This window comes from Scyliorhinus canicula, chromosome 12, assembly GCF_902713615.1.
Source record: "Scyliorhinus canicula chromosome 12, sScyCan1.1, whole genome shotgun sequence".
NCBI classification, from domain to species: Eukaryota; Metazoa; Chordata; class Chondrichthyes; order Carcharhiniformes; family Scyliorhinidae; genus Scyliorhinus; species Scyliorhinus canicula.
In genome coordinates, this window is record NC_052157.1 from 58,199,388 (window position 1) to 58,321,283 (window position 121,896).

General features: G+C 47.6%; 2 protein-coding genes across 3 annotated transcripts in view; both read right to left on the reverse strand.

Moving 5' to 3' along the window:
- The window catches only part of LOC119974897 (sialic acid-binding Ig-like lectin 13), a 20,183-nt gene extending 17,046 nt beyond the window's left edge, over positions 1-3,137 (reverse strand). For both annotated transcript variants that reach the window (XM_038814232.1, XM_038814233.1), the window contains exons 1-3: positions 3,044-3,137; positions 1,936-2,016; positions 436-801 (exon numbers count right to left, since the gene is read on the reverse strand). In XM_038814232.1, the coding sequence (XP_038670160.1) occupies positions 436-801; positions 1,936-1,996 (427 nt within the window). In that variant the 5' untranslated portion in view covers positions 1,997-2,016; positions 3,044-3,137. The remainder of the gene's footprint in view (positions 1-435; positions 802-1,935; positions 2,017-3,043) is intronic.
- Positions 3,138-39,956: 36,819 nt separating this feature from the next.
- On the reverse strand, positions 39,957-103,437 carry LOC119974257 (hemicentin-1-like). The gene is made up of 18 exons (XM_038813027.1): positions 103,346-103,437; positions 102,800-102,881; positions 97,487-97,852; positions 95,432-95,725; positions 91,303-91,584; positions 90,480-90,761; positions 89,447-89,728; positions 88,401-88,682; positions 87,578-87,859; positions 86,529-86,810; positions 85,416-85,697; positions 81,908-82,189; positions 81,079-81,354; positions 79,664-79,957; positions 69,755-69,851; positions 63,623-63,704; positions 43,639-43,845; positions 39,957-40,106 (listed from the first exon to the last, which is right to left on the reverse strand). The coding sequence occupies exons 2-18, from the start codon at positions 102,837-102,839 to the stop codon at positions 39,957-39,959; spliced, it is 4,062 nt and encodes a 1,353-aa protein (XP_038668955.1). The 5' UTR covers positions 102,840-102,881; positions 103,346-103,437.
- Positions 103,438-121,896: the final 18,459 nt, after the last annotated feature.

Sequence of the window (121,896 nt, forward strand, 5' to 3'; positions counted from 1 at the left end):
GTTTGGAGATCATTGATCCCATTGCTCTCGGCGAGAGCTTGCTGTTCACGACTTCAGTGCTGCTGTGGGCACAATACAACAATGACTACACTTGAAGAATTAGTTTTTTGGCTGTGAATTGAGTTTCGATATTCTGAAGTAGCGAATGGCACAATAGAAATCTGAATCTTTTGTCGATATGTTTAATTATAAAACACGAATAGGTAGATTGATGGGAGTGGATAACCTGATAACATTGATGGACACAGTCAATACATTAAAACATTGCTATTAAAGAGAGTATTAGAGGTTGCTTCAGGACTGAACTAGAAGCTATCACCAGGTTATTGATAATTAGACACCGTGTTATAATAAACTATTTTGTGATCACAGTTTGTGTTATTTCCCATTCAGTGTTGGATGTGAATTGTTGAATAATTATAACACAGCACTTACCAGAAACGTGAAGCTGTGTTGCAGAATAATAGGTATGGCTGGGAACATGGTTAAATTTTATTCTGAAAAAATAAGGTCCCGCATCTTTCCTTCTGATGTTGTTTATAATCAGGGAACAGTCGCCGTCTTTCAGGTCTCCAGACAGCCGGGTCCGATGGCGGAAGCGTGGTGACTCGTACCTGTGATTCCTGGAGTGAAAGGCTACAGACCATACCTTCTGTTTCACCATATTGAGCCAGACTCCATATCGGAGTTGGTTTGCCAAATGTGATGGATAACAGTAATGACATGGAATCTGTACACACAAACCTTCCTGCGCTGTCACCTCTCGTGGAGTGTTGCCTTTCCACTCTTGTGACAGTGCAACTGGGGAGAGAAATATCAATATTTAACACGGGATGATTTGTAGATCCACTAAACTCGATATCCACCCCCTCTGTCACTGGTGTCCCATGGCTGCAGTGTGGACCATCTACAGGACACACAAGGAACTCCCCAAGATTTCACAACAGCTGGGCAGGAAGTGTGGAGGCTACACTCTCTCTGTCTATTCTAACTGCTGCTTTACTTTGGTAATGGCGACTTAGCAATAAAATAAGATTCTCTCAGCTCCTCCAGCCTTTAGGGAGGGAATTCCAGACTTTAAGGTCCAGGCAGCTGAAGGCATGGCTGCCAATGGTGGAGTGATGAACATCAGGAGATGCTCAAAAGGCTGGAATTGGAGGAGCTCAGAGAGATGTAACGACTGGAGTAGGTTACAGAGATCTGGCTAGTTGTAGGGGCTGGAGGAGATAAAAAAGATAGGGAGGGTTTTTAATGCGGCTGGAGATTACAGAAATCCAGAGGTTTGTAGGGACTGGAGGAGGTTACAGAGATAGAATGATTTGGAGGCGCAGGGGGAGATTACCAAGACAGAGTTATAGGGTCTGGGGGAGTTACAGATACAGAGACGGTTGTAGGTTATGATGTGTGTGCAAAAGGGAGTGTTGTAGGGTCTGGAGGTGACTACAGAGATGGGGTGGGTTGTTGAGGCTGAACGAGGTTTCAGACATAAGTGTTGTAGGTGCTAAAGGAGGTTAAAAAGAGGGAGAGTTGGAGAGGCTGGGGGGTATTACAGAGATGGGGAGGGTTGTAGGGGCTGAAGAAGGTTACAGAGATGGGTAGGATTGTAGGGGCTTTAGGAGCTCACAGAGATACGGAGGGTTGTAGGGGCTGGAGGAGATTACAGAGATAGGGAGTGTTGTAGGAAGTTACAGTAATAAGTATCCAGTGTTAGGACAGGGAAAGATTTCATCACAGAAATATGAATGTAAAATGTTTGGGATACAAGGGAGTCAGAGTATATCAGTGAACACAGGAGTGATGGGTGATGGACTTGGTGTGAGTTTATTCACTGGGTTACTGCTGAATTGGTTCCCAATCAGAGCTAAATAAGAATGTTGTTTTACAAAGTCTATGAACCATAAACCTGTCTGAGCTGACCATATTATATTATATTACCATGAAGAAGTGACAGGAGGAAGTAAGATTTCCTGATCATTGTCCACTCCCAGATTTTCATCACCTTCTCACTTTCAAGCTCTGAAAGATAAAGGAGTTAATGACACCTCACCTTTTGTCCGACAGCTTTTGAGAGATCAGAACTGCTTTTAGGCAATGACTTCAGAGTAATTTGATTCTGTGTGGGATGATAGGTGGTCTGCAGAGAGTTACAAACCTTTAATAATGAAAAACGATGTAGGACTTGCATTTCTCTGGCACCTTTCATCACCTCAGGACGTCGAAAAGCTCATGGCCGGTATTCTCTGAGCCTTTGCACCGCATCGCGCTCGGAACGGGGGCGGAGAATGGGGTGTCAGACCCGTGATCGGGTCTGATGCCTTCCCACGATTCTCTAGGGACTGGAGAGTCGATCGCGCGTGTGGTCAACGCAGCGCCGGTCGGGGGCCATTGAAAGAGGCCCCCGTGGAGATTCTCTGCCAGCAACTGGCCGAGTTCCTGCCGGCGCGGTTCATTCATGGCTCCACCAAGCAGCCACTCGGAGTGGTGGCTGCGGACACAGTCCGCGGCTGCTCTGGTGGGGGGCGGCCTCCAGGATGTCCAGGCTCGCGATCGGGGGCCACCAATCGGTGGACGCACGTGATCTGGGTGCGGCCTATATTGTCGGGGCATGTCCGCTATATGGGTCCGCCATGTTGCGTGGAGCCGCAGCCAGAAGTACAGGGCCCCGTATCAGCAGCCGGAGCTGCGAGGACTACTCCGGAGCCCTGCTAGCCCCCTTCAAAATGGAGAATCATTCTGGACTTTCTCCAGGAAAGTGCAGAGTGATTTGCACCCGTTTTCCCGTGGACGTGTGGACATAGCCCCATTATCAGAAAATTCCGCCCTAGGTCTCTGCACTTCCCTCGGCCTTTGAACGAAAAAGATGTTCTGCACGACAAACTTGAAACTCCAGCCAGATCTCAATAATAAGTCAAAATCTTTCAAAGGCATCAATCACTGAACTGTCTTTATCAAGTCACAACCTCCTTCTGCACTGTAAATCTATGAACATCAACAAAAAACTATACTGGCTGTGGAAGCGAGTTCTCATCATTGCGTTACTTACCCAAGACCTCTCTGACTGCCCGCCTGGGGAGTAGCTGCCGACATGGTCTGCTTAGGCTGAATGACCTCTTTCTGTGCAGCTCTCTTAGTGCAATTAATCAGAAAAGGTTGATGTGTAACTGTGAGGCAAAATGAGGAAGTATGTAACTAGTAAGATACAAAGAAGCGGGGAGCCAGTGATAAGCCAAATGGTGATAGTTCATCCTGATTCTGTGCTGATACTTATGCTGCTGTTTTCACCCTGATAAGAGGAATTTTCGCTCGGGCGCTGCAGGGTTACATTCTAATACCTCACATAGTTATGTATTTGAGATCTCACTGCAGAAACTTCAGAGCCAATCCCATGTGCCTAATCCCGGCCATGTGCCTGCACCACACTGTCGGAGGGACAATATCGGGGGCCGGTTTAGCTCAGTGGGGTAGACAGCTGGTTTGAGATGCAAAACAAAGCTAGCAACGTGGGTTCAATTCCCAAAGCAGCTGAGGTCATTCACGAAAGCCAGCTTTCTCAACCTTGCCCTGGTCTGAGGTGCACTGCTCCTCAGGTTAAACCACCCCCAGTTCTCCAGCTCAAAGGGGAAAGAAGCCAATGGTCATCTGGGGCTATGGCAACTTGAATAATAATAATAATCTTTATTAGTGTTACAAGTAGGCTTCATTAACACGGCAATTGAGTTACTGTGAAAATTGCCTTGTCTCCACATGCCGACGCCTGTTCGGTTAAACTGAAAGAGAATTCAGAATGTTCAATTCACCTAACAAGCACATCTTACCTGTATTGAGGGAGCATTGCACTATGTTATGGGCCAGGGTTTAGAGAACCCCAAAGTATATCAAGGAGTTCACCTGACCCACAACTTTTAATAGATTGTGGTATGGGGAGCACATGGCTCACTCCACAGGTGTTGTACAGCAGAAATGGAAAAGTATTTTTAAAGCAAAACAATGTTTATTCTATGAACTCAAGTTAAACTTTTTAAAACATACAGTGAACATCTTAGCAATCATTAATTCAAATACAACCCCCAAAGTATACAATACTAAGTAATCCTTTGAGCTTTCCTTTTCACATCCATAAGACAAAAGAAACACCTTTTAGCAGAAGCACATTAGGTTTACATTCACTACTGAGAACATTTATAATTCTGCGTTCACCAAATTATCAAGAGATAGTCTTTTCATGGCAGAGAGATCAACAGTACACCTGCTCTATCTGGATTCAGCTCCAACACTGACAATGAAACCAAAACACACCCTGCAGCCTGCTCCAAAATGAAAGTAAAAAGCTGACAGAGAGCCCAGCTCCACCCACTCTCTGACATCACTGCAGGAGTAAACACCCATTTAGAACATAGAACAGTACAGCACAAAACAGGCCCTTCGGCCCTCGATGTTGTGCCGAGCAATGATCACCCTACTCAAACCCACGTATCAATCCTATACCCGTAACCCTACAACCCCCCCGTTAACCTTACTTTTTAGGACACTACGGGCAATTTACCATGGCCAATCCACCTAACCCGCACATCTTTGGACTGTGGGAGGAAACCGGAGCACCCGGAGGAAACCCACGCACACACGGGGAGGACGTGCAGACTCCGCACAGACAGTGACCCAGCCAGGAATCGAACCTGGGACCCTGGAGCTGTGAAGCATTTATGCTAACCACCATGCTACCGTGCGGTTCTTAAAGGTACTCTCACTAGAGATGTTTATATACACATCCATTTATGAACACCCATTTCTTAAAGATACTCTCACATGACAACTGTAAGAGGCTCAGCACTGAGGGGTGCAGCAGCACTGTCAGATATTCAATACCGAGGGAACACTGCACTGTCAGAGCATCAGTGTTTACGGAGCACTGCACTGCCAGGTGGTCAGTGCTCAGGGAATTCTGCACTGTCATAGGGCTATTACTGAGGGAATGCTGCACTGTCAGAATGTCTTGAGTGAGTGCTGCTCTGTTGGAGGCTCAGTACTGAGGTAGTGTTGCAGTGATCCGGGTTTAGCAATGAGGGAGCAATGCACTGCTGGATAGTTTGCAATGATGAAGCACCGCACTGTTGGAGAGTTAATACTGAAGGAGTGCTGTAGAGACGCTGGTTTAGCTCACTGGGCGAAATCGCTGGCTTTTAAAGCAGACCAAGCAGGCCAGCAGCACGGTTCGATTCCCGTACCAGCCTCCCCGGACAGGTGCCGGAATATGGCGACTAGGGGCTTTTCACAGTAACTTCATTTGAAGCCTACTCGTGACAATAAGTGATTTGCATTTCATTTCATTTCATAGTGCCGGACGGTCAGCACTGAGGGAGCACTGCGCTGTCATAGGGATAGTGCTGAGGGAGTGCTGGACTGTTGAAGGCTCATACTCCACAGGCAGTAGGGAATGGGTGACCACCAGGCAGAACAAGAGGATTGGACAGGCAGTGCGTGAATCTCCTGTGGCTATTCCCCTGCAAAACACGGGCGCGATTCTCCGCACTCCCGACGGTGCGGAGAATAGCGTGGCTCGTAAAATTTTACGGCCACGCTGTTCCGATGCCCTCCCGCTATTCTCCCCCCCCCCCCCCCCACACCCGACTCCCGATACGAATCGCTGCCGCCGTTTTTTTACGGCCGGCAGCGATTCTCAGCTGGCCGATGGGCCGTGTTCCCAGCCCTTTACGGCTGTTTTTACGAACGGCAAACACACCTTGTCTGGCCGTTCGTAAAAACGGGCGTAAACTGTCGATTTTTAAAACCATGGCACCGATTGGCACGGCAGTACCACGGCCGTGCCAAGGGTGCCATGGGCCCGCGATCGGTGGGCACCGATCGCAGGCAGCGGGCCCGATGCCCGCGCACTCTTTGTCCTTCCGCCGCCCCGCAGTATCCATTCGCGGGGCGGCTGAGGGGCATCCCGGCCCGTGCATGCGCGGGTTTCGCGCAAATGCGCGATGACGTCATCCGCGCATGCGCGGGTTGGAGTCTTCCAATCCGCGCTTGCGCGGCTGACGTCATATGACGCGTCAGCCGGCGCTAACTCTGGCAAGCGGGCTTAACGAAATTCGTTAAGCCCGCGATGCCGGAGTTTACGGCGTTGGGATGCTAGCCCCGACCGGGGACCAGAATCGGTTCCCGGTCGGGAAGGGGGGTGCTGGCGTCAAACCACCATGCTACCGTGCTGCCCCGTGGTGACATTCTAAAGGGAGAGGGCGAACAGCCAGTTGTAGTGGCACTGTTACATCACTCTTTTGATGGAATCCATTATCTGAGAGAGATGGTGTGAGCTTCTTCCTCCAGGCTTCAATACCAAACTGAAAATAAAAAAAGCCTGGTCTCACTGAGGAACATTGCAGAGACAGCCGCACCAATCACTGCCTGTCCCTGAACACAACCTAACTTTTGGGATCAGTTCATTGGCCACCATCCAAGCCAGTCAGCCGGGTCATCACTGATGACACACCAAAATGTATTTATGTATTTACGTATATACTATGTTTTTGTCCCATGATTGCCACTTGAGGGGCTGACAAGCTACAGTTGCATATTAACACTCCACACCTCACACATTCATTCCAGCCAAGAGGTTAGGAGCACAGCGGCACCTCAATTTGCAGACACCGAACTGGATACCCTGTTGGACGCCATGGTGAAGAAGCGGGCTACCCTATACCCCGGAGTGGGAAGGAAGCTGCCACCCACTACCGTACATTGGGCACAAGTGGCAGAGACTGTGAACACCGTGGGCCCCATCGCCGTGACCGGCCAGCAGTGCTGCAAAAAGCTACAGAACTATTTCCGGGAGGCCAGGGTGAGTAGGCAGCACCGTGCCGCTGGCACTAACCCCAGCCCCACACACCATAACCCCCCAGCTGGAGGCTGACCGGACCCCATCCGCCAGCAGTGTGCGCGCACCCCACCCTGACTACATGCCAGCACCAATATAGGAAGTCATGGCCGGAATCCCTGGCCACAAAGCCTACCCCAGTGCTGCATTCGCCTGACTGCCTAATACTTCGCCCTTTCTGTCTCACTGCCCCAGGAGAAGGCAGTGCATAACCTCCAGGAGAGAGAGAAGACCAGAGGGGGACTGCTGGATCCATGGCACCTCACCGGCGCAGGCACTGGACCCGATTGGTGAGCTCGGAGTGAGGGCAGTTGCCGAGCAAGTGAGCCCCCGCTGAGTTGCAGTTCCCCATGGCACGTATGATATGATCCCCACTCCAGCTTCACACTACCTCTTCACCGCCAGACGACCCCGACACAACCCCAACACACTAACCCCTCAGCACCCCCACACCACTCCCTTACCAACCCCATACCACCCCCTCATCATCCCCTCACCACCATCCCATCCACAATCCAATCATGCAGCAAGTCTCGTGTCTTGCAGGATCACCTCGTGACAGGGGGACTGTTCTGGTGACCCTGGCCCCAACCCCAAATGGCAGCCTGAATCACCGCGGAGCACACTGACTTCCTGTCACAGGTGCCTCCAACACCCTCCCATCATAAGAACATAAGAACTAGGAGCAGGAGTAGGCCATCTGGCCCCTCGAGCCTGCTCCACCATTCAAGGAGATCATGGCTGATCTTTTGTGGACTCAGCTCCACTTTCCAGCCCGAACACCATAACCCTTAATCCCTTTTTTCTTCAAAAAACTATCTATCTTTACCTTAAAAACATTTAATGAAGGAGCCTCAACTGCTTCACTGGGCAAGGAATTCCATAAATTCACAACCTTTTGGGTGAAGAAGTTCCTCCTAAACTCAGTCCGAAATCTACTTCCCCTTATTTTGAGGCTATGTCCCCAAGTTCTGCTGTCACCCGCCAGTGAAAACAACCTGCCCGCATCTATCCTATCTATTCCCTTCATAATTTTAAATGTTTCTATAAGATCCCCCCTCATCCTTCTAAATTCCAATGAGTACAGTCCCAGTCTACTCAATCTCTCCTCATAATCCAACCCCTTCAGATCTGGGATTAACCTCGTGAATCTCCTCTGCACATCCTCCAGTGCCAGTACGTCCTTTCTCAAGTAAGGAGACCAAAACTGGACACAATACTCCAGGTGTGGCCTCACTAACACCTTATACAATTGCAGTAAAAACCTCCCTAGTCTTAAACTCCATCCCTCTAGCAATGAAGGACAAAATTCCATTTGCCTTCTTAATCACCTGTTGCACCTGTAAACCAACTTTCTGTGATTCATGCACTAGCACACCCAGGTCTCTCTGCACAGCAGCATGCTTTAATATTTTATTGTTTAAATAATAATCCTGTTTGCTCTTATTCCTACCAAAATGGATAACCTCACATTTGTCAACATTGTATTCCATTTGCCAGACCCTAGCCCATTCACTGAACCTATCCAAATCCCTCTGCAGACTTCCAGTATCCTCTGCACTTTTCGCTTTACCACTCATCTTAGTGTCATCTGCAAACTTGGACACATTGCCCTTGGTCCCCAACTCCAAATCATCTATGTAAATTGTGAACAATTGTGGGCCCAACACGAATCCCTGAGGGACACCACTAGCTACTGATTGCCAACCAAAGAAACACCCATTAATCCCCACTCTTTGCATTCTATTAATTAACCAATCCTCTATCCATGCTACTACATTACCCTTAATGCCATGCACCTTGATCTTCTGCAGCAGCCTTTTGTGTGGCACCTTGTCAAAAGCTTTCTGGAAATCCAGATATTCCACATCCATTGGCTCCCCATTATCCACTGCACTGGTAATGTCCTCAAAGAATTCCACTAAATTAGTTAGGCACGACCTGCCCTTTATGAACCCATGCTGCGTCTGCCCAATGGGACAATTTCTATCCAGATGCCTCGCTATTTCTTCCTTGATGATAGATTCCAGCATCTTCCCTACTACCGATGTTAAGCTCACTGGCCTATAATTTCCTGCTCTCTGCCTACCTCCTTTTTTAAACAGTGGTGTCACGTTTGCTAATTTCCAATCCACCTTGACCACCCCAGAGTCTAGTGAATTTTGGTAAATCATCACTAGTGCATCTGGAATTCCCCTAGCCATCTCTTTTAGCACTCTGGGATGCATTCCATCAGGGCCAGGAGACTTGTCTACCTTTAGCCCCATTAGCTTGCCCATTTCTACCTCCTTAGTGATAACAATCTTCTCAAGGTCATCACCTGTCATAACCTCATTTCGATTAGTCACTGGCATGTTATTTGTGTCTTCCACTGTGAAGACCGACCCAAAAAACCTGTTCAGTTCCTCAGCCATTTCCTCATCTCCCATTATTTAAAGTCCCTTCTCATCCTCTAAAGGACCAATATTTACCTTAGCCACTTATTTTTGCTTTATATATTTGTAAAAACTTTTGCTGTCTGCTTTTATATTCTGAGCAAGTTTACTCTCATACTCTATCTTACTCGTCTTTATACCTTTTTTAGTAGCTTTCTGTTGCCCCTTAAATATTTCCCAGTCCTCTAGTCTCCCACCAATCTTTGCCACTTTGTATGCTCTTTCCTTCACATTGATACTCTCCCTTATTTCCTTAGATATCCACGTTCGATTTTCCCTCTTTCTACCGTCCTTCCTTTTTGTGGGTATAAACCTTTGCTGAGCACTGTGAAAAATCGCTTGTAAGGTTCTCCACTGTTCCTCAACTGTTCCACCATAAAGTCTTTGCTCCCAGTCTACCTTAGCTAGTTCTTCTCTCATCCCATTGTAATCTCCTTTGTTTAAACACAAAACACTAGTATTTGATTTTACCTTCTCACCCTCCATCTGTATTTTAAATTCCATCATATTGTGATCGCTCCTTCCGAGAGGATCCCTAACTATGAGATCATGAATCAATCCTGTCTCATTACACAGGACAAGATCTAGGACAGCTTGTTCCCTCGTAGGTTCCATTACATACTGTTCTAGGAAACTATCGCGGATACATTCTATAAACTCCTCCTCAAGTTTGCCTTGACCGACCTGGTTAAACCAATCGACATGTAAATTAAAATCCCCCATGATAACTGCTGTACCATTTCTACATGCATCAGTTATCTCTTTGTTTATTGCCTGCCCCACCATAACGTTACTATTTGGTGGCCGATAGACTACTCCTATCAATGACTTTTTCGCCTTACTATTCCTGATTTCCACCCAAATGGATTCAACCTTATCCTTCATAGCACCGATATCATCCCTAACTATTGCCCGGATGTCATCCTTAAATAACAGAGCTACACCACCTCCCTTACCATCCACTCTGTCATCCCAGAGACACTCACCTCGTTTGGGTACATTAATGAAGAGGCTCCTGGGGCGCCATCTGATGTGCACCACACGTGCAGCAGCACATGAGGGGGAGGGTGGAACTCCCAAGGGGGAGAACGGTTAGAGGGTGGCCCGACCCTAGGGGCTAGCTGCCATCCAGATGGATCTTGGGCTTTTAGAAAGGTAAATCCAACTGATAGTGGAGATGTAGACTACATGAGAGGTTGTTGGAGAGCATCCACTGTCTGCAGATGCAGTGGAGGAGTGCAACCACCTGTAGAGGCACAACCATGTGTGCCACCCATGGTGACATCCACGGTGGAGATCTTGGGGACGAAGGTATCGGCCATGAGTCAGGATGTCCGTGGTCTATGTGGATGGCGGTCGAGGCACAGGGTAGCACTGCCCTGTCACAGGCAGCCATGTACCAGAGCCACCTACATATAGCAACGGTGCACTAGAGATTGGCCCAGCCACGATGGGTCATGGCCGAGTGCATTGCCAGCAATACCCGGGCGTTTGCCAACCTGAGCCAGTCACAGAGGGAGGTGGCACAGTCACTGGTTGATGTTGCATAGTCCCAGAGGGACATGGCTCAGTCACTGTGTAATATGACACAGTCCCAGAGAGTGATGGCCCACCTGTGCCCCATGGGCATGAGCATTGAGACCCTGATTGAGACAGGAGCGGGTATTCAGGACTGGCAGTGCCAGTTATGGTGGGTGGCCCCCATGGGTTAGCTCCATTCACACCACCTTCCTAAGTAGTAGCCTAGAAGCCATTCAGCATCCTGAGGAAGCACAAGGTGATTGGGCCCATACCGGTGACTCCCGCAAGGGTGGTGCTGAAACACATTGGACTCCACTCACCCTCGTCCCTGGCGCATATGATGGGCAACAGGCAGAACAGGGTCGTACCACGGCACTTGTGACACCTGAGCGACTGCCGGGCCCATCCAGGTCCAGTCACTCCAGAAGACGGCTCCCAAAGGGGACCCATGTCACAGGGTGGGAATCGCAGCATGCCGCCTCCACCCCTGATGTACTGCCTCGGGATCCACCTAGTTGTATCGTTAGGGTCTATAAGGCCAAAAAGGTGGACACCTGTTACGTTGGTATGGGTGCAGCACACAGTATAGTGATAGGGGCTAGAGTACAAACCTGTACAACTATGTTCACCGTTTCACAATAAGCACCTGTTTACAATGTTTCAACCTGACTCGGTGCTCTGTCAGATGGGTGTGGGGGATGGGCTGGGTTGGATGCAGACGAGGCGCTGGGAGGGCGGGGGAGAAATGGGGGGACGTTGGAGATTGGCTCAGGCCAAGTACCCCAGTTCAGCCCGGTATCCCGCCCCACCCCCATCACATTCCCAATTGCACTTCCTACAATGGAACTGAGATATGACTTCTACCTTTCCCATTCATTAATACTTCTGCTTTCACTGAACTCGCTGGAGGGAAAACCAAATCCTTCTCCAGCACGGGAGTTTGAGTAGCCCCTGTGTCCCTTAGAATTATTATGGGTTGGGCCACCTCAGTTCAGGAAAATGAGGTAACCTTCCTCTTAGATACAAAGCCGGCATATCTCTCATCTACCTCATCCTCATACCTACCATCGCAGTGTTTACCTCTAGTCTCCTCATTCCAGTAAACACGACAGTATTCACCGCTCTCACTCCCTCTCAAACTCCTCCCTATGAACCCCCACAAGTCCCATGGGCTTTCCTTGTAACTTCCAACATGCTGAATGAACATGTCCCACCTTATTACAATGGTGACACCTAGGCTTCCAAGTCTCATCTCCACCCACAGTTCCTGGTCTGAGGAGGAGGAGGTCTCACAGCATTCCCAGCTATCCATCCTCTATCTTGGCTACCTGTCTTCCTCTCACTCTCCCACTTCCTATCCTCTTACAAAATTATTATTTTTAAAAACAAATTTAAAGTACCCAATTCAATTTTTCCAACAAAGGGGCAATTTAGCATGGCCAATCTACCTACCCTGCACATCTTTGGGTTGTGGGGGTGAGTCCCACACAGAAACGGGGAGAAGTTGCAAGCTTTACACGGTCAGTGACCTGGGGTGGGGATCGAACCCAGGTCCTCGGCGACACGAGGCGCTACCATGCCGCCCCTTTTCAAAATTATGAGAGTTTTAGAACATAGGTTTAATTTATGGATTAGTTAATAATTGTCAGCCATAATTGCTGGTCTTCAACATGGGTTCTTGCCATGGAAGATAGGGAATTCTTAAACGCCGCCAAAAGAAGGACCTCTCTCAGAGCATGTCTGTTTTTGCTTCATTTCCATTTCTATTTTTAATTCCCTTTCATGCTCTAACTGCAACCAAACTCCTTCCAGCACCATTTCCCCACCGGAAGACGTCGCTGATGCTACATTACTTTGTGGGCTGCCCTGTGCTCCTGACATCTCTATCAAATTTAAATGTTGAGTAATCAAATTAATTATCTCTGCCTCCGTAGCTCTAGTTGGTACATCTACTGACAATTTGACTAGCGAGTCTTTGAGAAGCCTAATTAAGTAAATTGGAGTTCAGTCTTCTACCTTAAGAAAACACCTAGTAGCTTCCAGAGCCATCCTGTTATATCACCACAAACCTGGGCCGGGATTCTCCCCTACCTGGCGGGGGGGTCCCGGCATGATGGAGTGGCGTGAACCACTCCGGCGTCGGGCTGCCCCAAAGGTGCGGAGGTCTCTGTACCTTTAGAAGCCAAGCCTTCACCTTGAGAGGCTAGGCCCGCGCCAGAGTGGTTGGCGCTCCGCCGGCTGCCGTGGATGGCCTTTGGAGCCACGCCAGTCAGGGCCGAAGGATACATCGCCGGCCGGCGGAAGTCCGCGCATGCACTGGAGCGTCAGCGGTTGCTGACGTCACACCCGCGCATCCTCAAGGGAGGGGGTCACTTCCGCCTCCACCATGGCGAAGGCAGAAAGAAAAGAGTGCTCCCACGACACAGGCCCGCCGGCCGATTGGTGGGCCCCGATCGCGGGCCAGGCCACCGTGGGGGCACCCCCCCCGGGGCCAGATCGTACCACGCCCCTCCCACTACCCTGGAGCCCGCCCGCACCGCCTGCTCCCACCAGTAAGGTATGTGGTTTAATCCACGCCAGCGGGAGAGAGTTGACAGTGGCGGGACTTCGGCCCATTGCGGGCCGGAGAATCGCCGGGGGGGAGGGCCCGTGGACCGGCGCGGTGCGATTCCCGCCTCCGCCGAATCTCTGGTGGCGGAGAATTCGGGACACGGCAGGGGCTGGATTGACGCCGGCCCCCGGCCATTCTCCGACCCGGCGGGGGGGGGGGGGGTCGGAGAATCCCGCCCCCGGTGTCTCTTTTTAATTGATGTTCTAACCCAAATTCGCCATTCAACATTCAAAGATCCCAGACAAGCCCCCAATTTATGTTGACACCCTGGGCTAGTGCACGGTTTATTCCGGCCCCACAGGCCTTGGATGTTGAGACAGAATCCATAAGATGAGAGGGGGAGGGGTGGGGGCTCCGAACTGCTTCCTCCAGGCTTCTAAACCAAACTGGAAGTAACAAACTCCAGGTGTCACTGAGGAACATTCCAGAGACAGCAGCACTAATCATTACCTGTCCCCGAACAGGACTTAGCTATTGGGGTCAGTTCATTGGCCACCAGCCAAGCCAGTCAGTCCAGGTTAGACCAGATGTCAGACCAAAACAGCACAGAACAGTACAGCACAGAACAGGCCCTTCGGCCCTCAATGTTGGCCGAGCTTTGTCCGAAACCAAGATCAAGCTATCCCACTCCCTGTCATTCTGCTGTGCTCCCTGTGCCTATCCAATAACCACTTGAAAGTTCCTAAAGTGTCCGACTCCACTATCACAGCAGGAGGTCCATTCACACCCTAACTTACCTCGGACATCCCTCCTATATCTCCCACCCTGAACCTTACAGTTATGCCCCCTTGTAACAGCTACATCAACCCGAGGAAATAGTCTCTCAACGTCCACTCTATCTATCCCCCTCATCATCTTATAAACCTCTATTAAGTCGCCTCTCACCCTCCTCCGCTCTAAAGATAAAAGCCCTAGCTCTCTCAGTCTTTCCTCATAAGACCTACCCTCCAAACCAGGCAGAATCCTGGTAAATCTCCTTTGCACCCTTTCCAATGCTTCCACATCCTTCCGATAGTGAGGTGAGCAGAACTGCACACAATACTCCAAGTGTGGTCTCACCAGTGTCATGTACAGTTGCAGCATAACCCCACGACATCCTTCTGGAGATTCCTGTTTGAATAAAAGGTGAAGTGCTTTGCCTTAAGCCATTAATCATCCATGGATAAAAATTGTAATAGCAAAAATAACAGAAATTAAGAGGAGAAACAAGGAACAAATGGGGCTTAAACAGGATGTTCTTTTCAGTACACATTGGTACAAATAATACAGGTTTAAATAAAGGCACGAGTTCCTAAAAGCAGAATATAGACAGCTAGAAAGCAAGTTGAAAAGTAGGACCTCAAAGGTAGTTATCTCAGGATTACTACCAGTGCCATGTGCTAGTCAGAGTAGAAACAGCAAGATATACAAGATGAACACCTGGCTGAAAAGATGGTGTGAGGGGAAGGGTTTCAGATTCTTGGGACTTTGGGACCGGTTCAAGGGGAGGTGGGACTAGGACAAACTGGATGGGTTACACCTGGGCAGGATAGAGACTGATACTTGCAAGAGTGACTGGGGAGGGGCAGCACGGTGGTGCAGTGAGTGGCACTGCTGCCTCACGGCGCCGAGGTCCCAGGTTCGATCCCGGCTCTGGGTCACTGTCCATGTGGAGTTTGCACATTCTCCCCGTGTTTGCGTGGGTTTCACCCCCACAACCCAAAGATTTGCAGGGTAGGTGGATTGGCCAGGCTAAATTACCCCTTAATTGGGAAAAATGAATTGGGTACTCCAAATTTATTTTTTTAAAAAGAGTGGCTGGGGAGGGTTTAAATTAAAATGGTAGCGAAACCAAGGGCCAGAATCAGATAAGGACACAGTAGAAAATAGCAGGAATAGGACAAGGAATGTCCAAAGGACTAGCCTTATGGTTTGTACCTCGGAACATTCAAAATAAAATGGATGAATTAGTTGTGCAGATAGATGTAAGAGGGTATGATATAGTTCGGATTGCAGAGACATTTCTCCAAGGTGACCAAGGATGGGAACTAAACATTGAGCACTGTTCAGTGTTTTGGAAGGACAGACAGAAAGGAAAAGGTGGTGGAGCTGCATTATTAATTAAAGAAGATACTGGTACAAAATTGAGAAAAGATATCAGCACAGAAGATGCATAATCTGTATGTGCCGAGTTAAGAAACACCAATGGGCAAAACACAATCAGACCACCAAACTCTCGTGGTAATGTTGGGAATACAGCAGTAGTCAGGAGGTGGGGCAGAAAATAAATCAGGAGATAGAAAAGGCTTGTAAGAAAGGCAATATTACAATAATCATGGGGGACTTCAATATACAAGTGGACCAGGAAAATCAGGTTGGTAGTGGATCCCAAGAAATGGAATTTGTGGAATGTCCAAGAGATGGAGTTTTGGAGCAGCTTGTGATAGAGTCTACTAGGGAACAGGCAATTCTGGATGTGGTGATGTATAATGGGGCAGACTTGATTCGGGAACTTAAGGTGAAGGAACCCTGAGGAAGCAGTGACCACAATATGACAGAATTTACCCTGCAGTTAGAATTTACCTGGAGTTTGAGAGGGAGAAGCTGCAATCAAATGTAACGGTATTACAATTAAATAAGGGTAACTACAAAGACATGAGGGAGGAGCTGGCCAGAGTTGATTGGAAAAGCAGCCTAGCAGGGGAGACATTGGAACAGCAATGGCAGGGGTTTTTGGGGGTTATTCGGGAAGCACAACAGAAATGCATCCCAAGGACGAGGAAACAAGCAGAGGGGAGGACAGGGCATCCATGGCTAACGAGGGAAGTCAAGGACAGCATAAAAGCTAAAGAAAAAGCATACAAAGTGGCGTGGATTAGTGGGAAGCCAGAGGATTGAGATGCCTTTAAAAGCGAGCAGAGAACAAATAAAAAAGCAATAAGGGGGGGAGAAGATGAAGTATGAGTGTAAGATAGCTCGTAATATAAAGGAAGAAAGGAAGAGTTTTTTTTCCCATTATATAAAAAGGTAAGAGGGAGGCAAAAATAGACATTGGACCACTGGAAAATGTGGCTGGAGAAGCAATAATAGGAAACAAAGAAATGGCAGACAAACGGAATAGTTACTTTGCTTCAGTCTTCACGGTGGAAGACACCAGTGGGATAGAGCTCCAGGAGAACCAGGGGGCAGAGGTGAGTGCAGTGGCCATCACTAAGGAGAAGATTCTGGGGAAACTGAAAGGTCAGAAGGTGGATAAATCATCTGGACCAGATGGACTACATCCCAGAGTTCTAAAAGAGATAGCTGAGGAGATTGTGGAGGCATTGGTGGTGATTTTTCAGGAATCACTGGAGGCAGGAAGGGTCCCAGAGGACTGGAAAGTGGCTAATGCAACACCACTGTTTAAGAAGGGAGGGAGGCAGAAGACGGGAAATTATAGACTGGTCAGCCTGACTTTGTTCATTTGTAAGATTTTAAGAGTCCATTATTAAAGATGAAATTCCGGAGTACTTGGAAGTGCGTGACAAAATAGGACTGAGTCAGCACGGCTTCAAGGGGAGGCCATGTCTGACAAATCTGTTCGAGTTCTTTGAGGAATATAGAATATACAGAATATATAGAAGTAACAAGGACGGTGGACAAAGGATAACCAGTGGACGTGATTTGTTTAGATTTCCAGAAGGCCTTTGACAAGGTGCCACATAGGAGACTGTTAAATAAGTTAAGAGCCCATGGTTTTCAGGGAAGATCCTGCCATGGATAGAGAATTGGCTGACGGGCAGAGAGTGGGATAAAAGGGTCTTTTTCAGGATGGCAGCTGGTGACTAATGGTGTGCCTCAGGGGTCAGAGCTGGGACCACAGTGTTTCACAATACACATTAATGGTCTGGGAGAAGGTACTGAAGGCACTGTTGCTAAGTTTGCAGATGATACAAAGATCTGTAGAGGGACAGGTAGTATTGAGAAAGCAGGTGGGCTTCAGAAGGACTTGGACAGGCTAGGAGAGTGGGCAAAGATGTGGCAGATGGAATACAATGTGGAAAAGTGTGAGGTTAGGCACTTTGGAAGGAGAAATGGAGGCATAGACTATTTTCTAAATGGAAAATGCTTAGGAAATCTGAAGCACAAAGGGACTTGGTAGTCCTTGTTCCCAATTCTCTCAATGTTAATGTGCAGGTTCAGTCGGCAGTTAGGAAGGCAATGCAATGTTAGCATTCATGTCGAGAGGGCTAGAATACAAGACCAGGGATATACTGCTGAAGCTATATAAGGTTCTGGTCAGACCCCATTTGGAGTATTGTGAGCAGTTTTGGACCCCGTATCTAGGGAAGGATGTGCTGACCTGGGAAAGGATCCAGAGGAGGTTCACAAGAATGATCCCTGGAATGAACAGCTTGTTGTATGAGGAATGGTTGAGTTCTTTGGGTCTGTACTCGTTGGAGTTTAGAAGGGTGAGGGGGAATCTTATTGAAACTTACAGGATACTGGGAGGCCTGGATAGAGTGGACATGGAGAGGATGTTTCCACTAGTTGGAAAAAATAGAACCAGAGGACACAATCTCAGACTAAAGGGACAATCCTTTAAAACAGAGATGAGGAGGAATTTCTTCAGCCAGAGGGTGGTGAATCTGTGGAACTCTTTGCCGCAGAAGGCTGTGGAGGCCAAATCACTGGGTGTCTTTAAGACAAAGATGGATAGGTTCTTGATAAATAAGGGGATCAGGAGTTATGGGGAGATGGCAGGAGAATCGGGATGAGAAAATATCAGCCATGATTGAATGGTGGAGCAGACTCGATGGGCCGAGTGGCTTTATTCTGCTCCTCTGTCTTATGATCTTATGAAATGCTCGCAAGAAAAGTGGAATTCAGTGAAACCGTTTGTCTGACAAGAGTCGGAGGGGAGGTGATAAAAGATCCATACTATCTGTTTGGGGTGCCATCTGTCACTTGGCCCAGTGACAGTGCAACGGCCCTTCAGTATTTTCCCTCCGCCAGTGCAGTGCTCCCTCAGGACTGACTCTCCAACATTGCAGCACTCGCCAGAGTATGGCGGTTGGGGAATTTCACAGTAACTTCATTGCAGTATTAATGTAAACCTCCTTGTGACACTAATAAAGATTATTATTATTGACTCTCCAGCAGTGCAGCACTCACTCAGTACTGGCCCTCCGAAAATACAGCACTCCCTCAGTACTCACCCTCCACCAGTGCCATACACCCTCAGCACTGACCCTCCCTCAGTGTATCAATACCTCAGTACTGATCCTCTGACAGTGCATCACTCCCTCAGTACTGACTCTAATAGTGCAGCACTCCCACAGTACTGACCCACTGACAGTGCAGCACTCCCTCAGTACTGACCCTCTGACAGTGTGGCACTCCCTCAGTACTGACCCTCTGACAGTGCATCACTCCCTCAGTACTGACTCTGACAGTGCAGCACACCCTCAGTACTTACTCTTTGACAGTGCACTGCTCCCTCAGTCCTGACTCTCTGACAGTGCAGCACTCACTCAATTATGACCTACAGTCTGAGCAGCACTCCCTCAAAGGACAAAGAGCAATTCAGCACAGGAATAACCCTTTGGCCCTCCAAGCATGCACCGGCCATGATACAAACCTTTGCCAAAACCCTCAGCTTTTCCTTGTGCTGTATCCCTCTACACCTATCCTATTCATGTGTTAATCAAGGTGCCTTTTGAACGTCGTTAATGTATCTGCTTCCACAACCTCCTCTGGCAAAGCGTTCCAGGCATTCACCACACTCTGCATAAAAAAACTGCCTCGCACATCTCCTCTAAACTTTTCTCCATGGACATTGCTCCGTGTCCCCTGGTGACTGATCCCCTCCACCCTAGGAAAGAGTGCCTGCCCATCCACTCTATCCATGCCCCTCATAATCTTGTGGACCACTTCTCCCTCAACCTCCGTCTTTCTAATGTAAACAGTCCGAGTCTATTCAGCCTCTCCACATAGCTAACACCCTGAAGACCAGGCAACATCCTGGTTAATCTCCTCTGCACCCTCTCCAAAGCCTCCACATCCTTCTGGTAGTGTGGTGACCAGAATTGTACGCAATATTCCAAGTGCAGCCTTACCAAGGTTCTGTACAACTGTCGCGTGACTTGTCAGTTTTTATACTTGATGCCCCATCCAATGAAGGCAAGCAATCCGTATGCTTTCTTGACTACCTTGCCCACTTGTGTTGCCACTCTCAAAGGTCTGTGGACATGCACGCCCAGAACTCTCTGATGTTCTATTTCTAAGAGTTTTGCCATTTACTGTATATTTCCCCTCTATGTTAGACCTATCAAAATGCATTACTTCACATTTGCCCAGATTAAACTCCATTTGCCATTTCTCTGCCCAAGTCTCCAACCTTTCTATATCTTGCTGTATCCTCTGACAATCCTCAACACTATCTGCTACTCCACCAACATTAGTGTCATCCACAAACTTACTAATCAGACCGGCTACATTTTCCTCCAAATCATTTATGTGCACTACAAACAACAGAGGCCCCAGCACAGATCCCTGTGGAACACCACTAGTCACAACATCCCATTCAGAAAAACATCCTTCGACTGCTACCTCTGCCTTCTGTGACCGAGCCAGTTCTGTATCCATCTTACTATTTCACCTCTGATCCTGTGTGACGTCACCTTTTGTCCCAGTCTGCCATGAGGCACCTTGTCAAAGGCTTTACTGAAGTCCATGTAAACAACATCCACCGCCCTTCCCTCATCAATCATCTTTGTCACCTCCTCAAAAAACTTGATCAAATTCGTGAAGCACAACTTCCCCTTCACAAAACCATACTGTCTATCGCTAATGAGTCCATTTGTTTCCAAATGGGCATAAATCCTGTCCTTGAGAATTCTCTCCAATAATTTACCTACGACCAGCGTGAGGCTCACCAGCCTATAGTTTCCAGGATTATCCCTGCTACCTTTCTTAAACAGCAGTTCCACATTAGCTATTCTTCAGTCCTCTGGGATCTCACCTGTAGCCAATGAGGACACAAAGATGTCAGTCAAGACCCCAACAATTTCCTCCCTTGTTTCCCTCAGTATTCTGGGGTAAACCCCATGCAGCCCAGGAGACATACCTACCTTGATATCTTTAAAATACCCAATACTACCTCTTTTTTGATGTTAACATGATCCAGATTGTCCACACATCCTACCGAAGAATCATCTTCCACAAAGTCCCTTTCTTTGGTGAACACTGATGAAAATACTCATTTAGTACCTCGCCCAATTCCTCTGGCTCAACACAAGCCAACACAAGATGCCCCCCACTATCTCCAAGTGGTCCAATCCTTTCCCTGGCTACCCTTTTGCATATGAATAAAAAGCTTTGGGATTCACCTTAATCCTACTTACCAAGGACTTTCCATGACTCCTCCTAATTTCCCGCTTAAGTACCTTCCTACTTTCTTTATACTGCTCAAGGGTTTCAACTGTCCCCAACCTTCTAGACCGTACAAAAGCTTCCTTTTTCTTTTTGATGAGGTTCACAACATCCCTCATTAGCCAAGGCTTCCTAAACTTCCCGAACTTATCCTTCGTTCTCTCTGGAACGTGACTTTCCTGAATCCTAATCAACTGTTGCTTGAAAGACTCCCACATGTCCAATGTTGATTTACCCTCCAACAGCCGCACCCAATCCAAATTCTTCAATTCTTGTCTAATGTTTCGTAATTTGTCTTTCCCTAGTTTAGCACCTTAACATGAGGGTTATCCTCATCACTATCCAAAAGTACATTAAAACTTACAGACTTGTGGTCACTACTCCCAAAATGTTCCCCTACTGAAACCTCAACCACCTGTCCAGGCTCATTCCCCAATACCAGATCCAGTACTGCCCCTTCCCGAGGTGGACTATCTACATATTGCATCAAGAAGGCTTTCTGGATACACCTGACAAACTCTGCCCCATCCAAACCCCGAACACTAAGTGAGTCCAAGTCAATATCGGGGAAATTAAAATCCCTGACCACAACAACCCTGTTACTTTTGCCTCCAAACAAAATCTCTACCTATCTGCTCCTTAATCTCTCGCTGGCAGTTCGGGGACCTGTAATAAACACCTAACATTGTGATTGCCCCCTTCCTGTTCCTGAGCTCCACCCAGATTGTCTCATTGTATGAGCCCTCCGAGGTGTCCTCCTGCAGTACAGCTGTAATATTCTCCTTAACCAGTAATGCTACTCCACCACTCCTTTGACATCCTAGCTCCTGAAGCATCTATATCCTCCAACATTTAGCTGTCAATTGTGCCCTTCCTTTAACCATGCTTCTGTGATAGCCACGTCGTAATTCCAAGTACTAATAAGTGCTCTTACATTCATCTGCCTTCCCCGCTATACTTCTGGAGTTGAAACAAATACACTTGAAACCACTGCGTTTGAGCAGACAGGGTGATGTTGTTCTCTTATATTTGTGCTCCATTTCCCCCTCAGTTATTACACCTTCGCCACTAGCGCTCTGGTTCCCAACCCCCTGCCATACTAGTTTAAATCCTCCCGAGTGACTCTAGCAAATCTCCCAGCCAGGGTATTGGTGCCTCTCCAGTTAGATGCAACCCATCCTTCTTGTACAGGTCACACCTGTTCCAGAGGTGATCCCAGTGGTCCAGAAATCTGAAACCCTCCCTCCTACACCAGCAGATTAGCCACGTATTTAGCTGCACTACCCTCCTATTTCTAGCCTCGTTGGCACATGTATCATGAGAATGTGACTTTAAGAAATGTTTGTCTGCTCAAGTTATTGCAGTGATGTCAGAGTGTGGGTGGAACTAAGTTATAGCTCTGCTTTTTAGTTTTGCTTTGAGAAAAGTTTGGGTTTGTCTGTTTTTTTTTGGTTTCGGTTTTGGTGTTGGAGCTTCAGCCAGCCAAAGAAGGTGTAAAGTTGTTTCTCTCTGCCATCTAAAGACTATATCTTGATCAGTTGGTGAAATCCGAGTGAAACCTGTTCTCAGTAGTGAATTTAAACCTGATGTGCTTCTGTTAAAAGGTATTTTTTATGTCTTATGGATGTTAAAAGGAAAGTTTAAGAATTACTTAGTGTTGTATTCTTTGGGGGTTGTATTTGAATTGATGGTTGCTAAGATGTTCACTGTAGGTTTCATATAATAAACATTGTTTTGCTTTAAAAAATACTGTTAGATGAGCGGTCGGAGCTGGACAGGTTGGTAGCAGAAATCTTAACAGGTGGACAGGAGATATTCAGAGTCTCCAAATGAGGAGCTCCTGAAGAAGCGTCAGAGACTTCAAATGGATTTTGGGCTCCGTTCCATAGGAAAGGCGGAGGGTCAGCTGAAGAAGGTAAAAGGGGCAATATATGAACACGGGTAGAAAGCTAGCAGGATGCTGGTACATCAGCTGAGGAAACAGGAAGCGGTGAGAGAATAGGAAAAATAAAGGATTTGAGGGGGAAGACGGTGACCGTCCCGGGGGCGGTGAATGAAGTGTTCCGGGAATTTTATAGCCAGCTATACGAGTCAGAACCCCCGGTTGGGGAGGAGGGCATGAATCAATTCCTGGGGAGGCTGGAGTTCCTGAAAGTAAATGAGGAGCTGGTGGAGGCCCTGGGAGGCCTGATTGGGCTTGGGGAGGTTATAGATGGACTGGGGGCGATGTAATTGGGTAAAGTCCCAGTGGAATTTTAGAAGACGTTCTCTGGCTTATTGGGCCGCTCCTGATTGAGGCTTTTAACGAATCCAAGGAGCTGGGAGTACTCGCCCCAACGTTATCACAGGCATCAATTTCTCTCATCCTGAAGCGTGACAAGGATCTGGAGAGCTGTGGATCGTACAGGCCAATCTCCCTCTTGAACGTAGATGCCAAATTATTGGCAAAGATCCTTACCACTCGAATAGAGAATCGTGTCCCGGAGATAATTGGGGAGGATCAGACGGGATTTGTAAAGGGCAGGCATCTGACATCCAACATTAGATGGCTTCTTAAAGTAATCATGATGCCAGCGGAGGGGCGCGAGGCTGAGGTGGTAGATTCCATGGACGCGGAGAAGGCTTTCGACCGAGTGGAGTGGAAGTATCTATGGGATATTTTAGGCAGGTTTGGGTTTGGGCAGGGATTTGTGGAGTGGGTCAGGCTATTGTAATTTGCCTGGTGGCAAATGTAAGAACTAATTGAGTTTGGTCAGAATACTTTAGTCTTTGTCGGGGGACAAGGCAGAGATGCATGTTCTCCCTATTACTGTTTGCCATGGCCATAGAACCCTTAGCAATGGCTCTGAGATGTAGAAATAAAACGGACATGTACCAGAAAGCATATACGGAAGAGGAATCTAAGTGTATGAGTGTTATTACCTTAAAAGTGATGTCTTGTTGAGAAAATGGAGACCTGTACATATGCAGGCGGATGAAAAGTGGGCAGAAGTTCATCAAGTTGTATTGCCGGTTGGGTATAGAAAGGGGGTGTTACGAGTTGCACATGAGGTACCAGTGGGAGGTCATTTGGGAGTAAGGAAAACTCAAGCTAAAATCCCAAAACATTTTTATTGGCCTAGATGACATAAAGATGTAGTTAAATTTTGTCGATCATGTCACACATGTCAAGTGATAGGTAAACCTCAAGCAGTGATACAACCAGCACCCTTAATACCCATTCCAGCATTTGAGAAATCTTTTGCAAGGGTCTTAATTGATTGTGTAGAACTGCTTCCTAAAACGAAAAGTGGGAATCAACATCTTTTGACGATAATGGATGTGTCTACTAGGTTTCCAGAGGCCATCCCAGTACATAATATTACAGCTAAAAAGATTACTTAAATTCTTTACTAGATGTGGACTACCCACAGAAATACAATCTGATCAAGGATCAAATTTTTCCTCAAAGTTATTCAAAGAAGTTATGGATAGCTTAGGAATAAAACAATTTAAATCAACTGTGCACCGTCCAGAATCGCAGGGAGCATTATAAAGGTGGCATCAGACATTAAATGCAATGTTGAGGGCTTATTATCACGATTATCCAGATTATTGGGATAAAGGAATTCCATTCATACTGTTTGCAATTAGGGATGCACCTAATGAGTGAACCAAATTCAGTCCTTTTGAACTAAATTTTGGTCATGAGGTAAGAGGACCACTTAAATCAGAACATAGTGATTAAGAAGGCAAATGGAATTTTGTCCTTCATTGCTAGAGGGATGGAGTTTAAGACTAGGGAGGTTATGTTGCAATTGTATAAGGTGTTAGTGCAGCCACACCTGGAGTATTGTGTTCAGTTTTGGTCTCCTTACTTGAGAAAGGACGTACTGGCGCTGGAGGGTGTGCAGAGGAGATTCACTAGGTTAATCCCAGAGCTGAAGGGGTTGAATTATGAGGAGAGGTTGAGTAGACTGGGACTGTACTCGTTGGAATTTAGAAGGATGAGGGGGGATCTTATAGAAACATTTAAAATTATGAAGGGAATAGATAGGATAGATGCGGGCAGGTTGTTTCCACTGGCGGGTGACAGCAGAACTAGGGGGCATAGCCTCAAAATAAGGGGAAGTAGATTTAGGACTGAGTTTAGGTGGAACTTCTTCACCCAAAGGGTTGTGAATCTATGGAATTCCTTGCCCAGTGAAGCAGTTGAGGCTCCTTCATTACATGTTTTTAAGGTAAAGATAGATAGTTTTTTGAAGAATAAAGGGATTAAGGGTTATGGTGTTCGGGCCGGAAAGTGGAGCTGAGTCCACAAAAGATCAGCCATGATCTAATTGAATGGCGGAGCAGGCTCGAGGGGCCAGATGGCCTACTCCTGCTCCTAGTTCTTATATTCTTATACGTTATTGGATTACGTGTCAAATTTTAGGGAATGATTAAATAGAGCAGGTGAATTGGCTCGACAGTACTTAAAAATTGCACAACATGTGATGAAACGGGTAGTGGACAAGAAATCCAAAGATCGTAGTTTTGCCAGTGGAGATAAAGTTTTAGTACTGTTACCAGTGGTAGGCGAATCTTTAAAAGCAAGGTTTTGTGGACTTTATCAGATTGAAAGGAAATTAAGTGAGATGAATTATGTAGTACAAACGCCGGATAGAAGGAAAACTCACCGAGTGTGTCATGTGAATATGCTTAAAAGGAACTTTGAAAGGGAAGGAGAGAAAAAAGATGTTATAATAATTCTAACTCAGTTTCTAACCAAATCCGGATGACTTTGAATTTGACATACTTCAAATTAAATTGGAAAACGAGGATGTTCTTAAAAATTGCGATAAATTGTTGAGTTACCTTTCAGAGGAAAAATGGACTGACTGGAAATGTTATTGATATCACATGGGCAAGTTTGTGGAGATAAGTTGGGAAGTACTAAAATGGCTACACATGATGTCGATGTGGGAAATACTGTTCCAATTAAACAACATCCATACAGGCTTAACCCTTTAAAATTGGCACAGGTTAACAAGGGGATTGAAAGTATACTTAAAAATGGCACGATTGAAGTGGGTTGCAGCCAATGGAGCTCGCCCATAGTAATGGTACCAAAACCAGATGGTACCCAACGGCTGTGTGTGGACTATAGAACGGACTCTTATCCTATCCCGTTCTTGCATTGAGAAAGTGGGAGAATCAGCTTTTATCTCCAAACTGGGTTTACTTAAAGGTTACTGGCAGGTACCTTTATCCAAAAGGGTGAAGGAGATTTCAGCTTTTGTGACTCCAGATGGTATATACCAATTCAAAGTTATGCCATTTGGCATGAAAAACGCCCCAGCCACATTTTAACGGTTAACTAACAAAGTCGTTTCAGGATTACCAAATTGTGCAGATGCATCGACGATCTGATAATTTTTAGCCAGACCTGGACAGAACATTTGAAACATCTGATGGAGTTATTCGATCGACTTCAGGAGGCGGGTTTGGTGATAAACCTAACCAAAAGTGAATTTGGAAAAGGCCAAGTTACTTTCCTTGGCCATACAATTGGACAGGGTCGAATGGTCCCATGGGATGTGAAACCAAAAGTTATTGGGGAGTTTACAATACCCTCGACACAAAGGGAAATAATGCAATTTCTTGGCATGAGTGGATTTGATAGAACATTTGTGCAAAGTTTTTATAGTGTGGTTGCTCCACTGTTGGACTTTCTGAAGAAACGTCGAAAATTTCAGTGGACAGTGGAGTTTCAACAGACATTTGACTGCCTGAAAACTGTGATAACCAATGCTCCTCTGTTGGACTCTGTGATCAGATTGAACTAAAGTATCTGACTTCAAAGAGACATGCCGAGGCATGGAGAAATGGACGGATCGTGCAGAGACCTTCTTGTTCAAAGAGACTGTCAATCGAGAGGGATTCCAGTTGGAGAAAGAAGAACAAAAAAAAAGGACTATATTATTATACCTGTTTTTGAAACAAAAAAGTATATTTACTGTGTGCATTTCTTAAAGGAAAGTGATAAGGTGAAAAATGAAACCATCTTGAAGTTGATGGGCGGAGGTGTCATGAGAATGTCACTTTAAGAAATGTTTGTCTGCTCAAGTTACTGCCATGAGTCAGAGTGTGGGTGGAACTGAGCACTGGCTCTGCTTTTTAGTTTAGCTTCGAGAAAAGCTTGGGTTTGTCTACGTTTTTGCGGTTTAGTTTTTACTGTTGGAGCTGCAGCCAGCCAAAGAAGGTGTAATGTCGTTCTCTCTGCCATCTAAAGACTATCTCTTGATCATTTGGTGAATTCAGAGTGATAACTGTTCTCAGTCGTGAATTTAATCCTGATGTGCTTCTGTTAAAATGTTTTTTTTTAATGTCTCATGGATGTTAAAAGGAACGTTTAAGAACATAGAACATAGATCAGTACAGCACAGAACAGGCCCTTCGGCCCTCAATGTTGTGCCGAGCCATGATCACCCTACTCAAACCCACGTATCCACCCTATACCGGTAACTGAACAACCTCCCCCTTAACCCTACTTTTAACACTACGGGCAATTTAGCATGGCCAATCCACCTAACCCGCACATCTTTGGACTGTGGGAGGAAACCGGAGCACCCGGAGGAAACCCACGCACACAGGGGGAGGACGTGCAGACTCCACACAGACAGTGACCCAGCCGGGAATCAAACCTGGGACCCTGGAGCTGTGAAGCATTTATGCTAACCACCATGCTACCCTGCTGCCCTAAGGATTACTTAGTGTTGTATTTTTGGGGGGTTGTCTTTAAATTGATGGTTGCTAAGATGTTCACTATATGGTTTTAGGTTAACTTGAGTTCATAGAATAAACATTATTTTGCTTTACAAAATACTGTTAGATGTCGGCTGCACCACACCTATAGAGTGGGCCATGTGCTCCCCATACCACAATCTAGTAAAAGTCGTGGGCCAGGTGAACTCCATGATACACTTTGGGGTTCTCTAAACCTGGCCCATAACACATGGCATGGGGAGTAATAAACACATAGAACATAGAACAGTGCAGAAGGAAGCCACTTGGCCCATCGAGTTTGCACCGATCCACTTAAGTCATCACTTCCACCCTACCCCATAACGCAAGAACCACTCCTCACCTTTTTTGGACATTAAGGGCAATTTATCAGGGCCAATCCACCTAACCTACACATATTTGGACTGTGGGAGGAAACCGAGCACCCGGAGGAAACCCACACAGATACGGGGAGAACGTGCAGACTCCACACAGACAGCGACCCAGCAGGGAATCGAACCTGGGACCCTGGAGCTGTGAAGCCACAGTGCTAACCACTATGCTACCATGCTGCTTTTAATCTTGAGATTACAGCCCTCCAGGTTCTGTTTTTTAGCGGATTGCCTAACTCCCTGAACTCCTTCTGCAGGACCTCATCACTCTTCCTGCCTGTGTCGTTAGTACCTATGTGTTCTACGACCCTCTGGCTGGTCACCCTCTCCCTTTAGGATGTCCTGTGTTCTTTCAGAGACATCATTAACCCTGCCACCAGGGAGGCAACATATCATCCTAGAATCTATTTCCCGTCCACAGAAGCGCCTTTCTGTGCTCAATGCTATAGAGTCCTCTATAACTATCGTTCTCTTGCACTTTGCACTCCCCTGCTTAGCAACAGAGTCAGTTGGGGTGCCACTTTTCTGGCTGCTGTGGTTTGCCCCTGACAGGCTATCCCCCCCAACCCACCCCCCTCCCCCCAACAGTATAGCTGTTAGAGGGGAACAGCCACAGGGGATTCCTGCACTGCCTGCCTGCCCTTTTCTAGCGATCACCCATTTGTCTGCCTGCACCTTGGGTGTGACCACATCTCTATAACTCCAATCTAGGAACCTTTCCGTCATTGCATGCTCCTAAGTGATCCTACTTGTGCTGCAACCGAAACACGCGGTCTGTGAGGAGCTGCCATTGGTTACACTTGCTGCAGATGTAGTCGACTGGAACGCCGGAAGGGTCACAGATCTACCATATCTCATAGTTAGAGCACTGCATCCCGTTGAGTGACATTTAAGCAATAGTTAATTCATTCAAAATGATTACTTGAGTCGTTATTAGAATCATAGAATTTACAGTACAGAAGGAGGCTATTCGGCTCATCAACTTTATACCGGCCCTTACAAAGAGCACCCTATTGAAGCCCACATATCTACCCTATCGCCTAACCCAGTAACCCCACTTAACATTGTTTGGACACTAAGGGCAATTTAGAATGGCCAATTCACCTAACCCGTACATCTTTGGACTGTGGAAGGAAACCAGAGCACCCGGAGGAAACCCACAAAGACATGGGGAGAACGTGCAGACACCGCACAGGTAGTGACCCATGCCGGGAATCAAACCTGGGACCCTGGAGCTGTGAAGCAACTGTGCTAACCACTATGCTATCATGCTGCCCACTAGATTAAGTTACGATTAACGATATGACCCTGGCACCAGATTTATTTACTGTTAAATTTAAATACTAATCTCTGCCCTCAGATTTAGTTACTCCTCTACGTAGTTAAGTAATTAGTTTTTCCAATGTTTTTATTTCAAATTTAACATAGATTCCCTACCAGTCAATCAGATCACAGCTTTACTGTGATTTCACTCCAGTTTTTTCCCCTCAAAATTTGAAAACACCGAGAGACATAGACACAAATACCACTTATCCTCTCAGACTGCAATCCCAATTTCCCCCTTTCAGAAACAGACACAAATACTGTCATAATATACACCAGTATATCATGGTGCAGACACATACTGAGGGACATACACTAGGACCAATCAACATGCACAAACACCACAGTCAATCACCAGTTTGAAACACACGCACTATAAAGACAGTGGGCATCACTTTTCCCACTCATTCTGCCTCTCAGAAGCACAAGATCTCATCAAGTAAAGTACAAACTCACACCACATGCTGAGTGATTCAACTGGTTCGGACAGGCACAGGTCTCTAGTTAAACTAACATTGTGTAAACCCACAGTTATAGTATGTCTAGTATTTTATAAGAGTTAATAAAATAGTGTTGAACCTTCTTCAGTGTTGGTGGCATATGTCTGCTTCACAAGTCCACAGTGCCCAACACTTCATGGTACCAGTAGTTGAGGGATGTTAGTACTTCTGAGACCAACCGACCAGTGATCAGCCTTCCACCCATCAGTCTTCAGCCATCCTGCAGAATGGACAGCGATCGCCTGCCGCCGCCCCTCCGCATTACCGGGAACCTGGGCTCCAACGGGAAAATTTTTAAACAGCGCTTCCAGCTATACCTCGAGGCCATGGACGTGGAAGCTGCCTCGGATGCACGGAAGATTGCTCTCTTCCTCTCCACTGCCGGGGACCATGCCCTCCACACCTTTAACTCGCTTACCTTCGCTGATGGGGAAGATAAATCAAAGTTCAAGACAGTCCTCCTAAAGTTCGACAGCCACTGCGAGGTCGAGGTAAACGAGAGCTTCGAGCGATATATCTTTCAGCAGCGCCTACAGGGTAAGGCCGAACCTTTCCAGTCCTTTATCACCCACCACCGTGTCCTTGCGCAGTCCTGCAACTACGGGTCTACCTCTGACTCCATGATCTGTGACCAGATAGTTTTTGGTGTGCGGTCGGAGCCCCTTCGCCAGCAGCTTCTTAAGGTCAAACAGCTCACCCTGTCCACTGCCATTGAGACCTACATGTTCCACGAGCACGCCTCCACACGATATTCCCGCATCCAGGCCGCTGAAACGGTGCTGCAAGCTCCCCACGAGGCAGAACGGGTCCAGGTCATCAAATTGCTCCAGGGCCTCAGCCTGGTCGAAGGCGGCCATTTTGCGCGCTTTTTGCGGGCTCCCACACTGGGACACAACGAACGTGGTGACGTTGAAGAACGTACTGCGCAGGCGTGCACCACGGTGGACCGCACCGCGCATACGCAGTGGCGTAATGAACGCACCGATGCAACGGCGTGCGGCAACTGAGGCTCCGCCCACTTAAAGCGCCAATGTCCCGTGAAGACCTGACGATGTTTGCAGTGTGACAAACTTGGCCACTATGCTGCTTTATGCAGGTCGACTCAGCCTGCTAGTTTACGAAGATCCAGCCAGCCTTGCAGGGATGTCCGTGCCATTCAGCCCACACTCAACGAGCCTGTCCCAGACCTGTCCTCCGACTTTGACAACGATGACCTGCAAGCCCCTTTCCAAGTCGGCAGCATAACCAAGCACAGGATGGCTCCCAAGCGCAGCACCAAGCCCATTCCGATACACAGCATTGATCCGGATGATGAGTGGTGTGCTACCCCTACGGTCAACCAGAGTTCATCGCCCACCTCAGAGACTGAATTTATGAACTTTGCAAGTTTATGGACTCTGAAATGTTTCCTTTCTTATTTAATCGTTTTCTATTGGTTTGTATATAGCACTGTTCTTGTTCAATTTATTGCATACTGACTATCTGCACCAGGCACCTCCCCTTGTATATAGCTTCATTTTCCTGTAAATAGATCTGTACATATGTCTTTGCACCTCACATGTAGTTAGGAACATTCTACACACACCCACACTATTTATTGCCACACATTCACATCAAATCTTTTTTTAAATGGGGGGGATGTCATAACGTACACCAGTATATCATAGTGCAGACGCACACACTGATGGACATACACTAGGACCAATCAACATGCACAAACACCACAGCCAATCACCAGCTAGAATACACGCACTATAAAGGCAGAGGGCATCACTTTTCCCGCTCATTCTGGATGCTGCCTCTCAGAACCACAAGAGCTCATCAAGTACAGTACAGACTCTCACCACGTGCTGAGAGATTCAACTGGTACGGACAGGCACAGGTCTCTAGTTAAACTAACATCGTGTAAACCCACAGTTATATTACGTCTAGTATTTTATAAGAGTTAATACAATAGTGTTGAACCTTTTTCAGTGTTGGTGGCATATGTCTGCTTCACGAGTCCACAGTGCTCAACACTTCAAATACCACTTACCCTCTCAAATTGCAGTCCCGATTTATCCCGCTCACAGACACAGACACAAATACCACTTACCCCCTCAGACTGCTGTCCCGATTTCTCCCGCTCAGAGATACAGACGTAGACACAGATACCACTTACCCCCTCAGACTGCAGTCCCGATTTATCCCGCTCACAGACACAGACACAAATACCACTTACCCCCTCAGACTGCAGTCCCGATTTCTCCCGCTCAGAGATACAGGCGCAGACACAGATACCACTTACCCCCTCAGACTGCAGTCCCGATTTATCCCACTCACAGACACAGACACAGATACCACTTACCCCCTCAGACTGCAGTCCCGATTTATCCCACTCACAGACACAGATACAGATACCACTTACCCCCTCAGACTGCAGTCCCGATTTATCCCGCTCACAGACACAGGCACAAAGACCACTTACCCCCTCAGACTGCAGTCCCGATTTATCCCGCTCAGAGATACAGATACCACTTACCCCCTCAAACTGCAGTCCCAATTTCTCCCGCTCAGAGATACAGACACAGACACAAATACCACTTACCCCCTCAGACTGCAGTCCCGATTTATCCTGCTCAGAGACACAGATACCACTTACCTTCTCACACTGCAGTCCTGATTTCTCCCGCTCAGCTCCGCTCCCGATATGAAGAACTTACCTGCAACTCACCAATCAGTTCTCTCCCTTGTAGTCACCTGCAGCAAGACAAGGCCACCCCTATGAAATTTGTGCAACAAATCAAGGGATAAAAGCACGTCCTCCCACCAGCTTTGAATTCCCAAACTCACTCTTTGCTGTGTCTCACTCTTCGCTGTTTCTCACCCGTCGCTGTGTCTCACTCTTCGCTGTGTCTCACTCCTCGCTGTGTCTCACGCCTCGCTGTGTCTCACTCCTCGCTGTGTCTCACTCCTCGCTGTGTCTCACTCCTCGCTGTGTCTCACTCTTCGCTGGGTCTCACTCTTCGCTGGGTCTCACTCGTCGCTGTGTCTCACTCCTCGCTGTCTCACTCCTCGCTGTGTCTCACTCCTCGCTGTGTCTCACTCCTCGCTGTGTCTCACTCCTCGTTGTGTCTCACTCCTCGCTGTGTCTCACTCTTCGCTGTGTCTCACTCCTCGCTGTGTCTCACTCGTCGCTGTGTCTCACTCTTCGCTGTGTCTCACTCGTCGCTGTGTCTCACTCTTCGCTGTGTCTCACTCCTCGCTGTGTCTCACTCCTCGCTGTGTCTCACTCCTCGCTGTGTCTTCTGTGGCTCATTGGAAGTGAGTTCTGAATTGTTCTTTTAAATTGTCCTGAGATGACTCTTCCCCACCTGGTAACTTTAGATCAAAGCAGTTCCAATCAGTGCATTCAGGTGACTGACAGTTAACTGCCACTCAGTTAGGTGAGTGGGTGGGGCAGCCCATTATTAACCTTCACTGCACAATTTCTAGAGTAAATTATGAAATTTAAAAAGGAAATGTAAAAAGGAATAGTCTTACGAATTCAATTCCCACCTAGCTTCAAATTCCCAAACTCACTCTTCGGTGTGTCTCACTCTTTTATGTGTCTTCTCTGGCTCACTGGGTGTGAGTTTCAAATTGCTCTTTTAAATAGTCCTGAGATGACTCCCCAATTGCTTTGATCTAAAGTTATCAGGTGGGGGAGGGGGGGTCTCCCCCACCTGATAACTTTAGATCAAAGCAATTCCAATCAGTGCCTTTAAATGACTGACACTTAACCGCCACTCAGTTACGTGAGTGGGTGGGGCAGTCCCTTATTAACCTTTACTGCACAATTTCTGGACTAAATCCAATTAAATTCCATTCCTGGAATTCAATTCAGTTTTGACCCTCTCACATTGCCGCACTCCCCACTCACCCTCCAACAGTGCAGCGCTCCCTCATAGAATCAGGGAATCCCGACAGCACAGAAGAGGCCATTCTGCCCACTGATACTGCACTGATCCTTCAAAAGACCACCCTACCAAAGCCTCATTCCCCCGCCCTAATCCTATGACCCTGAGGGGCAATTCTAAAGAGCAATTTAGCATGGCATTCCCCCTAACCTGCACATCCTTGGACTATGGGAGCACCCAGAGAAAACCCACATAGACACGGGGAAAATATGCAAACTCAGAATCAAACCTAGGTCCCTGGTGATGTGAGGCAGCAGTGCTAACCACTGTGCCACCTTGCCACAGCAATTCTGACCTTCCGACAGTGCAGCCCTCCCTCAGTACTGACCCTCTGACAGTGCAGCACTCCATCAGTACTGACCCCCTGATAGTGCAGCACACCCTCAGTACTGACCCTCTGACAGTGCAGCACTCCCTCAGTACTGACCCTCTGACAGTGCAGTGCCTCCTCACACTGAGCATCTGTCAGCGCAGCACTCCATCAGTCCTGACCTCTGGTAGTATCGCACTCTGTACAAACCCTCTGATGTGTAGCGGAGTGTACCCCTCTCACCCCCTAAACTGCTCAACCTTTCCTCATGAGACAAACCCCCTTCATCCCAGAAACCAGCCGAGTGAACATCCTCTGAACTGCCTCCAATGCAATGTAAAGGAATAAGGCTATAATATAGGGGATAAGTAGAAGAAATTAATTTTCAAATGGCTTTTCAATAAAACCTACTGAAGGCTGTATTTTCTAAGTGCAATGTTGACCAAAGATAAATATCCTTCACATCAATGTGACATTGCTGATAAAGATGACAGGCATCTACAAACCACTAATCTAAGGGTCCCTACAATGACAACCAGCACTAAAGTACAATGCTATTTCCGTTAAGTAAAACCACATTCTGATAAAGGAACACTAGGCCCCAATATTATCTTTCTGAGCGCAAACGTTGACAAAGCAGATTAGCCAAACTAACCATTACACAACCCTATTTTCTCAAGAATACATTTTTCAGGAATTGTTAGAAACTGGGTGTGCAACCGAACTACACTCAAGAGTCTGCTCCGCTCATGTGGGATATTGACTCGGGGTGGTCTATATTTGAGCAAATGATCTTCCTCCACACCACCTTTTAATTATAAAAAGAGTTAATTTTAAATTATCAGGCTCTTTTCGGGGAGATTGTTGGTCAGGGTCACTTCCACATGAGATTCATTTAAAACCTAACAAGTTTCACACTTGGGGAATTAGAGTACCCAATTCATTTTTTATTTCCAATTAAGGGGCAATTTAGTATGGTCAATCCACCTACCTTGCACATCTTTGGGTTGTGGGAGTGACACCCACACAAACACGGGGAGAATGTGCAAACTCCACATAGACAGTGACCCAGAGCCGGGATTGAACCTGGGACCTCGGTGCCGTGAGGCAGCAGCGCTACTCACTGCGCCACCGTGCTGCCATAACTTTGGAGGTCTAACCTTCTGTATCAAATATTCCGTGAAACCAACTCCTCTTCCCTTTGGTGGGGGAATTATTTCTGAGGAGCTCTCACCCGGATCTCTACAACATCTGAGGAAATACCATCGAGCTAAAAAACAATTGAGTTTTGGATTATCGGGTGGAAGGTTATACTCTGGGTGGACTTTCTGCCTTTGGGTGGGGAGCTAATTAGACACTATTAGTGTCCTGGGGTTTAGCACCTATAGAATATAATAGAATAATCTTTATTGTCACAAGTAAGCTTCAATTAACACTGCAGTGAAGTTATTGTGAAAGCACCTTGTCGTCACATTCCAGACCTGTTTGGGTACACAGGGGGAGAATTCAGAATGTCCAAATTACCTAATAGCACGTCTTTCGAGACTTGTGGGAGGAAACCCGAGCACCCGGAGTAAAACCATGCAGATGCGAGGAGAATGTGCAGACTCCACACAGACTGTGACCCGAGTCGGGAATCAAAACTGGGACCCTGGAACTGTGAAGCAACATTGCTACCCACTGTGCTACCTTGCTGCCCTGGCTGTGAAGTTAAGGAAGTTAGTTCAGAGGTACAGCAGATCCTATTGCTTTTAGGTGTGAGGATACGTTTGTAAAACACCACAGCATGTCTCGCCCTCCTTAAAAGTGAGGACTAAAACTGTACACAGTACTCTAGGCGTGGTGTCACCAACACACTGCACAGTTGTAGCAAGACTTCCCTAATTGTATACCCCATTTCCATGGCAATAAAGGCCAACAATCTATTTGTCTTCCTAATTATTTGCTGTACCTTCACACTAATATTTTCTGATTCATGTACAAGGACACCCAGATCCCCCTCTGTGCCGCAGCATTCTGCGGTAGTAGGACAATTCGCCGAAAGACAATTAGCCGACGGACAGTTGGCCGACAGACAATTGACAGACAGGACAATTCACAGACAGGACAATTAGTCGATAGGACAATTAGTCGACAGGGAATAGTTGCACTTAAAATAGTTATACTAAATTACGTACTTCAACAATTGTAAATGAATTTCAAGACTTCAAGACAATTAGTCGACAGGGAACCCGCTTAAAATAGTTATACTAAATTACGTACTTCAACAATTGTAAATTAATTTCAAGACCTTATTCAAAGCCCTTCAGTATCTATCATGGAGTTTGTCAAAACGGAGCGAGGAGGCAAAAAGCTTCTGTTCGAGGGATACGCCTATATTATTGACAAAACCAGGGAATCAAAGACTTATTGGAGATGCGCAAATCATAATGTCTGCAACGCAAGAATGACAATGATCGATGAGGAAATTAGCAGAACGTCTTCTGAACACTCGCGTCCGCCAAAACCTATTGAGAATCAAGCTTCAAAAGTTAAAGAAGAAATAAAACATCTTGCTGCACAATCTGAACAATTGCCAAGCTCTATCATTGATAATCTAACGTCCGATATCCCCTTGACCATTGTCGGAGCATTACCAAAAAAGGACTCTCTCAAGCGTACGGTGCGACGAAAAAGACCAGTAATAAGTGAGGAAGAACTATATAAGACTCCAAGAGGTGATGATTTTTTACTCTATGAAAATGAAGATGTTTCTATATTTGGTACGTTGAAAAATTTCGAAATTTTATCCAAGAAAACCGAATGGTTTTGTGACGGGACTTTTGACTCTGCACCTTTGGGTAAGCAGCTATACACGATCCATGCACTAATTTGTGAACGTAAAACAGTGCCACTACTTTATTGTGTAACAAACAGTAAAAGTGAACAGAATTATGATTTAATATTTAAATTCATTACAGAGGGAAGGAATTTAAATGTGACGTCTATTACAGTGGACTTTCAGAAAGCAGCTATAAACAGCAATAAAAAACATTTTCCTCACGTTTCTGTGTATGGTTGTTTTTTTCACTTTGGCCAGTGTTTATGGCGCAAGATACAGACTACAGGTTTACAAACGTGGTACAGCAACCGAGAAAATGCTTTCATTATAAAACAGCTGCAAGCGATAGCTTTCGTACCACCTGATGATTTTGCTGTTTTGTTTGAACAATTTCCTCATTCTTTAGATGCACAAACAGATGAAATTTTGGAGCAGTTCCTGTCTTATTTCGAGTGTACATGGGTAGGAATCATGCAACGCGGTAGACGTCGACGCCCAATATTTGACATTTATTTATGGTCGTGTCACTCCAGAGTTCTCGGTGATCTCCCAAAAACTAACAACTCGCTAGAAGGGTGGCACCACGCCTTCAGTAGAAGAGTCAATGTCCATCACCCTAATTTATCCAAATTAATTCAGAAGCTTAGGATTTAACAGTCAAGCACTGAAATTATAATTGAACAGGCATTATCAGGGGCTGATGTGGCAAGGGAAAACAAAAAATACCTTCGCCTCAAGAAAAGACTCCAAAAACTTGTACTCAACTACAATGCTGAAGATGGGTTGCAATTTTTACGTGCATGTGCACATAATTGTATGTAAGAGTTTTTAATAGACTGTTCCTGTCTTTTTTTATATAAATGAGTAATTTTTTAAATAATCGTTAATAAATTATATTTAATAAATAATTTGTTGTATTTGTATTTCTATTTCGCCTATCCCTTTTATTCTTTTATTTTTAATAAGTGTCGGCCAATTGTCCTGTCTGTCAATTGTCTGTCTGTCAATTGTCTGTCTGTCAATTGTCTGTCGGCTAATTGTCTGTCGGCCAATTGTCTTTCGGCCAATTGTCCTGTCTGTGAATTGTCCTGTCTGTCAATCGTCCTGTCTGTGAATTGTCCTGTCTGTCAATTGTCCTGTCTGCGAATTGTCCTGTCTGTCAATTGTCCTGTCTGCGAATTGTCCTGTCTGTCAATTGTCTGTCGGCTAATTGTCTGTCGGCTAATTGTCTGTCGGCCAATTGTCTTTCGGCCAATTGTCCTGTCTGTCAATTGTCCGTCGGCCAACTGTCCGTCGGCTAATTGTCTTTCGGCGAATTGTCCGCACACGGCATTCTGCAGTCTGTCTGCATTTTAATAATATTCTACTTTCCTATTATTCCTATCCAAACTGGATTAACTCACATTGTCCCTCAAAATATTCCATCAGCCAAATATTTTGCCCATTCATTGAAACAATTTATATCCCTTTGCAGCCTCTTTGTGTCCTCACAACTTTCTTTCCTACCGTTAAATGTTTCTTACTTATCTTGATAATATAGTCAAATAATCCGGCTACAGTACAGTCAGTCCCTTTACCCAAGTCATTCAGGTAAATTGTAAATGGTTAGACCACAGCACTGGTTCCTGTGGCACTCCATTATTTACAATTTTCCAACCTGAAAATGACCCATACCTTTCGACTCTCTGTTTACTTTTGTTAGTCTGTCCTTTATCCATTCTAATATTTCACCCCAACACCATCAAATCTTATTTTACTGAATGCCTTCTGGAAATTCAAATACATGACATCTACTGGTTCTCCTATATCCACCCTGCTTGTTACAGACTCCAGGAACATTAATAAATTTTCAGGCATGATATCACCGGCACGAGCCCAGTCACCTCCTCCTTGTTCGGGGTGCCTGATGGCCCCTGGGCTACACCTTGGGACGGGCATGCGAACTGAGCTAACCCCTGAGGCTCCACAGCCACCCTGCCGCGGCCTTTCCTGGAGGCCCATGCCTGCCCCGACCAGGGTCTCAATACTCGCAGCCACGGAGCATAGGGAATGGACCATGTCCCTCTGGGGCTGCGCCACATCACGCTGCGACTGTGCCACCACTTCTGAGACTGTACCACAACAGCCACTACCCTCTGGTTCTGTCCAACATCAGCCAGCACCCGGGCATTGCCGCTGATGCCCTCAGCCATGGACGTTGTGACTGGGCCACGCTCTGGAGTGCTGCTGCCATGTCAAGGTGGCTCTGGTACATGGTTGTCTGTAATAGAGCAGCCCTGTCCTGGGCCTCGGCTACTGCCTGCACAGATTTCCCCATCCTGACCTATGGCCGAAAACTTTGCCCCCAAGGCTCCATCGCGAACTCCACCCGTGCGGTGTTGGTCTGGGTCGAACGCATGGTCGACATCACTTCCTGAACCTACAGTTGGCTCTTCCAACTGCACCTGCAGGTGCTGGATAGTTGCTGACACTCCCTCATGCAGTCCCTGGTTCTGCGACTGCATCTCCACTATCGATGGGACCGCCCTTTTCAGAAGCCCAAAACCTGTTTGGATGCAGCCAATCCCTGGAGTTGGGCTGCCCAAAGACCTTCCACCCCCTCGGGGGTTCCTACCTCCACCTGCTGTACCACCACACCTGTGTGGTGCGCACCAGATCGTGTGCCAGGAGCCTCTTTAGTAAATTGCGCAACCGAGGGGAGTGGTTCTGGGATGGTTGAGGGTGTTGGAGACAGCTGGCGACAGGAAGTCAGTGTTGTCCCCGGACTGGTGCTCCGGCCTGTTCCACCGGTGTCCCTTTCCCCCTCCTCCTCCTAGCTGATCTCCTCCTGGGGTTCTGGTTGGGGTCGGGGGTGAGGGGCACCAGAAGAGCCTGCCTCATCGCCAGATGACCCTGCAAGACACAAGACAAGATGCATGATTGGACAACGAGTTGGGGTGCTGGGTGACGGTGGAGGGGGCAGTGTGGGAGCGGGATGTGGTTGAGGGGTGGTGGTGGTTTGGGGGGTGGGGTGGAGAATTGGTGTTGTGTGGGGGGGGCTGAGGGTGGTGATACATGTGCCATGGAGAACCGCAACTCAGCAGCGTCTCACTTGCTCACCCAATGCCGACCTCTGCCTTGGTGACCGCTGTATCCCCGGGCCAACTGATCAGGTCCAGTGCCCGCTGCTCAGCTGCAGTGAGGGGCCACAGGCCTGGCGGTCTCCCTCTGGTTTTCTCCTTCTCATGGTTGTCTGCTGACTTCTCCTGGGGGAAGACAGAAAATGTACAGTGTTAGAAATGGGATGGGTGGCTGGTGGCCTCGTGGCAGGGACACCCAGCCACGGTGGCCACTATGGGTGCTGGCAGGTGGTGCAGGGTGGGGGCACTGTTACACTCCGGTGGGGGTGGGTCCCATCGAGTCAGCACTGACCCTCCGAAGGAGAACTCCACCCAGGCTTCCTCCTCCCCCGACCTATCCCCGTAACCAGGCGCATTGATCATGGTCAATCCACCCAACCTGAACATCTTTGGACAATAAGGAGCATTTTAGCATGACCAATCCACCTGCACATCTTTGGACTGTGGGAGGAAACCTGAGCACCCGGAGAAAACCCACGCCGACATGGAACGAACAGGCAAACTCCACACAGTCACCCAAAACCAGAATTGAACGTGGGTGAAGCAGCAGTGTTAACCACTGTGCCGCTGGGCCACATTTTCAGCCACATTATTTATATGGCTAGTTCAGTTCAGTTTCTGGTAAATGGCAACCCCTAGATTGCTGATAGCGTGGGATTTGCTGACGAGAAAGCTAATCAGAGGAATTCTCCATTTCTGAGACTAAGGGCTGTATTCTCCGAGTTTGAGGCTATGTCCGGATCATGCATCACCTGGAGGGGGCTAGCAGCCGCATCACGTAAAACCATCGGCTTTACCTGCAGATACGGACGGAGAATTGCCGGGTCCGTGGCCGCGTGTATGCGCACGGCAGCGACCTGCAGTAGTTGTGCTGTCCAACGTGGTGTTGGCCCCACGCGGACCTGGCCTGCCAGATAGTGCTCCCCTGTATCCCCTCTCGCCGCCCAAGGACCAACCCTCACCTGTCCCCCCCAGCCCCCGCCAAAGCCCCACCGGCCAACGGAACAGCTCAGGTCGCAGGGCGGGAATCACAGCAGACCGCCTCCATTCCTGCTGTACCGTATGGGGAACCACATACGTTGGCACGGGTACTGAGCACTAGTTATAGGGGCTAGGGCACAAATCTGTATATATTCGTTCACAATAAATACCTGCTACCACCATTACAACCCAGCTCGGTGCTCTGTCCGGTGGGTGTGAGGGATATGGTGGTCTGGGCTGGCTGGGGGAAGGGGGGGATGGGCGGACATTAAAGGGGTGTGGACGGACCCTGTGGGTGGACTGACGGTGGTAAGTGTTACCGTGGGCAGGAGTGCGATGTTGTCAAATGATGTCGAGCACCAGAGCTCATCGCAGAGAGGGTTGTCACCATCCTCCATCCCATGGACCAGACACACTGTTACTGCCAATCCTGGGCCCACACCCCATAGGTCTGTACCACGGAGGGGGTTGCAGGTAGGAGATGGCCGGGGAGGTATTGAGGGGATCTGGGGGTGGGATGCGGTGTCCGTGCCCCGTGGCCATTGCCCCGTCCCTCCATCTACTCCCATCCCCCTAGTCGGTGAACTTGTAGGTGATCAGAACTTCCCGTGCAGTTTGCCCCTGGAACACATATCGTGCAGCCTCCCTTGCCTGCCTGGGGTCCAGGCCCACCCCACCCGCTCCCTCTTCCGCATCTTCCTCATCCGGACGATGCCTGGCATTCCTTCTCCTCCTCCAGCACATCGTCCCTCTGCTGCGCGATGTTGTAGAGGACACAGTAGGCCAGCATCATGCTGGAGGGCCCCACCGGAGCGGTCCAGCCACCTGAACCGCATCTTCAGGAGGCCGAAGCAGCACTCGATCATGCTCCTGGTTGCTGCATTGGCATCATTGTAGTGGGTCACCGCAACTGCCTGTGGCCTCTGGATAAACGTCATCAGCCACAACTGCATTGGGTAACCCCTGTCGCCCAGGAACCAAATCCCAGCCGGGGGGCATCTCAAAAATGTCAGGAACCGGTGAATGTGCCAGGGTGAAGATGGCGTGCACACTGCCCGGGTATCAATCGCACAGGTGAACGATGCATAGCTGATGGTCACACGTCAGCGGCACGTTGATCGAGTGGAAACCCTTTCTGTTTGTGCAGAGCGGCCTGTCATCTGCAGGTGTTCACAGGGGGACATGTATCCCGTTGATCACCCCCTGGATCCAGGGAATCCCGGTGATGCCAGCGAACCCCACTGCCCGGGCATCCCAGTGGGCTCAGTCCACCTTGAAGTGGATGTATTGAGGCACCGAGGCACTGAGGTCTGTGAAATCCCAGACAGTTCCCCACTCAGAGCCTGGAAGGACCCTGTGGCGTAAAAGAATTGACCTTTTGGGCCAAATCCTTGGCCATCAGACACATCAATGAACCTGAGTCATCACTGATCCCTCCTGCTGCTGCAATCCTCTGCTTGAATTAAAGGCACCGGCCAATTTACCTTAAAGTCTCAGGTCCATTAAACATCCGTGGATCAAAAGTGTAACAGCAAAAGCAAAGGGGAAATAAGGGACTAAACATGGAACAAACTGGATCCTTCCAAAACATTATTGGAATATTGGGACATGAGAGTGGGAATCACGGGGAGTTCTACAAGCTAGCTTGGGGGTATGGGATGAATGGAGGAAAGGTTTGGATTAAGGGGATAGGGCAAACAGGCATAACATTCCAAGTGGCCTCTTCTTGTGCAGTAGAATTGCTTGTGTCTACACAGTGAGTTTGTATCACCGCATAATATTGTATTTTTAACTCCTGGTTTAAAGGACAGGCAGACAATGTGACTGCAGAAAGTGTAATTAAAGCATTGTAAAAGTAAGATCACCATTTATTCCAACCACATATCCTGTTTACCTAAATTAGGTGAATGGCATTTTGTTTAGAGATAGAAGGTTTCCTGGGATTTAGATAATTGAGGGATTGTGGTTAGCCTCAGTAAGATGGTCATAACCCAGTTAGTGGGTTGGAGATTATGAAATTAATGGGAGGAGCCAGAGGCTGAGGCAGTCAGGTGTTGAGTTTCAGTTTAGATTTTTCTGTGAACAGAACAGGAGCTTGTTGCTGAATGCTGTGAAGTTAAACAGGAGTTTGACACAGGCAAGAATGTACAGGTGGTTTACGGAAGGGTCTCTCTCTCTCTCAAAGCAGTTTCTCCAAGACATCTCCATACATCAAATATCACAGATCACCCGTGATTTCATTGAATGGTGGGACAGGCTTGAGGGGCAACATGGCCCTGTTCCTGTGTTTACTAACCCTATTTAAAAGTAGGTTTTGACTTGAGACTAGAGAGAGACTGAGAGAGAGTGAGACAGAGACAGAAAGGGCTGAGACAGAACGAGACAGAGAAATGCATAGAGAGAGAAAGAAAGACAAAAAGGAGAGTTAAGAAGAGAGAGAGAGAGACTTGAATCTCTGTCCCCAGTGGCTCAAAATCACGTCTTCACTGAAGAACCATTTCATCCCAAATCCCGCCAATCACAGATTCATTAATTTCCATCCTCCCCCTTTAGCCCAGTGGGTTGTAAAATTTTCCCAGGAAACTTAATCGCTACCCCCAGTCCTCCCCAACCCACCCCTTCGCCGCGTTTCACATTCGGTTTCTTTGAAATCTGATTTGTGCGCATTTCACCTCACCTTCCCTGTGGATAGCCTATCACTGGTGGGCACCCTCAAGATTTGGGGATTGACATAGAGAAGGTCAGTGGGATTGTCGGGTTTTCCATGTCCAGAAGCTTCTCCCACTGGACCTTCAGAGAGATCTTGGAGAATTGGGGCCTCAACCTCTTTAGTTGCTTCTCTGGGTGTGTTCCGGGGGTCAGTAAGCAGCATGTTCTGTTTACCCTACAGAGAAATGGAAATAGAAAACATTCTCACATCATTTATTGGCACTAATAGGGTTAAATTATTGTTTTGCCTCATTAGTGTCAGTCGTGACTGAGTGGATTTAACCCTCTCTCTCATCGCTGAAGCAGAATGTCGTGGATTCGAACCCCATGAATGTCAATCCCAGAAGACCCCAAAGAGTTTCTCATCCAATCAAATTCTTTTCAGATTTGTTTCCGCTGTAATGAAGGAAATGCAGCAACCAAACTTTACACAGCAAGATCCCATGAGAAGAAAATTTGACAAGTAAAGAACCAGTATTTGATAAATTAACGTTGGTTGGGGCACCAGGAGGATACTCTCTGCTTTTCTTCAGATAGTGACCGGAAGATATTTATACCAACTCGATACGGCAATAAGGGGGCCTGTTTAAAGTCCCATTTGAAAGTTGGAATATCTGCAGTTCAGCCTGCCTTCAGTGCTGAACATTTGATAGAGCAGCTTTGCCTCAGTGCTGACCCTCCGACAATAAAGCACTCCTTCAATACTGACCCTCCGACAATGCAGCACTCCTTCAATACTGACTCTCCGACAATGAAGCACTCCTTCAATACTGACCCTCCGACAATGCAGCACTCCTTCAATACTGACCCTCCGATAATGCAGCACTCCTTCAGTACTGACCCTCCGACAATGCAGCATTCCTTCAATACTGACCCTCCGACAATGCAGCACTCCTTCAATACTGACCCTCCGATAATGCAGCACTCCTTCAGTACTGACCCCCCGACAATGCAGCATTCCTTCAATACTGACCCTCTGACAATGCAGCCTCCTTCAATACTGACCCTCCGACAATGCAGCACTCCTTCACTATTAACTCTCCGACATTGCAGCTCTCCCTCAGTACCGGTCTCCAACAATGCGGCACTCCTTCAATATTGACTCTCCGACATTGCAGCTCTCCCTCAGCACTAACCCTCTGATAGTGAAACAATCCCTCAATGCTGGCCCCACCTTATGACAACGCAGCGCTCCTTCAGTTCTGATCTCCGACAGTGCAGCATGTCTTCAGTGCTGACCCTCTGACAGATCAGATCTCCCTCAGGATTGACCCTACGACAGTACAGCTTTCCCTCAGAACTGACCCTCAGACAATGCAACACTCCCTTTATACTGACCCTCCAACACCGGAGCACCTCCTCAGTACTGACCTTCCAGCAGTGCGGCACTCCTTCAGTACTGATGTTGCGACAGTGCAGCACTCCATCAGTACTGACCCTCTGATGGTTGTAAAAGTCCTTCCAGTTTGTTCACTATTTATTCCCTTATTACCCCTTTCTTTTATTTTTGATGTTACATTTTTGATCCATGGGTGTTGGACCTGTGACTTTAAGACAAAGCAGCCTGCACCTTTATTTCAATCAGCAGGATCCAAGATCAAGAAGATGGTGCTGACTTTGACTAGTTATTCTCGATTGGCCAGTGTCAATGATGACTTGGTTTGACTGATTTGGCTGGGGACCAATGAATTAGCCTAAAAGCCGGTGCTCTGCCTGGTAACAAGTTTGTGATTAGGTCTATTCCCACGGAAATGGTTCAGAGACCTAAAGAGCTTTCCATTTCGCTTTGACAGCTGAGAGAGAAAATCTCTCTTTTTCCCACTCCGTTTTCTCGCGAATGAACCAGAAAATTCTCACTAAAAGGCCACTGTAGGAACCAACGGTCTCTGAAGAACGTTTGGCTGCAAGCAGAGACCAAAATTGGATATCTCTCTCTGCAGACAGGCTGATGTGAAGCCAGGGCCTCTGCTCGAATGTCTGTGAGTAAGATCTTGCTAACTGCAAGGATGATCATTGCAGGCTATAAACCAAAGTCTTTAGTGGAAAGTGCATGGAAGAACTCATCATCTGCAGCAAGACCTGTTATCTTCTGACCTTAATCATTATTATATTTCCATCCTTTTCTTCCCCCCTCTGTGTTTGTCTGTCTTGTATGTGTGTGGGTGGAGGGTGGGACAGTTAAAGGGCAAGTCAGGGTTTAGCTCGACGTTACACAGGTGTATTTACTGCCAAGGGCCAATGATTTCGGGATTTTTTTGAGAATTATTGGTCAATTCACTTGTGACTCCAGGGCACATGTGCCTGGAATTGACTGCGCACCTGCCCAGGGTGACATAACATAAATTGGAGGCTCGGGTTTGGGATTTTTGGAATAGTCGAAGGCAAAGTTTAGGTTCCATATGAATTTTAAAAGAATACACCTGGTTTGTATTGAAATAACAGGATGGCTTTGGAAGCTGCTGAATATTTTCTTAAGGGGAAGACTTATCTCTGGTTTGTTTAAAAGAGCTTCAAAAAGACAAGCTAGTCAAATCGGTTGGAGAATTAAAAATAGAGTTCCAGCTACAAATAAGATGATGAAGAGCATTTCCCTATTTTCTAAATGGGGAAATACTTAGGAAATCAGAAGCACAAAGGGACTTGGGAGTCATTGTTCACGATTCTCTTAAGGTTAATGTGCAGTTTCAGTTGGCAGTTAATAGGCAAATGCAATGGTAGCATTCATGTCAAGAGGGCTAGAATACAAGACCAGGGATGTGCCTTTGAGGCTGTATAAGGCTCTGGTCAGACCCCATTTGGAATATTGTGAGCAGTTTTGGGCCCCATATTTAAGGAAGGATGTGCTGGCCTTGGAAAGGGTCCAGAGGCGGTTCACAAGAATGATCCCTGGAATGAAGAACTTGCCGTATGAGGAACGGTTGAGGACCCTGGGTCTGTACTCGGAGTTTAGAAGGATGAGGGGGGATCTTATTGAAGCTTTCAGGACACTGCTTGGCCTGGATAGAGTGGGCATGGAGAGAATGTTTCCACTTGTCGGAAAAACTAGAAGCAGAGGAGACAATCTCATACTAAAGCATGAGGAGGAATTTCTTCAGCCAGAGGGTGGTGAATCTGTGGAACTCTCTACCGCAGGAGGCTGTGGAGGCCAAATCACTGAGTGTCTTTAAGACAGAGATAGATAGGTTCTTGATTAATAAGGGGATCAGGGGTTATGGGGAGAAGGCAGGAGAATGGGGATGAGAAAATATCAGCCATGATTGAATGGCGGAGCACACTCGATGGGCCAAGTGGCCTAATTCTGCTCCTTATGCCTCATGGCCTTATAAGAGAATTGAAGCGATTGTTCAACATTTAACTTTGAAAGAGATGCAAGGAACATAGGGCAGCCCACAAGGTACTGTAGCATCAGGGGTGTTTTCTGGGGGGGGGGGGAACTGAGCTGGACAGCATTTGGTTACAGTTAGAGCATAAAAGGGAATTAAAAATAATAGAAATGGAGCTGAGGCAAAAAGAACAAGAAAAAGAAATGGAGAGAAGGAAAAGGAAATGGACATGGAAATGAGGAGGCTGGAATGAGAGAGAGAGGAAAAAGGGAGAGAAGAAAGAGAAAGAGGCAAAAACAAAAGAGTGAGACTTCTAGTTTAAGGCACTGGAAAATGAGCAGGAAACATAGAGTGCAGAAGGAGGCCATTCGGCCCATTGGGTCTGCACCAACCCACTTTAGCCCTCACTTCCACCCTATCCCGTAACCCAATAACCCCTCCTAACCTTTCGGGACACTAAGGGCAATTAAGCATGGTCAATCCACCTAACCTGCACGTCTTTGGACTGTGGGAGGAAACTGGAGCACCCGGAGGAGACCCACACAGATACAGGGAGAACAGACAGTGACCCAGCGGAGAAGCGAACCTGGGATCTTGGTGCTGTGAAGCCACGGTGCTATCCAATTGTGCTACCGTGTTGCCCCACTGGCAGAAAGTAGAGGGATTCTTAATCCTGGAACGGAACCTAGTACAGTAGCGATATGTTTAACTTTCTGCAGGTCCTCCCTAATTTGATGAGAAAGAGGTAAAATCATTTTTTAGGGCTTTTGAGAAAATAGCAACACAAATAGGGTGGCCGAGAGAAAGGTGGACATTATCCATGCAGCGTAAATAGACAGGTGTGCATGGGACGTTTATGTTTTCCAGTCAGAGCAGGAGCCTAAGAATTGTGATGCAGTAAAAAAAAAAAGCTGGTCTGGATGCAAATGAATTGGTTCCTGAAGCATATAGGCAGAAATGTCAGATTTTAAGAAGACAGCTGGGACAGACTTAAGCAGAATTTGAAAGGGTTAAGCAGAAAAAAATGTATAGGTGGGAATGAGCATTCGAGTTAAAACTACCTATGAGGTTCTGAGAGAGGTCATTCTCTTAGCGGATTTGCAGAATTCCCTACCTTCTATAATAAGAACGCATATTGAAGACGAGAGGTGAAAACTGCGAGAAAAGCAGCAAATATGACTGGCAATTATGAGTTAGTCCATAAATTTAAACCTTTGTTCCATCACCCCCATAATTTTGAAAAGGACAGGAAGCAGCCAAGGGAAGGAATGGATAGCTGGGAATGCTCCGAGATCTCCTCCTCCGACCAGGAAGTAAGGTACTGAGAGTGGAGATGAGACTTGAAAGCCTAGATGTTACAATTGTAATAAGGTGGGACACGTTAATTCAGCATGTTGGAAGTTGCAATGGGGGTTCATAAGGAGGATTCTGAAAAGACAACAAAAATAGAGAATGCTACAGGGCAGACTGTGACTTTAACTGGACTTAGGAGACCTGAGGTAAATGCTGCTACAGCAACAGGTGTGTGGAGTGAGGTAGATGAGAGATATGCCAGGTTTTTGGCTAAGGGGAAGTTCATCCCCTTTTCCTCAACTGATATAGCCAAACCATAGCAATTTTAAGGGGCCATTCAAACTTTTGTATTGGAGAAGGATTTGATTTTCCATCCAGAGAGCTCAATGAAAGCTAATGTACTAGTGAATGGGATAGGTGGAGGTTGTATCCCAATTCCTTTGTATAAGGTACAATAGGAGTGTGATTTAATGGCAGGTCCCGTAGTTGTTGGAGTGGTTAAGGAATTTTCAGTAAAGGAGTAGACTTACTTTTGGGAAATGATTTCACAGAATAATAGAATTTACAGTGCAGAAGGAGGCCATTCGGCCCATTGAGTCTGTGCTAGCTCTTGGAAAGAGCACGTTATTTAGATTTGGTAGGAGTGAAAGTTGAAGCTTCACCCATAATTACCTAGAGTCCAAGGGAAGTACTGGAGATAACGGTAGGGTATGTGGGAGTTAGGAAAACTCATTTGGCTGTAAATGATTGAGTGAAGAAATGTTGATAGGTGTTGTTCGCATATCAAAGGACAGTGGTAGAGAACCAAAGTCTGATAATTCTAAGAACTACAGTGACCATAAGAAAGAGGATTCTGAATTTAATAGTAGTGACAGTGATGAAGAGTCAGATGAGATTTTGAATTTGATTTTGGTGCTGATGATCAAGTAATCAACCAACCACCCTCTGCTACCAAGAATTTCATGCTAAGCCACCTCATTGTGTAAGGAATCTTCCTGGACCTCATTGTTTAAGAAATTTATTGGGAATCCTCCTTGTCGAAGGAATCTCTTTGGATACTCCTTGTCTGAGGAACCTTTTTGGATCCTCATCGTCTGAGGGATAATTTCTGATCCAAACCGCACATAATAATAATAATAATCACTTATTGTCACAAGTAGGCTTCAATGAAGTTACTGTGAAAAGCCCCTAGTCGCCACATTCTTGCGCCTGTTTGGGGAGGCTGGAGCGGGAATTGAACCTGTGCTTGCTCTGCATTACAAGCCAGCTGCCTTAGCCCACTGTGCTAAACCAGCCCTTTGACTAGTTGTCGTATTACATACACATATTGTCGTATTGATCATTACGATGCAATATTGCAGACTGAATTGTCCCAAGCTCAGCAGTGATCCCACTCCAGCAGACACATTAGCAATGTGCCACTATCCTGAGCTCTGCGTGTGTTGAGCGCAAAGACAAATATGCAAAGTGAATATTTGACACCTTTACACTCTGACTGCTCTGCCTTCCTTCTCTTTTTCAGTTATCTTTCACCCTTATCGAAGTTTCTAGCAGGGTGAGAATGGACAGGAAGTGTGACGCTGAACAGCCCGTCTATCTAGGCGGTGTTGTCTACTTGGTAAATTCTGACAAAAATCAGCAAAAGAAACACATTTTAGGCTAATCCTCTCCGAGTCCTATCATCAGGGTGGACTTGAATGGCCAGTTATTATTCTGGCATTTCATCTCAGTCTACTGGCCTGTCAATCACTGCAATAGATCACCTCCCAGCTCCACCAGCTTCCATTTTAAGACCATCATCCTTCCTCCATAACCCAACCCTCCACTCCCTATCTCTTTCAACTCCTCCAGCCCTCCAAAATCTCCACTCTCTACAATTCTGCTGTCAGGCAGGGAGTCAGTGTACATCAGTGAGCCACAGGGGTGATGCGTGAATGGGACTTGGCGTGAGATTGTCCACTGGATCATTGCTAAATTGGTTCTCAATCATGGCTCAATGAATTGACCTGTTACAAACACTCTTAACCATATTCAACGAGGTTATTACATTGGGGAAATGAAAAGAGGAAGTAAGATTCCCCGATTTTTGTGCACTCCCAGATATTTCATCGGCTTCAAGCTCTGATAGAGAAAGGAGTTAATGAGACCTCACCTCTTGTCCGACAGCTCTCGAGAGACCAGAACTGCTTTTAGACAATGTCTTCACAGACTAATTTGATTCCTTGTGGGATGATGGGTGGTCTGTAGAGAATTACAAGGCTTTAAGCAGGAAAAACAATGAAGAACTTTCACCACCTAGGACGCTCCAAAGTGCATCTCCACACTTCTCTCGGTCCTTGAACAAGCATAACGTTCTGTGCGACAGATTTGGGCCTCACACTCAGATCTCAATTATAAGTAGAAATCTTTCAAAATCAGTCTTTGGAATCTGTCTTTAAAACTTTGCACAATGTTGATCATGGAAATGAATCCCAATCGTTATGTTACTTACCCAGGACCTGTCAGACTGCTTGCCTGGGGAGTAACTGCTGACATGCTGCTCCCTCTGTGTACTTAATTAGAAAAGGATGATGCATCGCCGTGAGTCAAAATGGGTGGTGTTTTGTGTCAAAGTGAGAAAATGGCATTTTGCCTTGTCCTGTGAGCAAACTGTTAACCCTTTGTGCCAAGACTGTGAATGAGTGACCTCCTATTCCCACAAAATTGGCTTGAGGACTGGATGGACCTCCTCCTGTTGCTGGGCATCAGGACCTTGAAGCTGAATGATCTGTGTAACAGGATCAAAGGGGCTGAATGGGCCTCCCCATATTTCTGTGCAATAGGCTCGAGAAGGCTGAATATGCCTCCCCCTCTTCCTGTGGAACTGCCCTGAAGGGGCTACATGGGCCTCCTGCTTTCTCGTGTAACAGGCTTCAGGGGGTTGAATGGATCACCTGCTGTTCCTGTGATAGGCTTGAAGGGTCTGAATAGGCTTCCTCCTCTGATATGTCTTGAGAGGGCTGAATGGGTCCCCTCCTTGTTGTGTTCTGTGATGGGGCCGTAGTAATGATGTACACAAAACATCTAGTTGTTTGATTAGAAATATGAGTTATTAACAAACACGGGGAAAGATTACAGATTACTATATGGATAGAGGCTACTAAATGAATTCAGTGAATTCTCCTGGAACTACTCTAAGCAAGTGCGGCTATCCTCTCGTATGTCCTACTACCAACTGACGGGGATCTCAGGTCGCATGATGTTGACGCCACTAGCTGGTTGGAGGTCCCATTGCTAACTTTTTACAGAACTATGCACAGGCATATCAACACACTCCTGTTCCTGTGACAGACTCAAGGGGCTGAATGGGTCTCCTCCTGTTTCTGTGCAACAGGGCTGAGGGGCTGAATGAACCTCCCCATATTTGTGTAACAGGCTCCAGGGAGCTGAATGGCCTCCTCTTGTTCCTGTGTGACACATTTGAGGGGGGATTATGGGCCTCCTCAAATTTTTGAATAACCGGCTCGAGGGAGGCCGTTTTGTTTTACTCGTTCAAGGGACATGGGTGTCGCCAGCATTTATTGCCATCCCTAATTGCCCTTGAGGGTGCAGTTAAGAGTCAACTGCTGTGGGACCTGCCAGACCAGGTAAGGATGGATGGAAGATTTCCTTCCCTAAAGGACATTAGTGAACCAGATGGTTTTTTACGACAATCGACAATGGTTTCATGATCATCATTCGACTTTTAATCCCAGATTTTTATTGAATTCAAATTTCACCATCTGCAGTGGCAGGATTTGAACCTGGGTCCCCAGAGCATTACTCTTGGTCTCTGGTTAACTAGTCCAGTGACAATTAATATTTATCAGTCCAATCTTAATAAAATAATTTATGAGTCCAAACGTTATGAATTTGTTCGGTTGAGTTCTTTTTTCTGTTGTTGACGTGGTGATGTTGGTATTGTGATTCCTTTGTGAATGTCAACAGTGTTCTTGTGTTTTAAGTAACCAACAAGTCATCATGAGGTGTTTGAATGGTCGAACCACTGATGTTGACTGACGTGAACTTTTTTCTGAGCTTGTGGTATCGATTTAATGTGTCATCTGCCTTGAAAGCTGGTGTGCTTGTTTGTTCTGGAGCAAATGTAATTTTGTAAGATTAATTATTAAGACAGTATGTTTGTATTATTGTCATTGTTTTGCAGTGTGCTGTTGCATTGTCCTTCATGTGCAGAGTTGTGCCATGTTGTACAGGTCGTTTTTTCATTGTTGTTGTTTCTGTCTGTTTGTTGTTTTCATTATTGTTCTTGTTGTTTTTGTCGTGCTTGTTGTTGCTGTTCTCGTCTTTGTTATGCTTCTTGTTGTTGTTTTTGTTGTTCTTGTAGTTTTTGTTGTTGTTCTTGTCGATTTTGTTGTTGTTCTTGTTGTGCTTATTGTGCTTCTTGTTGTTTTTGTTATTGCTGTTGTTGCTCTTGTTTCTGCTGTGCTTCCTGTGGTTTTTGTTGTTCTTGTTGTGCTCAATGATTGTTCCATGTGGATAATTTGAGTCATTCTCCAAGTTATTGGTGTCAGTGTCCTTTGTGGTATCTGCTGTTTCATTGAGCGTTTCTTCTTGAGTATTGTGAGAATGATCTGATGTTGCATTGATCTTGGTGACGTCAACCATTTGTGGTGGATTTGATTTTTCTTCTTTGCTTCCTTGGTACTCCTCTTCTAGAGTCATTTCTGGTTCATTTGAATAATCTTTGGTTTCTTGGAGGGCAGCACGCTGGCCTAGTGGTTAGCACAGCTGCCTCACGGCGCCGAGGTCCCAGGTTCGATCCCGGCTCTGGGTCACTGTCCTTGTGGAGTTTGCACATTCTCCCCGTGTCTGCATGGGTTTCACCCCCACAACCCAAAAAATGTGCAGAGTAGGTGAATTGGCCATGCTAAATTGCCCTTAATTGGAAAAATAATTGGGTAATCTAAATTTATTAAAAAAAAATCTTTGGTTACTTGGTGCTGTTCTTTTGGAGTCAAAATCTTCAAGATTTCATTTTCTTGATGGTACTTTAGAGTGGATGAGGTTTCAATTGACGTGGTCTCACTGGACTCATGAGTAGCCCTACTCTGATTGTTGAGTGCTTCTGTGCAGACAGTCTCGCTGTGTTTCTGCACATCCTGTGTGTCAATTGTGATCACATTGTCACTGTTTTCACATACAGTGGGTAAACTTACATTGTCTTTTAGTTGATTATGTGAGCTGGGAAGACTTTCATAGTCTTTTTTTTCTTGTTCACGTGAGGTTGATAGACCTTCATGATCTTGATCATGCATGGTGTTCGCTATGTAGTCATTAATTACTTCCATTTTGGAGTCTGTCAACGAGCTCTCTGTGGAGGCTTGCATCATTCTCTGTGTGAAGTCTTTCACCGCTCTCTCTGTGGAGTCGTGCAGTGTTCTCTCTGTGGAGTCAATTTGTGCTCTCTGAACAGAGTTGGTCAGTACTTTCTGTGTGGCGTTGTGTTCTTCTTGGGTATTTGACAGGTTGTTTTCATCCAATGTATCGACGATCTGCCATTGCATTATGGTATTGGATTAATCTACCATGAGTAGAATTGTGTTGAGCTTTTCCACCGTGTCGCTGATGCTATGATTAACATATCCAAATAACTCAGCCATGTCTGAGTAGTATTTTTCAATAAACAAATCATCTTTTTTTTGTTTTGGATTTGTTATTGTGCTCTTCACTTTGGGTGGTGCAAACTGTTTGTTCCAGGGTGCTGCGAAAGTTATTTTGAACTGCTAGTAAAAGTTCAGGCATTCTTGTGCCTTTTTCGATTGAATTTGTTGATTTTGTGCCTTTAAGGGTCTTGTTTGTGATTTTTGGGCATTTCCCCTTCAGCTGGGTGTGGTCTGAAGCATCTGACGTCATGACGCTCATAACGTGGAACGTAGGAATTGATTGTGCATGCGCAAATCGATGTTCCTTTCCTGTGCGCTTTTTTGTAAACTGCGCGTGCGCACTCTGGTGTTCGATCTTTTGCTGACTGCGCATGCGTGGCTTGCGAATGTGCAGAATGATCTGAGTCCAAAACGGCTATTTTCAACTGCACATGTGCAGCTTCTGTTTACTGTGCATGCGCAGACCCAGATTTGCATCTTTTGTTCACCAGGCAGTTTAACATGTGCTCAGACGCCAATTTCACTTCTTCAGACCGGTGGAAAAGAACTTTTATGGCTTTTTGTCTTGTTAAAACCTTAAAGTTATTTTTTTCTTGTGATCTGCACTTGTCAATCGCAATTTTCAGTGTTAAATCTTTTTGTTCTGGTAATAATTGTTTGAGTTTCGCATCACTCATTCCCTGTGCAATTTGGTCTCCAAGCATTGAATGTCCTGTTACTGGTGTTGCAGTGATCTTCAATTTTTTTGAGTATTACTTCTAATTTGGTGTTGTCTTCACCTTTAATGCCATTTTATATTTCTCTAGCTTCATGTCCTTCTAGGAGCAGTGTTTTTTTCATTTCTTCTGAGGCTGTTCTCAAATCATCAGCTATGATATATATTTTGAACATTTGTTTAAAGCTTTTCCATCTATGACTTAAATTACTGGTTGTTTTCAGCTGCGGTGGAGTTCCAATGAGTTTAATTGAATCAGAGAAGTTTCTCCACGTTGAATGTCCGGTAGAAGTTTTCTTGTCATTTTGATCTTTCTGTGTCTGCATCTTGTGTAACCTTATAGTAAGCATTCTGAAGTCCCCTGGTACCATGTGTTATTCCTTGTGTCTGAATAAAACTTGTAGTCTTACAGTTGAAGTAGATGCTTTATTTGCATGTGTTTGTTCTCTCTCCAGCATTTATACTATGTTACATCTGAGCTGCCTCTCTGTGTCCTACTCACCAGCTGCCGTTCCTGTGAAGAGTGTCCTGACTTCCTGTCTGTCTGTATTTATACATCTCCCGTGCTGCCTCTAGAGATTGCTTAGCTGTAGTGCATCTGCATTGACCCCTTATATATCTACACAGATATGCAAATCACTACAATTCTACAATGTAGAATTTTGCTCACAAGTCTGTTGAACCACACTGTCAAATACCTTTCAAACTCCATGTGCACCACATCAACATCATTGCCCTTATTAACCTTCTCTGTTACGACCTCAAAACCTCCAGCAAGTTAATTAAACATGGGCCGGGATTTGCCATTGTGAGTCAGCCGCACTACCTGGCGGGCATGGAGGATTTGGCATTCAGCCAAATCTCCCATCCATTTCACCTGGACCAGAGAATCCCGCTGTCATGAACAGACGGAGAATCCTGCCTATCATATTCCCTGAATTAATCTATGCTGGATTTCCTTAATTATCCTGCACTTGTCTAAGTGACCATTAATATTGGCCTGAACTATGGTTTCCAGAAGTTACCCCATCCCTGGTCTGTGGTTGATGGGTTTATTCTTGCTCCCCTCTTTGAACAAGGATGTCGCATTCGCAGTTCTCCAGTTCACTGGTACCAACCCGGTATCTAAGGAAGACTGGAAGATTATCATCACTGCCTCTGAAATTTCCACTCTCACTTACCTCTGTATCCTTGAATGCTTCATCCCCTCTTGGTAAAGAGAGCCATTCTAATGCCTCCTCCATCTGAATTGAAGGTTCCTCGAGTGTACCAATTAATGCTTCTTTTTTAAAAGTTTAATTTAAGGGATGTGGGCCTCACTGGTTGGACCAACATTTATTTCTCATCCCTTATTTCCTCTTGAGAAGGTGATGGTGAGCTTCCTTTGAACCACTGCAGTCTCTGAGGTGTCAGGACACCCACCGTGCCTTCAGGGCGGGAATTCCAGGATTTTCACTCACCGACAGTGAAGGGACGGCCCATATATTCCCAATGTGAGCAGTACGGTGGCACACAAGTTAGCACTGCTGCCTCACTGTGCCAGGGACCAGGGTTCAATTATAGCCTTGGGTAACATTCTGTGTTCCTCCGGATGCTCTGGTTTCCTCCCACAGTCCAAAGATGTGCAGATTAGGTGGATTGGCTATGCTAAAATTGCCCCTTTGTGTCTCGGGATGTGCAGTTTAGATTACAGGTGTAGGGAGGGGGAGTGGACCTGTTTATAGTGCTGTTTCAAAAGGTTGGTGCAGACCCGATGGGTCATACGGCCTCCTTCTGCACTGGAGAGATTCTATGAAGTCAGCATGTTGAGTGACCTGGAGAAGAACCTCCAGATGGTGGTGTTCCCAGTATCTGCTGCCCTTGTCCTTCCAGACGATAATGATTGTGCATTTGGAGGGTGCTATCAAAACAGACTTGATGAGTTCCCGCAGTGTATCTTGTAGATGGTAGACACACCTGCCACTGCGTGTCGGTGGTGGAGGTATTGAATGCTTGTGGATGGGGTAGCAATTAAGTTATCTACTTTGTCCTGGATGGTGTTGAGATTCTTGAGCGCTGTTGGAGCTGCACTCATCCACAGTCCTCATTCGCACCTTGTCGAAGGCAGACAGGCTTTGGGGAGTCAGGAGGGGAGTTACTCGCTGCAAGTTTCCTAGAATCTGACCTGCTCTTGTAGCCACAGTACTTGTTTTCCCAGTCCAGGCAACACCAAGATATTGATAGTGAGGGAATTCAGCAATGGTAATGCCATTGAATGTCAATGGTTATGTTCTCTCTTGTTGGAGATTGTCATTGCTCGGTAGCATGGTGGTTAGCATCAATGCTTCACAGCTCCAGGGTCCCAGGTTTGATTCCCGGCTGGGTCACTGTCTGTGTGGAGTCTGCACGTCCTCCCCCTGTGTGCGTGGGTTTCCTCCGGGTGCTCCGGTTTCCTCCCACAGTCCAAAGATGTGCGGGTTAGGTGGATTGGCCATGCTAAATTGCCCGTAGTGTAAGGTTAATGGGGGGATTGTTGGGTTACGGGTATACGGGTTACGTGGGTTTAAGTGGGGTGATCATTGTTCGGCACAACATTGAGGGCCGAAGGGCCTGTTCTGTGCTGTACTGTTCTATGTTCTATGTTGGTAATTGTTTGGTGCAAATGTCCTTTCTCACCTCGGCCTGGGTAGCCTTTGTAAAAAGGGTGCGGGGGACATTTCACCTTCCTCTGTCTTGATGGATACAGAACTGGCTAGGTCACAGAAGGCAGAGAGTAGCAATGGAAGGGGGCTTTTCTGATTGGAGGGCTGTGACTCGTGGTGTTCCGCAGGGATCAGTGCTAGGACCTTTGCTGTTCGTAGTATATGTAAATGATTTGGAGGAAAATATAACTGGTCTGATTAATAAGTTTGCAGACGACACAAAGGTTGGTGGAATTGCGGATAGCGATGAGGAATGTCAGAGGATACAGCAGGATTTAGATCAGGGGTGGGCAAACTACGGCCCGCGGGCCGCATGCGGCCTGCCAAAGGTCTTTATGTGGCCCACCAAGATCAAGTCATTAAAAAAAAAAAAAAATTTTTTTTTTAAATTTTTATTTTTTATTTTTAATTAAGGTTAATGGGGGGGGGGGACTGTTGGGTTACTGGTATAGGGTGGATACGTTGACTTGAGTAGGGTGATCATTGCTCGGCACAACATGTGTTTCATGTGAAGTTTCTACTTTAAAATATTAATTAATAAAAATTAATTGCTTTTTTTTCTTTAAACTGAGTTACTTTGTTTTTCAAATAAATGTGTTTCATGTAAAGTTTCTACTTTAAAATATTAATTAATAAAAATTAATTGCTTTTTTTTCTTTAAAAACCTTTTATTTTGGCAATTTTAAATATTAATTATTTTACTTAATATACTATGCGGCCCTTTAAAATTGTGAATTTCTGAATGTGGCCTGCACAGAAAAGTTTGCCCACCCCTGATTTAGATCATTTGGAGACTTGGGCGGAGAGATGGCAGATGGAGTTTAATCCGGACAAATGTGAGGTAATGCATTTTGGAAGATCTAATGCAGGTGGGGAATATACAGCGAATGGTAGAACCCTCAAGAGTATTGAAGTCAGAGAGATCTAGTTGTACAGGTCCACAGGTCACTGAAAGGGGCAACACAGGTGGAGAAGGTAGTCAGGAAGGCATACGGCATGCTTGCCTTCATTAGCCGGGGCATTGAGTGTAAGAATTGGCAAGTCATGTTACAGCTGTATAGAACCTTAGTTAGGCCACACTTGGAGTACAGTGTGCAATTCTGGTCGCTACACTACCAGAAGAATGTGGAGGCTTTAGAGAGGGTGCAGAAGAGATTTACCAGGATGTTGCCTGGTATGGAGGGCATTAGCTATGAGGATCGACCTGATAGAGGTCTACAAAATTATGAGGGGCATAGACAGAGTGGATAGCCAGAAGCTTTTTCCCAGGGTAGCGGGGTCAATTACTCGGGGACATAGGTTTAAGGTGCGAGGGACAAGGTTTAGTGGAGTTGGACGAGGCAAGGTTTTTACACAGAGGGTAGTGGGTGCTTGGAACTCACTGCCCGAGGAGGTGGTGGAAGCAGAGACGATAGTGACGTTTAAGGGGCATTAGACAAATACATGAATAGGATGGGAATAGAGGGATACGGACCCAGGAAGTGTAGAAGATTTTAGTTTAGATGGGCAGCATGGTCGGCACAGGCTTGGAGGGCCAAAGGGCCTGTTCCTGTGCTGTACTTTTCTTTGTTCTTTGTTCTTTGTTCTTTGTTCTTTTTATCTTAGCAACATTGTATCTGCAGTATGAAGATTTCCCCCCCATACCCTGCATCTGAATAATATCAGAAACACAACTGAGAGAAATCTTGCAACCTCTGAGAAGGACAATGATGAAGTTACAGTACCACCACTGGCAGGAGAGTATTAAAATAGTTCAACATAAGTTAGTTTATTTTTTTTTTTTTTTTTTTTTTTTTATAAATGTTTTTATTCAGTTTTCGTATTTTATATTGAACAAATTACAAATTGTTAGGAGAGAGAAACAAAAAAAAAAACAAACAAAAACAAACACGCAAAAATTAACATACATATTTACAGGTAAGCATCTTCGTAGTAGTAACTGCGCCCCCCCCCCCCCCCTCAACTAATAAGTTAGTTTATTGAGGATTGAAACTAATCATAGAAAGTATATCCAGTAATCATTATTAACCATTAAACATGTATTCTTAGAACATAGCAGAACAGCCATTTAAATTCTTGCTAAAAGCAGTGACCGCAATGCATGATGGGATTTAAGCTAGCTAATTTCACATGACAGAAATAATGTGGTCAGCAATAACATAGCCAGTTCAATAAGCATTTCTTATCAGTAGCCCCAACATCCTGCGCTCAAACAATCCATAGAGGGACCAGCTTCAACATCCTGCACCCAGACAAACAATGATACAGGCAGGAACCACTGAGATAAGAGAAAATGGGGGTAGGAGGGAACAAGAAGTAGCGGATACAAGAATCCTGGAAAACAATAGATGGCCAGGGAACAGGATGAGGTTAAATCATGAGCTGATCATGCAGTCACCATGCTGCCTAAAGTAAAATTCATTGGTTAAGGTAAAATCGACAGCTACAAGGATTGGATCGAGTTCAACTAATTTTTGGAAATTGTATTACTGTTGCACCTGAAACAATGTAAAGTAGAGTGGTTTGGGCATTTATCCAAACCACTCTCCCTCGTACGTTGACCAACCTTGAAAAATAAAGCCGTCTTAACCAGAGTTGATGTGTCCACAGGCCTTGCATTTAGCTGAGCTTTAACTAAGAGGGAGGACCCCATGTGAAAGCCAGCTCGATACTCAGTCCCTGAAAACGCTCCGACAACAGTCATTTACAGAATTTGGGAGGAGAACTCAATAATATAAATTAACGGATTGGAGCAGGACATTTGCCCCAGAGCAATATGTTAAATACAAATATATCTGTACAGAACTGCCTGAGCATTTTAATTCCCTGTGTTAATAAATGTAATATTATACAAAATGCCAAAACTTCTTGCAATCCATCACAGGATGAAAAAGGTGCAGCATTCAGAAAGCTCATTCAGATCTGCTAACAAAGCTCACTATTTGACCATGTTGGCTGCACTCAATGAGACAGTCCCTGGGTTATGATGTGTCCACACAGCTTATCTTCCCCATGGTTCTCACTGAGTACAAGCTCCCCCACTGATGGATGGGGGAACTCCATTCAGCTATGTACAAAACGTCGGCCAGTAAGGCACCGACCAGCAGAGACCTGGTCGGGATCTACTAGGAGTTGTATGTAATGTAATGGTGAATAAATTAAAGTTCTTTATTGTTTCTCAGTGCGGACTCCACATTCTATTAAACCAGCTTCACAGAACATGATTATTTGTTATCATGTGATGCATTTACTATGTACCTTTAATTTAGTTGAATATCCCAAGGGCCTTCACAGGATTGTTAAGCAGATAGAAATCTGTCTCTGAGACACAAAGAGACATTCAGGACAGGTCATCAAAAGCTCAGTCAAAGAGGTTGATTTGTAAGGAGCGTCTTGAAGGAGGAAAAAGAGAGAGAGACACACATACACATAGCCAGAAAGACAGAGATGGAGAAACAGAGAGGGAGAGGGAGAGACCGAGAAGTGGAGAGGTTTAGGAATGGAATTCCAGAGTTTGGGCCACAGACAGCTGAACGCCTGACTGTCAATGGTGGAGGGAGAGAGACAGAGAGAGAGAGAGAGAAGTATAGAGATTTAGGAATGGAATTCCAGAGTTTGGGCCACAGACAGCTGAACGCCTGACTGTCAATGGTGGAGGGAGAGAGACAGAGAGAGAGAGAGAGAAGTATAGAGATTTAGGAATGGAATTCCAGAGTTTGGGCCACAGGCAGCTGGAGGCACGGCTGTCAATGGTGGAGTGATGGGCATTGGAGGAGTTCAGAGGAGTTCAGGACTGAATCGAATCACAGAGAACGATGGAAACCTAGGATTGGATCTTGATCAGGGAGGGGGGGCGGATGTCAGAAACATTGGAGTCATTCAGGAGGCTGACAGATGGTGTAATAGAGGATCCCAGTGTTTATAGGGTAGGATTAGCAGATGGGCCAAATAGCCTCTCCCAATTGGCCTTCCCTTTGTGAAATGCAGACTAACAGGATGCACGGAGAGACAGCCTTTGCACAGAAGGTCGTTGGGATTTAGAATGTGAGGTCAGGAACACTGGGAGATGGAAAATCAAGGAATCTGTTTTAATGGGGAAACGGAGAGATCTCTGAAATAGGAAACGTTTTTACAATTATTGCAAGAAGAGTTTGCGATGTGAATCCCACCCATTGTGGCCGGTATCACTTCATAGGAAATCTACGTATTAGAGTATGACAGCTAGTCTCACTGTAATATACAGTTTCCCGAGGTACCCGAGGTGATGGGATCTATCCCCTTTGCCTTGGAGACCTTGGTCTCCACAAATGGGGAGGAGACAGAACGGCACTTGTAGGCATCTCTGAGGGAATAGGAGGCTGCCAGGTGCATGCCCTTTGATTGGTGTGATACCCTGGCACTGGCGGTGCCAGCCTGGCACATTGGCTGTACCAGCCTGGCACTGCCATGGTGTCCAGGTGACGCTGCCAGGGTGCCAAGCTGGCTGTTTGTGTACTGGCAATCGGGCCAGTGGTGCCCTGTGCGGATGTTGGGGGGCGGCCGGGGACGGGGGACAAGGGGGTGTGGGAGGACTGTCCCACAGTGCATTGGGGCTAGAAGGGGGTTCGGTAGTCGCATCAGGAGCCTCGGAGATCGGGATCGCATTATGAAATGGCCTCCCGATCTCTTGCTATACTGAGGAGTTCAGGCGAGCGGAGCTCCTTGGTGTAGAAAACGGGGCCATGTGCTGCCTCGGCTGCATGTTTTCTGCTCAAGACCCTTATTTAAGACGGGCGTTGTGAAGCTATATGTTTCTCGGCACTGCGAGGCCCGGGAAACAAGCAGCTAAACCCCCTCGCTATCGGACTTTGTTCCCATTTAGTTAAATTGCGCCCAAAGAGAGATAGAGACTGAGACAATTGAATCTCTGTCCGCAGTGGCTCAGCATTTCATCCAAATCACGTCAATCGCAAACCTATTCAGTCCCTCTCTCCTGCAGTGGGATGTCTTCTGTTCCCAGGAATCTCAGTCCATCGCCCCAGCCCCTCCTCTCCTCACCCCATCTTTCTGTTTCACACTCAGTTTCAATCAAATTTTATCTGTGCGTATTCCATCTTCTCTTCCAAGTGTACATTCCAGTCACCACTCAAGACTTAGGGATTGACGTAGAGAGAGTGGCCTGGTGTGTCAGGGTTCCCATGTCCCGCAGCTCCTCCCACTGGACTATCAGAGGGATCTGTGGGGAGCTGATGTCTCCCCCTCTCTGGTTGTGTTCTGTGGGTCAGTATGCAGCATGTTCTGTTTACCCTACAGAGAAATGGAAACAGAAGACATTCTCACATCATTTACTAACACTGATAGGGTTCAATTATTGTGTAGCCTCATTAGTGTTAGTCATGGCTCAGTGGGTTTAAAACCTTCACTCATGTCATGTGAAAGAAACCAACACTGACAGTGCAGCATGATGTACCATCAATTGTACGCAAGGCGAGTGATTTACCAAAGTCCGGCTTTAATAGACTAGAACACAGCTCTGCGATCGTCTACAATGGAAAGGACGATTGTCAGGCGTCTGACCATTTATACCTCGTTAATAGAGGCGTGGTTAACTCAGCCTCTCAGCCAATCGGTCGAGAGGCACATGACCGGCCAGGGCCAATGGTAAGCCGACGTTCTGGCCCAATGGCAGACAGGTATGCAGATCATATCACCACACAGCACTCCCTCAGTACTGACCCTCCGACAGTGCAGCAATGCCTCAGTATTGACCCTCTGACAGTGCTGCACTCCCTCAGTACTGACCCTCTGACAGTGCAGCACTCCCTCAGTACTGACCCTCTGACAGTGCAGCACTCCCTCAGTACTGACCCCCTGACAGTGCAGCAATGCCTCAGTATTGACCATCTGACACTGCAGCACTCCCTCAGTACTGATCCTCTGACCGTGCAGCACTCCCTCAGTACTGACCCTCTGACAGTGCAGCACTCCCTCAGTACTGACCCTCTGACAGTGCAGAACTCCCTCAGTACTGACCCTCCGACAGTGCAGCAATGCCTCAGTATTGACCCTCTGACAGTGCTGCACTCCCTCAGTACTGACCCTCAGCACTCTCTCGGGACTGAGCCTCTGCCAGTGCAGCACTTCCTCAGTCCTGACGCTCCAACATTGCAGCACTCCCTCAGTATTGAATCTCTGGCAGTTCAGCACCCCCTGAGCACTGAACCTCTGATACTGCAGCGCTACCTTATTCCTGATCCTCTGACGCTGCAGCGCTCCCTCAGTACTGACTATGTGGGATAAGTGTAAACAGCTCCTGTACCTGGTGATTCACAGTGAGTGGACTGGGGCTCAATTCAATGTCACTGATCTCTGAAACTCTGTCCTCCGTCGCTGTCTTCCTCCTGCAATAACACAATATCGCACTGTCGTTATCATGAATCAAAGGGTCAGTGCAGCACACACAGAGCTCACTGTAACCTTCTCCTAACGCTGGACTGTCTCTTAACCCAACGCTCCCTCCTTCTCTTTCCGCCATTGCCCTGAAATATTCCCCTTCACAAATGTATCCAATTCTCTTTTGAAAGTTCCTATTGAATCTGTTTCCACCGCCCTTTCAGGCAGCACCTTCCAGATCAGAAGAACTCATTTGTAATGAGCTGGAAGCAGGACAATGAAAGATATCTTGGATCATAGGGGATTATAGTGGACACAGGAACCATGGGTGCGATTCTCCGCACCCGCGAAAAATCGTGAAATTGTCGTAAAAAACGGGCGCGTTTTACGACGGTCGGGAAGGGTCCATTTCCCGAGGTATTCACTTCCGGGAAATGGGCTAGTAACGCGGCCGCGTCAATCACGTGCGCGATGACGACGGAACGTGGCGACGACACGATCACACCCAGGTGACGCCGCCTGACGCTGTAAAAAGGCACGGGCGAGCACAGAATCCGTAGGCCATGATGTCGGAGCCCAGGAGAGCTGCACCTCGTTTTGTGGAGGCCGATGTCGAGACGCTGCTCGATGCTGTCGAGCAGAGGAGGGGCATCATCCGCCCGCGGAGAGGGCATCGCCAACCTGCCAGCGCGGTAGGCCAGGCCTGGCGTGAGGTGGCTGCTGCCGTCAGTGCTGTGGGGCAGACCCCTCGCTCTGCAGAGGAGTGCCGGAAAAAGCTTCACAACCTCACCAGGGCTGCCAGGGTAAGTGCCAAGAAGGTGCCCCCTGGTCACAACCATCCCTCCCCCCCCCTTTACTTAATCACCCACCACCCCCCCTGGCACGGGGGGGGGGGGGGGGGGGTGGAGGGGGATTGGGGCAGAGTTATTTGAGACCCAGCGCTCTGGCCCCGTGGAGAGATGCAATAGTCTTATGACAACTTGACCCCCAAACTGTGCCAGTATCTGAACGGACTGCTGATACCTGCCGTATTGTAATGATCTACCTATGTACCCTCCCCAAACAGGCCAAGTCTGCTCACAACAACCGTGAGCGGCACAAGACTGGAGGGGGTTCGCCCAACCTGCACCCCCTCACCACCTATGAGCAGAGGGCACTGGACCTTGTTGGGGGGTCTGCCACCCGGGATGTCGCGCTATGCGATGTTGGCGGATCTGCAGCAAGTGAGACAACCCTCCTTGACAAACACCCACCCCTCCCCCATCCTCTGTCCCTTCACACACCCTGCCCACTTGGACACCTCCCCCATCCTCTGTCCCTTCACACACCCTGCCCACTGGGACACCTCCCCCATCCTCTGTCCCTTCACACACCCTGCCCACTGGGACACCTCCCCCATCCTCTGTCCCTTCACACGCTGCCCACTGGGACCGTCCAGCGGCCTGCCGAGCAAATCTAAATAACCCGTCTCATTCTCTTCCCTAGGACGTGATGCCGAACGACCAGGGCCGTCTGGCTGCAGACGGACACAGGCATCTGCCTCCACCTCACCCGGGGCCGCATGACAGAGGGTGCCCGATCAGCGGGGAGTCCCATCCTCCCCAACCCAATCTGCGGATCAAGACGCCCAGAGGGTGGCGAGAACACAAGCCACGGAAATGGCCAGCGATAACCCTCCGGACTCTGAGCGGCCCCACACCATTGAGGAGGCGCTAAATTGCGACAACATCGGGCTTGTGGCACTGCTATCTCCCACAACATCCATCATCCCAGAGACACTCACCCCGGCGGGCCTATTTAGTGATGAGTCTCCTGGGTCACAGTCTGGTTCGCACATCACAGCTGAGCAGGTATAGCAGGTGGAGGTCGGAGCAACCGAGGGCCCGGAATCACGGAGGCCAGGATGCAGCTGGCTCCCAGACGTTTTCGGAGTTCCTGGAGTTTCTCAACCCACCCGCACAGCCGATGCCTCAAGAAACCCAGGGAAACAACGACGGGATGAGGGCTGCCTTCCAGACTCTGCAGACGCTGTTAGAGGAGTCGAACCGCGTCCACGAGCAGGGAGTGGTGCCGCTCATGGCAGAGACCCAGTCCGACACCGCACGGATGGCATCCGCGGTGGAGGCAATGGGTCAGGTGATGCAAGGCATTGGGGTTAATATGAACGCGTCATCCTCGGCCCTGGACAGGGTTGCCCTCTCACAGGCAGCAATATGCCAGAGGCAAAACGACATTGCCAGCGCCCTGCAGGCCTTGGCCCAGTCTCACCAGGTCATGGCCCAGTTGCAGCAGTCAGTCGCCGAGAGCATCAACCGCCTGACACATGTGCTGGATGGCGTCGTGCACACACAGGTTGAGATCGCACAGTCCCTGGCGGGAATGTCTAACTCCCTGGACTCCGTGTCTGCAAACCTTCGGATCCTGGTGGATACCGTTGCAGGCCTCCAGGACTGGCAGCGCCAGGTGTCGGTGGTGCGACGGGGCACCTCCCCGCTCGCACCTCTGTCCCAAAGTGAGGCCCGGGGGCCACCGGGCTCCCCGAGGGAGGAGGAGGTTTCGGGGCCCGTCCCATTGTCCATCACGGGACGTCCCGGAATTCTCGGCCTCCCCCATCCCATCCCTGGTGCTTCGGGTGGGCAGCAGGCAGAGCAGGGTGGCACAATGTCACCCGAGACGCCCGCAGAGCAGCCTGGCCCATCAAGGCCGGGTCGCCCCAGGAAACGCTTGGCCAAGGAGAAACGAGTCGAGGGGGGCGATTCGCAGCAATCCTCCTCCACTCCTGCTGTATCATCTGGGGAGTCACATAGACGTGGTGTTAGGGCCCGTAAGGCAACTAAGATAGACACTGAGTAAGTTGGCACGGGTGAAGGGCACAGTTTAGTTGTAGGGGCTAGGGCACCTGTAAATAATTGTTAACATTAAACGCACTGTTCCACCTTACTTGTAATACCGTGTGATTGTTCCACAGCCACAGGAATCGTGATGGTGACCGAGTGTCGCTGGGGTTGACGAGCGGTGAAACTTCGGTGCCGGGTGTGCAGTCACTGCCCCTCCCCCCACCCCCTCCCACAGCTAGCCCACGCGGGCACGTGATAGACTGTCAGTGACGATCTCAGCGGCCACCAAGGTGGATGGTTCAGCTATTGCCATGGGTCAGACTCTCTCTAACGATTCTGAGCTCACAGCTCTTCGCAGAGCGGGCTGTCATCATTCCACATGGCACTGATCACACCCGCTGACACAGCCATCAATGTTGTGCCGTACCGTCTGGACCCAGTGGTAAGGGTGATGTCGAAGTGGAGCACTGAGAGGGGGTTGGGGGGGATTGTGGTGGTGGAAGTTGTGTGTTGACCCTCTGCACGACTAGCGATGCAGGTGGTGGTTTGGTGTTCAGCGGGGACGTCACATGCGATGCGTGAACCGTGCTGCCACCAAGGCATCGCGTGCCCGCCGGGTCTGTCGTGCCGCCTCCTGGACATCCCCAGCACCTGGGTCATGTCTGCGTGCTGCGCCCGCCACTCCACCAGCCTCCTCCTCCTCCCTCTCCTCCTCCTCCTCCTCCTCCTCCTGCACCTCCTCCGCCTCCTCCTCCTCCTCCTCTGTGCTGGCACCACTGCCACTGGCTTCTCCCTCCGCCTCCTGCAGCAGGTCATCTCTCCTCTGCATCGCAATGTTGTGCAGCGCACAGCAGACCACTACAATGCGAGCGACCCTGTCGGCCTGGTACTGCAGGGCCCCTCCGGAGCGGTCCAGCCACCTGAATCTCATCTTCAGGAGGCCAAGGCAGCGCTCCACCACACCCCTGGTTGCTGCATGGGCCTCGTTGTTTCGTGTTTCCACTTTGGCCTTCGTATAGGCGTCATCAGCCAAGACCTCAGCGGATAACCCCTGTCGCCTAGCAACCAGCCCCTCAGCCAGGGGGTCGTCCCTCAAACATCGCAGGGATGAACGACTGCGCCAGTATGTAGGAGTCATGCACACTCCCTGGGAACCTTGCAGAGACATTCATGATCCTCATGTGGGGATCGCATACCACCTGGATATTCATGGAGTATGTCCCCCTTCTGTTTGTGAACACGTCCCTGTCCCCTGCAGGCGGGCGCATGGGGACGTGAACACAATCGATTGCCCCCTGCACCCTCGGTATCCCGGCCACGCTGGCAAATCCACGAGCTCGTGAGTCTTGACTTGCTTGGTCCTCGGGAAAGGTGATGTAGATGTCCGCGATGGCATAGAGGGCATCGGTCACATCCCGGATGCACCTGTGCACCGATGACTGGGAGATCCCGGAGAGGTCCCCGCTCGGAGACTGGAAGAAGCCGGTAGCATAGAAGTTAAGAGCGACCGTCACCTTGATGGCAACCGGGATCGCGTGTCCTCCCCCCGTTGCACGTGGGGCGAGGTGCGCCACGAGGTGACAGATATGTATCACCGTCTGCCTACTCAGCCGGAGTCTCCTCCTGCAGATGATGTCCGTCATTGTTAGGAAAGAGACCCGGACACGGTACACCCTCGGCCTTGGTCGTCGCCTCTGGCGCCGCGGCTGCACCCTCACTCTCTCCTCCTCCCCCTCCTCCTCCTCCTCCCCCCCATGCTGCTCGACGACTGGCAACTCCTCGGCCCTACCCTCTGCTGCTGCAGCTGGCCCTGCATCCACTGCGGGTTGTGGCTGTGGATGCTGCTGCATCTCCAAATGCAGTGCAGCGGCCCCAACCACTGCGCAGAACATAGCCGTTCTGTTCACAGACATTGTGCTAACCTACAGAAGGGTGGTGGGGGCAGAGAAACGGGACATGTTAGACGGAGGTTAGTCGACAACTTGGCAGCCGACAGCCACGGGATACTTGTGTGTCCCGGACTTGCTGCTGACACGCGGGCAGCCTAACCCCTGGTCACTTTCTGCATCCAACGGCCAGTAAACTATGTCCTCCTCACGGGTGCGTCAGTGGCCTGTGGCCGTAAGCCACAGGGGAACCAGCGGCCGTGTCCTCGTGACCGGCACGCCATGGCATGGTGGCAGACATTTTGTTACGGGGTTGGACGGCTCACTCGCTCACTCTCTACCTAACCCCCCCCCCCACTCCCACTCCCCCCCTCCATCTTCCCCACTGTCCCCTCCGTCTCCCCCACTTCCCCCCCATCTCCCCCACTCCCCCCTCCGTCTCCCTCACTCCCCCCCATCTCCCCCACTGCCCCCTCCGTCTCCCCCACTCCCCCCCCATCTCCCCCACTCCCCCCTCCGTCTCCCCCACTCCCCCCCTCCGTCTCCCCCACTCCCCCCCTCCGTCTCCCCCACTCCCCCCCCATCTCCCCCACTCCCCCCCACTCACCCCCCCATCTCACCCACTCCCCCCCATATCCCCCACTGCCCCCTTCGTCTCCCCAACTCCCCCCTCCGTCTCCACAACTCCCCCCTCCGTCTCCCCCACTCCCCCCTCCGTCTCCCCCACTCCCCCCTCCGTCTCCCCCACTCCCCCCTCCGTCTCCCCCACTCCCCCCTCCATCTCCCCCACTCCCCCCGCTCTGGACCCCCCTCCCGGTCTCAGGGATGCCTTCCCCGTTGTGGCCAGACTCGAGCGGTGCGCTGAGCGGTGCGCTGAGCGGTGCGCTGAGCGGTGCGCTGAGCGGTGCGCTAACCTCCTCGAAGCTGTCGCCAGCCAGCACGACTGGTTGACGAACTTAAAAAGCAGGTGTGTTTGACACCGTGTAAACAGTGCGCGATGACGTCGGGACTTCGGCCCATCCGGGCCGGTGAATAGCCGGGGGGGCCAATTTGTAGCGATTCTGGTCGTGTCGGGGGCGTGATGGAGGCGTTTGGCGGGAATGGCGACTCCGAGATTTTGCGGGGTTCGGAGAATAGCGGGAGGGCGTCGGACCAGCGTCGCCGTAAAAATTTGCGACGCCCGCTATTCTCCGACCCGTCGTGAGTGCGGAGAATCGCGCCCCACTTATGGGAGAGGAATAAGACACTTAGCTTCAAGGTAACAATTACCGACTGAGGGAAAATACATTCAAGTAAATATTTTGAAATATAATCAATTTAAACCGTCACACTTACTTTCTCACATACATAAAGGTTAAAATTCCAGCCACGAAAACATTCAACATGATCCCAGCTGTGAGCAATCCTATTGTCCGTTCACTGGAGTCTCTACCTGTAAAAACAGCCGTTAATCACTGAGTTACGCCTTTAGAATAAACATCCTGGGCTGGATTCTCCGCTACAAGGATTCTCTGTTTCGCCAGTAGCCTGGGGATTTCCCGCTGGCGTAGGGCTGCCCACAATGGGAAATCCCATTGGCTGGCTGGCGAGATGGAGAATCCCACCCACTGTTTAAATGTGTTTCCTCTTTTCACTCCTGAAAGGTCTGCCTTTTGGTTTTAGACACTGCCCCCAAGTCTGAGACTCGCTCCAACACAAGGAAATAGTTTCTCTCTATGGACCCCTATCTGTTCTCATTAATATCTTGAGTTCAATAACTTGTTAGTCTTATAAAGTTTGAGCAATTTGAGCCGAATGGGCCTGATGGACAGACTTGATGGGCCGAATCGCCACATTCTGCACTGTAGGGATTATATCATTCTATCATTCTATTGCATTCTTTGGTCCTCCAGCCTTATGTTTCTCGGCAGCCTGCTCTTTCCCGGTGGCTCGATTCTCTTTTCCATCCGCTTGTCAATGGGATTTTCCATTTGAGCCACCCCACACCACCGGGTAATCTGTCGGCAGGAATGTGCTGCCAGTGGGAAAAGAGAATCCCAATGACCAGTCAATTATGGTCCTAATGTTTTATTTCATCGACTGCCCTGGTATTCATTAAACTACTTTAAAAACACTATTAAAATCAATGACTTAAGATAGCTGCCACAGGACACTTGATGTTTTGTAGACCAATTCGCCAGTTTCTGAAAATCTGCAATGAGAATTACAATTAAGAGATGGGAAGACAAGTTTCCATGGAATTCTATGATGCCCAGAATTGCTGCCAAGATGTACTGAAATGTTACTGGCCCTCACTACCAGTCTACCAGCAAAATGGCAATATAGATAGTATTCTTACCAGCTCATCACAGGGAAGAAGGGCCCACGCAGAAGAGACAAATAAAGTAATCACCAAGGCCACAAAATAATTGCCATTGGACTGTGCAGAGATGAACTCATCAATTACCTTCTGAAATTATTACAGGAAGAGAGGTCAGGTGACCAGGATAACTATTTTGATTGTTTTTCTTTAGAACACCCAACATGTTAATAACAGAGTCGGGGAAAAGTCTTCCAATGCAGCAGCAACGGCATCTCTCCCCCCTCCCTTTTCAAGTTCAAGGCCCCGTCTCTAATACATTGTGGAAACCACCACACTGATAGAAGCATTTTGGAAAGCCCACAGGGATAGAAGCATTCCATTGAAAGGGACCTCAGGTACACTGGATGTTGGAACTGATCGATTGCGTTTAGAAAACTGATTGTCCCGTTGAATTCAAATTTACATCAGCCTCACTCCATTGGAGTTTAAGGACCACCATGGAAAGATTTACGAGGCCTCATGGGCTTCATGCCACTAATGATGGTCCCGGCAGCTGATTCGCCGGGACCGCACCCATCAGCTCCCAGCCAACAAGGGGAAGAAGTACTTAAATGAATGCTGCAGATCCAACCCCACACAACTTGTATCCATTCCACTGAAGAGACCAGCCCCACGATTTGAGGATGCCGACCTAGCCAGATTGTTGGACGCAGTCACGGCAAGATCAGGATGACCTGTTCCCCCGAGGGGCTCGAAGTGTCAGCCATAGGGCAGCCACTGCTGCCTGGGATTGCGTGGCAGCGGCCGTCAGCTCGAGGAGAGTCACCAGGAGGACCATTCAGTGATAATCAACGACCTCCACCAGGCCGCACGGTGGGTTGGCACGGGACCCCTGGCACCAGCCCCGCCTATGCCCCAGGCCACCCATGTCCAGCAGTGCCACCCACGCCCCCTACTGCCCATCCTTCCCCCCTGCTCCTCCCATTCCCCCTACCAATACTGTCCATTTCCCCCCCCCCCCCCCCCATTCCTTCCACGATGAGCTAAGCATGTGGCTCACGATGCCCCCTCTGTGTTCCCGCAGGAGAAGTTGGCCCACAACAGACTGGAGAGAGCCCAGACAGGCGGCAGGGTTCTGGACATCAGAGTCCTCATCTCCTATGAAGAACAGGCCTTGGAGACCGTGGGGGTGGCCGAGGACTGATGTAGGAGGTTTGCGTACAGCACAGAGGTGAGGATCCACCGGCTGCCACCGAACACCCGTGAGTTGTTGATGCCATACAGAATGACCCATCACTTCCACTGCTCACATGCCCATTCTCCCGCAGGATCCTCATCCTCCGGTGCCGGCCCATCCTGGATGGTACCCCCCTGCCTCCCATGAAAACATCACAGAGGGGAGCTCCGAGGACACCACTGTATTCATGGCACAGCTGTTATCCCCACCCTCCACCAGCGCAGAGACACACATCTCAGTGGGTGACAGCAGTGGACAGGCTTCTGGGGCACATTCTGGTGAGCACCACAGAGTTGCACATCAGGTAGAGGCAGAAATTCCCATGAGAGATAACAGTCGGAGGTCTGCAGGATCCCAGGACCCAGCTGGGTCCCAGTCAGATGCTGAGCCTCTCGACCAGGTTAATCTGGGCTGATGTAGTCGATTGGGTGCGGCGGCCGTGATATTCAGAAGGGGATGTCAGTGACAAACCAGCAGGTCCATTGCTGATTGGAGGAGCCTCAGAGGTTCCTGTCGCAGGAGATAGTGCCGGCAATGAGTGGCACGGAAGCCACCACTGCCTGCTAGGGTGGCGACCGCAGTAAGAGCCTGGTTCACGACGTCAGCAGCAGTATCCAAGGCGTGACTCAGTCAGTGACGGCCCTGGCTGAGTGCCTCAATAGCATGCCTGACTCGCTGGGGCAGGGGGGGTGGAAAAATGTGTACCAGGCAGGTGGACCTCTCTGAGATGCTGCGGAGCATGTCCTAGTCACTGAGGAGTATTGCCCAGGGCGTTGACACCATTGGGGAGCCGTCAGGGCTGGCAGAGCCAGGTGCCTCTGGGGCAGCCTGGTCTCAATCCAGCATTCTCTCCATCCCTGATGACCCCCCAGGTCCCATGGACACTGACAGGGAGGAGGGGGCACTGGGTGACGGCGGCCACCAGCTCCCCAGAGTTCCACCTCCATGACAATGACGTGTTCTGATGGAGTTAGCACCTGGAAAAGGGTGGCACGGCAAGGCATGTGTCACTGGCAAGTGGACCGGGGCCCTCTGACCCCAGGGACCTCAGCGGACACCCACCAGGGGCATCGAATGTCACAGGATGTGGAAGCAACATGCTGCCTCCAATTCTAATGGGCATCCTGGGGACATACCCAGACGCAACGGCAGAGCATGGAAGGTTGAGCAGGTCGTAGATCATTGAGAGGGCACTGGGGGTGGTGGGGACACATATGTACAGCATTTACAAACATTTCACCCGATATATATGATGCCTCTGCCACTTTCTTCCGCAGGTGATGGGTGTGAGCGAGCACTCAGCAGACAGGCAGGAGTCAGACTATGGCATGGATTGAGGGACACCAGTGCTCATCTCACAGCGGGGTTATCATCACCCGCCTGCCATCAACAGTGACCCATTGACAGCACTGACACAGCCCATCACCCTGGAGTGATGTTACACTGACCCTGGGAAGGAGGAACAGGGTGGTAAGGGGGAAGGAGGCGGGATGACAGACAACATCATGTCCTATCTGAAGTGGGTGAGGATGAGGCCTCACTGGCCCTCCGGGCTTGCTGGACCCTCGCCACTGCCACCTGTCCTCCATCCTCCAGTTGGTCCTCAAAGTCCCCCAGGCTTGTCCTCTAGCCATTCGTGGTCCTGCTCCTCCTTGGAGGTGGTCGCATGTTCCTCCCCCTCCAACCCTGTTGCTGTGGAAGGTTGTTGAGGGCACAGCAGACCACTATGAAGCAGGTGACCCTCTAGTTGGGTCGGTGGGGTCCTGCAGTGCACCACCAGAGCTGTCGGGGCATCGGAACTCATTTTGGCCAGTCCTATGCACCGCTCAATGACAGCCCGGAGGCTGCATGGGCCTTGTTGTATCGGGTTTCCAAATCGGTCACTGGCTTCCATAGTGACGTCATCAGCCAGGTCCTCAGTATGTATCCCTTTTCCACCAAGAGCTGATCATCCTGGGGTGTTCCTCGAAGAGGCTGGTGATGTCTGACTGCCCCAGGATGAAGTAGATGTGCACACCCCCTGGGAAGCGGCACATACGTTCATATTGAGGTGTTGGTCGCACTAGAGCTGGGCGTTCATGGAGTGGAACATCTTCATGTTGATGTATGGCCTCCCTCATGGCCCGGGCCACAGAAGGCAATATGCGTGCCATCTATTACCCCCTGGACATGGGACATCCTGTTGATGGTGGAGAATCCTGCTGTCCGGGCATCTAGTTGGGTACAAGTCAAAGTTTAGAAAGTTTGCTGCCTGAGCAAACAGGGCATCCATGGCCTCACAGATGCACCTGTGGGCTGTAGTTTGTGAGATGCCACACCGCACAAGCCCTGGAATGATTCTGAGGTGTAGATGTGCAGGGCTGCAGTGACCTTGATGAGCACTGGGAGAAGGTATCCTCTTCCTCCTCCACGTTATGCTGGCACAGGCTCTGTACCATCTCTTGTTGAGGCATAGACTCCTGTGGCACATGCTCTCATCTGTTCAGGGCAGCATGGTAGCATTGTGGATAGCACAATTGTTTCACAGCTCCAGGGTCCCAGGTTCGATTCCTGCTTGGGTTACTGTCTGTGCGGGGCCTGCACATCCTCCCCGCGTGTGCGTGGGTTTCCTCAGGGTGCTCCGGGTTCCTCCCACAGTCCAAAGATGTGCAGGTTAGGTGGATTGGCCATGCTAAATTACCCTTAGTGTCCAAAATTGCCATTAGTGTTGGGTGGGGTTACTGGGTTATGGGGATAGGGTGGAGGTGTGGACCTTGGGTAGGGTGTTCTTTTCAAGAGCCGAATGACCTCCTCTGCACTGTAAATTCTATGACCAGTATCTTAGGTTGTCGCTGTCCTGATAGGTGGCTAAGTGCTCAGGGTGTGGGGTGGGATCTGCACATGGGTCGCCCGCCGCCTTGAGGCTCTTGTTGTCGCCACTGTCACTGTCTCCTCTGGCATCTGGCAACCTGGACTGCCAGTAGGACTGCTGGGGTCCACAAAATCATCCAACTCATGTAATGTCTGTCAGGAATTGGAGAGGATCAGAGACTGGCAACCAGTGGTATCTTCCACCCTGGGACCCTCCATTCTTCCATTGCTCCACTGCCATCCAACATGCTCAGCTCACGCATCCCCAGATGCAGTGGGGGCCCCTGGTCACTGAACCCCACACCCTGTACCCCAGACACGTGCATGTAACGTTACCTGGACCAGGTGCTAATCCACTATGCAGTGTTCTAACCCACCCTTGGCCACGGAAATGTCCCCGATGTAATGTAATAATAATAATAATCTTCATTAGTGTCACAAGTAGGCTTACATTAACACTGCAATGAAGTTACTATGAAAAGCCCCTAGTCATCACACCATGGCACCTGTTCAGTACACAGAGAGAGAATTCAGAATGTCCAATCCACCTAACCTGCACGTCTTTCAGGACTTGTGGGAGGAAACCGGAGCACCCGGAGGAAACCCATGTAGACACGGGGAGAATGTGCAGACTCCACACAGACAGTGACCCAAGCCGGGAATCGAACCAGGATCCCTGGCGTTATGATGTAACAGTGCTAAACACTGTGTTACCGTGCTGCCTTTCTTGTTGGATGGCCTTATTTACATTATATTACAAGGACACGTGTAACTAAAGCTCCAAAAGATTTCTTAACAATAACTGTGGGTCAAATATATACAAAACAAAAGATGAACAACAGAGTGAACATGCACAATCAACCTCTCTCGCAACTCCCTAGTCAGTCGTGGGTCACTGGACTCTAACATTTTCTTAAATTATATACACTGCCATGGGAGTGTCCCTTTAAGAAATGTTTTTGTCTTATCACATGGCTTCAGTGATGTCATTGTGTGGGTGGAGCTGGGCTGTGACTGAGTTTTACTTTCGCTTTGAGTTTGGACTGGTTTTGAACTGCACAGGTTGAAAGAAATGTATTTCTATCTTAATTTTAAAAGCTGTTTCCAGACCGCGTGATAACGTAAAAGGGATAATTGCTTTCTGGAAGGAATTCAAACCTGCTGTTTGAAAAGGGGAACAGAGTATCCCTACTCCACTCCGAGGTCCCCACCTGCTTCAAGAAGACCACCATCATACCGGTACCAAAGAAGAACCAGGCAACGTGCCTCAATGACTACCGCCCGGTGGCCCTGACGTCAGTTGTAATGAAGTGCTTTGAGAGGCTGATCATGAAGCACATCACCTCCATACTCCTGGAACGCCTTGACCCACTTCAATTCGCATACCGTCGCAACCGGTCCACATCAGACGCCATTTCCCTGGCCCTACACTCATCCCTAGAGCATCTCGAAAACAAGGACTCCTACATCAGACTCTTATTTATTGACTACAGCTCCGCCTTCAATACCATAATCCCAGCCAAGCTCATATCAAAGCTCCAAAACCTAGGACTTGGCTCTCCACTCTGCAACTGGATCCTTGACTTTCTGACCAACAGACCACAGTCAGTAAGAATGAACACCAACACCTCCTCCACAATAGTCCTCAACACCGGTCCCCCGCAAGGCTGCGTACTTAGCCCCCTACTCTACTCCCTGTACACACACGACTGCATGGCAAAACTTGGTTCCAACTCCATCTACAAGTTTGCTGACGATACGACCATAGTGGGCCGGATCTCGAACAACGACGAGTCTGAATATAGGAGGGAGATAGAGAACTTAGTGGAGTGGTGCAACGACAACAATCTCTCCCTTAATGCCAGCAAAACTAAAGAGCTGGTCATCGACTTCAGGAAGCATAGTACTGTACACACCCCTGTCAGCATCAACGGAGCCGAGGTAGAGATGGTGAACAGTTTCAAATTCCTAGGGGTGCACATCACCAAAAATCTATCCTGGTCCACTCATGTCGACGCTATCACCAAGAAAGCACAACAGCGCCTTTACTTCCTCAGGAAACTAAGGAAATTTGGCATGTCCACATTAACCCTTACCAACTTTTACAGATGCACTATAGAGAGCATCCTCTCGGGCTGCATCACAGCCTGGTATGGCAACTGCTCGGCCCAGGACCGCAAGGAACTTCAGAGAGTCGTGAATACCGCCCAGTCCATCACACGAACCTGCCTCCCATCCATTGATTCCATCTACACCTCCCGCTGCCGGGGGAAAGCAGGCAGCATAATCAAGGATCCCTCCCACCCGGCTTACTCACTTTTCCAACTTCTTCCATCGGGCAGGAGATTCAGAAGTCTGAGAACACGGACGAACAGACTCAAAAACAGCTTCTTCCCCACTGTCACCAGACTCCTAAATGACCCTTTTATGGACTGTCCTCATTAACACTACACCCTGTCTGCTTCATCCGATGCCCATGCTTATGTAGTTACATTGTATATCTTGTGTTGCCCTATTATGTATTCTCATGTATTTTCTTGAATTCTGTTCAATTCCCTTTTCTTCCCATGTACTGAATGATCTGTTGAGCTGCTTGCAGAAAAATACTTTTCACTGTACCTCGGTACACGTGACAATAAACAAATCCAATCCAATCCAATCCAATCCAATCCAATAACAAGTTTTATACCAGTGAGAATGCCATGTGCTGGGGCACACCTTTGAAAAGGGGTTTCTGGTTTTACTTGGATTTTGTTATTGAATTGGAACAGTTAAGGGGGAATTCATTCAGGGTTATACATAGATTACTGTAGCTGTGTGGGTCTTATGTTTGTGGTTGATAAAAATTCTTACTGTTTGTGTTTATACAAATGTTAGCTAAATTCGTAGAATAAAGCTTGTGTTTTGATTAAAGCATCTAAGAACTCTGTTGAATAACACCTGAAAGGCAGGCTCTTGTACTCATCCTAGCCAAATTCAATAAACAGTTGAAGGTCAGGTGAACTCCATGATATGCTTTGGAGTTTTCTAAACCCTGGCCCATAACAATACACATACAAGAACAGCAAGCATAGTGTGTATAATTAATCCAAATCTACAAATTGAGTGGATCAGGTTTTTTTCTGTCTCTGGATGGTGTTCTCAAAGTTTGACCTTGCTGCTCGGAACTTGTAGATTCAATGTTCTCTATGACATTCTCATGCTCAGGAACTGCTGAACTATCTGACACTACAGCGAACGTTAATTCTGATGTACATCCTTGAAGAGATTGAGGTATAACTATAGAATTAACGATTCTAGATTCGTCATCCGTAACGTTATTGTGAAAGTCTTCTCTGGATTTCAAGAACGCGCAACGATTTCTTCTTAAAACCAACATTGTAGGAACGAGGTGCTACTTTGTGATTTCTTCTCATCGGTTCAATTTTTAGATTTTTTAAATCAGTCATGCAGATTAAATTGGCTTGGCACCAGTGTCTAACTTCAATTGGACCACTGCACCATTCACTTCAAATGGTAGAAGCCATTTGTCTTCACCAACCGCATTTAGTTTAAATGGAGCATAAGTTTAAGTGCTGGAGAATTTTGTGATGTCTCCAAGGTGGCTACTCGCCTCCTCATGTCCCACAGCAGCTATTCCGCAAACAGCTTAATGTTTTTAAAAGGTGTACTAATCTGTGTCCGTGTGACCACTTGTTAGGGAGAGGAGATGGTTAGATCACGAGAGGCTGTTAGATAGGGGGTCACTCCCATTCCCGTTATATGTATGGAGATTGGCCTTAAGTGGTGAGTATTGGTTTCTCCCCACGCTACGGCTGGATCCTGATTTCACCAATGGGAGTGGGCTGGTTAGATCGCAAACCTATTGGCGCCCGGCTTGGTTCTCAATTTTGGCATCTTCCGCAATCTAACGGCTGTGTTGTGCCCTCACTTGAGCGTGACAAGGCCATAAAACCGGTCCATATTACTTTCGCTGGGTGGATTTTCTACTCAGTAAAAACTAACCCCTTTGTGTTTAAGCATGAGAAATCCTGTCAGTCTGGCTTGTTTGCAGTCAGCACAAATGGTTCAGCACAGATATTTAATTCATCCCTTCATCCTGATCATTTACAAACAAATCCTTCTATGATCAGTGAATCATAGAATTTACACTGCAGAAGGAGGCCATTCAGCCCATCGAGTCTGCACCGGCTCTTGGAAAGAGCACCCTACCCAAGGTAAACACCTCCACCCTATCCCCATAACCCAATAACCCCACCCAACACTAAGGGATATTTTTGGACACTAAGGGCAATTTATTATCATGGCCAATCCACCTAACCAGCACATCTTTGGACTGTGGGAGGAAACCGGAGCACCCGGAGGAAACACACGCACACACGGGGAGGATGTGCAGACTCCGCACAGACAGTGACTCCAGCCGGAATCGAACCTGGGACCCTGGAGCTGTGAAGCGATTGTGCTATCCACAATGCTACCGTGCTGCCCAAGTGAAGGGGTGAGTAAGAAAGGCTAGGGTGCTGATACATGTCCTCCCCTGATGGAACACTGGTTTGTGTAATCTATATTTCCAATGAAGCTGCTTTGTTTGTGGGGAGCGAGTTCCAGATTTCCAATGGTCTGTGGGTGAAGAAATGCTTCTTGACATCACCTCTGAACGGCCTGGCTCCAATTGACCGAGTGTTGACATTGCCACATAAGGTCAGGTGATTAAAAGCTGAGTCAAAAAGGTTAGTTGCAAAGAGCATCTTAAAATAGCTGGAGAGAGAGGTGGAGAGAGTGAGGAAGGGAGGGAATTCTAAAGTTTAGAGGTCAAACCAGCCGAGTGGAGGTCGATCCCGAACCATTCTCTCACCTTTGACCCAGAGTGACATCTTAAACGTGGATTCACCATGTGGGTTTTGAACCGAGCAGGATGCCATCACTGCCTCCTCACCCTGGGGCCCTGTCAGGATTAGGGAGCCAATCACCAGATGCCCATCTCTGACATGCCTTGACACTAATCGTCCGTGTGTGTGGTTACCGCTGATGTTGGCAAGGGGCAGGTGCCAGGTGAGGTCTCCGGGTGGATTGGAGTTGGCCACACAGACGCAGATGACCTCCTCTGACCTCATGGTGCAATCCGACTCCCGGGAAATCATCGGCTTATCTGAGGAGGGAAGGACAACACTGAGGCAACATCGTAGCAAAGTTAGAATGTCGACTTCCATCTTCCAACCTCCATAAAGTTCAGCTCATCCTAAACTCTGTGGTCCACGTTTCCAACTCGCACTGAATCCCGGTTACGCATCACTCACTTTTGCTGGCTGAGTGACTCGGTGATCTCTGCAATGTCCTCCAACTCCTACAGCCCTCCCTCTCTTTAAAAGCTCCTCCAGCTCCAACAACCCTCTGTACCTCTGCAAACCTCCTCCAGATCGCACAAGCCTCCCTATTGTTAAGCTCCAATGGTAACTCGATAATAGAACTAAAAAGCGAGTCTTGACTTCTTCAACTCTCAGTTAATTGTGTTCAGCAATCACTTTTCCAACAACACCACAGTGCCCCTTTATATATGACACATTCTATTGAACAATAACAATTAAAACCCCAATTCCAAATTAAATACTAGGAAACATTGACTCTTTCCTAACAACTGCCTCTGTAACCTTCTCCAACACCTATCACACTCCCTGTCTCTGTAACCTCCTCCAGTCCCCACAACTCTCCCTATCTCTGCAACCTCCTTCCAACCCCAACATCTCTTTCTAACACTGTAACTTCCTCCCAATTCCTACACACTTCCCTATCTTTGTAACCTCCTCCCTATCCCTAAATCTCTCTCTATCTCTGTAACCTCCTCCAATCCTTACACCCCTCCCGATCTCTTAACCTCCTCCAGTCCCTGCAAACTTCAATATCTCTTTAATCTCCTCTCTACTCGAACAAACCTCGAAGATCTCTGCCCTCTCCTATTCCGGCCTTTTCAACATCCTCCGATTTCCATTACTCAAATGGCCATGCTATTTGCTGCCTGCGGTGCCCTAACCTCTGGAATTCTCTTGCTGTGTCTCCCTGTCTGTTTCTGTCCTTATTTCACTCCTCAGTAATCTATCTCTTTCTCCGAGATTTTGAGCACCTGTATCTAATATCTCCTTAAGTATCTCGGAGAGACAAACGGTGAAAAAACCATAGCGGTTATGCTAGTAATGCTAAAATGCAGCAAGTAGGCTAGCCTCGGACAGAAGGTGCTGGTGTTTTAAGAAGAGCCAGATAGAGTTAAATACTTACATTGAACATCCAGGTGGGTAATCTTGGAGGTGCTGTTACCCAGTGGGTTCCTCACTGTGCAGTAGAAACTTCCATCATTCTCCCGTGTTACAGGGGTGAAGGAGAGAAAGCGGCTACTTGTGTTTAACTGGATGCTGGTGTTCCCCTCGATCCTGAACCAGGTGTAATGAGATATCGGTGGGACACTTTCACTGGAGCAGGTTAATGTGATATTGCTTCCCTCTCTTATCCCATCAGGGGATGTGCTGATGGACACCATCGTCTCCTGTGGGGGATCTGGAACAGGAACAGAGGAGAATCAGCAGCTCATCCCCACATCCCACAACCCTCCGAGATCTCCGTGCTCCTCCAATTCTCATCATTCCACCATTGGCGACCGTGCTTTCAGCTGCCTGGATCCTAAGTTCTGGAATCCACTCCCTCATTTCTCATCTCCTCAGAACAGAATCTGATTCCGAGACACACCAGGAGATATTAGAAACTGGTGGAAAATTGCTCGGTCAAAGAGGCGGGTTTTAAGGAGCGACTGAAAGGTTGTGGGAGGGTTGGAGATTGGCGATTGGAATTTCCCATCCAGTCTGTGGATGGTCAAGTATGGAGATTGGAAATGAAAGCCGGCGAGCCTTGTCCTGACAACAATTGAAGGAAAAACTGAGAATAAAAACAAACGAGGAAGAAGAAAAATTGGATGAGTGGATAACATTGAGATGTGGACTGAGGGGGGATTGAGGAAGGCCAGTGAAGGTGATGTCAATGGCTTCACTAAGGCTGTCATGATAATGAATTAACGAATGTGATAATAAATGAACAAATATATCTCCACACTCACATTCCACAGTGATGGTTATGGACCCCTCCACTGCTCCATGTTCATTCTCTGCCGCACATTCATAGTCTCCAGTGTCCCTGGATGTAACGTGAGGAATCACCAACCACAGCTCATTGTTGGAACTTGTTCTGTTCATTGTGACATTAAGATGTTGCCATGTCATGTTAGAAGCTGGGAAGCTCGCGACAGAGCAGATTATCACTGTAGAATTACCCACAATTATATTGATCCATGAAGAGTTAACCATATCAAGAAAACTCATTGAGAGATTCCGTGGTGCATCTAAAAATATAAGCAGATTTTATTGTGACAGAAACAAGACTCCATACATTGTTTTTGTGTATCTTATATTTATGTGCATTTCAGGACTTCTTTCCTCTTTATAAGTTCCAGTGTCATATTTACAATGGACGCTGACTGTTTTTTTTTATTCTTTCACAAGATATGTACATTTCTGGGGAGGCCAGCATTCATTCCCCATCCCTAATTGCCCCTTGGTAAGCTGATGTGCTTTCTTGAACCACTGCTGTCCGTGAGGGGTAGGGACACCCACAGTGCTGTTAGAGAGGGAGTTGCAGTATTTTGACACAGCGACAGTGAAAGGGCAGCGATACGGTTCAAAGACAGGATATTGTGCCGAGGTGGGGAATTTGAGGGAGGGGCTGGCCGGAGTTGATTGGTAAAGGAGCCTAACAGGGAAGACAGTGGAACAGCAATGGCAGGAGTTTTGGGTATTATTAGGGAGGCACAACAGAAATTCATCCCAAGGAGAAGAAAACATGCTAAGGGGAGGACAAGGCATCCATGGCTGAGGGATGAAGAGGACAGCATGAAAGCTAAAGAAAAAGCATACAAAATGGCAAAGGTTAGTGGGAAATCAGAGGATTGGGAAGCTTTTAAAAGTGAGCAGAGGACAACTAAAAATGCAATAGGGGGAGAAGATGAGGTATGAGTGCAAGCTAGCTAGTAATATAAAGGAAAATAGGAAGAGTTTTTTCAATGTATAAAAGGTAAGAGAGAGGCAAAAATAGACATTGGACCACTGGAAAATGTGGCTGGAGAAGCAATAATAGGAAACAAAGAAATGGCAGAAGAATTGAATAGTTATTTTGCATCAGTCTTCATGGTGGAAGACACCAGTGGGATACATAGAACATACAGTGCAGAAGGACGCCATTCGGCCTATCGAGTCTGCACCAACCCATTTAAGCCCACACCTCCACCCTATCCCCGTAACCCAATAACCCCTCCTAACTTTTTTGGACACTGAGAGAAATTTAGCATGGCCAATCCACCTAACCTGCAAGTCTTTGGACTGTGGGAGGAAACCCTAGCACCCGGAGGAAACCCACGCAGACACGGGGAGAACATGCAGACTCTACACAGACAGTGACACCGCAGGGAATTAAACCTGAGACCATGGCGCTGTGAAGCCACAGTGCTAGTCACGTGTGCTACCGTGCTGCCCACCGAGCTCCAGGAGAACCAGGGGGCAGAGGTGAGTGCAGTGACCATTACAAAGGAGAAGCTTCTGGAGAAACAGAAAGGTCTGAAGGTGGATAAGTCTCCTGGACCGGAAGGACTACACCCCAGGGTCCTAAAAGAGATAGCTGAGGAAATTGTGGAGGCATTGGTGATGATCTTTCAGGAATCACTGGAGGCAGGAAAGGTCCCAGAGGACTGGAAAGTGGCTAATGTAACACCAATGTTTGAGAAGGGAGGGAGGCAGAAGACAAAAATTATAGGCCGGTTAGCCTGACTTCAGTCATTGGTAAGATTTTAGAGTCTGTTATTAAAGATGAGATTGCGAAGTACTTGGAAGTGCATGGTGAAATAGGAATGAGTCAGCACGGCTTTGTCAAAGGGAGGTCGTGTCTGACAAATCTTTTAGAGTTCTTTGAGGAGGTAACAAGTAAGTTAGACAAAGGAGAACCAGTGGATATGATTTATTTAGATTTCCAGAAGGCCTTTGACAAAGTGCCGCAGAAGAGACTGTTAAATAAGTTAAAAGCCCATGGTTTTAAGGGTAAGATCCTGGCATGGATAAACGATTGGCTGACTGGCAGAAGGCAAAGAGTGGGGATAAAGGGGTCTTTTTCAGGGTGGCAGCCAGTGACTAGTGGTGTGCCTCAGGGGTCTGTGCTGGGACCACAACTTTTCACAATATACATTAAGGATCTGGAAGAAGGAACTGAAGGCACTGTTGCTAAGTTTGCAGATGATACAAAGATCTGCAGAGGAACAGGTAGTATTGAGGAAGCAAGGGGGCTGCAGAAAGATTTTGACAAGCTTAGGACAAGCAATGAAGTGCCAAATGAAATACAATGTGGAAAAGTGTAAGGTTATGCACTTTGTGGGGAGGAATTTAGGCATAGACTATTTTCTAAATGGGGAAATGCTTAGGAAATCAGAAGCACAAAGGGACTTGGGAGTCCTTGTTCATGATTCTCTTAAGGTTTCACGTGCAGGTTCAGTCAGCAGTTAAGAAGACAAATGCAATGTTAGCATTCATGTCAAGAGGGCTAGAATACAAGACCATGAAGTACTTCTGAGGCTGTTTGAGGCTCTGGTCAGACCCCATTTGGAGTATTGTGAGCAGTTTTGGACCCCGTATCTCAGGAAGGATGTGCTGGCCTTGGAAAAGGTCCAGGGGAGTCTCACAAGAATGATCCCTGGAATGAAAAACTTGATGTATGAGAAATGGTTGAGGACTCTGGGTCTGTACTCGTTGCAGTTTAGAAGGATGAGGGGGGGGGATCTTATTGAAACTTACAGGATATTGCGAGGCCTGGATAGAGTGGACGTGGAGAGGATGTTTCCACTTGGAGGAGAGACTTGAACCAGAGGACACAATCTCAGAGTAAAGGGGCAATCCTTTAAAACAGACGAGGAGGATATTCTTCAGCCAGAGGGTGGTGAATCTGCGGAACTCTTTGCCGCAGAAGGCTGTGGAGGCCAAATCACTGAGTGTCTTTAAGACTGAGATAGATAGTTTCTTGATTATTAAGGGGATCAGGGGTTATTGGGGGGAAGGCAGGAGAATGGGGATGAGAAAATATGAGCCATGATTGAATGGCGGAGAAGACTCAATGAGCTGAGTGGCCTAATTCTGCTCCTATGTCTTCTGGCCTTATGGTGATGGCGTTCCCCAGCATCTGCTGCTCTTGTCCTTCTAGATGGTAATTGTTGCATGTTTGAAAGGTGCTGTTGGATGAGCCTTGATGAGTTGCTGCAGTGCATTGATGGTGCACACTGCTATCACTGTGCATCAGTGGTGAAGGTAGTGAAAGTTGATGATGGTGCATCAGGTGAAATTCAAGTTCACTGCGCTGGTCATTATTTGTGTGTGTGGTTTGTGTGACTTTCTGTGCATGTTCCTGGGGTATCCATATATGCTGTGTGTATCAGTGTCTGTGTGTTTCTATGTGCTTTTGAGAGTATGCGACTGTGTTTGAGAGTTTATATGAGCGCATATGCCTGACTGATGTTGACGTCTGTGTACACTCACGTTCCACAGTGATGGTTATGGACCCCTCCACTGCTCCATGTTCATTCTCTGCCACACACTCATAGTCTCCAGTGTCCCTGGATGTAACGTGAGGAATCACCAAACACAGCTCATTGTTGGAACTTGTTCTGTTCATTGTGACGTTAACATGTCGCCACATCAGGTTAGAAACTGGGAAGCTCTTGACAGAGCAGATTATCACTGTAGGATTACCCTCAATTATATTGATCCATGAAGCGTTAATCATATCAATAGAAGTCATTGAGAGATTCTGTGGTGTGTCTAAAAAAAATAAAGCTTTCATTGTGAGAAAACACAATGCACAACAAGAGTTTATGCTTCATCTTTCTATCTGATGTCTATGTACATTTCAAGACACCTTTCACATTCTAAGTTCAAATATAAACATTTAGAATGGACACTGCCCCTATGTCTTTCTTTTTCTTCCTTCAGAAGATGTGATGTCGCCGCCCAGAACACCATTTATTACCCATCCCTCTTTGCCCTTGTGGAGATGGTGGTGAGATATTCACCGTGGATTTCCAAGTCTCTGACCTGCTCTTGCAGCTAGAGTTGTATGTAGCTGATTCTATTCAGTTACTGATCAGGGGTAACACCCCTCCCCCCCACTCCCCACCAAGGTGTTGATAGTGGGGATTAAGCGATGGTAGTGCCTTTGAATGTCAATGGGTGATGGTTAGAGACTCTCGTGTTGGAGATGGCCATTGACTGTCACTTGTTTGGCATGAATGTTACTTGTAACATATCAGCCCAAGCTGAGTGTTGTTCACGTCATGCTGAAATATGTGATAGTGTATTTTTAAAAAAAATTTAGAGTACCCAATTCATTTTTTCCAATTAAGAGGCAATTTAGCGTGGCCAATCCACTACCCTGCACATCTTTTGGGCTGTGGGGGCGAAACCCACGCAACACGGGGAGACTGTGCAAACTCCACACGGACAGTGACCCAGGGCCGGAATCGGACCTGGGGCCTCAGCGCCATGAGGCAGCAATGCTATCCACTGCGCCACCGTGCTGCCCTGGATTGTGAACTTTTGTCTAATTGTGTTATTTCATTTGTGTGAGAGATGTTGAAGTCTGTGTACACTCACGTTCTACAGTGATGGTTATGGACCCCTCCACTGCTCCATGTTCATTCTCTGCTGCACACTCATAGTCTCCAGTGTCCCTGGATGTAACGTGAGGAATCACCAACCACAGCTCATTGTTGGATCTTGTTCTATTCATTGTGACATGAAGATGTCTCCACGTCAGGTTAGAAGTTGGGAGGCTCTCGACAGAGCAAATTATCACTGTAGAATTCCCCTCAATTATATTGATCAATGAAGCGTTAATCATATCATGAGAAGTTATTGAAAGATTCCGTGGTGCATCTAAAAATAAAGGAAGATTTTCTTGTGAGAAAACACAGTGCACAGCAAGACTCCACACATTGTTTCTCTGTATCTGATGTCAACCTGCATATCAGGATATCTTTCCTCTTTATAAGTTCCAATGTCAAAGTTACAATGGACACTGTGTGTGTTTCTTTCTATTCTTTCACAAGATATGCACATTTCTGGTAAGGCCAGCATTCATTGCCACTCACTAATTATCCCTTGGGAAGCTGAGCTGCATTCTTGACCCGCTGCAGTCCCTGTGGTGTAGGTACACCCACAGTGCTGTTAGAGAGGGAGTTGCAGGACTTTGACCCAGCGACAGTGAAGGAACAGCGATACGGTTCAAAGTAACGATATTGTGCCTAGATGGGGAACTTTCAGGTAGTGGTGTTCCCCAGCATCTGCTGCTCTTGTTGTTCTAGATGGTAATGGTTGCGTGTTTGAAAGGTGCTGTTGAAGGAGCCTTGGTGAGTTGATGCAGTGCATTGTGTGGATGGTACACACTGCTATCACTGTGCATCGGTGGTAAAGGGAGTGAATGTTGATGATGGTGGATAAGGTGAAATTCAAGTTGACTGCGCTGGTCATTATTTGTGTGTGTGTTTTGTGTGACTTTCTGTGCATGTTCCTTGGGTATCCATATATGCTGCGTGTGTCAGTGTCTGTGTGTTACTATGTGTATTTGAGAGTATGAGACAGTGCGTTTGAGAGTGTATGTGAGCGTATATGTCTGACTGATGTTGAAGTCTGTGTACACTCACGTTCCACAGTGATGGTTATTGTTCCCTCCACTGCCCCATGTTCATTCTCTGCCGCACACTCATAGCCTCCAGTGTCCCTGGATGTAACGTGAGGAATCACCAACCACAACTCATTGTTGGAACTTGTTCTGTTCATTGTGACATTGAGATGTCCCCACGTCAGGTTAGAAGCTGGGAAGCTCTCGACAAAGCAGATTATTTCTGCAGAATTCCCCTCAATTACATTGATCAATGAAGTGTTAATCATATCAAAAGAGGTCATTGAGAGATTCCGTGGTGCATCTAAAAATAAATAAGGATTTCAGTGTAAGCAAATACAATAGACAACAAGACTTTATGCTTCATCTCTCTCTTTCTTTATCTGACGTCTATGTACATTTAAAGCCACATTTCCCGATTATAAGTTCAAAAATAATATTTAGAATGGGCACTACCTCTATGTGTTTGCTTTTATTCATTCACATCCATAATTGCCCTTGTGATGGTGGTGCGTTAATCACTGCAGATTTCCCAGTCTCTGACCTGCTCTTGTAGCCAGAGTTTTATGTGGCTTACCCTGTTCAGTTTCTGATCAATGGTAACCTCCAGGATGTTGATAGTGGGGATTGAACGATGGTAGTGCCTTTGAGTGCCAATCGGTTATGGTTAGATTTTTTCTTGTTGGAGATGGTGATTGCTGGCAATTGTGTGACATGAACTTTATTTGCCACTGATCAGCCCAACCTTAATGTTGTTGATGTCTTATCACATGTGGGATTGCGTACACATGCCTAATGGTGTATACTCAACTGTGTGAGAGATTCTGAAGTATGTGAACACTCACATTCCACAGCGATGGTTATGGACCCCTCCACTGCTCCATGTTCATTCTCTGCTGCACACTCATAGCCTCCAGTGTCCCTGGATGTAACGCGAGGAATCACCAACCACAGCTCATTGTTGGAACTTGTTCTATTCATTGTGACATTACGATGTCTCCACGTCAGGTTAGAAGCTGGGAAGCTCTCGACAGAGCAGATTATCACTGCAGAATTCCCCTCAATTATATTGATCAATGAAGCATTAATCATATCAAGAGAAGTTATTGAGAGATTCCGTGGTGTATCTAAAAAAGGAAGATTTTATTGTGAGAAAGCACATTGCACAGCAAGACTCCATACATTGTTTCTCTGTCTCTGATGTCTATGTGCATATCAGGATATCTTTCCCCTTTATAAGTTCCAATGTCAAAGTTACAATGGACACTATTTGTGTTTCTTTCTATTCTTTCACAAGATATGCACATTTCTGGTAAGGCCAGCATTCATTGCCACTCACTAATTATCCCTTGGGAAGCTGAGCTGCATTCTTGATCCGCTGCAGTCCCTGTGGTGTAGGTACATCCACAGTGCTGTTAGAGAGGGAGTTGCAGGACTTTAACCCAGCGACAGTGAAGGAACAGCGATACGGTTCAAAGTAACGATATTGTGCCTAGATGGGGAACTTTCAGGTGGTGGTGTTCCCCAGCATCTGCTGCTTTTGTCGTTCTAGATGGTAATGGTTGCGTGTTTGAAAGGTGCTGTTGAAGGAGCCTTGGTGAGTTGATGCAGTGCATTGTGTGGATGGTACACACTGCTATCACTGTGCATCGGTGGTAAAGGGAGTGAATGTTGATGATGGTGGATAAGGTGAAATTCAAGTTGACTACGCTGGTCATTATTTGTGTGTGTGTTTTGTGTGACTTTCTGTGCATGTTCCTGGGGTATCCATATATGCTGCGTGTTTCAGTGTCTGTGTGTTTCTATGTGCATTTGAGAGTATGAGACAGTGTGTTTGAGAGCGTATGTGAGCGTATATGTCTGACTGATATTAAAGTCTGTGTACACTCACGTTCCACAGTGATGGTTATTGTCCCCTCCACTGCTCCATGTTCATTCTCTGCCGCACACTCATAGTCTCCAGTGTCCCTGGATGTAACGTGAGGAATCACCAACCACAGCTCATTGTTGGAACTTGTTCTGTTCATTGTGACATTAAGATGTCTCCACGTCAGGTTAGAAGCTGGGGAGCTCTCGACAGAGCAGATTATCACTGTAGAGTTACCCTCAATTATATTGATCAATGAAGTATTAATCATATCAAGAGAAGTTATTGAAAGATTCTGTGGTACATCTAAAAATAAAGGAAGATTTTCTTGTGAAAAAACACAGTGCACAGTAAGACTTCATGCATCGTTTCTCTGCATCTGATGTTTATATGCATGCCAGGCCATCTTTCCTCTTTATAAGTTCCAATGTCATGTTTACAATGGACACCCACTGTGTGTGTTTCTTTTTATTCTTTCATACAATGTGCACACTTCTGGTAAGGACAACATTTAATGCCCATCCCTAATTGCCAGTTGGTAAGCTGAACTGCCTTTTTGATATGCTTCATTCCATCTGGCGTAGGCACACACACAATTCTATTAGAGAGGAAGACCCAGGACTTTGACCCAGTGACAGCGAAGGACCAGCGATACAGTTCAAAGTCAGGATATTGTGTCTTGGTGGCTGCACTTGCAGGTGGTGGTGTTCCCCAGTATCTGCTGCTCTTGTCGTTCTAGATGTTAGTGGTTGCATGTTTGAAAGATGCTGTTGAAGGAGCCTTGGTGAGTTGGTGCAGTGCATTGTGTGGATGATACACACTGCTATCACTGTGCATCGATGGTTGAGGGAATGAATGTTGATGATGAATGAGGTGACAATCAAGTGGACTGCGTTGGGCCTGTTTGTTTGTGTGTGTGTATTTTTGTGTTGGCCTGTACATGTTCCTGGGATATCCCTATGTGATGTATGTGTCAGTGTCTGCGTGTTTCTATCTGTGTTCAAGAGTGTACGTGAGTGTATGTCTCCGACTGATGTTGACGTCTGTGAACACTCACATTGCACAGTGATAGTTATGGACCCCTCCACTGCTCCATGTTTATTCTCTGCCACACACTCATAGTCTCCAGTGTCCCTGGATGTAACGTGAGGAATCACCAACCACAACTCATTGTTGGAACTTGTTCTGTTCATTGTGACATTAAGATGTCTCCACATTAGGTTAGAAGCTGGGAAGCTCTCGACAAAGCAGATTATTTCTGCAGAATTCCCCTCAATTACATTGATCAATGAAGTGTTAATCATATCAAAAGAGGTCATTGAGAGATTCCGTGGTGCATCTAAAAATAAATAAGGATTTCAGTGTAAGCAAATACCATAGACAACAAGACTTTATGCTTCATCTCTCTCTTTCTTTATCTGACGTCTATGTACATTTAAAGGCACATTTCCCCTTTGTAAATTCAAAAATAATATTTAGATTGGACACTGCCCCTATGTGTTTGCTTTTATTAATTCACATCCCTAATTGTCCTTGAGATGGTGGTGCGTTAATCACTGCAGATTTCCCAGTCTCTGACCTGCTCTTGTAGCCAGAGTTTTATGTGGCTTACCCTGTTCAGTTTCTGATCAATGGTTACCCCCAGGATGTTGATAGTGGGGATTGAGCGATGGTAATGCCTTTGAGTGCCAACGGGTTATGGTTTGATTTTCTCTTGCTGGAGATGGTGATTGCTGGCACTTGTGTAACATGAACTTTATTTGTCACTGATCAGCCCAACCTTAATGTTGTTGATGTCTTATCACATGTGGGATTGTGTACACATGCCAAATGGTGTATACTCAATTGTGTGAGAGGTTCTGAAGTGTGTGAACACTCACGTTCCACAGTGATGGTTATGGACCCCTTCACTGCTCCATGTTCATTCTCTGCTGCACACTCGTAGTCTCCAGTGTCCCTGGATGTAACGCGAGGAATCACCAACCACAGCTCATTGTTGGATCTTGTTCTGTTCATTGTGACATGAAGACGTCTCCACGTCAGGTTAGAAGCTGGGAAACTCGAGACAGAGCAGATTATCCTTGTCGAAGCCCCCTCAATTATATTGATCAATGAAGTTTTAATCATATCAAGAGAAGTCATTGAGAGATCCTGTGGTGCATCTAAAAACAAATAAGGATTTATTTGGGAGAAACTTGATTGTTATGAATCAAAGTCAGACTTTATGCCTAATCTCCCTGTATCTGATGTTGTAGCCATCTGGGATGGCCACTTCCACAATACAAAATGGATGTTTGCAAAGACTATAAGGAACTATGGACAATGGTAAGAAAGCAGGCAGGCACAGAGCCTGTATGCGTATTGGAACCGCAGCTCCCAGACGAGACTGAAACTGAATGGTAATTAGCATATTGATGGCCCATCTCCGGGAACAAAGGAAGACACTCAAGTAACCGATCTGGCTCCAGGCCCCCCGGCGCCAGTTCCCCAAACCGAAAGCGCCATCAAAGCCAGACCAACGGCCACATAGGTCCCGCCCATCAGGGATCCACCCCTTTATTGGTCAAGATCAATACAAGTGATCAAGATACGGCCGAATTAATTGGGGCCAAGTTCAAGGCCCGCCCAAAAGCGCGTGAAGCCTCTTTAGGTATAAGAAGAAGGCCCCAAGAGAGAATCACTCTCTTGGACTCGGCTCTCAAAGCGGAGAGGCCCTTCCACCAGCTGCACCAGAAGCAAGTAAGTCCAAGATTAACGCTCGCTACCAGATGGACGACCTTAGCTGTTCTCCTATGCCCCTTCAAACCCAACAGCCTCAGATCCAAACAACGGCCATTGTTCCTCTGACTGAATGGACACCTGAATCTAAGTATAGGCGTTAGCAGTAGCGATAGTTTAGTTTATGGTATTTTGTGCATGAGTAGACCTTACTGTGTGTGTAAATAAATAGTATTGACTTTGAACTAACTAACTGGTGTACTGGCTCTTTGATCAGTATTCGGGTTTGAACCTTGTGGCGGTATCGAAAGATACCTGGCGACTCTTAAGCAAACATAATTAGGATTAAGGAAGGTGACCATATTGACCGCTGTATTTAGAACCAGAAAAACAGCAACAATGTCTTCATGCATTTTCAAATAACTTTCCTCAATATAAGTTCCTATGTCACGTTTATAATGGACACTGCGTAAACTGTCACACTGTAGTTGCACTCTTCCACCAGTGGAGACACTGTCCACCTGGAAGAAAAGGAACTTTCTTCCACAACCTCAGGATGTGCCCAAGAGCTTGACAGTCAGTGAAATGTATGAGTGCCGAGGGGTATATCTATAATTCTCTGTGCAGGAGAGTGTTTGTCCAATTGTGGCATGTATTTTTTTCCTGTTCATTCATGGAATGTGGATATCACTGGTTAAGTCAGCACTCATTACCCATTGCTAATTGCACCTTGAGAAGGGTGGTGCTGAGCCGTCTTCTGGAACCGATGCAGTCCATGTAGTGTAGGTACACCCACAGTGCTGTTAGGGAGGAAGTGCCAATATTTTGACCCAGCGACAGCGAAGGAATGGCCGATATGTTTCCAAGTCAGGATGGTGGGTGACTTGGAGTGTAACTTCCAGGTTGCGGTGTTCACAGGGATCTGCTTGCTAATTTGGTGTTTGCATTCTTTCAACACAGAATTGGAGCTTATATCGAGAGTCCAGTAAAGCGCTGAGGGAGAACACAGACCTCATACCTGTGAATGTGTGTGAGTGCATGTGGTGTGTATGTGATGGGCATTTGTGCATGTGCATGTTTGTGTGTGTTGAATTGTGTGCCTGTGTAAGTGTGTTGTGGGCATGTGTATGTCTGCGTGTGGTGTGATGTGTTTGTTTAAGTGTGTGTGTTGTGTGGTCTGATGTGTGTGTGCGATTGTATATGATCACATCGATAAGACATGGAAGAGATCATAAACTGTGTAAATCAAACTTCATCCTTTATACTTATTTAAAAATGCATTTTGCTGAAACAATCAATGCCTGGATTGGCCAGAGTTTTTTTGGAAATTTTCAACAATCTTTATAGGGACAAAGAGTTCTAAGTTGATCCTTGTGGAATCTCACACCTCATTGAACACATTATAAACCATGGAACCAGAGGTCTAACAGTTGATATTCTCCATGAAGGAGCCCCTTGGTATTTGACTTTCCAGATCCGAGCAATCATGTGAACTTCTAACCATTTCTGTGGTTCTTCTCACTGTTAATGTATTTATAATTGAACAAACCTCTTTCCCATCCCATACTGTATACCTGTGTGTAGGTGTGAAGTTGTAATCATTACATCCCCACCCACACCCCAGGTTTGAATGTGTGAATAAACAAAACTTTCGATTCAACCAAAAGAGAATTTGCTGTGAGTCACTTTAAAGATTGACAACATAAACAAAGGGTGTTTGTAACAAGGGCAACAGATAATTTTAAAGAAAGAAAAAAACACATCTGCTTACTGACAGACTGTGAGAGAATAAAGGAGTTCAGGTTTGCCTCTATCTCATGTCCATAATAGTACACATACTGTTCATACATACCTGCTTGTGCATGCCAGTGTATGTGAGTGTATTTCTGAGTCTGGTTGTGTGTGTTTGCCTGCCTGTGTATGTGAGTACATTTCTGAGTCTGGGTGTGTGTGTTTGCCTGCCTGTGTATGTGAGTACATTTCTGAGTCTGGGTGTGTGTGTTTGCGTGCCTGTGTATGTGAGTACATTTCTGAGTCTGTGTGTGTATGTTTGCCTGCCTGTGTATGTGAGTACATTTCTGAGTCTGGGTGTGTGTGTTTGCCTACCTGTGTATGTGAGTGTATTTCTGAGTCTGGGTGTGTGTGTTTGCCTACCTGTGTATGTGAGTGTATTTCTGAGTCTGGGTGTGTGTGTTTGCCTGCCTGTGTATGTGAGTACATTTCTGAGTCTGGGTGTGTGTGTTTGCCTGCCTGTGTATGTGAGTACATTTCAGAGAGTGGGTGTGTGTGTTTGCGTGCCTGTTTGTGTGTGTGTGATATTGAAGCCTGTGTATTCATAGGAGTAATAGAGATTCAGGGGTGCGTCTGAAAACAAATAAAGATAAGTTAATTTACGTTGACGACGAAGCACTTTCAGAGACCCTGTGAAAGGTGTGATCTAAATGTAGGATCCTTCACCATAAAGTATGCAATCCAAGGACGGTCCAGTGGTTAGCACTGTGGCCTACGGCGCTGAGGACCCGGGTTTGAATCCCGGCTCTGGGTCACTGTCCATGTGGAGTTTGCACATTCTTCCCGTGTCTGTGGGGGTTTCACCCCGACAACCCAAAGATGTGCAGGGTAGGTGGATTGGCCACGCTAAATTGCCCCTTATTTGGAAAAAATTAATTGGGTACTCTAAGGTTAAAAAAATAAATAAAAATAAAGTATGCAATCCAGACAGACTCTTCTGTTCAGAGGGAGTGCTACACTTTCAAAGGGTCAGTACTGAGGGAATGCTGCACTGTCAGAGGGTCAGTACTGAGGGAGTGCTGCACTGTTAGAGGGTCAGTACTGAGGGAGTGCTGCACTGTCAGAGAGTCAGTACTGAGGGAGTGCTGCACTGTCAGTGGGTCAGTACTGAGGGAATGCTGCACTGTCAGAGGGTCAGTACTGAGGGAGTGCTGCACTGTCAGTGGGTCAGTACTGAGGGAGTGCTGCACTGTCAGAGGGTCAGTACTGAGGGAGTGCTGCACTGTTAGAGGGTCAGTACTGAGGGAGTGCTGCACTATCGGTAGTTCAGTACTGAGGGAATGCTACGCCGTCGGAAGATAAATACTGAGGGAATGCTGCGCCATTGGATGGTCAGCACAGAGAGATCGCTGCATTTAGAGATTGCTGTATTGTCAATGGTGATTCTTTATCAGTAAACGATAAATGATCCTTTGCTGAGTAGAGTATTGTTTATGGTGTCTTGCTGTACACAATCTAGGCCATTAAGGATGATTTCGATTGAAAGATAACCTTACTTACATTGCACAGTTAGTACGAGGGTCCGCTCCGATGAAACAGATGGATATCTCAGCCTACAGGTGAGAGTTTGTCTGTGATGTTTGAGTGATGGGGTCAGGCTGAGAACAGAAGTATAGGTCAGAGTGATGCCATGCTGAATTACTGTGTTTGAGACTGATCCAGGTACGTCAGTGGGAGTGTCCCAGGTTAAGGCAGGTGTTGTTCCACTGCACATTGTGTTGAAGGTGCACCTTATGTCCACAGGTTTTCCTGCAATAATTTCAGCAGGGAATATCGTGGGTTTGTCTGTGAAATCTAGCACACACATAATGGATCCTTTTAGATAAATATAATGTGAAGCATCAGTTCAAATAGAAATCACAATCCCACAGGAGAAAGCCCTTTTACAAGGATGATATCAAAACATCACTGTTTTGTAAGGATCCTCCTGTTTAAACCCTGTTTGTTCTCTATTTTCCTTTTGCTTTTATTTCTTTTATTTTTATCATTATAGTCTTTGCCCATGGACGATTAATGCACTGCTCCTTTAATGTGGACTTTGCCTTCAATTCATGCAGAAGCCTGTGTTGGTTTAAACTAAAGATTGACCTGTGAACCTTAGACAGAGCAGAGTGCATGAAACTGTCTGTAATTCCAGCCAGCAGATTCCAGAGCGATTTGCCTGACATCAGTGATGATTCAGAGTGATGGACTTGGCTGGCGGGCCAATGTGCTGGCTCAAAATGCTGGGCTTTACCGATACCTCGTGGTGATTGGTTCTGATTTCTCTGGCATGTTTACCTCACCCCAGTAAGGGTGGGTTGTTTCAGTTTCACTTTGAGTTCAGTAGCTGGAAGGAGCTTCTCTGATTCTCTCTGAGATGTTGAAATCTCTCAAAATTCCCTTTCGGAACTCTTTTCTCGTAAAACTATGCGACATTTTGGTGAAATTGCGAAAGGAGTGAGATTATAAACACCGGCTAGGAGCTGGGTTTGAGGTGAGACTCTTCAGGAATACTTAATTAACCGTCTGTCACTCAGCTTAATGTACTTTCACTTCAAGACCATTGAATTGACAATCACTGGTGAGGAATCGTTATAAAGCTTTGACGACATAGATATGCTCAAATAAAGAGCTTAGTGACCAGACAGATTCCCCCATGGAGAGATTGCAGCGCATCGCGTGTCAGTTCAGTGAGTGGGACAGTGCATCGATATGGCCGGTATTGTGTTAGCTCAGTCGGGAAGGGTGAGTGACCAGTGTGTGGCCGGATCAATAGCGACTCAGAGAGAGTTAAAAAAAACGAACAAAAAAATAACCAAAAGATATGGGACGGGATTTTCTGCCCTGCCACACCCGTTTTCTTGTGCAGCGCACCCCCACCGGCAGTGGGACCCTCCATCCCGCCAGCCGGCCAATGGGGTTTCCCATTGTGGGCATCCCTGCGCTGTTAGGAAATCCGTGGGCGTGAGGACGCTGCCGGCAAAACGGAGGACCATACCGATGTAGCATGCAGCCCATGGATTACATTAGAAGACCGACTGCAACATGACGTCACTCGGATGGAAATGTGTCATGCTGTTATCCCTTAAAGACATATTGCAACAGCCCACTTCAGTGACGGCATGAATAGCTTCCTGGAACATATTGAACCAATATTGAACCATTTACTCGCTGCAAATACAGAAACAAAGCAATTTTGAAATGAAAATTGCTTATTGTCACGAGTAGGCTTCAAATGAAGTTACTGTGAAAAGCCCCTAGTCGCCACATTCCGGCACCTGTTCGGGGAGGCTGTTACGGGAATTGAACCGTGCTGCTGGCCTGCTTGGTCTGCTTTCAAAGCCAGCGATTTAGCCCAGTGTGCTAAACAGCCCATGGTTTTCGTACCATTATTTTCTCTTTTCATGTTTGTCAGCCTGTTCAATCTGTATTCACATTTCAAGGCATCTTTCCCCCGTATAAGTTCCCAATGTCAACATTTATAATGGGCACTGTGTATGTGTTTCTTTTTGCTGATTGATAGGGTGAATTCACAATGTGAATTGTTGAGGAATTATATAACACAGCACTTACCAGAAACGTGAAGCTGGGTTACAGGATAATAGCTGTAGCGATTCCTGTTGTCAAATTCTATTCTGAAATAATAAGGTCCTGCATCTTGGCGTCTGATGTTGTTTATAATCAGGGAACAATCACCGTTGTGAAGATCTCCAGACAGGCGGGTCCGATGGCGGAACTGTGACAATTCTTGATTATGATCCTTGGAGTGAAATATGCTCGACTGTGTTCCCCATTCATCGTTATTATACCAGATTCCAACTCGGGGTTGGTTTTCCAAATGTGATGGATAACTGTAATGACATGGAATCTGTGCACACAAACCTTCCTGTGCTGTTACCTCCCGTGGAGTGTCACATTTCCACTCTTGTGACAGCACAACTGTGGAGACAAACATCAATATTTAACACTGAATGGATTGCAGATCCACTAGACTCGATGTCCACCCCCTTCACCATTTGTGCCCAGTGGCTGCAGTGTGGACCATCTACAGGACACACAAGGAACTCTTTAATGTTTCACAACATATGAAAGAGAATCCTGGTCACAGGGCTGGACAAGTTCATTCTACTCATGGTCATGGTCCTCAGGATGCTGTTTAGTGAAGCCAGTTTCACCCAAAACAGTGTCCACAAGACACACCAATTGAAATACATTCAGTGTGATTTACAAAGCAGGAGAATGGATTAGGAGCACTCAGAACTCACATCATTATCACCATTGTGAATCACAGATTAGCCTCACCTTCCTGGATCCTCACTGTCTCAGATCGCAGTTCCTATTTTAATATACCTTTCAGAGATAGCAGCACGACATCAATAGAGAGGAAGTGTGTCATGTAATCCAGTCTCAGTATCATTTTGGCCTGTGAGCAGAACACAGTACACACAGCTCTGCTGCTGGTATCTTGAAGCTTTCTATCCATGTTCATCTGTTCTCATGTGCTCAGTCTGAATAGTTGAACTCACAACATATTTACACAACCCCTTATGAGTGACTGTTGCATTTATATCATTATAAAAACTCAAAATTATGTTCAGCATTGGTCAAACATCTTGGCAACGAGATTCAGTACAGGTAAGAAATGGTGAACAGCCTTTGGTCATGAGACCACCTTCGACACTTTGCTCAGACCACGACAGAGTCGTGTTGCAGAGTGTTGAAACCGCAGCCTCTGAGAGCTCAGGAAATCATTGAAGACGAAAACACGGACATGAAGTGATTGACAAAACAAAACACGATGGCGATGTGCACACTACGCCGCAAGCATTTATTGATGTTTCTATTTACACACATACTGTTGATGGAAGGGCAGCAGGGTAGCACAGTGGTTAGCACAGTTGCTTCACGGCTCCAGGGTCCCAGGTTCGATTCCCGGCTTGGGACACTGTGCGGAGTCTGCACGTTCTCCCCGTGTGTGCGTGGGTTTCCTCCGGGTGCTCCGGTTTCCTCCCACAGTCCAAAGATGTGCAGGTTAGGTGGATTGGCCATGCTAAATTTCCCGTAGTGTCCAAAAAAGGTTAGATGGGGTTGCTGGGTTACGGGGATAGGATGGAGATGTGGGCTTAGGTAGGGCGCTCTTTCCAAGGGCCGGTGCCGACTCGATGGGCCGAATGGCCTCCTTCTGCACTGTAAATTCTATGATCTATGATCTATGATCAATCAGATCCCCAGCTCACATCCGGTGCAAACAGTTATTGGCCCAATCAGAATGAACAGCAATCTCACCCCATTTGTTTAACAGTCTCAAAGCAGTATTCAATCTTAATTTAAAGGAGGTAAGTTTGTTGAAACAGACGAGTTCCCCTTTTCATTGAGATAATGAAAGAGATCTCACACAAATGTGACAATCTCGGGAATATTTGATGGACCTGTGTGAACTGCACCCAATTTCTCAGTGTGTTAGAGATTTACACGATTGTGAAATGGGGTAAGATTTCAGTCAGCCAAGATCATAAGAAATAGCAGCAGGAGCAGGCCATTAAGTCTATCGAACATGTTCTGCCATTCAATAAGCACATGGCTTCTATGATTGTGATTTCAACTCCATTGTCCTATCTGCACCCCCCCCGCCCCCCTCCCCCCAACCCCATAACCCTCAACCCTCCTGTTGATCAAAAATCTAACTCAGTGCTGTATATATTCAGTGAGCCGCAGCCTCCACTGCTGTCTGGGGATGGATTCCACAGACTAACCACCCTCTGAGAGAAGACATTCCTCCCCATCTCCCACCTAAATGGCAGATTTTAAAATATTTTCAAAACATCATTTTCAAAATTTGCCCCTATAGTACGAGATAGTTCTCGGAGGGAAACATTCACTCAGTATTTACTCTGTCAAGTTGCAAACCGGCCCATTTCCAATGATTAAGCCAGTGAGAGATTAACATCAACAGATGTTGGACCTGCTCAGCAGCTCAGGCAGAGCTGACAGTGTCCCGAGTCTACTGCATGTGTCCAAACTGAATGTCCAGAGTATCAGAGCAGCAACCACCCACCACCCCCCTCCCCTCCCACTACAATTCAATCTGAGGCAGGCTACTGCTGCAAACCCTCATGGCTGAGGGGCCCGTCACCTCGGTGAAGCGCAAGCGTTTGGGGAGGGGGGGGAACCTTTTTTTCAGCTCCTGGTGTGTGGTTAACACTAACTCCCATTAATCTGTACAAGGTGAATGGTTTCTCATTTATTGCATTTTTCCTGTTTCTCCAGTATTTGTTGCCTTCTTGCCCGACAGGTTGATCCATACGATGATCAATTGGAAAGACGTGATCCCCAGTTTGAGAACCAACGGGATAAGGAATCTCTTTGGGTCCCCATTGTATAAGTAATCTCTTTGGATCCTCATTGAATGAGGAATCTTTTGGATCCTCATTGTTGAAGGAATATCTTTGGATCCTCATTATATAAGGAATCTCTTTGGATCATCATTGAATGAGGAATCTCTTTGGTCCTCAATGTCTCAGGAATCTCCTTGCATCCTTATTTTTTAAGGAATCTCTTTGGATCATCATTGCGTGAGGAATCTATTTTGATCCTCATTGAATGGGGAATCTCTTTGGATACTCACATTCTAAGGAATATTTTTGCATCCTCAATATCAAATTAATCTCGTTGGATCCTCAATTTCTAAGGAATATCTTTGAATGAGAAATATCTTTGGATCCTCAATGTCCGATGAATCTCTTTGGATCCTCAGTGTCGAAGGAATATTTTTGGTCCCCATTGTCTGTGGAATATCGTTGGTCCTCATTGTCTGATGAATCTATTTGGGTTGCCATTGTCAAAGGAATCTCTTTGTTCCTCATTGTCGATGGAATCTCTTTGGTCCTCACTGTCTGAGGATTCTATTTGGGTCAGTATTGTCTCAAAGATCTTCTTGAATCATCATTCAACAAGGAATCTAATTTTATCCTCTCTGTCTCAGGGCCTCTTTGAATCCTCATTGTCTGAGGAATATCTTTAGATCCTCATTTTCAATGTAATCTCTTTTGATCCCCATTGTATAAGAAATTTCTTTGGATCCTTGTTGTCAAAGGAATCTCATTGGATCCTCTTTAAATGAGGAATATCTTTGGATTCTCATTGTATAACACTAATCTTTAATAATAATCTTTATTGTCACAGTAGGCTTACATTAACACTGCAATGAAGTTACTGTGGAATAAGGAATCTCTTCGGATCATTCTTGTCAGAAGAATCTCTTTGAATCATTTTGTCTAAGGAATCTGTCAGCACCTCATTGTCTGGGGAATTGCTTTGGCTGCTCATTGCCTAAGAAATCTCTTTGGATCCTCATTGTTGAAGGAATCTCTTTGTATCCTCACTGTCTAAGGAACGTCATTGGATCCCGATTGTGTAAGGAATCTCTTTGGATCCTTGCTGTCTAAGGAATCTCTCTGGATCTTCATTGTTTGAGGAATCTCTTTTGATCCCCATTGTATAAGGAATCTCATTAGATCCTTGCTGTCAGAGGAATTTCATTGAATCCTCATTGCCTATGGAATCTCTTTGCATCCTCATTGAATGAGGAATCTATTTGGATTCTCATTGCCTGAGGAATAATAATGATAATCTTTATTATTGTCACAAGGCTTACATTAACACTGCAATGAAGTTACTGTGAAAATCCCCTAATCGCCACACTCTGGCGCCTGTTCGAGTACACTGAGGGAGAATTCAGAATCTCCAAATTACCTAACAGCCCGTCTTTTGGGACTTGTGGGAGGAAACCGGAGCACCCGGAGCAAACCCACGCACACACGGGGTCAACGTGCAGACTCCACATAGACAGGGATCCAAGCCGAGAATCGAACTTGGGGACCCTAGCGCCGTGAAGCAACAGTGCTAACCACTGTGCTACAGTGCAGCTCACAATCTCATTAGATCCTTGCTGTCAAAGGAATTTCTTTGGATCCTCATTGTCTAAGGAATCTCTTTGGTTCCTCATTGTCTAAGGGATTATTTCTGATCCTCACCCCATATTGTATTGTTGATTCTGATGCAGCATTGTAGACTCACTTGTCTCCAAGCTCAGCAATGGCCCCACTCCAGCAGTCACTGACTGGTGGGGCAAAGTGAGCAAACAGCTGGTGTTTTGAGTTGTTTGTATCCTGTCCCTGCAATGATATTTCTCCTCAAAGGTGGACCTATATTGGAAAGGAGTTGTACCATTGGTCAGAGAGTTTTACATCAACTCTTATCGCTGGTGCAGAAGGTCATGAGATACACAAACAAAGTGCCTCTAGCTTGAGCTGTGCATGTGGTGAAGGTGTCTCTGTGTTGGGTTCATGACCTTCACAGATGGTCTCACTGTGCTTTGGTTGAAATTGAACTGGGCCCCACACGAAATGCTGACACCAGAAACTTCTTGTTCCCTGTTCTTCTCAAACATCCATGACTTCCGCACAAATTTGAAGAGTTGCTGATCAAAAATTAAAAACACCAAATCATGTGATCGTACAGAGAGGGAGGCCAGTCGATCCATCGTGTCTGTGCTGGCTCTTTGAAAGATCTGTCTAATTATTCCCACATCCCCCAACTCCATAGCCTAGAAAATGTTTTGCCAAAAAATATTTAACAAATCCCCTTTTGAAAGTCCTGATTGAATCTGTTTCCAGCATTGTTTCTGGTAGAACCGATGTCAATCCTGCTGTCACTCAGGGAATCAGTGTACATCAGATGGCACAGGGGTGAGGGGTCAATGGGACTTGGTGTGGGTTTGTCCACTGGGTCACTGCTAAATTGGTTCCCAATCAGAGCACATTAAGAATGATCCTTTACAAAGACTATTAGTATCCATAAATATGTCTGAACTGACGATGGTATTACCTTGGAGAAGAGACAGGAGGAAGTAAGATTTCCCGATCATTGTCCAATCTCTGATATTTCATCAGCTTCTCACTCTCAAGCTCTGAAAGAGAATGTAGTTAATGAGACCTCACTCTTGTCCGACAGCTCTCGAGAGATCAGAACTGTTTTTAGACGATGACTTCACATACTAATTTGATTGTAAGTGGCATTCAGGAAGAAGAGCAATGAAGGACGACTTGCATTTAATAACAATAATCGTTTATTGTCACAAGTAGGCTTCAATGACGTTACTGTGAAAAGCCCCCAGTCACCACATTCCACCACCTGTTCGGGGAGGCCCTTTCACCACCAAAGGATATCCTAAATCTCATGTCTCAACATTTCCTTCGGCCCTTAAACAAGAAAGATGTTCTGTACGAAACACATGAAACTCACAACCAGTTCTCAATAATAAGTAAAAATCTTTCAAGGGATCAATCATTAGAATCTGTATTTATAAAGTCACGACATCAACAAATGACAATATTGATCATGGAAGTGAATTCCAATCATTATGTTACTTACCTGGGATTTATCTAACTGCTCGCCTGTGGATTAACTGCCGGTACGCTCTTCTTGGGCTGAACAAACTCTTCCTTGTGCTGCTTGCTCTGTGTATTTAATTTTTAAATGTTGTTATGTCATTGTGAATCCAAATGGGGGTGGGGCAAAGTGAGCAAACAGCTGGTGTTTTGAGTTGTTTGTGTCCTGTCCCTGCAACGATATTTCTGCTCAAAGGTGGACCTATATTGGCAAGGAGCTTGTACCATTGGTCAGAGAGTTTTACATCCACTCTTATCGCTGATGCAGAAGGCCATGGGACTGTGATACTACTCCAGAGATATAAAACTGTTCAACATCCTCAGTGACTTTGCTGAAGGAGCACAACACTGTCGGAAAGTCAATACTGAGGGCCCGCTGCGCTGTCGTAGGGTCAGTACTGAGGGAGTGCAGCACTGTCAGAGGGTCAGTACTGAGGGAGCGCTGCATTGTTGGAGGGTCAGTACTGAGGGAGTGCAGCACTGTCAGAGGGTCAGTACTGAGGGAGTGCTGCACTGTCAGAGGGTCAGTACTGAGGGAGTGCTGTACTGTCAGAGGGTCAGTACTGAGGGAGTGCTGCACTGTCGGAGGGTCAGTACTGAGGGAGTGCTGCATTGTAGGAGGGTCAGTACTGAGGGAGTGCAGCACTGTCAGAGGGTCAGTACTGAGGGAGTGCAGCACTGTCAGAGGGTCAGTACTATGGGAGTGCTGCACTGTCAGAGGGTCAGTACTGAGGGAGTGCTGCACTGTCAGAGGGTCAGTACTGAGGGAGTGCTGCACTGTCAGAGGGTCAGTACTGAGGGAGTGCTGCACTGTCAGAGAGTCAGTACTATGGGAGTGCTGCACTGTCGGTGGGTCAGTACTAAAGTAGTGCTGCACCATTGGAGAATGTTATAGCTGAGGTACCAATTAGGCTTCCATAACCGTGGAAAAATTCTGAAAGTCACAATCCAAAGCTATCAGCACAGTGAAGAGTGAAATTTGATCATTATCAGAGCTTGACTATTTGAACAACTTGTGAAGAAAACTTTTCTTCTCAACTTCTCTTAACTAAATCCTGATTTAAATCAGCAGCTGTTATTCTGATGATCTTACTCACTGTGTCAGTGTGTCAGTGTGTGGTTAGTAACTGGAACCTATTTTCACTATTGTGCAGCCACAACAGTTTCAGTCTGGGTCACCTCACCTGCACATTCTGTTCCCTTCGAATTCTGCCCCAATATCTCCTTCTATCCCCTTCTCTCCTGCTCCCCTTACCTTCTCTCTCTGCACCACCTTCTCTCTGTTTCCCTCTCCCATCATCACCCATTCTCTCTGTCTCTCTTTTTTTCTCATTCTTCCTCAATATAAATCTCCGCTTCTCTCTGTATCATTCACTCTCTCTCTCCTCCTCTCCTTCCTCCCTCTCTCTCTGAATCACTCCCTTTTTGCTCCTCCAAGAGTCAGTGTCTCTGTCACTCCTTCTCCCTCACTCCTCCTTGTTTTCTTATCTATCTCTCTCTGGCTCTATTTTTGCCCCCCTATTGTCTGTGTATCTTTCACTCTCTCTTTCCCAGTTTCCTGCTCGTCTTCTCCTGTCATTTTCTCTGTTCCACCCTCTCTCACTCCCTCCTACCCTATTTCTCTCTCTCTGGTTACCGAGACGCCTGCCACTGGAAACCCATTATTGACTCTATGCAAACCCCTCATCATTTTGAACGTCTCAATTCAATCTCCTCCCCAACATTCTCTGCTGTAAGGGAAACAATACCAGCTTCTCCCAGTCTCTCCTCATTAACCGGGGTCCCGCATCCCTGGGAGCCATTCCAGTAAATCTCTTCCGTACCCTCTCCAAGGCCCTGACATCCTTCCTGTAGTGTGAAACGCCCAGAGTTGGACACAGTTCTGCAGCTGGAACTGAACCATGGGGAGAAAGAGAAAGAGACAGTAAAGAAGAGATGGTGACAGAGGCACAATGGAAAGATGGAGAGAGATGGAAACAGAGACAGGCTGATAGACAGAGAGACAGAGAAGAAAACAGTAAAATGATTATCGGCAATATGAAGGGCCTATCTATTAATTCATAAAACCATAGAATCTTACAGCACCAGAGAAGGCCATTCGGCCCATCTAACCAGTGCCAGCTCTTTGAAAGATCTATTCAGCAAGTCTCAACTCTCCCATTCCCACTCTTTCCCCCCATATTCCGGCTATATTTTCCTCTTCCAGTACCCCTTTTGAAAGTTCCTGCTGAATCTGCTTCCTCCGCCCTTTCAGGCAGCACCTTCCAGATCACAACAACTCGCTGTGTGTGAAATAAAAATTCTCTTCATTTCCCCCCCCGGTTATTTTCCCGATTCTCTTCAATCTGTGCCCCCTCTGGTTACCGAGCCTCCTGACGCTGGGAAGCACATTCTCCTTATCCACTCTATTTTGCACAATTGTATCAATTGAAGCTAAACTGTGGGTTTGTCACCTACCCTGTCGACACTTTCGAGAGAGCGTTGGAACCATCAGCAACCCAACTCAGGATGATATAAAACAGTGACTTCACTGTGGGTTGTCCAAGTCTTGGCTGGAGCTGAACTTCTGTGAGTTCACTGGCGAGACGAGGAGGTGGGGAAGTGAGAGGAGGAAGTTACTGATTTTGATATCTCGGTAAGAGGTTGTTACATTCATCCATGTACAGGTGAGGTAAACCTAAAGTAACGGTCACATTGAGAAGTTAACCACACTCACAGGGGCTGGTTTAGCTCACTGGGCTAAATCGCTGGCTTTTAAAACAGACCAAGCAGACCAAGCAGGCCAGCAGCACGGTTCAATTCCCGTACCAGCCTCCCCGGACAGGCGCTGGAATGTGGCGACTAGGGGCTTTTCACAGTAACTTCATTGAAGCCTACTCGTGACAATAAAGCGATTTTCATTTTCATCACTGAGTTGTCAGAGACTCAAGTTTTACACAGCATCATTGAGTTTTAGATATTAATTAACAAGTTCTAAAAGTGTTTAAAGTCCAATTAACCTGCTCCACTCACAACCTGTCATTTGCTCTTTTGGAATTTTAGGAACAGCGAAGAGGCCATTCAGCTCCTCAGACATGCCCCAGCATTTCAAACACCTCTCCAACCCCTGTCCCCTCTTCCATTCCCAGAACCTCCCTATCTCTGCAATGACCCCAAGCCGCAACAACCATCCCTATGATGGGCAGCACGGTGGCACAGTTTTTTTAATTTTAACTTTACAGTACCCAATTCATTTTTTCCATTTAAGGGGCAATTTAGCGTGGCTAATCCACCTACCCTGCACAACTTTTGGTTGTGGGGGCGAAACCCACGCAAACACGGGGAGAATGTACAAGCTCCACACGGACAGTGACCCAGAGCCGGGATCGAACCTGGGACCTCAGCGCCGTGAGGCCGCAGGGCTAACCCAATGGGCCACCGTGCTGCCCTCACATGGTAGCATTGTGGTTTCACAGCGCCAGGATCCCAGATTTGATTCCTGGCTGGGTTGCTGTCTGTGGGAGTCTGCACGTTCTCCCCGTTGGTTTGCTCCGGGTGCTCCGGTTTCCTCCCACAAATCCCAAAAGACGTGCTGTTAGGTAATTTGGACATTCTGAATTTTCTCTCTGTGTACCCAAACAGGCACTGGAATGTGGCGACTAGGGACTTTTCACAGTAACGTCATTGCAATGTAAGCCTACATGTGACAATAAAGAATATTATTAAATTATCTCTGTAACCTGCGCCAGCCGCCACTGTCCACCGTGCCTGGGCGCAGGTGGCAGAGATGGTCAGTGCCATCAGCAACACTCTCCAGACAGCCAGCAGTACCAGAAAAAACTGCATGACCTCCCCAGGGTGGCCAGTGTGAGTAGGCAGCACTGTGCCCCTGGCACAACCCATGTCCCACACGTCCGTAATTCAACCTCCACCCCCAACAACCTGGAGGGCAGACAAACCCCCACCCTGCACCACATGCCAGCACGCATACCGGCCACCATGGCCGGGTGCCCTGGCCACTGACGCCTCCAGCTACCCACCCCCTGGGCTCCAACCATCAGACTGTCTAACATTATCATTTTCTGTTTCCTCCCCCATCCCATCACCCTCAGGAGAAGGCTGCATATAAGGTCATAAGCTCATAAAATATAGGAGCAGTATTAGGCCATTCAGCCCATCTAGGCGTCTCCGCCATTCTATCATGGCTGGTATGTTCCTCATCTACTACCTACAATGTTACAGACAAGAGTTCGATTGTAAAATCAGCCAGAGCATCTCCTCCCCAGAACACATGACCTATGAGCAGGAATTGCCAATTTAGCCTCCCGAGCCCAGCAGCCTCAATATGATCATGGCTGATCCCATCCTGGCCTCAACTCTACCGTCCTGCCCGTTCTCCAAACCCTTCAACCCAGTGGACTGGTCCATATTTAAGAACTCAGCGACCAACTTAAATGAATATGCCACCACCGTCACAGACTTCATCAGCAAATGTGTGGACGACTGCGTGCCAAAGAAAGCAGTACGTATGTTCCCCAACCAGAAACCATGGCTCAATCGCGAGATTGACTCCCTACTGAAGGACAGATCTGAGGGGTTCAAGTCAGACAACCCTGACCTATGCAAGAAATCCAGGTAGACCTCCGCAAAGCCATCCAAGATGCCAAGGGAGAATATCAAACCAAGCTAGAGTAACCTGGCAGACTCTCGGCGATTGTGGCAAGGACTAAACAACATAACGGGCTACAAAGCGAAGCCGAGCAGTATCTCCGGCAGCAGTGCACCCCACCCCAATGAACTCAATGCATTCTATGCTCGGTTCGAGCAGGTAACCAACAATCCGCTGTTGAGTGCCAAGCAGCCTATAACTCACCCATACCCACCATCACAGCTTCCAAATTCAGATCGGCCTTCCTGAAAGTGAACCCTCGGAAGGCGACGGGCCTGGACGGGATCCCTGGTCGTGCACTCAGAGCCTGCGCGGACCAGCTGGCAGAGGTGTTCGCAGACATCTTTAACCTGTCCCTACTCCACTCCGAGGTCCCCACCTGCTTCAAGAAGACCACCAACATGCTGGTGCCAAAGAAGAACCAGGCAACGTGCCTCAATGACTGCCGTCCGGAGGCCCTGACTTCAGACATAATGAAGTGCTTCGAGAGGTTGATCATGAAGTGCATCACCTCAATACTTCCAGAATGCCTTGATCCACTGCAGATCGCATACCCCCGCAACCAGTCCACAGCAGACGAAAGTTCCCTGGCCTTACACTCATCCCTAGAGCATCTCGACAACAAGGACTCCTACATCAGACACCTATTTATTGACTACAACACCATAATCCCAGCCAAGCTCATATCAAAGCTCCAAAACTTAGGACTTGGCTCCCCACTCTGCAAAAGGATCCTCGATTTTCTGACCAATAGACCACAATCAGTAAGAATGAACAACAACACCTCCTCCACAATAGTCCTCAACACCGGGGCCCCACGAGGCTGCGTACTTAGCCCCCTACTCTACTCCCTGTACACATATGACTGTGTGGCAAAATTTGGGTCCAACTTCATCTACAGGTTTGCTGACAATACGACCATAGTGGGCCGGAACTCGAGTAACGACGAGTAAGAATACAGGAGGGAGATTGAGAACCTAGTGGAGTGGCGCAGCGACAACAATCTCTCCCTTGATGCCAGCAAAACTAAAGAGCTGGTCATTGACTTCAGGAAACAAAGTACTGGACACACCTCTGTCAGCATCAATGGGGTGAGGTGGAGATGTTTAGCAGTTTCAAATTCCTAGGGGTGCACATCTCCAAAAATGTGTCCTGGTCCACCCACGTCGACGCTACCACCAAGAAAGCACAACAGCGCCTATGCTTCCTCAGGAAACTAAGGAAATTCGGCATGTCCACATTAACCCTTACCAACTTTTACAGATGCACCATAGAAAGCATCCTATCTGGGTGCATCAAAGCGTGCTATGGCAAATGCTCAGCCCAGGACCGCAAGAAACTTCAGAGAGTCGTGAATACCGCCCGGTCCATCACACGCATCTGCCTCCCATCCACTGACTCCATTTACACCTCCCGCTGCTTGGGGAAAGCGGGCAGCATAATCAAAGACCCCTCCCACCCGGCTTACTCACTCTTCCAACTTCTTCCATCAGGCAGGAATTACAGAAATCTGAGAACACGCACAAACAGATTCAAAAACAGCTTATTTCCCGCTGTTACCAGACTCCTAAATGACCCTCTTATGGACTGACCTCATTAACACTACACCCTGTCTGCTTCACCCAATGCCGGTGCTTATGCAGTTACATTGTATATCTTGTGTTGCCCTATTATGTATTTTCTTTTATTCCCTTTTCTTCCCATGTACTTAATGATCTGTTGAGCTGCTCGCGGAAAAATGCTTTTCACTGTACCTCGGTACACGTGACAATAAATAAATCCTATACAATCCATTACCAATTACAAATTTGCTCAACTCCTTAAATTTACTCACTGTTCCTGCATCCACCACACTTTCGGATAGCAAATTCCACAGATTCACAACACTTTGGGAGAAGTAGTTTTTCCACAAATCTGTTATAAATTTGCAATCTCTTATTCTAAGATTATGGCCTCCCATTTTAGAATGCACCACAAGAGAAAGCCCCAGCTACATGCGATGAGGACTGTCAGAGGATACAGCAGGATTTAGATCGTTTGGAGACTTGGGCGGAGAGGTGGCAGATGGAGTTTAATCCTGACAAATGTGAGGTAATGCATTTTGGAAGGTCTAATGCAGGTAGGAAATATACAGTGAATGGTAGAACTCTAAAGAGTATTGAAAGTCAGTGAGATCTAGGTGGACAGGTCCACAGGTCACTGAAAGGGGCAACACAGGTGGAGAAGGTAGTCAAGAAGGCATACGGCATGCTTGCCTTCATTGGCCGGGGCATTGAGTATAAGAATTGGCAAGTCATGTTGCAGCTGTATAGAACCTTAGTTAGGCCACACTTGGAATACAGTGTTCAATTCTGGTCGCCACACTACCAGAAGGATGTGGAGGCTTTAGAGAGGGTGCAGAAGAGATTTACCAGGATATTGCCTGGTATGGAGAGCAGTAGCTATGAGGAGCAGTTGAATAACTGCTTTCCCCAGCGTAGAGGGGTCAATTATGAGGGGGCAGAGGTTTAAGGTGCGAGGGGCAAGGTTTAGAGTGGATGTACGAGGCAAGTTTTTTACACAGAGGGTAGTTGGTGCCTGGAACTCGCTGTCAGAGGAGGTGGTGAAAGCAGGGGCGATAATGACATTTAAGGGGCATCTTGACAAATACGTGAATAGGATGGGAATAGAGGGATACGGACCCAGGAAGTGTAGAAGATTGTAGTTTAGTTGGGCAGCATGATCGGCACGGGCTTGGAGGGCTGAAGGGCCTGTTCCTGTGCTGTACTTTTCTTTGTTCTTGTTCTTTGTTCATGTCTATGTTATCCATACCATTTAGCATCTTGTGTACCTCAATTAGAAAGCCCCTCATTCTTCCAAACGCTAGAGAGTATAGGCCTAAACTGTTCAATCTCTCCTCAGACGACAAACACCTCGGGCGAAATTCTCCGTCCCCCACGACGGGTGGGAGAATAGCGGGAGGGCCTTCCCGACATTTTTGCCGCCCTCCCGCTATTCTCCCCCCCCACCCCCGCCGAAGTCCCGACCCGAATCGCTGCCGCCGTTTTTTTACGGCCGGCAGCGATTCACAGCTGTTAGATGGGCCGAAGTCCCAGCCCTTTCCGCCATTTTCACGAACGGCAAACACACCTGGTCTTGCCGTTCGTAAAAACGGCGTCACCAACTCGCTTTTTATAACCATGGCACCGATTGGCACGGCAATACCACGGCCGTGCCAAGGGTGCCATGGGCCCGCGATCGGTGGGCACCGATCGCGGGCAGCGGGCCCGATGCCCGCGCACTACTTGTCCTTCCGCCGCCCCGCAGTATCCATTCGCGGGGCGGCTGAGGGGCAACCCGGCCCGCGCATGCGCGGGTTTCGCGCAAAAACGCGATGACGTCACCCGCGCATGTGCGGGTTGGAGTCTTCCAAACTGCGCATGCGCGGCTGACGTCATATGACGCGTCAGCCGGTGCTAACTCTGGTAAGCGGGCTTAACGATTTTCGTTAAGCCCGTCTTGCCGGAGCCTACGGCGTCGGGCTGCTAGCCCCGACCGGGGACCAGAATCGGTCCCCCGTCGGGAAAGGGCGCGCTGCCGTAAAACCCGCCCGGGTTTTACGGCAGCTTTACGATTTCTCCCGTTTTGGGAGAATCTCGCCCCTCATCTCTGGAATCAATCTAATGAACCTCCTCTGAACTGCATCTAATGTAGCCATCTAAGATGACCACCTGCAAAGGACCATGGGAATTATGGCCAACCCAGGCCTCAGACAGATACATAGCCTATGTATATCTAAAACGCAGGTAACCAGATCTGACAGAAACCCCCGCTTGTTTACATTTCAATGGCCCATTTTCCCAGGACAATAGAACTCCAATCAAGCAACCGGTACAGCCACAGACTGATCGGCTCCACTCCCTGATGCACTATCAATTACGAGGAGACGAGAGTAGAATGTAATCGAAGCTTTAATACACAGAGATGTGTGGCCTCCTACAGCAGCTGATGAAATGGCTGCTGTTCAGAGAGCCAACACATTTATACTCCGCCTACTGGGTGGAACCAGCAGGTAGGGATCTACCCCATACCTGTAGTACAGGGGCCTTACCGTAAAACCCATATATACAGTATAATGCAACAGTGGTGACGACCACATTCACTCCCTGTTAGCAATGAGTCCAGCGGGGATGGTGCAAAACTATATACATACAGAATGGTGTTAAAATTACAGAGAAAGTTACAAATGTAGGCGATCGGGCGCCTTGATCTGTTGTTGAGAGCGCCGCAGTGCTGGTGGTGACTCAGGCGTCGGCTTGGTCTTCGGTGACTCCGGGAGCGTGTCGAAATCCTTTTCTTTCCCGGGTGGGAGCAAGGGAAGGACGGATTGTCCTGGAGCGGGGGCTGCGGTGGTGTGCGCCGGGGGAAGGGAGGGTGCGCCGGGGCAGAGGGGGGTGGTGTGTGGGGACCCAGCTGGTGCCAGGTCCCTGATGGAGACTGTATCTAGGCGTACTGCGGGTTTGCGTGGAGTAGCTGTACCCTCTCAACCAACGGGTCCGCCTTGTGGAGTCGCACGTGTTTACGGAGGAGAATGGGTCCTGGAGCTGCCAGCCACGTTGGGAGTGAAACCCCTTAGGTGGACTTCCTGGGGAAGGCAAAGAGACGTTCATGGGGGGTTTCGTTAGACGCGGTGAACAGGAGCGGCCGAATGCAGTGAAGTGCGTCGGAGACGACCTCCTGCCAGCAGGAGGCCGGGAGATTTCTGGACCGTAGGGCCAGCTGGACGGCCCTCCAGACCGTCCCATTCTCCCGCTCTACTTGACCGTTTCCCCGGGGGTTGGAGCTGGTCGTCCTGCTCGAGGCAATACCCCTGTTGAGTAGGTACTGGCGCAGCTCATCGCTCATAAATGAGGATCCCCGGTCGTTATGGACGTAGGCGGGGAAGACAAACAGAGTTAAGATGGTGTTGAGGGCTTTGATGATGGTGGCAGACGTCATATCGGGGCATGGGGCAATGAAGGTCAATCGGGAATACTCGTCGACCACATTAAGAAACTACATATTACAGTCGGTGGAGGGGAGGGTCCCTTTGAAGTTCACGCTGAGGCATTCAAAGGGGCGGGAGGCCTTCACCAGGCGCGCACGGTCTGGCTGGTAGAAGTGCGGTTTACACTCCGAGCAGACCTGGCAGTCTCTGGTGATAGCCCTGACTTCCTCGATGGAGTAGTACAGATTGCGGGCCTTAATGAAGTGTTAAAGCGGGTGACTCCTGGGTGACAGAGATTGTCGTGCAGGGTCCGGAGTCAGTCCACTCGTGTGCTGGCACATGTACCTCGGGTCAGGGCTTCAGGGGACTCATTGAGCTTGCCGGGGTGATACAAAATCTCTTAATTGTAGGTGGAGACCTCGATCCTCCACCTCAAGATTTTATCATTTTTGATCTTGCCCCGCTGTCTGTTGTTAAACATGAAGGCTACCGACCGTTGGTCAGTGAGGAGAAGGAATCTCCTGCCGGCCAGGTGATGCCTCCAATGTCGCACAGCTTCAACGATCGCTTGGGCCTCCTTTTCGACGGAGGAGTGCCGAATCTGGGAGGCATGGAGGGTGTGGGAACAGAGTGACACGGGCTTGCCTGGTTGAGGGTGGCAGCCAGAGCGACGTCTGATGCATCGCTCCCGACTTGGAAGGGGAGCATCTCGTTGACCGCGTGCATCGCGGCCTTGGTGATGTCGGCCTTGATACGGTCGAAGGCCTAATGAGCCTTGGCCATCAGTGGGAAAACGGTGGATTGAATGAGTGAGCGGGCCTTGTCCGCATAGTTTGGAACCCACTGGGAGTAATAGGAAAAGAACCCCATGCATCGTTTGAGGGCCTAGGGGCAGTTGGGGAGGGAAAGCTCCATGAGGGGGCGCATGTGGTCGGGGTCGGGCCCTGGAACTCCGTTCTGAACCACATAGCCGAGGATGGCTAATCGGTTTGTGCTGAACATGCACTTCTCCTTGTTGTAAGTTAGGTTGAGGAGAGTGGCGGTGTCGAGAAATTTGGAAAGGTTAGCGCCGTGGTCCTGCTGGTCGTGGCCGCAGATTTGACATTAACCAGGTACGGGAAACAGGCCCGCAGTCCGTTGCGGTCAACCATTCGGTCCATCTCCCGTTGGTGACACCGAAGGGAACCCTAAGGAAATGGTAAAGGCGGCCGTCTACTTCAAACGCACTGTATGGGCAGTCCACCTTACAGATGGGGAGCTGGTGGTAGGCAGATTTCAGATCCACTGTCGAGAAGACCCGGTACTGTGCAATCTGATTGACCATATCAGATATGCGTGGGAGGGAGTATGCGTCGAGCTGCGTGCACCGGTTGATGGTCTGACTGTAGTCAACGACCATCCTGTTTTTTACCCCGGTTTTCACCACGACCACTTGGGCTCTCCAGGGGCTGTTGCTGGCCTCGATAATACCTTCCCGCAGCAGCTGCTGGACCTCAGACCTGATGAAGCTGCTGTCCTGGGCGCTATACCGTCTGCTCCTGGTGGCGACAGGTTTGCAATCCGGGGTTAGGTTTGCAAAAAGGGAAGGCGGGTCGACCTTAAGGGTCGCGAGGCCGTAAACAGTGAGGGGTGTTAGGGGCCCGCCAAATTTCAGGATTAGGCTCTGGAGGTTGCACTGGAAGTCCAGGCCGAGTAGCAAGGCAGCGCAGAGGTTGGGGAGGATGTAGAGCCGGAAGCCGCTGAACTCTACACCCTGGACGGTGAGGGGGGCGATGCAGTACCCCTGGATCGCCATGGAGTCCGGAGGCCAGGGAGATTCTTTGGCTAGCAGGGTGTACCGCGAGGGAGCAGCGCCTTACCATATCGGGGTGGATGAAGCTCTCAGTGCTCCCGGAGTCAAGAAGGCAGGATATCTCGTGCCCGTCGACCTTCACCTTTGTCGAAGCGGTCGCGAGGTTGTGCGGTCGAGATTGGTCGATTGTGACCGAGGCGAGAAGCGAGTGGTCGTCGGTGGTTGCAGGCGATGAGCCTGCCCGATGGGCAGGTCCTGAGTGGCGTAAGATGGCAGCGCCCACGAGCCGCACGTGTCCTGGGGCAGGCAAGATGGTGGCGTTCTCAGGCCGCACTTGTCCTGGGGCAGGCAAGATGGCAGCGCCCATTGGTTCTGAGGCAAACAAGATGGCGGCGCACAGGGGCCGCACGTGGCATGAAGCGAGGAAGATGGCGGTGCCCACTGGTTTCACGTGGGGGGTGCCGGGACAATAGCGCCGATTGAGCGGCCTGGCACACTGCAGCGAAATGTCCCTTCCTGCCACAGGCCTTGCAGAGCGCAACGCTGCCGGGGGTATTTTGTCTGTCCGCAAAAGTAGCATTTGGGTCCCCCAGGGTTGGTTGGCTGGCGCGCGGTGCAGGCGTGGGGTTGGCTGAGGGCGGTTGCTGATGGGGTCCACGATGGGGTGGCCGGCAGCGGGGTCCATGATCCATGATGCATGAGGGGGGGGGGGGCCATGCGGTTGGGGGATAAGCCTGTACGTTGCGTGAGGTGACCGTGAGCGAGAGCGCTAGTTTCTTGGTTGCCACGAGGTCAGGCATGGCCCCTTATAAGAGGCGCTGCCGGATGTCATCAGACCATATGACCGTAACGAACGTGTCTCTCATGAGCAGGTTCGAATGGTCAGTGGCCAAAACGGTCTGGCAGTCACAGTCACTCACCAGGGCAAGCAGGGCACGCCAGAAATCTTCCACAGACTCACCGTGAAGTTGGTGCCGCGTGGACAGGAGGTGCCTGGCGTAGATCTTGTTGGTCCACTGAGCATAATTCTCCTTCATAGCACCATGGCCTCTGCGTAGGTCGGCGTGTCCTGGATGAGGGGAAAAACGTTGGAGCTCAGTCGCGTGTACAGAATCTGGAGCTTCTGTGCTTCTGCGATTGGGCCTGGCGCAGACCCGTTGTACGCTTCAAAACAGGCTAGCCAATGTTCAAAGTCTTTTTTGGCGTTGTCTGCTTGAGGATGCAGCTGCAGGCGATCCGGCTTGATGCGGAGGTCCATCCCTGAAAAACCTCAGTGTAATAAATTGATGTACTATCAATTATGACGAGACGAGAGTAGAATGTAATTGAGGCTTTATTACACAGAGATGTGTGGCCTCCTACAGCAGCTGATGAAATGGCTGCTGTTCGGAGAGAACACATGTTTATACTCCGCCTACTGGACAGAGCCAGCAGGCAGGGATCGACCCCCGTACCTGTAGTACAGGGGCCTTACCGTAAAACCCATATGTACAGTATAATACAACAGTGGTGACTACCACACTCCCCTTACTCAGAAAGCACAACTGCCAAGGTCAATGACCACTAAGGACCCGCCCAGCTACCAAGGCACCCGCCCCTTTATTGGCCGAAATCGAAGAGAGTAATCAGAGCCCAGTCAAACTATTGGGTCCAAGGTTAGGACTGCCCCAAAGAGTGCGAAATCCCAGGGGGATGAAAGAGAGCGCAGCCATGTGTTCTGTCTCTCTTGGATCTGGCCTGTGCCACCCAATTGCAGCAGGAACAGCCAGCTAAGCTACAGACCAACGATCGCTACCTGGTGGATGAGCCCAGCAGAGACAGAGCCACTTTCTTCGAACCAGCCAAGTGAAATCCAGATAAAGGCCTTTATCCATTTGCACAGTACCGGTCACCCTGAAGTTAAGTATAGGTTATTGTAGCTGATAGGTGTAGTTTAACTCGTAGTGGATATTGTGTTTGCATGTTGAGATAACTCTTGTGTATGTAAATAAACCATCTTTTGAACTAACTAACTGATTGTGTGGTCATTTGATTGATATAAGGGAAAGGCTTGTGGTTGACTGAGATAAATAAATAGAGCAACATATGCCATTAAGTCTTTCCTCAAGTACTGTGCTCATTACTCCAGGTGCAGTCTTACCAATGGCTTGTATAGTTTCAACAACTCTTCCTTACATTTGTACTCAATTCCTTTTACTATAAATGCCAACATTCCATTTGCTTTCCTTATAATCTGCTGCACCTGCATGCTCATTTTCTGGGACTCTTGCAGATCCCTCTGCATCGGAGCACCCCAAAGTCCCTCCCCATTTTGATAATAAGTTGCCTTTCCATTTTTGCGGCCAAAATGCATGACCTCACACCATGTTACCATCTGCCACATTTTGACCTACTCTCGTAACCTCTCCAAATATAAGAACATAACAACATAAGAACTAGGATCAGAAGTAGACCGTCCGGCCCTTCGAGCCTGCTCCGCCATTCTATAAGATCATGGCTGATCTTTTCGTGGTCTCAGAACCACTTACCCGCATTCTCGCCATATCCCGTAATTCCTTTATTTTCAAAAAAACATCTACCCTATCTTTAAATATATTCAATGAAGTAGCGTCTACTACTCCTTTCGGTAGGGAATTCCATACTTTAACCACCCTCTGAGTGAAGAAGTTCCTCCTTGATTCAGTCCTAAATCTGCTCTCCCTAATCTTGAGGCTATGCCCTCTTGTCCTACTTTCACCTACCAGTGGAAACATCCTTTCTACTTCTATCTTATCCATTCCCTTCAAAATTTTATATGTTTCTGTTAGATCCCCCCTCAACCTTCTGAATTCCAGTGAATATAATCCCAATCTACTCAGCCTCTCCTCATACGATAACCCCCTCAACTCCGGAATCAGCCTAGTGAACCTCCTCTGCACCCCCTCTAGTGCTAGCACATCCTTTCTCAAGTGTGGAGACCAAAACTGCACACAGTACTCCAGGTGTGGCCTCACCAGCACCTTGTACAACTGCAACATTACCTCTCTACTTTTAAACTCAATCCCCTTTGCAATGAAGGACAAAATTCCATTTGCCTTCCTAATTACTTATTGCACGTGCAGACCAACCTTCTGTGACTAATGCACAAGTACACCCAGGTCCCTCTGCATAGCAGCATGCTGCAGTTTTTTACCATTTAAGTAATAATCCGTTCTATTGTTACTCCTACCAAAATGCATGACTTCACACTTATTGACATTATACTTCATCTGCCAGACCTTTGCCCACTCACTCAATGTGTCAATGTGCCTCTGTAAGGTTTTACAGTCCTCAGTACACTTTGCTCTGCCACACACCTTCGTGTCATCTGCAAACTTGGATACCTTACACCCAACATCGATCTCTGAGGCACACCACTCGTCACTGATTGCCAGCCAGAATAGCACTCATTTATTCCCACTCTTTGTTTCCTGTTAGACAACCAATCCTCTATCCATGCTAGTACTCTACCGTTAACACCATGCATCCTTATCTTATGCAGCAGCCTCTTGTGCGGTACCTTGTCAAAAGCCTTTTGGAAATCTAGGTACACCACATCCACTGGGTCCCCATTTGTCTACCTTGCTCGAAATGTCTTCATAGAATTCCAAGAGATTCGTCAAGCATGACCTGCCCTTCATGAATCCATGCCGCGTCCGTTCAATGGGACAATTTCTATCGAGGTGCCCTCCTATTTCTTTCTTGATAATAGACTCAAGCATCTTCCCCACGACAGAGGTTAAGCTAACCGGTCTATAATTCTCCATCTTTTGTCTACTTCCCTTTTTAAACAGTGGCGTCACATTTGCTGTTTTCCAATCCTCTGGGACTGCCCCAGTGTTCAGCGAATTTTGGAAAATTACCGCCAGTGCATCTGCTATTACTCCAGCCATCTCTTTCAGTACCCTGGGATGCATTCCATCAGGGCCAGGAGACTTATCTATCCTGAGCTCCATTAGCTTGCCCAACACTTGCTCTTTCATTATAGTAATGGTTTCCAGGTCCTCACCTACCTTCTTCTCTCGGTTAATTGCTGGCATGTTATTAGTGTCCTCCACTGTGAAGACCGATACAAAATATTTGTTCAATGCCTCCGCCATTTCATCATATCCCATAACTAAATGACCACTCTCATCCTCTAATGGACCAATGTTTACTTTAGCCACTCTTTTTAGTTTTATATAATTATAAAAACTTTTGCTATCTGTGCTTATATTCTGTGCCAGTTTTTTTCGTGTTCTATCTTACTTTTCTTTATGGCTCTTTTCGTGGCTTTCTGCTGACCTTTAAAGTTTCCCCAATCTTCTAGTTTCCCGCTGATCTTGGCCACTTTGTAAGCCTTCTCTTTCAATTTGACAGCCTCGTGTATCTCCTTAGACAGCCATGGTAGATTATCTCTTTTTTACAATTCTTCCTTCTCACTGGAATATACTTTTGTTGAGCACTATGAAAGATTTCTTTGAAAGTACTCCACTGCTCCTCAACTGTCCTACCATAAAATATTTGTTTCCAGTCTACTTTAGCGAGGTCCTTCCTCATTCTATCGTAGTCCCCTTTGTTCAAGCATAGGACCCTGGTATTGAATTCTATCATCACACTCTCCATCTGTATACTAAGTTCAACCATGCTGTGATCACTCCTCCCAAGAGGATCCCTAACGATGAGGTCATTAATTATTCCTGCGTCATTACACAGGACCAGATCTAGGATAGCTTGTTCTCTCGTCGGTTCCATTACATATTGTTCCAGAAAACTATCTCCATTTGTGTCATCTTCAAATTTGGCTATAGATCCTTCTATCCCTGTATCCAAGTTGTTAATATAGATTGTAAATAGCTGGGGCCCAAAGACCTGTGGCAACCCACTAGTTACATCTTGCCATCCAGAAAAAAAAAACATTTATCCCGGCTCTCTGTCTCCTGTCCATCAGCCAGTCTTTTATCCAAGCTAATAAAATACCCCTAATCCCATGTGATCTCACCTTGTGAATTAACTTTCTGTGCAGCACTTTATCAAAAGCCTTCCAGAAGTCCAGATATACTACATCTACAGATCCCCATTATCCACTTTGCTTGTCACATCTTCAAATAATTCAAGCAAATTAGTCAAACATGATTTGCCCTTCATAAAACCATGCTGACTCTGATGGAAACCACTTTGGCTTTCCAAATGTCCTGATATTACGTCCTTGATCATTGACTCTGACAATTTTTCAACAACTGATGTTAAATTAACTGGTCTGTAATTTGCTACATTCTGCCTCCCTCTGTTTTTGAATAAGGGCATTACATTAGCATTTTTCCAATCCACTGGAGCCTTTCCTGTGTCCATGGAATTTTGGAATATTATAACCAATGGATCCACAATCTCTGCTGCTACTTCCTTTAACACCCTAGGATGTAGGCCAGCAGGCCCTGGGGACTTGTCTGCACTCAATTCCAAGAGTCTGTTGAGTACTGTTTCCTTACTGATGCTGATTATTCCAAGTTCCACCCTTTCTATTACCTCAGAATTGCCCGTTCCCATTGGGATGGTACTAGTGTCCTCCACCGTGAAAACTAAGGTAAAGTATTGATTCAGCATCTCCGCCATTTCTGTGTTCCACACTATTAACTCACCAGTTTCATCTTCCAAGGGGTCAACATTCACCTCAGCGACTCTTTTCCCTTTCATGCAACAGTGCAGACTTCTGCACGATTGGAGAGTTGGTACACCGAGAGTGTGACCTTATTCCGCTGGTCAGTACTGAAGGTGCACTCCATTTTCAAAGGGTCCATGCTGAGGGAGCACCACTCATTCAGAAGATCAATACTGAGGCAATGCCGCTTTTACAGAGGGACAGTACTGAGGGACCGCTCAACTATCAGAGGGTTAGCACTGAGGGAGTGCTGCACTGTCAGATGGTTAGTACTAAGACAGTGATGCACTGTCAGAGTATCTACTGAGGGAGTGCTGTACTGTCAGAGGGTCAGTACTGAGGGAGTGCTGTACTGTCAGAGGGTCAGTACTGAGGGAGTGCTGCACTGTCAGTGGGTCAGTACTGAGGGAGTGCTGTACTGTCAGAGGGTCAGTACTGAGGGAGTGCTGCACTGTCAGAGTGGCAGTACTGAGGGAGTGCTGCACTGTCGAAGGGTCAGTACTGAGGGAGTGCTGCAGTGTCAGAGAGTCAGTACTGAGGGAATGCTGCACTGTCAGAGGGTCAGTACTGAGGGAGTGCTGCACTGTCAGAGGGTCAGTACTGAGGGAGTGCTGCACTGTCAGAGGGTCAGTACTGAGGGAGTGCTGCACTGTCAGAGGGTCAGTAATGAATGAGTGCTGCACTGTCAGAGGGTCAGTACTGAGGGAGTGCTGCACTGTCAGAGGGTCAGTACTGAGTGAGTGCTGCACTGTCAGAGGGTCAGTACTGAGGGGGTGCTGCACTGTCAGAGGGTCAGTACTGAGGGAGCACAGCTGTTTTATCACTGGGCTAATCGCTGGCTTTGAAGGAAGACCAAGGCAAGCTGGCAGCACGGTTCGATTCCCGTAACAGCCTCCCCGAACAGGCGCCAGAATGTGGCAACGAGCGACTTTTCACAGTAACTTCATTTGAAGCCTACTCGTGACAATAAGCGATTTTCATTTCCTTTCAGCAATGTCGGTAAGTCAGTGTTGATGGCAAACTGCATAATTGGAGGGTCAGTATTAAGAGAGCGCTGTACTGTCAGAGGGTCAGTACTGAGGGAGTGCTGCACTGTCAGCGGGTCGGTACTGAGGGAGTGCTGCACTGTCGGAGGGTCAGTATTGAGGGAGTGCTGCACTGTCAGAGGGTCAGTACTGAGGGAGTGCTGCACTGTCGGATGGTCAGTATTGAGAAGTGCTGCACTGTCAGAGGGTCAGTACTGAGGGAGTGCTGCATTGTCAGAGGGTCAGCACTGAGGGAGTGCTGCACTGTCAGAGGGTCAGTACTGAGGGAGTGCTGCACTGTCGGATGGTCAGTATTGAGAAGTGCTGCACTGTTAGAAGATCAGTACTATAAGACATAGGAGCAGAATTAGGCAACTCGGCCCATCGAGCCTGCTCCGCCATTCAATCATGGCTGATATTTTCTTATCCCCATTCTCCTGCCTTCAC

Coding starts and splice junctions, on each gene's coding strand:
- LOC119974257 (XM_038813027.1), bottom strand. CDS start 102,839: ATGATCGGGAAATCTTACTTCCTCCTGTCTCTTCTCCAAG. Junction 69,852..79,663: donor GATGTCACTCTGGGTCAAAG/GTGAGAGAATGG, acceptor CTGTTTTTACAG/GTAGAGACTCCAGTGAACGG. Junction 63,705..69,754: donor ACCTTTATGTATGTGAGAAA/GTAAGTGTGACG, acceptor GTGTTATTGCAG/GAGGAAGACAGCGACGGAGG.